General features: G+C 34.7%; 7 protein-coding genes, 1 long non-coding RNA gene, 3 other non-coding genes and 5 pseudogenes across 11 annotated transcripts; 4 read left to right on the top strand and 12 right to left on the bottom strand.

Moving 5' to 3' along the window:
• Nucleotides 1–12597: 12597 nt before the first annotated feature.
• Nucleotides 12598–12793, bottom strand: LOC120164102. Its single transcript, XR_005519710.1, has one exon. It is a non-coding gene; the product is annotated as a U2 spliceosomal RNA (small nuclear RNA).
• A 27-nt stretch (nucleotides 12794–12820) lies between these two features.
• On the bottom strand, nucleotides 12821–24162 carry LOC120164051 (annotated as a pseudogene).
• A 527-nt stretch (nucleotides 24163–24689) lies between these two features.
• Nucleotides 24690–31189, bottom strand: LOC120163992 (annotated as a pseudogene).
• Nucleotides 31190–31875: 686 nt separating this feature from the next.
• On the bottom strand, nucleotides 31876–32740 carry LOC120164095 (GATA transcription factor 15-like). Its single transcript, XM_039173856.1, has 3 exons — nucleotides 32544–32740; nucleotides 32290–32445; nucleotides 31876–32195 (listed from the first exon to the last, which is right to left on the bottom strand). The coding sequence occupies exons 1-3, from the start codon at nucleotides 32562–32564 to the stop codon at nucleotides 31938–31940; spliced, it is 435 nt and encodes a 144-aa protein (XP_039029787.1). The 5' UTR covers nucleotides 32565–32740; the 3' UTR covers nucleotides 31876–31937.
• Nucleotides 32741–37571: 4831 nt separating this feature from the next.
• On the top strand, nucleotides 37572–38213 carry LOC120164073. The gene is made up of 3 exons (XR_005519704.1): nucleotides 37572–37645; nucleotides 37747–37972; nucleotides 38062–38213. It is a non-coding gene; the product is annotated as an uncharacterized LOC120164073 (long non-coding RNA).
• Nucleotides 38214–46410: 8197 nt separating this feature from the next.
• LOC120164075 lies at nucleotides 46411–49577 on the bottom strand (annotated as a pseudogene).
• Nucleotides 49578–50569: 992 nt separating this feature from the next.
• On the top strand, nucleotides 50570–50643 carry TRNAV-AAC. Its single transcript has one exon. It is a non-coding gene; the product is annotated as a tRNA-Val (tRNA).
• A 1266-nt stretch (nucleotides 50644–51909) lies between these two features.
• On the bottom strand, nucleotides 51910–53801 carry LOC120164076 (GTP-binding protein SAR1A-like). The gene is made up of 3 exons (XM_039173839.1): nucleotides 53568–53801; nucleotides 53271–53402; nucleotides 51910–52411 (listed from the first exon to the last, which is right to left on the bottom strand). The coding sequence occupies exons 1-3, from the start codon at nucleotides 53694–53696 to the stop codon at nucleotides 52094–52096; spliced, it is 579 nt and encodes a 192-aa protein (XP_039029770.1). The 5' UTR covers nucleotides 53697–53801; the 3' UTR covers nucleotides 51910–52093.
• A 1468-nt stretch (nucleotides 53802–55269) lies between these two features.
• On the top strand, nucleotides 55270–55790 carry LOC120164077 (60S ribosomal protein L29-1-like). The gene is made up of 2 exons (XM_039173840.1): nucleotides 55270–55426; nucleotides 55522–55790. The coding sequence occupies exons 1-2, from the start codon at nucleotides 55325–55327 to the stop codon at nucleotides 55603–55605; spliced, it is 186 nt and encodes a 61-aa protein (XP_039029771.1). The 5' UTR covers nucleotides 55270–55324; the 3' UTR covers nucleotides 55606–55790.
• Nucleotides 55791–58043: 2253 nt separating this feature from the next.
• Nucleotides 58044–58841, bottom strand: LOC120163991 (E3 ubiquitin-protein ligase BOI-like). The gene has a single exon (XM_039173769.1). The coding sequence runs from the start codon at nucleotides 58839–58841 to the stop codon at nucleotides 58044–58046; it is 798 nt and encodes a 265-aa protein (XP_039029700.1).
• Nucleotides 58842–65804: 6963 nt separating this feature from the next.
• Nucleotides 65805–80878, bottom strand: LOC120163988. The gene is made up of 8 exons (XM_039173767.1): nucleotides 80836–80878; nucleotides 79754–80130; nucleotides 78890–79439; nucleotides 78601–78701; nucleotides 78421–78510; nucleotides 78207–78334; nucleotides 77947–78133; nucleotides 65805–65824 (listed from the first exon to the last, which is right to left on the bottom strand). Exons 1-7 carry the CDS (start codon nucleotides 80876–80878, stop codon nucleotides 77989–77991), a joined length of 1434 nt encoding a protein of 477 aa, XP_039029698.1. The 3' UTR covers nucleotides 65805–65824; nucleotides 77947–77988.
• On the bottom strand, nucleotides 66091–66788 carry LOC120163990 (BOI-related E3 ubiquitin-protein ligase 1-like). The gene has a single exon (XM_039173768.1). It carries the CDS (start codon nucleotides 66769–66771, stop codon nucleotides 66091–66093), a length of 681 nt encoding a protein of 226 aa, XP_039029699.1. The 5' UTR covers nucleotides 66772–66788.
• TRNAH-GUG lies at nucleotides 74334–74405 on the bottom strand. Its single transcript has one exon. It is a non-coding gene; the product is annotated as a tRNA-His (tRNA).
• LOC120164074 lies at nucleotides 75090–77075 on the bottom strand (annotated as a pseudogene).
• Nucleotides 80879–95747: 14869 nt separating the features above from the next.
• LOC120163987 lies at nucleotides 95748–96287 on the bottom strand. The gene has a single exon (XM_039173766.1). The coding sequence runs from the start codon at nucleotides 96285–96287 to the stop codon at nucleotides 95748–95750; it is 540 nt and encodes a 179-aa protein (XP_039029697.1).
• Nucleotides 96288–114587: 18300 nt separating this feature from the next.
• On the top strand, nucleotides 114588–115527 carry LOC120164083 (annotated as a pseudogene).
• Nucleotides 115528–119519: the final 3992 nt, after the last annotated feature.

Genomic DNA, 119519 nt, shown 5'->3' with positions numbered 1-119519 from the left:
CCTATTGATGTTAACGCCGATACTAGTTCAGGAATAGGAAAAGCCCATGCTTGGATTATGATGTCCAAATGAGAATTAAACTCAATCTTGATTTTCCTTAACAGACCGCCACTAAGTTTGTTCTTAGGGAATTGACCTTGCTACAAGCCGATTCTCCTCCCCAACTGTAGATCACAATGTCGATCAAGCCAATGTGCACTTCTTCGATTGAGGATGTTGAAATATTGAAGAAAGGCTTATTGCCTACCTTGGTTTGCCAAAAATTCAAGAAAATAATCTAAGGAAATTATGTACCTTTTTTGATTCTTACAAGATTGGATTGATTCGCAGCTTCAACCTTCGACTTATTGAAAAATTAGCAAAGCATGATAAAAATCGGCAAAATCAACGAGATAATGCGTTGCATTTTTTTTTCACGAGATACTGCTCTCACCAGATTAATTGCTCAGATGGGGTGATATCTACAATTTCCATGTAGGTCGCCAGGTGCTCCGGGCGACGTCCCCGCGATGTGGTGAGATGGGGTAGGTCACCATGCACACCCAGCGACCTACCAGGTCGCCATGCACTCCCCATGGCCAGTTCCCCCATCCGCTAGCTCACTGTAAATATACTAAGCAACAGCCAAAACAAAATACATTAAGGAAATAGCCCAAAGAAAAGAAAGAACTGAACAATAACAAGTAAATGCTACTAATCAAATGTTTATATTATATTCAGGCAAATTACAACAGAACAATGATTATTAGGATTAACAGGATGAGATATGGGATCTATAAAAAACAAAGTCAGATCTATTATGGACTGCATGGTGACCTTTGGGGACTGTATGGCGGCCTGGTAGGTCGCTGGGTGTGCATGGCGACCTACCCGAAGTCGCCCGGAGCACCTGGCGACCTACATGGAGACTGTAGATATCACCCCATCTGAGCAATTAATCTGGCGAAAGCAGTATCTTCGTGAAAAAAAAATTCAGCGCATGATCTCGTTGATTTTGTCGTTAAAAATCATGCTTGACATTAAAATAAAAATAAAGAAATTGAAAAGAAAAAAAATAAAGTTTTATTTAGCTAAAGAAAGCAAAGAACAAAGTAGTTCGAGATATGAGAGATATATTTTCTGGCTTACCCTAGTGAGGTATCCTAAAAATACGTAAAAATGTCAAGATATAATTCTTGAATTATACAAAAAAATAACTCCTAAAAGATAAATCCTAATAAATAAGAAATAATTCTAAATAATAATTTTTAAAAGATAGTTTTAAATAATAATTCCTAAAAAAAAGAAAAATAAATTCAAATTCAAATTTGGAACTAATCGTCCGTCTTGAGGAATAATGACTGAACCTTCTGGAAGACATCGATTGGATCTTCTAGAAGATACTGCGTCAGATACAGTCATACCCATTAATCTAATCTTAACTCCAGAAAATAAAAAATTTACAGAATTACGCCATTTTAGTGTCTTTTCTAAAATATAATGTCCTGCACAGAACATGAATAGAAAAGCCCAAATCAACAACAAAAACTAGACAACGAGGAGTAATTAAGGATAAGATAAAGACTATTTAAACTACGCATCAAATTTTCCCTCACTTATTCAATGTTTGTCCTCAAGCATTTCACAATTAACATGTCAAAATTTCAAGTTGCCATCTTTTATTTCACAAAATTTCCAAGACTTCCAAATAAATCAAAATCAAAGCAAACTCCAAACTCCAAATTCAACTTAGTCCCTAAATATCCATTACGATCCCTAAAAATGAGACCGTTACGATCCCTCAAATAATTTTGGAGTATACATGAACTATAGTAAAAGGGCTTAATATTGATAAGGTGCTTAGTGGATTTGGCATGCAAAACTATGCACCAGAAGATGTCTGTGGAGAAGGGTGATAAACCAACAAGAAATACTCATGGCATAGATCAATTTATATGTAGTTCCCATATTATATATTCATACTTGATTTTTGTAATTATTTTTTTAATATTTTGGCTATTAATGGATTTAGTTACAAATAAATATCACCAAAGTCGTTTTCATCGCATATTAAATTTGAATACACTTAAACCTTATCTCAAGATATCAAATACTCCGTTAATATTTCATATTTAGACAAAATTTTCACCTTAAGTGATATCTGATGCGATAACCAAACATTGATAATAAGAACATATTAAGCAAAAATCTTTCTTTGGGTCGATTTATTAATCACACATCAAATCAAATAATTATCACATGCTTATTACCAAAGTTGTACTTGCAATTATGTCAACTATTAATCTTCTTTTGGATCGATCAATACTAACATATCTTAAGTTACATGTACATAACATGTATAAAATATTCTCCATAATTGAGGCCACTTTAACAACTTATAAAATCAGTTGTCACTTTTTAAAAATAAAACAGATTTTCAGACTCACATATAAAAACAAAATACAGTTACATGCCCCCTAATCACAAGTACCATACTCTACAACCACGCCGGAAGAACTCCCTTACTGAAGTCGATAGATGCACTGGTACAATTCTTTTAACCTGAAAAGGTGAGTAATAGAGTGAGCTTCGAAAAGCTCAGTAATACAGAACTACCAGATGATGCTGATGAACGTGCAGATACAGATAAATATGTATTTCCTTATTGTTTCCAAACATTTACAAATTTTTATACTGAGCAGAGATCCTACTGATATTTCATGTGCTAACGGACAATGAGCTTTTAGTTCAGATAAATATTTCGGATGACTGAGTTCAGGAGTTCAGAATAGGTTTTCTAGTGTGTTCCCGTAAAACCAGTATAGTTTTTTTAAACATATATATATACACCCCCATCCTTTCACAATCTGTTTGTGTAGGTTCCCCGGAACCATACACCCCGCACAACCAGTAAGGCCCTGAGCACACAGCCGAGAAGCCAGCAGATAATCTTCCTCCAACAATAAACCCCCCCAGATAAAACATTTCTCCGTCGGTAAACGGAGATATCAGAAATCAAAACAGAATTCAGATCAGATATCAGAATAAAATCCAGATCAGAAATCAGAATAGAATTCAGGTAATGTATCAGAACAGAATTCAAGTCGGAAATCAGATAAAATATTTATATGATTAGGGAACACACCAGAGTTTACAGATATTATTCAGAGGTATTGGATAATCTTAACAGGTAGAGAAACATGAATCTTCAGTATACCAATAGGATATCAGAATTTAGAATCACTATTGGAAGAGTTCATTAACTGACAGAATCATCAGTTATTCAGAATGTGAATTATCAGGATCATATCTTATTCGGACAGTTTTCAGAAGCCGTACGTAATCAGAAGGGTATTCAGAATCCTTTGCATCCATGTCAATTGATCGGATAATCGAACAACTTGAGAACTAAGATTCAGAACCTTAACAATCTATGTCGACTGGTCAATTCATTTTCCTTCCAAGGTATTTACTCTTTAATACCACAAATTTTTGTTCATATATCATTTTCGAAATTAACGTTGAATAAATCTTCCAATATCTTGATTTCATGTTCACGCTTTCACCATATCATAAAATACTGACGTACTTGATTTTGTAATTCATAATCCATAAGAACATTACATCATATATGTTCATTAACATTTCTAGATTCATCCAACTCACTTATTTAATCCTCAGTCCTTGTGGTTACTTAATTTATTTAGCATTCAAGTCCATTCCAGATACTTCGGGATTTTCCAGAGTAATTCAAGCGTTCTTGATTTTCAGACACATGTTGCACTTCCGTTCCATTCAATTTGGTCTTTGTGGTTGATTTGTCGAACAAACGTCTAATTCTTAGTACTGAATGCGATCCAGAGTTGAAATAAGTTGAATACTTCCAAAATTTATCATCGAGTCAAACTTAAGAAGACGAACACGCATTCCAGTAATATCTATGCCATTCAGGTATTAACATAGCTTTAGGGTTGATCTACTCACTTAAATTATGTTCCATTACTTTTAAAGGTAGGCCAATACCTATGCTTATTTGGATTCCTTAATTAATCCAAGGCATTTGCTTGGTATAGGTCATGAGGGTATTTTGGTAATTTTGGTGTTCAATTTTATTCCATTCATTTCAGAGCTCGAGGATATCCAATCATTCCTGAGCTTGGTGATATTCTTGGGTCATTTTCATTACAGGGGTATTTTGGTCATTTTACAGATCTACAGTATTTCAATCTTTTCCTACCATCCGGTCTTATTATTTAATTCAATATTATCATTTACTTCAGTCCTTTCGAATAATTCTGACAGCATAATACCCCCGATAAATTATTCTTCAAGTATTTACTCATTATTCGAATATTTTCGGGTCAAGTGTCTTCTCAGATTTTACAAACGGAATATCATGAATTTTTCTGTACAAAGACAGGATCTTAACAATTAAATTCGTACTTAATCGAGTTAAGTACAAATCCTCAAAGTACTTTCTCATTCAGGATCAATTCAGACTATTTTATCTCTCAAGGGTATTTTCGTAATTTCTTAACCAGATAATTTCGATATTAGCTCTTAACGAAAATAATATAATATAGAGATTCTATGATTAATTGCTTCCTCGAACATTCTTTGATCTTGAAATGATTCCTTAAAAGACTTCTAGTATCTATCATAAACCTTCTTGGGGTTAAAAAATCCGGTTATCCATAATTTTCAAGTAAAACTAACATTTCTTATGCACATCAATAGTTTTAGCAGATCAATAATTCTTTTCAGATTTATTAATCCACTTCCAGAGATAATTCTTGTCATTTTCCAACATAAGGGTAATTTCGTAATTTTATCTAATCGAAATATTCTCATAATTTATCATCTAAGTACCTTTAATGAGATAAATTATAATCTACAATCCATGGTTGATTCTTTTATCACTTAATTCCAGAACTTGTAATTTAATTCCAACTGTCCTCTAATTTCTTATAATAGTCATCTGAGCCATATTCAGTTATCTACTTTCTACCGTATTCGTATCTAGTGTAGATCTTCATTAATTACACATATGAGACCAAACATTTACATTCATGCATTTACCAATACCAACATGTTCTATAAAGCATAAAGAGGTAGTAAAGTATTACCTCGATTTCCGTGCAATACTAACCGACCATAAAAATTCCATTCGAACGCCTTTGATCTTCAATTCAACTTCCAATAATTCCTCAGATACATATCAACATAAATTTTATCAGAAACGGAGCTTAATTGCGATAAATGGATCGAATCGGGTGATAAATCAGTGAAAGATGGCTTACCAGGTTTGAATTTGGCGAAACAGACTTCGGATTCGGATTCAGGAGGTCGAAAGCATAAAATATGACTTTTCGAAAATTTGGAATTTTCGATCAAAATCAAAGTCAACGGGTTTGACTAGCAATTTCAAGGTCTTCGGGTTCGAATTTCGAAAAACGGACAGCGGAATCGGATTTGGAACGTCAAAAAATGTTAGGATAGGTATAATCGGTCAAAGTCAAAGGTCGTTTAATGCCCGGTCAAAGCCAGTCAAAGTTTTGGTCAACAGTGGTCAACGCCGGTCAACGGGTCGTGTAAACAGGTCGGGTCGGGTTATGACCGGTCAAACCGGTCAACTATGTACCAAAACTGGTCAAACCGCTCATTTTGGACCATCCCCACCCGCAGTGGCGGCGCGTGGGTACTGTTCCGGCAGCGTAAAATTCTCAGAAAAATTTCTAAAAATTATTTTGAGCGATTTCGAGATACTTACAAAGCTCGATTCAAATTTTTGAACGGCGGAGAGCTCGATTTTAACAAATTGGAAACTTTGACTGTTTCACCTCCTCACGCGCCGCCGTCGACGGAGACCAAGGATGACACCGGCAGACTCGGAACGATGCAAGGAACACGATGGTACGGGAGGTGTCATAAACGGATGACCCGATCGTCGTGAATCGATGAAAAACCAACTAAAACTGAGTTATTACCGACGATACTTCCGACTGAAATTAACGACGAACGGCGATGATTCACGACGAAAGGTTTGAGGGGTTTTGTTCCTCGGTTGACAACGAACACGATGGTGGTTTCGGCTCGCCGATCGGAGGTCGGACGGCGAGTAGATCGCAGTTGAAAGTTGGTTGATCGGAGAGGGAAAACTGAGAAAATCCCAGCTGAACTTGCGCACGGGGGTTTATAATTCAATATATAAAAAATGGTTATAATTGAATTTTCTAATTACACTACAATATCCGAAATAACCCAAAATAATGATACATAAAAAGTATTATTATAAATCGAAAACTTAAGTCTTTGATTGTTTTTTTAAGAATTCATTAAATATGCATTTAATTTATAACTTCATAAATTACTAAAGACAAAACGAAAAAAAATGTTTAACCAAAAATCAAAATCAAATTACATATTAATGAATTAAATCTTTAATCCAACATAATCGAATATATCAATGTGATGTATATATTTTATAATTCATAATAGTCAAAAATCAATACTGAAATTTCTAATCAATCATGGTTTCCGAAGTAAATATTGTTGTCTAAATGATGTTATTAGAAATTTTAAATAAAAAACTCAATATTTGACTATTCCTCAAGAGTTTGTTTAATCATGAATTTATCTTACTAAACCAAAACATGATTTACCTTAATTTTGAGTGTTTACTTTTCCTCTTTCGACATCCAATTGTTGATTCCTCCAATGCCCATAATTGACGATTTTAAATCCTCAAATAAATTATGATGAAAATAAAAATATGTAATATATTACATATCATCAAAATATTATTGGTGAAAACTGAATATAGTCATACGTAACAAATATCATAAATTAAATTTATAATAATACACAACAAAATAATCTAATTTATGGTTTTGAAATTCATGCAAATAATCAATATATATACTGACTGTGACTAAAAAATGCAACTATTATAGTATGAATAATTCAAATCCATATACTAAATTACGCTAAAATCATAAAATATACAAAGAATATATTTTACTAAATTTTGGATTTCCTTACTAACCAAAACTGTTGAAAATTTTATAGTTTTTCTTTAAACATAATATTTTCATAATAATTAAAATAAATCATACTAAATTAAAAAAACTGAAATTGAAACATTTTCAAAAGGAAAACATACAAAGAATTCAAAACTAATTGAATTATGTATTAAAATTAATGCACATAAGCACCAAACAATTAAAAAATTTTGCCTCTCATCAATCAAGCATAAACAAAAGTTTTAATATATTGATAATGTCAATCCAAAATATAAAACTTTATAAATATTGTATTTTATTAGAATTATACTAAATCTTCTTTTAATTGTAAAATTTATAAACCTTAAAATACAATATACCTTAAAATATTGAATCCTTCAAACTTTAGAAACAAATCGAATAGAAAAAGAATAAAAGAAAAATTCGATTCTCAATGGTTGAACATGACATGTGATTATATCACTTGTTAGAACTAAGTCATAATAAATATGATAATTAACCATGATCAAATCATGCCAAATCATCAAGAATAAAAGTACTAGATGCGGAAAAGTACCTGAATTAATTGATGGGCTGAAATCCTTGAATCTTTCTTTGGTTGTGATCTTTCAAGAAGATAGAGTTCACTTAAGTATAAACTCTCTGACGGGGATAAGAGTAAATATGAATGATGTGTCTACTTTGGCAGCTAAAAGGGTGATCAAGAAGGGTTCTGAGGCGTTCATCGCTTATATTCTAGATACCAGATATTCTCGATCTGACATAAAGAGAATCTAGACCGTTAAAGAATTTCATAACGTCTTTATAGAGGAGTTGCCTAGATTACCACTGGATAGAGAAATTGAGTTTGAGATTGAAATCTATTCCAATTCGACTCTAGTTTCGATGGCTCCTTACCATATGGACCCTAAGGAGCTTAAAGAACCGAAAGTCCAACTCTATGAATTATTGGATAGGGGATTCATTCGACCCAGTGTTTCACCATAGGGTGCTCTAGTTCTCTTTGTAAAAAATGAGATGTTTAGACTTTGTATTGATTACATGAAGTTGAACAAGCTCACAGTTAAAAAAAATATCCACTGCCCAGGATCGATGATCTATTTGACCAGTTCTGAGGGGCTACCATATATTTAAAGATAGACTTGAGATCTAGTTATTGTCAACTCAAAGTGAAAGATTCTGATGTCCCCAAGACTGATTTTCGTATTCGATATGGGTATTACGAGTTTCTAGTGATGTCATTCGGGTTAACCAATGCCCTTTTTGTCTTTATGGATCTAATGAATTGGGTATTTTGATCTTATTTGGACTAGTTTATGGTCATGTTCATAAATGATATATTGGTATATTTCGGACTGAAGCAAAATACGATGAGCATTTGAGGATCGTTATACAGACTTTTAATGAGCATAAGTTGTTTGCCAAGTTGAGCAAGTGTGAGTTATGGCTCAGTGAGGTGGCTTTTCTAGGATATATCGTATCTTCTAAGGGTATGCTAGAGGATCAAAGTAAAGTGGAGGTTATTCTGAACTGGAAGTAACCTAAGAACATCTTAGAGATTCGTAGCTTCTTGGGCTTAGCTGGTTATTATTGTCGTTTCCTCGAGGGTTTCTTCATCATTTCATCTCCTCTAATGAAGTTGTTGAGGAAGGATGTTCCATTTGTCTGGTCTAAAGCTCAGTAGTATAGTTTTTGAGAAACTAAAGAATGTTCTGATTGAAACTCTAGTATTGATCCAGCCTGAGTCTGGGAAGGATTTTTCAATTTACAGCGACGCTTCTCACTCTAGACTGAGATGTATTCTAATGCAGAATGAGAAGGTTATAGTTGATACGTCTCGTCAATTAAAGTTGCATGAGTGCAACTATCCCACCCATGATCTGGAGTTAGCTGCAGTGGTATTTTCTCTGATAACCTGGAGATAGTATCTCTTTGGTGATAAGTGTTATATTTATACCGACCATAAGAGACTGAAGTATCTGCCTACTCAGAAGGAGTTGAATATAAGACAGTGTCGCTGGTTAGAGCTTCTAAAGGATTATGATTGTGAGATAGATTATCATCTGGGCAAGGCCAATGTGGTGGCAGATGCCTTGAGCTGTAAGGCAGTATCTGATCTTAGAGCCTTGTTTTCCAGGTTGAGTTTGTATGATGATAGGAGTCTATTGTCAGTGTTGCAGATTAAGCTGACTTTAGCCGAAGAGATTAAGGCTAAGCAGCTCCTAGATAGCTATTTGTTTTCCATCATCGAGCAAGTTGAGAAAGGATAGAGCTCGGATTATACTCTTAATTAGGATGGTATTTTGTGCTTCCACGACCGTTATTGTATTCCTAGGGATGGTGAGTTGAGGCAGATTATTCTTTATGAGGCCTATAGTAGTCCTTATGTTATGCACCTTGGTAAGGACAAGATGTACAAGAATCTTAAAGAGCGTTGTTATTGGGTTGGTATGAAAAATGATATTTCTAATTTTGTGGTGAGGTGTCTGACTTGTCAGCTTGTCAATGCAGAGCATCAGCATCCGTCTGTTTTGTTGCAGCCCATTAAGATTCTAGAGTGGAAATGGGAGCGGGTTATGATGGACTTTGTGATTGGGTTTCCTTTGACTCATTCTAAAAGGGATTTTGTTTGGGTGATTGTTGATATACTTACCAAGTCAGCTCATTTTATTCATGTTCGAGTTAATTATTCCATGGATAAGCTGCCTAGGTTATATATCTCTAAGATTTTTCAGACTTCATGGTGTTCTATTATCTATTATTTCTGACCGAGATCTGAGATTCACTTCTAGATTTTGGAAGGCTCTGCATGAGGCTCTAGTTATTCGTCTGAACTTCAGTACAACTTTTCATCCACAGATTGATGGTCAGTCTGAGAGAATGATATATGTTCTAAAGGACATAATATAGGGTTGTGTGATTGACTTTTATGGTAATTGGGAGGACTTTCTATCGATAACCAAGTTTACTTACAACAATAGCTACCAAGCTCGCATCCGTATAACACAGTATGAGCCTCTGTATGGACGTAAATGTCGTACTCATATCTGTTGGACTGAGTTGCATGATAGGAGGGTGTTGGGTCAAGAGTTAGTCCAGGAGATAGCATATTTTCATATTGATCTGTGATCGCCTGAGAGAGACCTTTGATAGACATAAATTTTATGTGGGTCAGATGATTAATGTATCTCCGTGTAAAAAGGTTTTAAGATAATTTGAGTCCAAGATTCATTGGGTCGTATCGCATTCTAAAGATTATCAGACATTTTTCTTATCAGATTGAGTTGCCATTCACTTAGTCGTATTCATGATGTTTTTCATGTTTCTATGTTGAGGCGATATCGTCTGGATCTGGGTTACATCATTCAGGTTGAGGATGTAGATTTGAGACCTGATTTGCCTTATGAGGAGAAACATATTCAGATTTTACACCGGGACGAGAGTGTTCTTCAGAACAGGTGGATTCTAATGGTTAAAGTTCAGTGGAGCAACCGCAGTCCCAAAAAAAGCTACTTGGAGACCTTGGAGTCGATGGAGGTTCAGTCTATGTATCTGTTTAAACTAGGTAAATTTCAAGTACGAAATTTTTTTTAAGAGTGAAAGAGTTGTCATACCCCAAATTAGGGCTAAATTTTTCTTAATTTTATTCTAGGGACTAAATTAAAAGTTTAACTAAATTTAGGATTAAAATGAATTTTTAAGCAAATTCATATCTAAATTCAGAAAACAATAAATGTTTAGGGACCTATAGCATAATTCTATCATTTTCATTTTGGATAGGGTTTAAAAGTTAAAAATTTCCATTTCTGAAAAAATTCAAACCCTTTTTCTCTCTTACTTTCCCTTTTTAAAAAGTTTAAGCCAATAATCTTCAACCGCAGATTTATCGTCGACCGTAGCTCCGTTTGCTACACTGCCCATGCCAATGGAGTCCTTGCGTTGTCCCAAGTCCACCGGTGTCTATTTCTAGTCGTTACCATCAGCGTGTGGAGGGGTGAGGTGAATTAATTTTTTGACATAGCGTAATCGAGCTCTCTTTCGTTCATCGCCGTGAACTGAGCTTGGTAAGTATCTCAAAATACTTTAAAATAATTTTTAGAAATTTTACGTAAATTTTCTGATGCCCCGAGACCCCGCATGCGCCCCCAAGCGCTGCCACTGCGTGTAGGGCTTGTCCACCACTCTAGTGGGCTTCTAGAAGTGGGTCAACTCGACTCGCTAACTCGTATCCTACTCGATCGCCCGATCTGAGCCGTCTGAACCATTCGAGCCAAATCTAAACTGACTCATTTCTGAACCGGATCGAACTGATCCAACTGAACCAAATCGATCCAACCAAACAAAACTAAATCGAACCGTTGACCATTGACCGTCGTTGTTAACCGTTGATCAGTGTTGAATTTGACCGTTGATTGACGTTGACTTTTTTTGAAAGCCTTCATCTAAATGTTTTGACGTCTTAAGTTTGATTTTGTGGTTTGTTTTGCCAAATTCTAATCCAAAAGCCCTGAATCGAGCCCATTAAACAAAAAAATGCTTAGTATTTTTAGCATTTATACATAGTTATTTGGGATTTGATTATAGAATTAATCTGGGATTATATTTTCATGAAGAGACTTGTGATTCCCCTTATCAAGGGTTGACTAGATTTGGTGTTTCCCATCTGGTATATCAGTATAGTTCGCGTTCTTTGATAGCTACTCATAGGTTTTTATAAATTGTTTAATTAAAGTTTACTCTTTATTTTAATAGGATTTTGATGCAGTTATTCTGATTTGTAGGATCTAGCACTACCTCTGACCGTGATAGGCAGACTCAAGAGTAGGTTATCGTCCCAGACTTCTCAGATCGGTACAGGTGTGTTCCTATTGGTGTTATTGTTTTAACTATCTGTCTAAACTATTTTAAATTTCTATTTTTATTAAATATTGTAAATACATGATATTTGATTTATCGTATGCTTCTGACATGATCTTTAGTTACCGTATTTTTGTATTTGATTCTAGAATATGAAATGTTTTAACGTTTTAGTAAATTAAACTACTATTTTCACTCAAATACACGCACATTTATTACCATTGAGGGCTACGATTGGAGGAAGTATTTCACGTTTTGTCTATGACTTATAAGACCTTACCGCATGCTCCTTTGTTCTGTGCACTGGACAAGACCTTACCACAAGTCCTTATGCTATTAGTATAAGGACCATGTTATTAATATAAGGTCCTTACCGTAAATAATAAAAGAGAAGACTCGATCGAAAGAGAATAAAGTTCAATAAAGAGAAGACCCGATCGAAAGAGGTTACTATTAAATTCAATAAAGAGAAGACTCGATCGAAAGAGATTAAAGTTCAGTAAATCAATAAGGAATGATGTTTATATTTATCAAATTTTAGATTTTGTAAGGGAAATCAAAATACAAAAAACCATGCAGATCAATTTAACAGATTTAAAATTATTAAATACAATACTACTCATAGAAGTCCTAGTTATTGCTGAAATTAAGAAGAAAAGAACGTCATATATACTATTTCAGTGAAGCATAAAAAAATAGCGGACAACTCCAACAAACAACATTTTGTACTGAGATTGGGTGGGGGTGTGCCAGGCCCAAGCTTTAGGCAACGCTTGGGCGACTCTCGAGAGACCCAATAGCAAGCTATTGTGTGGGGCCACTCCCCCTCAAAAAATAAATTTAATATCGTGTGAGTATTGGCCACATATCAGATATTAAACTGATAAGAACATCTATTTCATCTTTCCATTATGCACAAAAGCTCTAAATACAATAGGAATACATAGTTTTGTTCAATCTTCCTCTTTATGCTTTTAACTCTGACCTAATATTATATTTGCCAATAGATTATACAAACACCCTCATTAACTTATAAGTTCTCGTCCAGCATAGTCGATATCAACAGTACTCGAACGAATTCACAACTTCGAGCCTTCTCCTCATGCTCCGTGTCTGACAGTTGCAACTGTTGAGGTTTTCTGTGTGATAAACCATTGTTAGAAACTCGTATCCAATTGGCAAGTATGGATCGATGGGAAAGTAAAATGCAGGCAAACCCTAAGCATCCACAGCCATTTAAATTTGAGAAAATCACCTCAGTGACAAAAAATGCCTTATAATATACGGTTTTAACCAATTTTTTTTGGATTTGCCAAAATGACCAACAAAATCGCAACGCGAATATTAAAATCGCAATGCGAAATAAAAATCGCAATGCGATAGTACAAATTCGCATTGTGATTTTCCAGAATCGCAACGCGAATATGAAAATCGCAACGCGAACATATAAATCGCAACGCGATTCTTACTATCGCAACGAGTATCCGTAAAAATCGCAACGCGTATCCGTAAATCGCAATGCGTATCCGTAAATCGCAACGCGTATCCGTAAATCGCAACGAGAATACGTAAATCGCAACGCGATTATGACTATCGCAACGAGTATCCGTAAATCGCAACGCGTATTTTATTTTTCAAATTCCAAACACAAATATTAAGAGAAAATCCCGTAATCGCAACTCATAACCTAAAACCTAAAATCACAACTCAGTCCCATCTCCATCTCTCACTCTCTACGGCGAAATCCGTCCCCATCTCCGAAGATTTCCGTCCCCATCTCCGGCGAAATCCCTCACAACCATTCACGATCAGAAATCCCTCACAATCATTCAGAAATGGAAAATCAACCTCCGAGTGTTAGTTTTTTTAATTATTTTTATTTTGAATTTTTTGCATTATTTTAGGTTTTTCATATTGAAACTGATGATAAGTTTACTGGTAACTTCAATAATAGATTAACCATTTCACTTAGATTTCATTTCGCGTTGCGATTCTCTCGTTGCAATTTTCATTTCGCGTTACTATTCTCTCGTTGCGATTTTCATTTCGCATTTTGATTCTCTCGTTGCGATTTTCATTTCAACCAAAAGACAAAACAGTGTTGCAAATTTTAGTTTCAAGAATAAACTACTATTTATGTTTATTGTTTTTGGTGTATCTTCACAGTGTAGTTTTTGGTATATCTAACTTGGTATGTTTATTGTTTTTGTAGAAATTTTTTTCGGCTTCATTGACATTAAGGAATAAAGTTAGCCTAGCCACTACAATTGCTTCGAAGCTTTCACCTGCACAAAGACAATTGTTTGAGGAAACCTGCTTCGGGCCATGGCTGAGAGTACAGCATCCGGGTGGAGATGCTAATTTGACCCATTTGTGGCTTCAGACCATGACTAGCGATCTACCCGACAGTATACAACGTGGTGAGGAAGAGATATGGTTTCATTTTCCACCGGCGTATACTTGTTTTGGGCGGAAGGAGTTATGCTTAATCACTGGTCTATGATTCGGACACGATGTAGGCCAGTACACTCGTCATATCGCCCGCCCATCATGGTTATCCCGGGTTTTTCCAGATGAGTCATGGAGAAGCCGAACCTATACGTCGACGACCTGAAGAAATTGTTTAATAAGAAAGATGGTTTCACTCGGATGGATGACGTCGATGTTGTCCGAGTATGCCTTCTACAACTTTTGTATGCCGGCTTTTTAGGCAGAGAGGCCAGACAACCTATTCCTCAGGAGCTAATATTATTGGTAGAGGACCTGAATGCATGGAATCTGTTTCCGTGGGGTTCATATATATGGAAAGCTACCTGGACTAAGTTGTCGTCTGCCTTTGATGACCGTAAAAGTTTGCATGGCGATGGGTCGAAATATACTTTGTCAGGCTTTGTTTGGGCCTTTAAGGTAAGAATTTCCATATAATGTTTCCAAAATTATAATTAATTATTTTAACAATTACTAATGTTTGTTATTATATTGTTTGTAGATTTGGATATTCGAGGCTTTCCCTAGCATGCGGACATATGCAATAAAAACGTCAAATGATATTCCCATGGCTATTTCCTGGAAGAGGAAAAGTATGTTGGATTGGGAAGACTTAATATCATATGCGACAATAAATAATGTAAGTTAACACAAATACTTTCATATATAAACAAGTTATTAATAGTAAACGTTTAACTTTGTTTGAGTTTTTATATTGTTAGGAGGCCAACACTCCATTATAAAGACTGACACCCACGGAGGATGAGCTTGCCACTAATTGGTGGCAAGCTAGTCAGCGTTTTTTTGATGGCACGGATGATGAGCAGCATCCACTTCCTCCACTTCGAGAGCCATCACCTCACCCAGAGCCATCACCTATCCCGTCACATCATCGAGCCTCTTCTCCACCATCACCTCATGATAGGCGACCGACAAAGATGTCACGGCTTCTATCTCTCTGTTCTCCACCACCACGGGATGAGTCAAGGGAGTTACGTGATGAGGTCAATGCCTTGCGTGAGGAGATCGGTACTCTACGCGATAACGATGGTGCATGGCGTGTGGAGGTGTCTACTTTACGTGGTGAGGTTGCCGCTCTACGTGAAATGGTAGTATCGTTGCAGAATGAGGTTCATACTCTACGCAACGAGGTAAGTTTAAGATTTTCCATATTTAACTTGATGATAAATTTACTCGTAATTTCACTTAGATTAACCATTTCACTTAGATTGCTTAGTAAATTTATTCAGTTGCTGCCAATACTGCTAAACTGTTTATTCTTTAACACTGTGAAGTTAGTATTTATCTTTTGTTTTGTCTTTTGGTTGAAGTAAATTTATTCGGTTGCTGCCAATTCTGCTAAACTGTGTATTCTTTAACACTGTTAAATACTATTTGTCTTTGTTTTGTCTTTTGGTTAAACTAAACTGTGTATTCTTTAATACTCTGAAGTTAGTATTTGTCTTTGTTTTGTCTTTTGGTTGAAGTAATGCAATCCATTCAAGTTTCAATTTGCAGAAGAAGAAATAGTTTACTTTCGCAACACGAAACTTAAAATCGCAACGTGAAAAATGACTATCGCAACGCGAAATGAAAATCGCAACGAGAGAATCGCAATGAGAAATAAAAATCACAACGATAGAATCGCAACGCAAAATGAAAATCGCAACGACAAAATTGCAACGCGAAACCAAAATCGCAACGCGAAACTATAATCGCGTTGCAATTTTGGTTTCGCGTTGCGATTTTCATTTCGCGTTGCAATTCTATCGTTGCGATTTTCATTTCTCGTTGCGATTCTCTCGTTGCAATAGTCATTTTCCACGTTGCGATTTTAAGTTTCGTGTTGCGAAAGTAAACTATTTATTCTTCTGCAAATTGAAACTTGAATGGATTGCATTACTTCAACCAATAGACAAAGACAAATACTATGATAGAAATATATTTATCTTTGTTATCTGATGCATTTTGTGAACTATGATAGAATAATGACTTGGCTGAATACAATGCAAGTTTGAAACATATTTGTCTTTGTTTTCACTGTTTAAATATCATGTCTGTTTATTTACTGATTTTTGTATTTAATTATTTAGCGGCCCGATAAAGTGGATGCTTTACGTCGGGTTTTGCTTGCACGACAGAGTTCACGCATCAGACAGCGTGCACGTGCTATTAAGTCTCCGTACACCCCAATAGTGCGAAGACACCGCAAGAAGAAGCCCGACTCGCCTGTCATCCCTCAAGAGTCCACTCCTATCGTTGAAGAGGCCCCTATCATTCCTCGAGAGTCCCCTCCCATCGTTCAAGAGGCCACTGTCATCATTGAAAAGGTCCCTCCCACCATTCAAGAGCCCGATTCACATGGCGTCATATGTAGGCTTCTTGAGAAACCCTCTGACGTGCCGGACATGATAAATGAGAATTGGCTCTCGTATAAGTTACCGGCCAGTACCATTCCAATATCTGAAGTGGAGAGGAGACAACTACCGGACACAATTGTGGATAACACCCTTTGGGCTAAGACCGTAGTTGATTTTTATCTACATGAGCGGAGCCAGAGGTGTTTCACTGACATATGCAAACTCACCGATGATATCTATTTGTTGCTTGATCGATCTTGGTAGGGCGTATTATTAGGGGTCGAAGACAATGGCTATTTCGATGGGGGTAAGTCTTATATTTTTCTTATATTTCAATTTGATTAATTTTTTTTAAATTTATGTAAGTCACTAATATATATCTTTTTTTGTAAAACAACATATCGATGCATGGGTGACACGTCTTCTAATAATTAGGAAACTTAAGAAAAAATAAAAGAAATACACGATATACAATTATGCCGACGTCTTTTAACGCCGTTCACTTGAAGAATCAACGAGATGAATCATTTACGTTGGACAATGAACAAGCTAAATTTTATCCTGCATGGTGGGAGGTCGATAAGGTTAGTATTTATTTTGGATTGAGTTTAAAGGTATTCATAAATAAGTGCGCAAATGAATGAATTATTACTTATGATTGCAGGTGTTTATCCCTGTTTTGGAACGTAAACATTGGATTCTCGTCGAGCTTCAGCTCCCATCCCTTAAGACAATAGTATATGACAGCATGATAAATTACATATCATTGGCTGATTTAAGAGATATTATCAAGGGATGGAGCTCTCATTTGGCTAAATTCTTGGATGCGATAAATTATTTGACTCGTTCTGAAAACAAGAAGCCAAAGAAGCTCAATATTACAGTTATCAGAGACGAGACCGCGCCACAACAAACGGAAGGAGCCAGAGGGGATTGTGGTCCTCTCGTATGCTTGACGTTGGAGCGCTTGACGACAGGAAGTGTAAAGTATCTACCTCCCACCGATAGAGATAGAACTGCAGTAGGCTTGTGGTTTCGGCATTATATGGCTAAATCGATATATACGAGACGCTGCCTACCTGCATCCGCGTTATAAAAATGTCCATAAACAATTGGTAAGTTTATAGGCTTTTGGTTTGAAAATGTTTGGTTAAGTACCTAGAATTCAATAATTTACTGTTTGTAGGTTTTAGATGTGTAGAAAGTGTTGTTTGAGCATATGTTTGGTTTCTGCAGGTTAATCTCAGAAGTGACCTGCGTGAAAATGATGTATGACTACAAAAGTTGATTCAATAGTAGATGAGGAAATAGAATTATTGCTTATTTTTTGATTGTTTAATTGATTGTAAAAGATGATTTGTAAAAGTTGATTCAATAGTATATGAGGAAATAAGAATTATTGCTTATTTTTTTATTGTTTAATTGATTTGTAAAAGTTGATTAGTTTAATTGATGTGAACATAATTCTTATTTGTGCTTATTTAATTGATTGAAATGTAATAGTTGATTTTGTTGATTTCAATCTGCATTATGTTGAAGGCAAAAATGACTATCGTAATGCGAAATGAAAATCGCAACGAGTGCGATTCTCTCGTTGCGATTTTCATTTCGCATTGTGATTCTCTCGTTGCGATTTTTCATTTCGCATTGCGATTCTCTCGTTGCGATTTTCATTTCGCATTGCGATTTTCATTTCCGCGTTGCGATAGTCAAATGAATGCCTAATAAGTGGTAACAACTGAATAACAAGTAAGAGTTAGTTAAGTCAAAATGGTTGGCCAGAGTCATTAATTCAACTGAAAATATTAAAAGTTCACACATAAAATCCACATAATACAACGTTTGCATTTAAAAATCACCTAAGTTAACAGTCTCAAAAGGTGAAGCCAGTTGTGATTGGGATTTTTAAGGTGATTTCCTTTTTGCTTGACATCATATGAGCTTTGGATTTTGATGAGGATCCATATTTTAGTAGAGGAAAAGATGATTGTGATGGCACTGGTGATCCACATGTCAACCTTGTATGACCACTTTCCTTGCACCGACTACATGTCGATCTCTTCTTCTCTTCACCCTTAGACGGTATACGATCGTGACTTTTTGGTCGGCCAGGTAGCCTTCTGTCCATGGCTGGTGGTAAAATTGTTTGTAAGTCATCTGGTATGTCCCACTCAGAAGGATGTGGAATAGGGTAGACAATCTCGGCATAAGTCTGTAGATAAACTTCTGTAGTGTAACAATCCATAGCGTATGGGCTTGAATCATCTTGATTTAGATGAAGAGCAACTTTTATAACATAGCCACACAGATAACCAGATGTTTGTCATTTCATACAACTACACGTCTTTGCATTTAGATCAACCAGCTCATTTAAGTTATTATCCAGTACTTGAAACAAAGTGTTTGAACATGGTTCAACTCTCCATGACGTTGACTTCAATACATGTTTCGTTATCTTTTTTTCAGTCCATGGTGTAACACGATGTTCCAATGTTCCTGTAAATTTAAATAAACAATACTTAGTAAAATATATGATAAGTTATGATTTTAAAGAAATAATTACCTGCATGGTTTCTTTTCTTGTAGTACCACTGTTGAATAGAGGCTCAAAAAAACTCCATTAACATAGTAATAGGTAATTTCCGGGAATGACGACTTAGAGCGTTGATTGATTCTGCACTATTAGACGTCATGAAACCATATCATGCTCCAAGTTGATGTACTTTTGACCATCTTTCAAACCCGACATCTTCTAGTGTTTGAGCACACTGAGGCAAAACACGTCTTAAACAGTTTACATGCTTATTTAAATTCACTTCCCGATAAGCTTTTACACCCTTCCAGTATGTCCATTTGTGTTTTTTTATACCAGCAGACCTTGATTTTATATTTCTATACAAATAAACACCACAAAGTCCATGAAAAGTTTCTGGAAAACACCTTCTAACATCGTTGTCAATTGAGTTTGCCCTATCGGATATGATTGTCAGATTGCTAATAGGACCTATGCAATCTCTAAGATGCCCCATAAACCATGTCCATGAATCAGAGGTTTCAGATTTGCCAACCCCGTAAGCTATTGGCAATATCCCATTGTTAGCATCCATGGCTACTGCTAATAAGTTTATTCCAAGGTATCGACCTTTCAAATGTGCTCCGTCAACTATAATAACTGGGCACATGCAAGTAATAAACGAACGAATCTACAAAATAATATACACAAGAAATATAATCATTTAAATGTGAAATGCATGTAACTAACAAAAATGAGTCAACAAAATTACATTGATTTACTAACCGTAGCACCAATGGCGATAAACAGCAACTCAAAGCGTCCATCTCTATCTGTTTTGATATGAGTTACCGACCCAAGATTTTTCAGCTTTAAATTGTGACAATAAGCCGGCAGTTGGGCAAACGATGCTTCTGGCGACCCCCTCAACAATTCCAAGGCATAACATTTGGCTCTCCAAGCTTGAGAATATGATATATTAATCTTGAACCGAGCATTCATGTCAGTCATAATTTCATGTCCTCGATATACCATACCATTCAAAAACATTAACTCAGCCAGAAAACCACCCAACACCTTTTTGTTTGCCTGTCTATGGTTAGGAAAAACTTAGGTTCTTGAACATGTATGTTTATCAATAAAAGTCCTAACTTGAAACACTTCGCAATCTTTTATCCTCTTTGCAATCATACGCCACGTACAGTTTTTGTCAATCATACACCTTTTTTCGAAACGATCTTTGCTTGATTTGTTAACTTTTAGTTGATAGCCATCTTCCACACATTTCGTATACAAAGCTATCTTCAAGTCTTCCTTTGTATCAAAACAATCATCTTTCTTGATACGAATAACTTTTGTGTAACAATCAACTGCTTTCTTTACCAACTCTTCTTCCGGTATCTGAAGTAATTCTAGCATATTCCAGTTATACTCTCGTGGCATTTTCTTTTCTTCGGGGACTTTTTCTTCTTCTTTTTCTTCTTCAGGATTATATGAATTACAGAATGGATGTTCAACATGTTCATTCACAGTCGTAACTTCTCATTATCATCATCTTCCTCGACAACGGCTGTTTCATCATCAAAATTTGGGTATTGACCAATATCAAAATCATTACACGCAAGGTCTGTTTCTTCTTCTGAAACATCATCAAAATCCGAGTATTGACCAATATCAAAGTCCAGGTATTGACCAAGATCAAATTTCGAATACTGACTAGTACTCACAATTTTTTCTGTTGGCTCATCATCGTCTAATTGGTCAATATGAAAACCGAAATTTGATGCTGAAAGTTGATTGGGATTTGGATTAGAGAAAGGTTGTGGGTTTTGAGAAAAACTTAATTGATTACTACCCGCTACTGACCCAACAATACTTCTAGGTTCAACAACATACAATGTAACATCATCACTTGAAACACTAATGTAAGCAATGAATCGTTCAACATCTTCATTGTCGGTTAACAAATAAACTTTACCATTTCTCTGATAAGATTGCCTAAATCTACTTAGGGGCTCTAAATTCAATTTCTTTGAAACACGTAACATTAGAGTTTCATAAGTTAACTTTTGTAAAGACAATTTTAGTTGAAGATTCACAGGTAAAGACATATATTGTACAACACCATGAACATTCTCCCATGACCCTCCAAAACACAAATCTATCCAAACATGATCAACATTAGATGATTTCATGGTTGTAAATTAATTTACTAAACAGATGAGCTGCGAAACTAAAACATGTTGCCAGATGGAGAAGGATGTCGTTGAATATAGGAACGAATGTCACCGGAGAGAGTGATAGATGGAGATGAAATGAGTTGCGATTTAGGGATTTAGTTTATGATTTGCTGCTGTTGCGTAGTTATATACCCAAAATTTAAGTGTTGCGATTTACAGATTCTCGTTGCGATTTACGGATTATCGTTGCGATTTATGGATTATCGTTGCGATTTACAGATTCTCGTTGTGATTAACGTATTCTGGTTGCGATAATCAGAATCGCGTTGCAATTTTACGTATTCTCGTTGCGATTTACGGATACGCATTACGATTTTACATATTCTCGTTGCGATTTACGGATACGCGTTGCGATTTTACATATTGTCGTTGCGATTTACGGATACGCGTTACGATTTTACGGATACTCGTTGCGATAGTCAGAATCGCGTTGCGATTTACGGATACGCATTGCGATTTTACGTATTGTCGTTGCAATTTACGGATACGCGTTGCGATTTTTACGAATACTCGTTGCGATAGTAAGAATCGCGTTGCGATTTATATGTTCGCGTTACGATTTTCATATTCGCGTTGCGATCGCAATGCGAATTTGTACTATCGCATTGCGATTTTTCAGAATCGCGTTGCGATTTTGGAAACTGATTTGGGATTCTGGGGATCGCGTTGCGATTTTTATTTCGCATTGCGATTTTGTTGGTTATTTTGGCAAATCCAAAAAATGTTGGTTAAAATCGTATATTATAAGGTATTTTTGGTCACTGAGGCGATTTTCTCTTTAAATTTCCTCCATCGACAGCACTGATTGCCTTCATAGCCCTTTCCAACAAAGGAAGCATGAGTAAAACGTACTCATATCTACCTACGGGCCAGCCAACTATAACAGCAAAGTACTTTTGCCTAAGCCGCAACATTTCATAGCAATGGCGACTTGCTCAAAGTCGTTCACTATATTGAAGGGCATAGTGGACTATCAAAATGACTCAAATCACAAGAATAAATGACACAGTATTTTACCTTTCTAGAGATTCTTTATCCGAGCTTTCCTTCTCTGCATTTCGTTCAGATTTTGAAAGAGACTGAAAGCTTAAAGGCTCATCGGTTATGGGTGGATTGAACAAAAACGAATGACAATAATGAATCAGTTTCAACATTGGAGGGTGAAACAATCCACGAAGATCCCCCAAGGTCATGCAAGTTTCCTTCTCGCGGTTCTTTTCTCAACATAGAAAATGTCAAATTCGATCCACCCTTGAGTAATCTTCGCCTGCGCTGTACGTAAAATCCAGTCGAGGAATAACCTGAACCTTTCAAGGCACTCCAACTCACAAACAAACAAAAGAAAATTAACCATACAAAGAAAAAGGCAAACTACAAAAAAAGGGTTTCTATGGGGACAACAAAGTATAAGCTTGGCAACTGCGAGCCGAAATGTATTCATGTTTTGCATCACCATGGAAAATGTCGTTAAACATCATAGCAAATGTCGTTAAACACCATGGTAAACATCAAATCAAATTGAAGTATTTAGCTTTTTAGAGTAGAGCGTATTATATAACCAGCCTTGACATCAAAACCAATTAAGCCCAGACAAAAAGCATCATAAAAAGGATATCTTAAGAATATTCCCATGTTGCATAGTAATGTGGTTAACAATATCCATCCCGACTCTCTTCACGCAAACCAGGCACACCTGAAAAAGGTAACATTCAACCAAACGGAAATTAACTTATTAAGCAAAATTCAAATTTAACTCACAAGCAATGTTGTGTCTAGGAGACCAAAAACACATTTCGGTTTGATGTGCAAAAACAAAGTACAAAAGCAGGAAGAATCACATAATTTATCCAAATATATTTAAAGTTTAAAACTAAGCAGATTCGGGCCATACCCCGGAAATGAGAATGATATTGAATCAAACAACATCTGTAACTTTAAAAGCAGTAAAATTCACAATGAAAGACGCATAATTAGCAAAATTATCAAGGATCTTTTTAAATTAAATTCTCCAATTCAACACCAACTCAGCCGTAAAACCCTATTTCAAATTTAAATTTATTTTTTTCCAATTATGAAAAACTAAATATACGTTTATCATACTTATAAAGTTCAAAATTACTACTCCATCAACATGCAAACTACCTAAAAAAGTTGATATTGATTCCTGACAAATTCAGTAAGAGACACAAATTTCATCAATAGAAATGAAGTCTCATGAGAAATTAGGAAAAGGTTACCCCACTTTTTACTTCAAGGGGATGCTCCTCTTCGATGTGACAACAAAGTCCAATCATCAGCGCAGCAGAAGGGACATAAAAACTCAGCCTTGAAATCCTCATCTCCATCAAATTCTTCATATCCTCTTCCCAGAAACAGATCTAAAACACAACAAAAGCAAAATAGATCAAAAAAAATTATTCCGAAAAATCATTTAATTCCTTATTTTTTTTCCCAAACAGAAAAAAAATAATGCAAACCAGATCAAGGTTGATGACGCCTAGAGGAAGACGAAGAAGAACTGGAAAATCGAGATCTCCATGAATTCGACTCCATTTTTTTCCTTTTCCCTCTCGTTTGAGTTTCGATCCAAGAAGTTGAGGATCGTGAATTTATTGAAATCAAGTCCTAAAAAGTCTATAAACTGGTAGTTTAATTGCCATAGAAACCCTAAAAACGAAGAAAGAAAAGGGAGAAAATATAGCAGACTCTCCACCGAACTACGGGTATGAGAGTCCGGCAGGCGTTCAGCTTCTTTTATAAACACGTTATTTTTTTATTTTATTGGTTTTTTTACAAAGTTACCCATTAAGTATCCCTAAATCGCGGAAACGCCCTTCCCCTTCTTCGGCTTTTTTACTCGAATCTATTATTTTTAAATTATTTGTCACAATAACATCTTTTAGTTTAAATTTAAGGGGGAAAACCGTGACTAATTTGGTATGTTTTAACATCCATGGCACAATTCTTGAAAGACATGAATAATTGAATTAATTTATGTTATGTAACCTTAAAAAATACGAATTTATCGAGTAGTTTTAATGATAAAAGTTTAAAAAATATTATTTTTTTTAATTTTAATTTCGAATAATTACGTCTATAGATAGAGGTAGAGTTATGTTGGGGTTCAAAGGGGTCAAACCCCTAGAAAAATTGTATATAGTTGATAGATTTTGATCCAATAGTATTTTGATTCATATAAAAATAAGCATTCAAATTTAAAAATATAAAGACACCAGGTAATGGCAGACTAATTTCTATCTATTGTTGAACGAAGATGAACACAAGGACAGCCACGAAGACTGAGATTACCGTCGTCGAACCCTTCGATGACCGCGTTTGTTGGCAACATCGAAGGGAGTGCACACTCTTCACCGTTGAAGAACACTTTCGAGGGGAATCCATCCCTTGCAGCAATGTTAATGGAATGGGTAGTTTTCTTGGTGAATGAGATAACCGATTGTTGTTTTCCAGGCACCCTAGGATCTCTCTCCGCCCCGGGTTCGCTCCGTCGGTTTCTGCAACTATATAGTTTAATCTGGGAAGTCCTTGCATGAATATGGTATTGTTAACGGCATCCAACTCCAAGGCAATTCCATTGAAGGAATACATCTTTTGAAACCCGGGGGTTGCTTTATCCAATTGTACCGCAGCAAACCAATCCGGGAAGGCGATTTCGTCCCAGTTGAAGATTGTGATCCTAGCACTCCATCCTCGAGAGAAGTCCGTGTAAAGATGCCAGTTTATGCTGACCCCGCAGTTGTCACCGCACGTTATTGGATTCGGCACTGTTAGGTGTTTTAAGATCGGCCCATGCCCTGGTTACGGCAGTTCGGTTCTCAAATGGAACAAGAAGAGCCTCCGGTGGAACAAGAACAGCCGGAGCATTAGTTCTACAAGTGTTGCCAGTGTTGCTAGGGCACCCACATGCGCAAGTCGAGCATGGGATTATGCGGAAAAGGATACGCAGCACTTGGGCTTTGCGTTCTTCGGCTGTGTAATATTGCAAACCACCTGCCAGCTAGCAACTACGGTCGTATTTGATGGCAACCCACTAGGATCGGGGAATTGGCTGGGACTTACGCGGACCGGAGGACCACATTTGTAATCAGGGTTCAATGTATCGTTGATCTTCTAATTCTGAGGAGAGAGCTCAGAGCGGTTGAGATCCGGCGGCATTTTAAAGACCTGCATCTGAAATACTGAACTGGACTTGCTAGGGTCCATTGTTAGTGGCAAGATTGTACCGTTCCGGCAACAATTCGGGATCAGCCCAAGGGTTGTATCATTGGCCTTTGTCGGAGGCAGGTCAATAATCGTTGGCCTCCTCTCACAATTTAACACATTAGCAAAATCTAGATCCCTATAGTGCTGCCCTTGCGGACCAAATAAGAAGTCCGTTGAATCGACAACATATGGATAAGCCCCTTTCATTGTATATATAAATTCATCCCTCATCCAATCAAAACTCAATTTCCAATTATCGAGTCGCCCAAGGGGGTTATGGTTCGAGATAGTAACCTATGCCCAGTAATTTGAATCATATGTTCTCGTCACATCATACATAACAGTAAGATCGCCGCTTTGTCGAGGTAGGAACTCATCGTCTACAGTAACATTTGCTTTGAATTTTGGATCTTTGGTGCAACAAACTTGCATCTCACTTTTACCTGGAAGAACCAGCAACAGCAAAATATATGTCCATCAATACACAAACAACATATCCAAATAAAATTCATAAAAAAATCGGAAACAGATGAACAACAAACTAGACTAATGCTGGAAATTATGATCCGACAACAATAATCAGTCTAAATAGCAGCCACCCATGAATAACTTGAAACAAGAACAAAGAGTTTCCATATCTATTCAACCATGGTCAAGAAAACTAAACTAACTAAACTAATGCTCAAAGTTATGATCCGACATCAACGATCAGTCTAAATAGCAGCCATAAGAACTTGAAACAAGATCAAAGAGTTTCCATATCTATTCAACCATGGTCAAGAAAACTAAACTAACTAAACTAATGCTCAAAGTTATGATCCGACTTCATCGATCAATCCAATTAGGAGCCATAAGAAACTTGAAACAAGATCAAAGAGTTTCCATCTCCATTCAAACCTAGTTAAGAAATCAGTAACTAACATCGAAAAAACCGGGATAAGAGGGCTAACCCTGTGAAAAAATCTTAAACAATATATGATTTTCATTGCAACAAAAGAAAAACCCTTGTAGAAGAGATTCAGACCCTAAAAATTAGGCGTCTACATTCTATTGACAAATATTCAGGTTCTAAACAAATGATTCACTTCAACCAAATCCTAAATCATAAAAACATCAAACATTTCTACTCTTTTACATATGATGATCTGTGGATCCAACCCAAACATTGAAATTTGACCAAATCCACAAAAATCCATGCTGGAAACAACAATCAAACATATACATCTACATATAAAATATATAAAAACAAATTTTACCCATTTTTTAACCTTGCATAGAAGGCTTAGGACAAATGAACCCATCATTACCAAACTGAATAGTTTCAGGCAAAGGCACATTAGGAGGCTTCACCCCAAACTGAGTCCCAATAAGCTTAACTTGAACTTGAATCTTATTCAATCACCGGCAGTCTCAATCGCCGTTTTCAGATCGGTCATCGGGTACCCAGCAAAAAGGGTACCGTTCCCAACATTGGCAGGCAAACTCGTCACATCGGCCAGAACCTCATTCGACGCCGAAACCAGGTACTCGTGGTTTTGAAACCCAACAAAGACCTTCCACGATTTAAGCTTCTCGTCGCCGTTGTTCAGCACCGTTAAAACGGACTCGAATCTGTACGGCTGGTGCTTGGGATCTGTGGGTTTTAGCTTGGTTCCGGAGGTGTAAGCGTAGGATACGTAGATCCCATTGCAAGAATTGGCGGCGGGTGATGGGGCAGTGTCGACGGGTTGGGATGAAGAGAAGGGTAAAAGAACGAGAATGAGTGAGAGGTTGAAGATGAAGAGCAGATTGTAGCTCTTGTTTAACGCCGTGAAAATCTTGAATTTCGAAGGAGAATGATCGAAACAACGAAAGCGAATCAAAAGCGATATTTGTAGTGAAAAAGAAACGCGTTGGATTAGCGTTCGAACAGGACAGCTTAGAAAAAGCTGGAAAATTTTTGAAATTATTTAACTTCACACGACAACGCTTTGATCAGATTTCCATTTTTTTATATAAAGTTAATTTTTTGGGTAAACTACATGAATGGACATTAAACTATATAAAATTTATCTTTTTTAACCAAAAAAGTTTCAGAAATTATAAAATATCCATAAACTTATCCAATTATTATACAATGATCCTCGAATTTATCAAAATGTATCACTATTACTTATAACATCTAATGAAAAGTCACCTTGACCGACGTTAGAAGTTTTAAAATTAGGATAAATTACGTGTTTAGTACGTAAACTATCATTTTTATCTGTTTTAGTATCTAAAATTTTATTTTTTTCAAAATCATACCTAAATTTAATTTTTGTTTCATTTTAGTGTCCCATTCAAAAATAAAATTTAGGTACTAAAACATATCAAAACTGATAGTTTAAGTACTAAATGCGTTAAACTTTCAAGGACTGGGTATAAAACAATTAACTTTTAGGTTCGAATGGATTTGAGAAGATTAGAAGAATTTTCTCGAGTTTAAATTAAAGGAAAGAATGAGGAGAAGAATAAGAAGAGAAGTTCAATGGTATGAGAAGCAATGGTTGTTGAATTTTTTAATGTGTCACATCAATTGTCATTAATGATTTAAGAATTTTAGTGATCGAAATATATACAAAATCTTAACGGTAGTGACTCCAATAAAAATTTGATTTTAATGATCAAAGAGAAAGAATCCTAAAATTAGGTGATCGTTAGTGTAATTTATCTTTCTTTATAGTTGAATTTTATTTCAATAAAAATATCTTAATTTAGTGACTATTGAAATTTGAAAACACTGAAATGCTGGTTTATAGGCCTGGGTTGTCAACTTTATTGCAACAAACCCCAGCCCCAATCTTTCAAATTATGAATTAGTGGTGTATTCTGCCTCGAGTACACAACATAGGATTATCAAATCAATCAAATAAATTGTAGGGTAAAGTACATAAATGGTCCCCCAATTATAGGACATTGCTTTGTTTGAATCTTTTTACTATTAAAAGTTATAAAATGGTTCTCTAACTATAGGGTGTTTCTTTGTTGAACCGCTCGATTATTAAAAGTTACAAAATGGTAGCCCGACTATTCATATGTTTCAAATTTTCATTTTTCGTTAAAAAAATAAAGGCAGTCTAAGTTGGACGTTAACCTATTGACTAATATATGATAAAATTTGATCTTATAATCTCAAATGAATATCATATCTCACTCAGTGGATTTAATATTCAGCTCAGGCAACCATCAACATTTTAATGGAAAAAGGACAACTTGAAACATATGAATAGTTGAGTGACCATTTTATAAATTTTTAATAGTTGAGAGGCTTAATAAAGTAACACCCTATAATCAGAGGATCATTTTGTAACTTTTAATAGTTGAAGGACTCAACAAAATAATATCCTAGAATTGAGGAATCATTTGTATACTTTATCCTAAATTATAATGTCATCAACTTTTGCTATTTAAGTTGAAATCAAGTTGAAGTCATCAAATGATCTTAATGATTAAATGAAGTATTGTTCTCCTTAAAGTATTGGATTTAAATAATTATATTTGTGGGTGTACGTTTGTTGTTATTGGATTTAAATAATTATATTCGGGAAAAGAATGTTTTGATTTATGATCGGCAAAGATAGGACATTCGTAAGATGATTACTTTTTTTTTAAAATGTAATTTTAATTCTATCTAAAGGGGACGAGAAGAAAAGACTAAAAGAGAAGAAAAGGGAATGTTCTTACTAGATATAGAACTTATGATTTAAGAAAATATGAGAAAATAAAGATGAGCAGCTTAGATATAGGAGTGTAAATGAACAGAGCGTTCAATGAACTGTTAGTGAACCATTCGTATAACGTTCGTTTATATTTGTTTGTCAAGTTAAATAAACAAGTATGAATAACTTTTTTATGTTCATTTAATAAGACAACGAACATGAACAATTGTGTGTTTGGTTCGTTTATGTTCATGAACAAACTCATTTATATGCTTGTTTATGAGTTCATACTCATTTATAAGCTCGTTAATGAGCTCATTTATAGACTAGTTTATTTATATTCAAGAATAAGTTTGTTTACCTAGTTTTCCTTTTTCTTTTTTTTACATTTTAAATATTGGTGATGGTAGTGACTAGATTGAACACATGATAAAAATGAAATTTAAATTGTGAATTTAAAAGAGTCTAAGCACTAATGGCATAATTTTACTATTTTTCTTTAGCTTGAAAGGGTAAAACTAAATTAAACATATAAACGAATACTAAAATAACATTACACAAACATTAAACGAACATGTTCATGAAGCTAAATAAACACATTTGTGAACATATAAATGAACACAACGAACATGTTCTCGAATAATAAATAAACGAACACGAACATCTTCAAAAATAAATAAACGATCACAAACACGATACTAAAAAGTTAAACAAACATGAACACCTTCAAAAATAAACAAATGAACATGAACACAACATTGTTCGTTTAATCTAGGTTCATTTACACGATTAGACAACCGACCAAGTGTGCTTATTTCACAAGACAAATACTAAAATAATCAAATTAATTGGGCAAACACATTTGGTTGGTTGACCAAACTGTTCATCTTCGTTCCCTTATATTTTCTTATGTCATAAGTTCTAGACTCACTATGATATCAATGATACAATAGAATGTTAATCTTCTCAACTCGGAGTTCAAACAACATATATTTGGAATAAAATATAAAAATTAATCAATAATATTAGGCTTAATACAAAAATTAGTGTATAAATTATACCTCGAAAAAACGTTTTAGTGCTTAAAGAAATTTTTATTAAAAATAAGTGTCTAGCGTTTTCTCCGTTACACTTTTAGGTGTCTGAGCGTTAATTGTTGTTAAAAATCTTCGTTAAGTTCACATGTCATGTTCTGGTAATTTTAAGAATTTATTTAAAAAATAAAAAAAAAATTTATGAAAAATAAATATATTATTTAAAATAACATTTAAAAAAATTATCCCCTTCTCCTTCTCCATTCCCTATTCCACAACAGCACCACCAGCTGTTGGGGTACACCGCCACCACCATCAGCTTTGCTTGCACCTCGTGATCCCAACCCGATCAACAATCACCCAAATTGATCGTCAATCGCCACAAAACAATAAGAAACCTTGTTGTCCCTAACTGTTAACCCTTCTCCAGGCAGTCGTGACCATCACCGTTTCCACCAATGAGAGCGCTGTCTCACATCGAGAAAAACTCAATCGTACAATCGTCAAGTAATGTTGTCGTTTGCAACCTAAATCGACTGTTCCCTTATCCCTTCCACAACGACACCACTAGCCACCAATAGTTGGTGGCATACACCACCACCACCATCAACTTCGCTTGCACCTCGCGACCCTAACCCCGATCAACAATCACCCAAATCGAACGTTGATCGTCACAAAATAATAAAAAACCTCATTGCATCTCACCATTAAACCCTTCTTCGGCCATTCGTGACTGTTACCATTTCCATCAATGAGAGCAATCTCATGTCAAGAAAACTCAACTGTCCACTCATCGAGTAGCGTTGCCGTTTACCATGCAAGATACTATCAAAAATTAGTGAGATTATAGATTTTAGTGGTTTTTGGATTATTTTTGTAATTTTAAAAAACTGAATTTTTTATAAATAAATTAATTTTTTTAATTTTTTTCTTTTTTCTTTTAAAAATAATATTTTTATTTATAATAATTTAAAAAGTTAAAAATATGATGATAAATACTTAAAAGAAAAATAAAAAAATTATTATAATAAAAAGTTCTCTCAGTATTAAAACATTTTTAAGACATAATTTGGACTTTAATTTTTATATTAAACTATAATATTATATTAAAATTTTAAAATTCAAACTCTCCACTTCAGCGTATATTTGGAAAAAGATTTGGATCCCCACCAAAAAGTAATTTCCACTTTATGCTGTTTGGCGCCTCAGAAAATTTCATTTCCCCTTTTACCTTTGATCCTTATCCTTAGTTCCTCTCTACCCTTTATCCCCTTCCTTTTTTCTGGGATCCAAAGCTGGAACTGAAACTGGGAATTTTCCCTTTTGAACAAATACATATAAACCACACATTCATAACCCAAACATCAAATAACTAATACATTTTGATTAACAAAATCAGAGTAAAAACCTCCACAGATTACTAATACAATGTTAGTCAACACTAAAAAGAACTACAAATTAACCAAAGATTACACTTGAAAATTGTTAGATACCCATCACAGAGCATTTTATTTTTGTTCTAAAATATGTATATTCCACAAATTAAGCGTAAACAGAGCCGTACGACAGCGCCATTAAAAGGACTGCAGCTTGTTCTTCCTCCCCCAGCTTTCTTCTTTGCTTCTCAACCTTTGATCTTTGCATCAGAACTTCTCTCCCTAAATAAATCAACCTTTGCTTCAAATTATCGCCCAAATTTTTATTGTTTCCTTTCTTTGATTTCTTGTCTTCTCCTTTGTTTAATCCCAGAATCGCTCTCCTCTTTTTCCTGCTTCTGATCCCACACGCATTGCATAGTGACTGTAAAACAAACAGAAAAAAGGAGAAGATTAAAAACCAAATCAGATCAAATCAAAGTGAAAATAAACGTTGAAATGGATTTGAACAAAAATACCTTGGGACCAGCTGGGCCTCCTCTCCAAAGAGGAGTCTTGGAGGTGCCACAATCGGCACAATTCTTCTTTGTTTCAATGCTAATGGCTTGATCAGGTGATTCTTCTGGTGAAAAACAATCTGGGTAATTCTTGTTTCGATCTTCAGAACTCGATCCCTGCAAAAACCCAAGAAAAACAGAGAATCAGCTAAGAGAAGCGGAAAGACGAAGCTCAAGAACGAATCGAAAAAGGTAATGAGAGATGAATAACTCACTTTTTCACTTTGATCCAACATTTTTACTTCATATTCCGAAGATCTGAAACCAACCCAAGTTCTGGAACACGAAGAATTAAAATGGGTAGCGAAAATAAAAGCTGATTGGATAAGAAAATAAGGTTAAACTGATAAGAGAAATGGAGGTTTTGGGGAGGAAAATGAAGGAAAATAAAGCAGAGGGGAAAAAATAAACCGACACGAAACACCACACGCAGGGCGGATCTAGATACCGCTTTATAAAACGGGATGCGAAACCCTAACTCGGAGCTTATGAAATGACGAAACTACCACTGATAGGTATAGTTTTTAACGTTCGTTGCCACCCGCCAAATTCCCTAATAATGTCCATGAAATGAACAAAAAGGGCGCCATTGTTCTTTTTGCCTTCATTTGTTTCTGTTCTTGGCTTCAAATATTTAATTTGGTAAATTACTATTTAGTATTTATAATATTAATTTTGATCTGTTTTAGTATTGAAATTTTTATTTTTTAAAACATACATAAATTTCATTTTAGTATCTGTTTAAAACTTGATGTTAAATTTTTAAAAAATTGAAAGTTTAGATACTAAAAATGATCAAAACTAATAGTTTAGGTACTAAACAGAGTTTCAAATAACGGTCCGAAAATGCGATAGCGCCCGCGAAATAGAGGTTTCGCCGCAGTCCGAGTTATTCGCTACACCCGTAATAGCGGCCGAGACGACCACAATCACTGTAAACCCGAAATGACCGAAAACGCGACCGCAACCGTAATTTGAAACTCGGGTACTAAATGCGTTAAGTTTTTAACAACATGTACTAAAATGAAACAAAAACTAAATGTTAGGTATAATTTTCAAAAATCAAAAGTTTAGATACTAAAATTGATCAAAATTAATAGTTTATGTACTAAATATATAGTTTACCCAATTTTTAATTCCGTTGACCCTTGTTTTCCCGGGAAATTTTTGGATTTGAAAGAGGTAATTTTTATTCGGTTAATTTACTTGAAGATTTTTTTATTATTATTTAAGTAAAGGATATTTTAAAATTTTAGTTTAAATAATTTATCGTTAAATTTATAATTAATTTATAATTAATTTATAATTATACGTTCTTTAAACTTTTAAATTTTTATAAATTACGTTAATAACGCTAGCAATGCTCTTATCAATTATTTGAAACAGTATTGACCTTCCTAAGTTTGGGACTGTACTTTTGATAATTAAACTCAAGATTCTTAATGTTGGGTAGGGGTGTTCACTGTTCAATGTTCCGTTAAAATCGAATTAATCGATCAAATTGAAATTTTGGTTGGTTAATCGGTCAGTTAATTTTGGATTCGGTCGATTAACGATTAATGGTTTTATTTAAATTTCTATTTCGGTTAATTTGATTTGAAATCAGTTAATTAACCGAATTAATTAAAATTATTAAATATTATATATATATTATTTAGCTTTAAGGGGGTGTTTGGATCATGGAATTAAGGATTCCTAGTGGGAAATTTTTTTTCCTGATTAAGATACCCATGTTTGGATTTGCAAGATTCTCAATAGGGGAGTAATAAAAAATTACCAACAGTAATCTTTTCCCTCCTTTTATCGGGAATGTTAATCCCATGCCTTGCTTAGGTATTGTTTTATTCCCTGTTCTAAGGGCGAAAATACCCTCTTCTCGTCCGTTTGCCTCTGCTTCTTCTCCCAAGCCTTGGATTTCATCAAAGAAATCTCTTATCATCTTTGTTTCTGCCAAGTTCCACTGCCCGCCCCTCCTTTCGCTATCTGGTACTTTCTTTTAATCCTTGCTTCCTTCTGCTGTTAAATTACTCGTCACATTGTTTGATGCTTTCTTTGATCCTCAATTCCCTTTTTTCCAACACATTTTTTTGTTTAGGTTTTTTTCTTGTTTCGTTTGATTGCTTAAGAAGCTAGGTTTTTAGGCATCCATGGAATTCGGTTAATAGATGTATACATTAATTTTGATTTTAGTTTCTTCCGCATCCAAATCTGCTTTTTTTTTGGAAAGGCTAGTGCGTAAATCTCACAGCAAATCTGCTTTTTTTTATTCCTGTTTCATTTGAAGCTTTTGTTTTTCTCATAAGTTAGCTGAGGCATGCAGGCCAAACAAAATATGATTTGGGGATTATTTATCTGTTAACGCTGAAATACCTCTTTTTCATTATTATTCTTTAAAAGTTTAATTATGAGATTGAAAAGTACTTTAGGAATGTTGAACCCATTTTCTGCAAGAGTTGATGTTGAAAATCGACTAGTGGATCCCGTATTCTTCCCCAAGTTCATGAATGATATTTGTGTCCATTTTTTAGGATTTACAAAAGATCTTAAACACGTTATGTTCATTCCTTGTTAATGTTGCTCCTATTTAATTTGTCTTTCTTTCCTATCGTTTTTCGTTGAAGTTGAGTGTGTGCCAAATAGAGAAGTATTTTCTGCTTCATCTTTATATTTGCATTTTTGATCCTGCATTTTACTTCTCATAGCATGCATTCTGAGATTGTTTTTGTGTGATTTCTAGATAGAAAAGAGTTGGATTTATCATCTTGCTCAAATCTCTTAAATTAGCATTGGGTCTTTAATACCATGATTTTTGCTTGTTTGATCAAATTGTGGTACTAATTTAGTCTTTGAAACTTGCTAAACCTTGCTTATGTTCTTATGGTGCATAAAGAGTTGAAGGAGGTATAATGATGCTCACTGAGTCAAAATTTTTGTAACCTGGTAAACACTCAGAATGATGAGATGAACTAGCTGTTTCACTCACAATCAGACAAAGCATAAACTGGAAAAGGCATAATTTATGATAAAATAAAAGATTTAGACTTTCACCTTCATATGATTACCAAGTCCTGAAGCTCCCTAAAGATATACTTCTCCTTTAGCTAAAGTTAAGCATCAAAGGTCTTAAATAAAACTTGCAATTGCACCTGCTCCAACTCCAGCCTCGTGTCCCTAACCTGAACAAGTAGTTTTAATGATAAAATAATATGGAGTTGCATATTATTTTCTGATAGCGCCAGATGTTGCTTTGCATGTCCCAGATATGTGTACCCAGTATTGTATCATATAGAATAACTTAGTGCAACATCTCTGGTCATCATATTCTGGTTCTGCAGTACCTTTTGTGATCTTTTTGCTAATGTATAGGGCTAAATCACATAAGATACTAATGGCAGCTTGACATCTCTACATGGTACTGAAATGTAAAATAGTTGGTGTCTATTTTTTCAAGAGTAGCTGAAGAACATTTATGAATTTAAGCCGTAATTGATGTGGTTATTAATTTTAACTTTGATTGGGGCCTCCACAGAAAAAAAGAAATTAATTTTAATTTTTGTTCGAAGTCTTTGATGAGAGACCCTGAACAAGTGCTCTTCTTGCTTAAACCCAGATACGGGTCTAGGTTGGTGGTGCATAATCGTCCATGAAAAGAAGGCATGAGAGCACTTTTCATTCACTGCTGCTGATAACCGCATTCAACAATTTTAAATTCATAGAAGAAAGTTAAATAATTATGAACACGACTAAACCACATTCAAGTATTTAGAGGGATAAAATATTTAAATTTAAAATAATAAAATTTATATGTATTTAATTTAAAATTTTTGATAAAAAAGTTTAATTTTACTTAAATTTAAATTAATAATGATTTAAAATGTTATTCAATCAAAAATTTTGGGAAGGGCAAAAACCCCTTCCATTGTCTATGAAGCTAAGTCCCTTATTACAGATTTGCAACGACAAATGTTACTGGTACTTGATCTTTGCAACTTTAGTTACTTACAGGGATCACCCGTAAAATTTGACCTTACAGGAACAACAATATCCCATGGTTATAAGCTTTTAGAATTTCAATAGGGAAGAAGACTCCAGAAATAGAAACGCAATGAAAATGAAACTACCATTTACATCTGTTAATTGAAACTTGATAGTTTTACAAGCCAGATCCTAATTCTGACATCATTCATCAACAATAAACGTAAGTTCTTGCTTATTCATATCAAACAAGACACGAACAAAACGTAAACGACATTGATGTTGTTAAAAAGGGAAAACAACAGTGAATTAATAGGACTAGGGCATGACAAACGATTAGGAAATAAGATGAAACTCTAGGAAAAATAGGGTTATAAGAACCTCTAGTTTCTACTATCGATTCAAAGATAATAATATGTTAGGAATAATTGTTTTGGTTGTAAAGCCTAAACTTATTTATATAGGCCTTCTTTCTTGCAAGCAAAGCTACTAGACCTTCTTGCCTTTAAAAAGACGATCGCCCTCAACAAGTATATACACTCGAACGGTGAATGGTTAATTAGAATGCTAGTTTCTACCAAGCAAACAATGTTAGTATTAAGTAAAAGAATTTTACTAACTATGCCTTGTGATGCAGTTGTATCGTTTTAATAAAAAATTAAGGTATTAATATGAAACCCGTCATCGGTGTTTAAGCATGCTTTGTTTATGGAATTGTTAAATTAGTGTTCAATTATTTTTATTGTCATGACAAACAATTGTTCTTGTTAAATATTATTATTTTCTAATATTAATATGTTTGATCATAATAACAGTTATGGCTCGTTTACCAATGCGAAAGAAGACGCATATCGCCACAATTATTATTTTACAACTGCAAATGATGGAGATTGTGTGTCATATGCTTATGGTTATTTCAGTTATTCTTAGAAAATATAAAAATCATCCTAAAATAACTTATGCACATGAAAGACTTCATAGACATAATATTAGATCACTTAATTTACATAAAATTGTATTTGAAAGTGATCGACAAAGTGTTGATAATTGTCAAATGGATAGGAGAGCATTTCTCAAATTATGTCACCTATTACAAAGTCAAGGTGGGTTAAAAGAGAGTCGATATATGTCTATAGAAGAAATGGTTATTACTTTCCTTCATATTATATCCCACCATATTAAGATTAGAGTTTTAAAACATCAAACAGTAAGATCTGGTGAAACAATTAGTAGAGTTCTCCATACAGTGTTAGCTTCAGTCTTGAAACTGCATCCGATCCTTTTTAGAAAACCAGAACCGATACAAGATAATTCAACAGACGATAGATGGAAATGGTTTAAGGTATTATATCATAATTCTAAACTTTATTTTAAGTTAATTACTAATGTTTAATACAAAAATGGATAGTAATAATGCAATTTAACTTTATTTGATGAATATAGGGATGTTTGGGTGCTCTAGATAGAACGTATATTAAGGTTAATGTAGTTGCAATCGATAAACCTAGATACAGAACAAGAAAAAATGAAATTGCGACAAATGTACTTGGTGTTTGCACACCAAACATGCAATTCATTTATGTTTTACCTGGGTGGGAAGGTTCTGCAGCTGATGGTAGAATACTCAGAGATGCCATTAGTAGAAGAAATGGTTTAAATGTTCCACAAGGTAAATTATTAGGTCATTAATATATAATAGAATGTAAAATTCTTACAAGTTTTGTATATTAATTTACTTTTTAAATTAAAATAATATAGGGTGTTACTACTTATGTGATGCCGGATACACAAATGGAGAGGGATTTCTTGCACCATATAGAGGTCAAAGATACCACTTGAATGATTGGAGAGAAGGACACCAACCTACCACCCCTCAAGAATATTTCAACATAAAACATTCTCAAGCTAGGAATTGCATTGAGAGATGCTTCGGCATATTAAAAGCGAGATGGGTAATTTTAAAGGAAAATCATTTTATCCAGTGAAAACACAATGTAGACTCATTTCCGCTTGTTGTCTTCTCCATAATTTCATAAGATATGAGATGCCAATCGATCCTATTGAATCTGACTATACTGAAGATAATAGGCATGTTGAAGAGATTAATGAAGTAGAAATGATCAGACATTGTGAGCCAAGCAGTGCTTGGACTGAATGGAGAGACAAATTAGCAGAAGATATGTTTACTAGTTGGTTGGCGTCACGTACTTTAGGATAGATGTTATTTTATGTTATGTATGACTGTCACCTTATATTTTATCTAATGTTAGTGGTCATTACTTTCATGTATTTGACATCTTTATATTTTATGGCATAAACTTTATTAAATTTTATGTATTTATCTACTATAAAATTCGAATTTTATTTGTTATGGCCATTCATTACTTATGTCATTCACTACATTTGATTTATATTATGTTACTATTTTATATTTCATTTATGATTAGTATTGACAATGATGACATATTTTATGTTATGTTATGCATTTTTTATATACATCTTCTTATATTGTTTCGAAGAGCAATATGTCAACATCAAATATGGAATCTCAAAGGGGGAAAACCGACATCTAGAAAGGTTAAGTCTTTAGGAACTAAAAGGACATGGACTAAAGAGGAGGATGCTGCACTTGTTGAATGTTTACACATTTTGGCTGAAGACCCACATTGGAAAGCTGATAATGGAACATTTAGATCAGGTTATTTATCTAACCTTGAAAAGATGTTAGAAATCAAGCTTCCAACATCACAAATTAGGGCCCATCCACATATTGAATCTAGAGTGAAGCTACTCAAAAGACAATACAATGCTTTATCTGAAATGCTGAATATTGGAAGTGGATTCGGTTGGAATGAAGAAGAAAAATGTTTAACTACACCAAAGAATGTGTTTGATGATTGGGTTAGAGTAAGTGTTTTAATTGAATTTATCTTCTTTCTATACTCTTTGTTATCTACTTAGCTTTGTAAGATTTATTAAATTTGCGATTTTATTATATTGTAGAGTCATCCAACTGCTGCTGGATTGAGAAACAAGTCATTTCCATTCTTTGATGACTTTGTTCATATATATTTGGAAAAGAAAAAGCTACAGGAACAGCAGCGGAGACAGCAGCTGATGCAGTGGAACATATTGATGTAGAAGACAATGCATTTATAGATGCATTACTTGAAGAAGAGGGAGTAAGAGATTCTGAATCAAGAGAGGATGTTGGTGCTTCAACTTGCCAAATATCTGATGCTACTGGCTCTACCCCTACAATGAAAAAAGTAGCTAGTAAGAAAAGGTCTCGAAGTGAAAATGAGTTAACTGAGCTTGTACAGGGGATAAGTAAGTTCGGTGCTGCATACCGAGAAACTGCCAAAGAAATTAAGCATATTACTGCTTTATTGAAAAAAGAGACAGAAGGAAATGATCGAAGAATGTCGATTTTCACTGAAATCATGAAAATTAAAGGACTGGCCACTGATGAAATGCTTACTGCAGGAGAGTATATTAGCAAATATGCGCACAAGGTAGATTTCTTCTTTTCTTTGCCAAAAGAATTCAAGCAAGATTATGTGATTAAGCAATTGGTTGAATGTCGTCAATTTAGACCATCATTTTGACCGTCGTCCTTCTACAATTATGTCGATCTCTTTTTGATTGTGACTTTAGAATATGGTCCCAACTTTTTTGTGTAGCTTATCCAAGTATATGTCAATCTTTTGACTTGAAGATTTTTGTGTGTATATAATATAGCCAACATATATGATTACGTTTAGAATGTCATGGCTATTCTTTTGTAAGTCTGAACATTGTACAATCTTTTGATGGTTAATGTTATACTTCTTTTTGTTATGTAGTATATGAGTAGCAAGTAATGTGCTAGTTTTCGAATAAGTTTTCTTTTTTATTGAAAGCATTGCAGGTTTGATCTTAATATTGTTCGAGTGATGTTGTTTGGGAGGAATAGTGGGGTCTGACTTTATAGTTCTATAGTAACTCGTAACTTGGGATTGTTCTGCTGGTGCCCAAGTTGAGTTTTCAGTTCTGAAGGTTGTGGATTCATTGTGCATGGTGTTGTACCATTGAAAAATTTTGCCTTGGTTTGGGGTGAGTGACGCTCCTCTGCTGGTTTTGTTCTGTTGGTTACAAATGATTGGATTGTTATGTTGATATTTTTAGCTAAGGTAAGGAGTATGGTGGACTCTTTTTCCTTTACTAGGTTTGGGAAAGTTTTTTTCTAACGAGGTCCATGCATTTGTCCGATTTTATATGATTTTGCTTCTATTATTATACAATACTACTTTTTATTATTATAAAAAATAGTGCCAAAACTAAATTATTTGAATCATTCGATTCGGATTAATTGAGATTAATCATGTGAAATTGAATGTTTGATTGACAAGAATGATGAAGGTTTTCTCTAGACGATGCTGCTGTTGGAGAGAGCATATTTGAAGGGTTATAGATTGGAGGGGAATGTCTGATGTAGATAGTTTTAGGTTTGGGCACTCTAATCCAAACATATTGTACCATCGAGATGAATAAACTATTTAAATTTTGATATTGATTTACGATTGAAACCACAGTATTGATTATTAGTATTCATACGATACAAACAATTATAACTTAAAATGTTACAACACAAATTAAGGGGGAATAAATTTTAATTTTTTAAAAACTTTTTCAGTTATTAAAATTAAATTATTAATAGGAGCTTTTGGTTCGGGTTTCTCATCCGGTTCATAGTTAACATCCAATTCCACTCTTTGACCTGAAATAAAAGAAAGAAAAGATGAGAAGCTATTCACGTTTAATGCACAAAAAACTTGTTACAACATACAAACATACCAAAGAATCCACGAATTTGAGATAAGTATTCCTTACTGAATGAATAAATAATATAAATCATCAACCAATTACTGATAAATTATGTTTTCTTACTTATTAAAATATTAACAAAGATAATGATTTTTAATGTTATATTTTCTTACTTATTTGAATTATGTTTTTGTAATATAAATTAATGAGATAAATAATAATGATAAAGTATGCATAAATAAGTATAAGTATAAAAGATAAATAAATAAATTATTGTATATAGAAGATATAATAAATATTATATCTTAGATAACAAAAATAATTTACATCTTTTTATTATTATTGTTGAGTTAATTGATTGACTGAATCGGCCAAGAGGGGGGTGAATTGGCAATAAAAATTTTGGTGGAAGCTTTTGCAGAAAATTGAAAGAAATTGCACAGCGATTTAGAGTTGTTCAACTTTATCAACCAAACTCTACGTCCACTACCTTAGCTATCCACACTAAGGATTTTCCAATAAATTCACTAATTTGTTCTTTCTTTTGAGGCCAAAGAGATAACCTTACAACTCCCTCAAGAATATACCCCAATTCTTGAGAACACTTTTTTCTCAAAGAGAAATACAAATTTGCAAACTTACAAGAAACACCTCACAAGGTAAATATGTTTGCACAATTCTAGAACAAAGAAAGAACACTCAAGAATAAATACAATTGAGCACAATAAGTGTTCTTGAAAGCAAAATGATGAATATTGAATGAAAAATAGGCTTGAAATGCTTAAACTTGAGGTTTGATGCTTTCTCTTTGATTCTCTCTTGATTCTAATTGCTTGATGTTTCTTGTTGTTGATCAATGGCTTCTAAGCTTGCTTAAATACACCTTGAATCACTTCTGAACGTTGGGGATGATTAGAGAAAATAATATAGCCATTTTAGTGTGAAAACAATTAATAAAACAGTTTGGAGCGTGGGGGGAATCGGTACCCCCTATGGGGAATCGATTCCCTAAGTGTAAAATTCAAATATTTCGACCGTTATACAAGGGGGGAATAGGTACCCCATGGGGGGGGAATCGGTTCCCTCCGAGCATACTGGAATTCTCGGAGCCAAACCATTCAGGGGGAATCGGTACCCCCTTGGGGGGGAATCGGTTCCCTCTGAGCAATCTGAAATTTTTGGCTTTGAAATGATTCGAAATACTTTGTAAAATTATTTTGAAATTGTTTTAAGATTAAAACTTAATTTTACACTTGAGTAAGGATTAAAAATGATCTTTAAAAGATTTGGAGTAATGTTTTGATATTCGAATAGTTATATCGAATATACTTAGAAAATCATTTGGAAAATCTTAAAATTTATTTAAATTAATTTGTTATATCGAAATATCAAAATGCTTTCAACAATTATGAATATCTATGAATAATTTCCACAATGTAAACATTTAGTTAAATGTTTATGTAAAATTTTAATATACTTTTACATAAATTATGTAAAATTTTATATTAATTAAAATAAAAATAATACATGATATATTTAAATACTCAAGTAATATATTATCAACAAATGATTTTTTTATATAAATAATTTTTATTTAAATACTTATGACTTCACTTGTTAAAAAACAAATATAGAACAAGGACAATTTGGTAAAATATACATTCCAGTAATCTTTTATTCCTCCAACCAAACACTGTAATCTTACATTCCTGCCAAACCAACCAAACACAGTAATGTAACATTCCCAGTAATCCTATTCCCTGGTAATCTTTTATTCCCACTGGTAATCTTACATTTCGTGAACCAAACGCACCCTAAGGGTGTTTTAACTATATTTTTACCGAATTAACTGACCATATTAACAGAATAAACCAACAAATATTAAATATTAAAAATTAAATATATAATATATATTATTTATAAATTTCGATTAATTCGGTTAACCGATCAATTAACTGAACTTAGTGTGGTTCGTTAATTTTTTTTAGAAAAAATTCGATCAATGAAATTTAAATAATTCGATTTGGTCGGTTAATCAAATTACCCTTTTTAAAGACACTAATTTTTGGGCATATGAAAGTCAAAATAAATAAAATGAGATAGTGATGTCATTGATTCACCTAATCATATATCATCTCCTTAGAAATGACCATTCAACTCAGTTGGTAGAGCACAAGGTTCTTAATCTTGAGGTCGTGGGATCGAGTCACAAGGAGGGCATTTCATAATTCAGAGGTCTTCTACGGAAGCTGCTCTCAACCTGGTGTTGGGGGCAGCCTACTATCTTACCTCCCCTTTACCCCATTACATATGAGAACAAGGGTCAACCATTTTTTATATCATCTCCTTAGTACATAAGTGAATATTTGTTAAAAGAAAACAACTTATTCAAACCTTCTCAAAACAAGTCAATATTTATAAAAAATACTCCAACCACATCTATTTCAATTTATTTTTTTAATTTATTTTTGGGTAAAGTACATAAGTGGTCTCCCAACTATGAGATACTATTTTTTTGAGTCTCTTAATTATTAAATATTACAAAATGGCCCCTCAACTATAGGGAGTTGATTTGTTGAGTCCATCGACTATTAAAAGTTACAAAATAGACACTTTACTATTCATTATGTTCCAAACTCGTCATTTTTTGCTAAAAATTAACAGTCATATGAGTTGGACATTACATGTTGACTAAGATACGATAGTCATTTGTGATTATGAGATTAGATCTTATTATATCACGGTCAATAGGTTAACGTACAACTCATAATGTCATCAAAATTTTAACGGAAAATGACGAGTTTGGAACATAATGAATAGTTGAGTGATCATTTTGTAACTCTTAATAGTCGAATGACTCAACAAAGTAACTCCTTATAATCGAAGGACCATTTTGTACATTTAATAGTCAATAGACTCTATAAAGCATTATCCTATAATTAGGAGATCATTTGTGTACTTTACCCTTAGTTTTTATATATGGTTTGTTTGCATCGATTAATTCGGTTAAATTAATAAAATACTGTAGTTGAAATTCCTTTAAGAAATATCCATATCAATTTAGTAAAATAAAGTGAACATTATAATGGTTATTAAAACTACAAGTAATTGAAATCGATCTTAACAAAATTATTTATAGTTTCTATGAATAACTTTGAAGATTTTGTTAAATTTAAAAACTTATACAACACAAGGGTTGGTTATAGGGTTTCATGGGTGAATAATCGTATCGTTTAATTTAAACAATCGGTTAATCGTTATAATGTTTAAAAAAATTTAATTGTAACTTAATCGTTAAGAAACGATTAATCACTAACAATTAATTGTTATTAATAGTTCAATTACAGGTTAACTGTAGGTTAACATATTAAAACTATTTTCCAAAAATAACACAACATGAACGTTTTAATGTTTCATAACTCATATTACAAAAAAGTGTAGTACTTAGCACATACTTACAATGGTGTAAATGAATAAAATAAAAAAAAATTAACACTGAACACATACTTATACAGATGTAAGTATTACATCTTTCAATATCTTGATACCAACAATAAATACATAATTATATTGGGTAAGTGTAGGGGTGAGCAAAACTCGAGTTGACTTTTTTATTTGAAAAATAAAATACTTAATGGGTAACTTTGAAAAATCAATTTTTCGACTAGGCTTGATTCGAAAAACTCGATTCAACTCGAAAAAATTTCAAATTCAAATTAAGTTGTAAAATACAAATCAACTCAAATAACTCGAAATTTTTAGTAATTAGTTGATGAATTTTTAAGTTTGAGTCGAGTCCCTCAAATCTGTATGATATATGTATATCACATATGAATATATATATATATATATATGTATGTATTCTTTTTTTATTAAAAATCACATAGGAATGAATTGTTATATATATATATATATATGTATTACATATGATCATAAAAAACCATTTAAACTGAAATAAAATATTATCATAATATTATAAATATTTATAATTAAATTTAAACATAAACTCAAAAATTTGACTCGACTCAAATTTTATAATTTCGATTCGACTCGAAAAAGTTTCAATCAATTTCGAGTTGTAAAATAGGACTCAACAACTCAAATAAATCGAAAATTTTAGACTCGACTAGACTCAATGGAATGCTCAACCTTAGGTAAGTGTGTTTCTGTATTTTCAATATATATATAAAGATATATGATAAACTATGCATTTAGTACCTAAATTATCAGTTTTATCCATTTTAGTACATAAAATTTCAATTTTTCAAAATCATACCTAACATTTATTTTTCATTTCATTTTAGTACTCCGTCGTTAAAAAATTTAACATGTTTAGTAACTAAACTATCAATTTTTTATCCGTTTTAATATCTAAACTTTTATTTTTTTTTCAAAACTTAATGTTAAATTTTGAACGGGATACTAAAATAAAATAAAAACTAAAGTTTTTAATGGTGAGGTACTGAAGTAAAACAAAAACTAAACTTTAAATATGATTTTGAAAAAAATAAAAGTTTAAGTACTAAAACGAACCAAAACTGATAGATTAGATACTGAACTCGTAATTCACCCTAAGTTATCTGTGTACAAAGTTTATTAAAATATATAAATAAAAAAATAAATGTTTTCTATAAACTTTCATGTAATATTTCACTAATTCAATACACTATCAAAGTTTTAAAGATAAGGTTTCAAGAAATATAAAATAAACTTGATAACTTAAAATCTCAACCAGATCACCAAAGTCTTCTCTAATTTTCAATTCTTAGTAATTTCCCTAAAACATAATTATAAATTTAAATTTATTAACGGTATCAAAATCCGTAATTGTAACTTTAACCAAAGTCTTCTCTAATTTTTAATTCTTAGTAATTTCCCTAAAACATAATTATAAATTTAAATTTATTAACGTTATCAAAATCCGTAATTATAACTTTAATGGTTAATCATCATCTTTAACGATTCAATTAACCAAAATTGTTCGTTATTAATGATTCAATTAATTATAATCATTAATATTAATTAGTCTATTAACCTATTAAAGTCTTCAATTATCTTATTCAGGATTTAATGAAAATTTGTATACAAAATAAAATAAAAAATTTATTTGATTTTTAAACCCTAAACAATTTTCACCTCTTTTAACCCCCAAATTTTTTTTCATATTTTCCCCATTTTTTATAGTTTTTTATAATTATTACAATTTATTAAATAATTTATATAAATTATTCTTTTACTTTTTTCCATCAGCTACTTAATATTCTGTAGATGGAAAATACACACAAAGACAGTTAATTCTTCTGGCAAATAGAATGAGGTTTATCAATCAATACTTGGTACTCAACTCTATTTTTTGTGACAGTACACAATCAAATAAGGACCGAAACAAATTCAGACACAAATACAAGGCAACTACCCCAACCGACATAGCCATTTGGAGTGGAAGGTCCCTACTTGTACAATGATAAAAACTCATGGAACCTCCCATGGCATTAGGTTGAACCAGTCCACATGTAATTTATTGCTCTCACAACAGTAATCACTCCCTCCGTATTCGGATATCATATTTTCATAGACCTACTCGTACCCGTTCACCACAGTGAAAACCAGACCGGCTAGATAACCGGACACATTGAGGTGTCCTGACCAAACTCGACCGAACTTTGACCCCAAGTATCAATCATTACCCCATTACGAACTGCTTGCTTTATCAGACCGGCTGAGACCTGCGATGAGATTAGCAGTTAACTTCAGCAAGCAATTAAATAAACAGCCCTTCGGGTTGGGGTTAAATCCGATGAAAGGATACAAACCTTCAACTGAAGTTGAATCCACCAGATGGAACCTTGAGGTCGTTTCCTCCAAACTGGAAATTTTGTTGGGTACCATCACCGGGAGGAAGTGTCTCTTCATCCTCCTCCAACCAGTAAGTCTCGAGAATCTTGACTGCCTTCTCATAGATCTCGTTATTGTCATGACTCTGTAGATTTTCAATCTTCTCTAATCCTTCAGCATCTTCTATCAACTGGGCACAATAGTTAAGCTCTGTGCCGCCAGCAGCCTTCTCAGCTTCACCGACCTTCAGAATATTCTCCAACCCTTCTAGACAGACTGTTATAATTCTTGGATCGGGCATGCTAAGAGATCACACAAAGGTCTTATGCATCCTTGACCGACCAGGTACCTGCATGTTCACATCAGGAGAATGATTTAGCAGTCGGTTCAATAAGAATGGAACCAAGGAATCAAAACCGGACAACAGATAAGTTGAACAAATAACATACTTGATTTGATCGTGAGTACCACCAGAGGTAGCATTTGAAATCGCCCATGCTGCTTCTTTCTTTATATCAAATTCAGCACTTTGAAGTAGGTTCACCAAGGGACCAATTATCCCGGCATTTATCACGGCCTAGAAAAATTTTAAATATAACAGTAAACATAGCATGAGGGATCCAGTATTAAATTCAGACAATTAAAAACATCCTTGAAGCAAATATTGCCATGATTACTCACCTGAATCTGTTCCTTGTTTCCAGCTGTAATGTTTGAGATAGTCCAGCAAGCTTCTTTTTTTATGCTCTTTTTATGGTTATGGGTCAACAGGCTCAAAAGGCATGTTAATGCACCATGGTCAATAATACACTGAAATGAATCATAAAATAAAAACCAATAGAAGCAGAAAATAAAACATTAAGAAAGAAACAGAATCTTAAACTGTACCTGAGTCTGTAAGTCATCTCCCGTCACAATATTTCCGACTGTACGGAGAGTGGGAATGAGCACTGAAGGAGACTGATTACTGCAAAAAAAAAAATGTATAAACCATTTGGTTCACAGAAAATAAAGAGAGCCCAATGATGTTTTTAGGCGTTCTACTCACAGTAGGAGCTCAACAAGTCGTGGGCAAACTCCTGCCTCGATCACAGCTTGAATTTTGTCATTTGTGCCATCATAGATACGATAGAGCCCAACAGGCATCAGTGAGAACTTCTTCATCATTTGAATGAATGAGACGCTCGAGTGCAGGAAGAGCGGGACTCACCTAGCCAACAGATATCCAATATTGAAAGCTCAATTAAAGACAGAACATAAAAATGGGTGCAAAATGACAATGCACGAAAAAGATGAAAACCTGATCAAATGGAGGCTGTGGCTTGCCCCTACAGAAATTTGATAATGTCCAGGTCACATTTCTCAGCATCGACAACTTCGAGTGTTCATTCAACTGCGCTAACAGCGGCCTCAAGGCCCCATGACTGAGAACAAGATCACGACATCTAGGGGAATCTCCAGCAACATTCCCCAATGCCCACACTGCCTAAATATTTACAAACACTCACTCAATAATAAGCTCTTAATCATCAGTACTAGTTAAAACAACACACTGCCTAAATATTTACAAACACTAACTCAATACAAAGCTCTTATTCATCAGTACTAGTTAAATATCAATATTCCCAAAATTGCAAGTCTCAAACCTACTTTAAAGGATATAACTTCGAAGTTACCTGCTCGCGAACATCATCACTTGGGAACCAAGAAGCTTTACGGATATAGGAACAGCCCCATGATCGATAACTACCTTAGTATTCTCAGATGTTCCAGAAGCAATATTTGTAAGTGCCCAAGCAGCCTCAAACTACATGTTTTCCAAATAGACCAATGGTTATTAGCAATCAAGAAGCATCATTTGTAAATGCCCAAGCAGCCACAAAATACAAGTTTCCCATTGTATCACCTATAATAGCATACCATTAAACCCCAAAAATGGTTATTAGCTATCAAGAATTTGTACCTGAAGCTGCGGGAAATCTTCCCTCATAAGAAACTCGACAAAGCGAGGAACAACGCCGGACTGTATCACTTCTTCAATTGGAGGACTCCGCTCTGTTAATTAAAAAAAAATCCAAGTTTCCTTCAATAAACATGGTTAACAATTAACAAAATAATATACAAATGTTTGAAAAATTACCAATTGAAAGCAATTTCCGGAACTGAGTTGTCGCTTCTAGCTGCGCTGGGCCGTCGGCAGACCAAACGCCGGCAACCATCGAAGGAAGACTCTCTAACTGGAATAACAAAACCCTCAATCAATAAAATTTCAAGGGGAAATAAAGGATAAATTGGAAGTTTTGCTTAAACGATTTTTAGATTACTTTTTTCTCGACGTTGGAAGACTGAAGAGAAGCGGACAATTGTTGAGCTTGGAGTCCCTCACGACGCTTCTTCTGAAGACTCTCTTCGCGCTTGCTTTTGCGGATCTCAACCATGTTGTCTTCCCTTCTACGGCGACCTTCCTCCGCGTCAACCGCCACCTTGTAGCGGTTACGGCGGACCTCCGTTCTAGTGCTCGGTCTCAACGACATATTCGGCGGCAGCTTTCTTCAAAAACGAAACCAGGGAAAGTACAATGACCAAGAAATTTGAGATTTTATTGAGATGGATCGAAAGAAGAAAACCCCCAAGGAAATTGGGGATTTTGAATTTTTATATTGGGTTATATATATATTTTTCATTTTAATATTTTTATTAATTTTTAGGTTTTATTTGGATGTGATGACATAATTATGTGTAAATATAATTAAGATAAATTATACAAATAATCCACCGACTACAAGATATTACTTAATAAAGTCATTCGATTAATAAAAGTTATAAAATAGTAATATGATTATAGAATGTTGATTTGTTAAATCATTCGACTATTGAAAGTTACAAAATGGTCACCTGACTGTTCATTATGTTCCAAACTCATCATTTTCCATTAAAATATTGACAGTTGTCTAAGTTGGACGGTAACATAATTAGTAGGATATGATAATTATTTGAGATTCTAGGATTAGATTTTATCATATCACAATCAACATGTTAATGTTCATCCAAGAATACTGTCAATTTTTAACAGAAAATGATGAGTTTGGGGACTAGTAGTTGAGTGATCATTTTGTAACTTTAATAGTTGAAGGACTCAACAAAGCAACACTCTATAGTCAGAGGATTATTTTGTAACTTTTAATAGATAAGAGACTAATAAAGTAGCATCCTATAGTCAGGGGACCATTTGTGTACTTTACCCATATAGTTATTATAAATTTTAATTATTTAATTATGTTAGTAAGTATAAGATATTTGTATTTTAATTTCTCATTTCATATTTTATTATATAAATTTAAATATTAATATTAATATAAAAATAATTGTAAAAATATACATTTTCTAATATCAACCTTAAGATTTTTGTTTATACAATAAATTTTATTAAAATTTTAAACATTGGTATGTACTTTTTATTATAAATTTTAATAATTAAAAACTAAAGCACTATAATAAATACCCAAAGTATTTCTTCCTTTTTACTATTAATTAAAAGTATGAACTGTCTTGTCACAGATGCTTTTTTGTTAGTAGCTGTCAATATTTTTATTATTAATAAAATATTTTATTGTTATCACTCAAAGGTGTCGTGGTGTAGTTGGTTATCACGTCAGTCTAACACACTGAAGGTCTCCGGTTCGAGTCCGGGCGACGCCATATTATATTTTTCTTTTTCGAATCGGGTGTTTGCATGCCAGGGTTGAAAACACACGGGCCTCTCATTTTTGGGTAAATTGTATGTTTAATGCATAAACTATTATTTTTATTCCGTTTTGGTACCTAAATTTTATTTTCTTTAAAATGTTTATATTACAAATAAGTACCTAAAGTATACTTTATTTTTCATTTAAGTACCTGAATTATTTTTTGGTCAAAATAAATATCTAAAGTTATATTTTTAGTAAAAATAGGTATCTGAAATATTTTATGTCAAATGTTCAATCTTTTTCATATAAGTTTTAAATTGACATGTCACATTAATTAAAAAATACATTAGGAACTTGGATGAAATTTTTTGAATATTTTAGGTACGTATTTTGACCAAAAAATACTTTAGGTACCTATTTTGACCAAAAAGATAATTTTGGGTACTTATTTGACCAAAAAATACTTTAGGTTCTCAAAATAAAAAAAGATGGTATACTTTAAATATTTATTTGTCACATAAACCTTTTTAAAAATTCATATCTAACATCTAATTTAGGTTTCAGTTTGTTATCCCGTCTTTAAAAATATATGTTTAAGTGCTTAAAGATTTTTTTTGGGATAAAATATACGTTTAACAATTCATTTAGTAAACCATTAAATGATATTCTAATGGTTAAAACAAGTGTTGATTTCTTTGAAGATCTCATATTTAAGTAGAAACAATCAAACTATGGGATGTATATCCATTGTCGATAATTATAAAAATTCTAAATATATACAATTTTATAATTGTATTCAAAAGAATATATTAAATGAACGCATAAAATGTGATGTTTAAAAATAATTAATATTTATTTTAAAAGTAAAATAAATTATTTTAATTAAAATATCTCTTCGACCCGGAAATCTTCAAGTCATTTGTAATATCTGAACCCAACCGGTTGAGATAAATTTCGAGAAGAATAAAATTAGGGTTAGAACATGTTTGAATTTAAGAATAAAATATTTTAATTAAATTGAATTTTAATATATTTATAAAATATTACCATATTATTAATTCAGAATTTTCTTACCTTTTGTTTCTCTCCTCTAATATATTTAAAGTTGAATTGAATTTTATATTTTGAGATATATTTTAAATAAAATCATAATTTTGTTTTTCTTCTTCTTTGTTATATTGTCTAAATCATATTTTTTGCAGTGTTTCTTACGTTTCTAATCCAAGTGTTAACAATAACAAATCTGATAAAATTACAGGGACCTCTGGCAGAATTAGACCCTCCTTTTTACAAAATGGAACTGTCTTGACTCCCAAGTAATCTTGTTTCTCTACAAAGAACATAACAAGATAAACAGAGTTTTCAAACCCTAAATACTGCATTAAAATGAACCTCTAAACAAGGACCACACATGTTTCCTTATAGACATGGCAATTGTTGTTATTGGTTTTGCTTTTTACTTAAATGTACTGAGAGAGCCAACGGAAGCCGTCGCCGTACCCCATCTTACGCACGATGCTGCACATGAAAACTTCGAGCGGACGCACGTTAGTGCCTTCCAGATTAACCTTCCCTTTCCCAGTTGTGAAGTTTGTCAACCCCATATGGAAACGTAATTCGTCCTCCGAAGCTGCGTATGGTAGGTCGATCTTGTTCCCTAGAATGAGGAACGGTACATCTGCCAGAGATTCATCCGAGAGGAGGGCGTCGAGCTCCCTTTTCGACTCCGCGAATCGCTCCTTGTCGTATGCGTCGACCAGGTAGACCACGACATCAACCTAGGTTACAATTGAGATTGCATATAGTTCTGATTAGCAACATACAAAACAACCAAATTGAAGAATCAATAATAGGCGTCTTTCAGGCTATTACATGTATATCTTTAGCTAATATGGAACTCGAATCGAATCATATCTCATATACATACGATCACACTTTTAGGAGGAGACTTCTAACAAGTATGGAGTTCCAATCCCCGGAATATCGAACCCCTGCCCCTATATCCAAACCAAGAATTCCTTTGTATTGTATAATCTTCGACCAGTTCCCATAAAGTAATCATCATAAATATGAACAAGTGCATCAACATTATCGGTAAAAAAGACCTATGTTACTAGGACAATCCATTTTCCCCTTAAGAACTCGCATTAAGGAACCTTAACATACGACACTAAATCATGAATCTGGGATGGTATAACAAACGACAGACCAGAGTAAGGAAGCATAAATAGTACCCTCCAGATGAAAGTCTGAAATCACACATGACACCGAACATCCTGAACGAATCGGTCCAAACCATCCCAAAATGATATCAATTACATAGGGAAAGTTACCAATTTTATCCATACATATGCAGATCAAAACATTCAAAACCAAATCCCTTTAAAGGATGACAAAATTGTCTATCCACAAAATTACAGCAAAAATATGGGCACGCAACCAAGCAAACACTCATCATTTGGATCCATGGCACCAAATATTAGGCAAAACTTTGCTGACTTTTGATTCTTTTCACCATCATCAACCATCCAGATGAATGCAAACACCTTGGCGTAATAGTTCTTCCAGACTCTTACGTGCATACATACACACACGTACATATAAGTACACAATACACATACAGATGAATGCAAATACCTTGGCGTAATAGTCCTTCCAGACTCTACGAGCAATTTGATGGCCGCCCAAATCAAAGGCCTTGAATTTGATCTTCCCTATGCTTAGTTCTTCCGATGTTGGGTACTGCGTTGGCTGATGCTGAACAAGTCTCTGCAATTTTCAAACTCCCAGAATTTCATTCACGACTCAATCAAATTCAATACACTAAGCTATCATTTACTCATTTTGCAGCTAATAAAGCACCAAACCAGAAAAAAAGGGTATTCATATCTGATAATTACGTTGAAAAAAGGAAGGAAAGAAAAGAGAATTTACCTCATCTTTGAGCATTTGAAGCAGAGTTGTCTTTCCGGCATTATCGAGCCCCAGAAACAAAATCTTTGCTTCCTTCTGATGCAAACCCAAAGATGCTAAAATCCCATAAAACCAATCTACAAGAAACATTTTCCCTTTTGTTTGTTGAAATTGAAGAATTGGAACAAAAATATAAGAAGGAAAGTTCTCTTCTTTTCTTCTGTAGGCTTCGGTTTGGTGGTTTTTGAAAATATTTTTCCGGAATTTTGATTTATATATAGCAATGAGCTGGCTAAGTGGGACTGGTTTGGCCGGTGACGGTGCTGACGTGTGCGGTGGAATGGAGATAGAAGTTACTGGAATCGCCGGTTACCTTAAAAAGTGCTGCCGCCGTGGAGGACGGTAATTGGTTGGTGCGCGTCATAAGTGGGCGGCGTGGCCGTTTGATTTTAGAATACAACGTCCATTTCCATTGGCGGTGTGATGATATTCTTTACGTGGCATGACTCATGAGTGAGGAAGGATCTGATACAACCGTGTGTATCAGATACAGAACATGTCTGTAAGAAGACGGTGGTGATATTCTTTACGTGGTATGACTTATGAGTGAGGAAGGATCTGATTCGGCTTTAGATTTTCATATTAAAAATAAAAGAAAAATAAGTATCTAAAACATATTATTTTTAATTTATTATAAAATAAATTCAAATAAATAAAATATTAAAACTAATATTATTTTTATAAATTTAAATTTATATACTTACACTCGGTTTAAGCTTTAAATTTATTTTTTAGGTTGAGTGAAAATTAATGAACAATAAAAATCCTTTGAACTTAAAATATTGGTTTTTATACCATTCGGTTTTAATTGTCATTTTCGAAAACCGACAAAGGATAATTCAATTTATATTTTAGTGAAAAATCGAACGAAACCGAATACACTCATACGCGTATATATAGACTATAATAATTGCTTTTCGAATATATGAAGAAACTAAAAGTTTAATGAATAAAACTTCGATATGAGAAAATAACATATATTAAAAGTTTGATATATTTATTCAATGAACTATATTTCATAAATTTCCCTTAAATGATCCATAAAATACTCCGAAAAGGTGTGCGAGGAAAGAAATAAAAAATATTTTAATGCAAAAAAGAGGATTTTTTCCAAATAGAACAAAAAATTTTATTAATTAATCTAATAGGACATATAGAAGTTTATTTTAAGATCTACGGTATTTATTATAATGTTCAAGGAACTCGTCACCTAAAGGTAATAAATTCTGTCAAATAATATATTTTTTATTCAAACTCATTATTTTGATGTGACGAATTTTAATAAAATATATATATTTTTTATTAATTTTTATCCTATCAAAGTAAAATTTTTGAATAAAATAACATTTTATTAAAATTCAACACGTCGAGATGATGAATTTTAAATCTTCTCTAAATAAATTATTTATGTGGTATTGAACTAAATAATTAATCTACATACAATATTGGACTAAAGTTGTTAAAAAAGGGTATTCGTAGAAATTTATGAAGCCCAAAACACGGCCCACTAAAATGATTTTAGCCCCATTTTCCAATAAAGCCCAAACCCCACCCATATATAAATATTCAGTTCCAGGGTATTATCGTCTTTCAAAGTCTCAAGCCAAGTAATTAGGGTTTCAAAATTTCCTCACATATAAATTCCAAAAAGAACCCTAGTAAGTGCCTCAGCAGCAGCATCTCAGCTTTCTCTTCCGTCAGATTTTGGTTTAGTGGATATGGCTAAGTCGAAGAACCACACAGCTCACAATCAGTCTTACAAGGCTCACAAGAATGGCATCAAGAAGCCCAAGAGGCACCGCCACACTTCTACCAAAGGGGTATCCATTATTGTGTCCTTTTCCTGATTGATTATTGAGAAGACTTGTGTTCTTGTTAATCTTATAAAATTTGTCTTTCTTTTGAATACTTATAGATGGATCCAAAGTTCTTGAGGAACCAGAGGTATGCGAGGAAGCACAACAAGAAGAATGGAGAGTCTGCCACCGAGGAAGAGTAAATTTTAATGGATTTAGTGTTTTCTAGTTACGGCTGTTTCACTTTCTTATATGGGATTTAGTGTTTACTGAGCTTTAGTAGCTGTATTACATTTTTATTTTGGTGGATTGTTGATTACATATTTGCTAGAAAAGATTTGAAGTTGTGAGCTTATTAAAATCAAGAACATGCTTTGAGCTTATTTACTATATCCTCTTTTCCCTAATCATGTTTAAGTAGTTAATATTTTTAGCATTAAAATTTTGGGAGTTTTAGCTATTGGTGATGCTTTTGACATGGATGATATTTGCTTGATTTCATGATTTTCATTTCTGAACCAGAAGGATTTGTGGTTTGCTGCTTTGATGTTGGGTATGGATGTTGCATTATAGTCCAAGTATATTTTTCTTTTGCTATGGATGATGCATTACACGTTCCAAATGGAAAATCTAGAAACTGTGTTACTCAGGCACTGTTGTTAGCGTGTTCTACACTCATATATTCGATTTTTCTAGGATATTTGGAGGGTTATATCTTGTATCAATGTTCCTCCTAAAAATACTTGATTATTGGCATTGGTACTAGTTTTTTTTTTTGTTTAATTGTTTGTCAAAGGCTGTGAATCATTACAGTTCTTTCTGATGATGGTTGTCGGTCCCGACTAGTTCCTTCCAAGGATTCTTATGGTTATATAGTTCATATTCAAAGTGGCCATAGTTCATTTTTTGTCACTATTAGTCAGAATGGTGAACCTTATTTTGCAAGTCCAGTATTAGAGTAGATTTTTGTTTTAGGGATCTGTTGTGGATTTCAATTGAGATGAGATTGGATTTGAGTCCCAGATGCATTTAGTACCATCCCTTGGTTGTATGATCCTATTGAGTTAAGTTTTCTGTCCCTTTTGTTGCGGCTAAATGTGGTGCATGAAGCTCTTAAAATTTTGGAAAAAAATCATTTAAGCTCCTAATTTTCAAGGGTATTGAACTTTAGACATTGTTTATTCCATTGAATCGTTAAATTGTTAATGACGTGATGATGTGACTAACAATTGTTGACGGATGTTGACATAGACACCTCACCAAAACGACATTGTTTTAACCTGGTTGTTAATGATTTAACGTTACGGTGGTATAATTGAAATGGAAATTAAAGTTTAGTGTTATAATTGACAAGATTGAAAGTTTAGTGGTATAAATGTTATAACGCTTAAAGTTTGGTGGTATCTAGGATAGTTTATCCCTTTCTAAGTAAAGTAAAGAAGTTTATGGACGATTCTTATAAGGAGATTGTCTACGTAAACTGCACTTTAATTCAAACAGGTACACATTTTTTCTGTAATGAATATATTTTTTGTCCATGCTTGTTTATTTATCTTGATAAGTAAAAAGTATTTATATTTATCTTGATAAAAAAAATTAGCTGACCCTATTCCCATATTGTCGTAACCGTCTTACGATTCGGCCCCGGAATGAGTCTTCGACTTAGATTAATAATTGGAGTCGCCACCGATCATTTTAAAACGATATTTAGGTAGATCGGACACCATCTTACTTGATCTGCGTTTCACCAGAAATGTGTCGGGTTCGGGAGTCGGTTACAGTTAAGGAAGGATTAGCACCCTTGAACTGTCCTTTCGGTACCAATTAAATTGTCGGTTGTCTTAATCGCGAAAATTACAATTTAAATCAAAATTTCAAAACCCGATTTGAATTGCTTATCTTTGATCGATTAGAATTACTACTGAAAAAAAGTCAAAAAAATATTTAATTCAAACATACCCAATTTCAACAACATGCATCAAAATTATTATTCAAATTCTTAATTAAGACCAAAAGAGAAATAATTATTGAATCATCAAATAATTTCCTTAAAATCTAATTTTGAATAAGGATAATTAATTAGAGTGTCTAGGTGTCAAAACTAAGGCCAATTAAAATTAATTAATAAATAATGCGAGTTTAGTAACAGTTATTATCTAAATTTACAAAGCAATTAATCAATTAACAAAACGTTCCAAAAATTCTGATCTAATTACTAATAATTTATTAATTAAACATGGAAATTTATCACGCTAATTACTATCCCATTAAAACAGTCAACACCCTAATTAACCAAATTATAACCAACCAACACAATACAATTTTAGGGCAATTAATAGTCACATTTTGCAGGCAATCAATCTAAGAAATATAACATCACCTAATCATGGAGTCAAGACAAAATTAATTTAATTAACATTAGTATATGTTTTAATTAAATCAATTAATGCCAAAGCCAAAACATGGAAATTAAGGCATGTTAAATGTGCAAAGGGAAAGTTGCCACCTGTGACACTGCTTGTGATAAAGATCGAAGATTGAATTGCCCCTTTTGCAAATTCAAATCCAATCACATCTCGAGTTAACACAATTCGAATTTCACCAGCAAAGATATTCTTTCGATGCGACTCCAAATCCGACATCACTTTGACGGCTTTGATCTTGCTTTGCTGATATTTGGCGTACTTTGTTGCAGTAGCACCACCACGTTGCGCCACCCTTCATCGCAACTTCCGTAGCTTGGCTCCGCATCATCAACCAAATCCGCCACGCCTCCGTCGTTGGCGTTTCGTTCCTCGCCGACATGAGCCAGGACTTGTTCTAAATTGGTGCGTAGAGAATTGGCTGTGGCTTCGTTCGTCTGCGCCAAGTCCCGCCATAGTTGGTTCTTTAAACACAGGCTTTTAACCCTTTCTTGAAGAACCCAGTTCAGTTTCCCCATTCTTTGAATCTCCTCTTCTTTCTCCTTCAGTTTCTTCACAATGCCGTCTTGGATCACCGTGAGCAACATTCTCGACTGTTTCTTCCTCTTTTCTTCGAGTTCTACCCTCACTTTTTCTATATGTTGGGCAATCAAATGGATGATTTCCTGATGCTGCTGTTGTTGGATCTGACAGAAAACACCATCATCGACAACAGAAGAAATACCCAAAGATTTATTCTTTCGAGGAACAGCGCACGAATCGAAGCAATTGACAAACGATGCATCTCTTGGCCTTTTCCTTGGAGCCGAGACCGGGATATTCACGTTATACGTAAGGCCACTGTCGACTTTATTGTTTGAAGTTTTGCAAAAGGTTTGATAAACATCAACCTCTTGCATTGTATCGACCAAAGGAACACAAGAAAAGTCTCCGTTGGGGATGAACTGGGGAAAAAAATTCATATTCGGAGCCTCGACTGCCATTTGAGCCTTTGCTTCTACCTTTCTCCTCCCCATTGCTCCCCCCACCAACCTTATTTAAAGCTAATTTCAAACACTCCAAATCCACGCCATTTGCTCCCTGATGCATGTGGTAGTGGAGTAGGTGAGTAGGTGTGTAGTTGAGATAATGGTGGGGTAGTGGAGCCTGAAAAAAAAATTAATAAAATTAATAATAATTAATAATAATAATAAATAATAATTATTATAATAACACATATATATATATATATATTTAAGCCTAGTCAAAAACGGGTGTCTACAGATGCCCCTCTTTGCACATTTTTGTGTTAACAAGAATAGGGCAAAGATGAAAAAGACAACAAGTTTTTGTCCGGTCCTCTCAAATGTGATTGGGCTTCCTGGAATTGGGCCTTTGTCTTCTTCTCGGTTGAAAGATTTTGGCTTGAAAATCCTTCCAGAAAGTAGTTCCTCGCTGTTATCGAGCTAAATGAAATTGAACTCTTCAGTTTTTTTGGTGGCAGATAGCCCTTCTTGATTTAAGCTATGCTGCAAATGATGTGCATTTGAGCTGAGTGTAATCAAACTCGATGGTCTTTTTTGTGTTTCAAGAAAAATTGTTTCAAAGGTTTTTTTTTTTGTGTTCAAGAGAAATTGTCTCAAGAGAAACAAAACTTAGTTCTAAAAGAAACTGTCTCAAGGGAGATGAAATTTGTTTAATTTAAAACATATTCAAAGGTTTTGTTTCAAGGGAAACTGTCTTAAGAGAGACAAAATTTGTTTCAAGAGTAATTGTCTCAAGAGAGACAAAATGTGTTACATGAGAAACTATCTCAAGAGAGACAGAACTTTGTTTTGAGCAAATTAGTCTCAAACGAGACGACCCCTTGTTTCGAGAGAAACAATCTCAAAGGCGATCGATAATTTGCTTGTTCCTGAAGATGAATGTTGTTGGTGGGTACGATTTTCTTCGTCGTAAAGTTGAAACCGTAGATGGCCCATTCGTCGTGAAGTTGAGCCTTGAATTGGATATCCTTCGTCGTGAAGTTGAAATCCAATCTAAAGATGAATGTTGCTAGTGAGCACGATTCCCTTCATCGTGAAGTTGAAACTGTGGATGGCCACTTCGTCGTGAAGTTGAACTTGTGTTGTCTCGAGTCCAATATCCTTCGCTGTGAAGTTGAAATTGGCTCCGAAATTGGGAAATTGTTTATTGACAACCAGCGGTCCATTCGTCGTGAAGTTGAACTTGCGTTGTCTTGAGTCCAATATCCTTCGTTGTGCAGTTAAAATTGGCTCTGAAATTGAGAAGTTGTTTGTTGACAACCAGCGGTCCCTTCGTCGTGAAGTTGAACTTGCGTTGTCTGGAGTCCAATATCCTTCGCTGTGAAGTTGAAATTGGCTCTGAAATTGGGAAGTTGTTTATTGACAACCAGCGGTCCCTTCGTCGTGAAGTTGAACTTGCGTTGTCATGAGTCCAATATCATTCGCTGTGAAGTTGAAATTGGCTCTGAAATTGGGAAATTATTTGTTGACAACCAGCGGTCCCTTCGTCATGAAGTTGAACTTGCATTGTCTGGAGTCCAATATCCTTCGCTGTGAAGTTAAAATTGGCTCTAAAATCGGGAAATTGTTTGTTGACAACCAGCGGTCCCTTCGTCGTGAAGTTGAACTTGCGTTGTCTGGAGTCCAATATCCTTCGCTGTGAAGTTGAAATTGGCTTTAAAATTGAGAAGTTGTTTGTTGACAACCAGCGGTCCCTTCGTCGTGAAGTTGAACTTGCGTTGTCTGGAGTCCAATATCCTTCGCTGTGAAGTTGAAATTGGCTCTGAAATTGGGAAGTTGTTTATTGACAACCAGCGGTCCCTTCGTCGTGAAGTTGAACTTGCGTTGTCATGAGTCCAATATCATTCGCTGTGAAGTTAAAATTGGCTCTGAAATTGGGAAATTGTTTGTTGACAACCAGCGGTCCCTTCGTCGTGAAGTTGAACTTGCATTGTCTGGAGTCCAATATCCTTCGCTGTGAAGTTGAAATTGGCTCTGAAATTGGGAAATTGTTTGTTGACAACCAGCGGTCCCTTCGTCGTGAAGTTGAACTTGCGTTGTCTGGAGTCCAATATCCTTCGTTGTGAAGTTGAAGTTGGCTTTGAAATTGAGAAGTTGTTTGTTGACAACCAGCGGTCCCTTCGTCGTGAAGTTGAACTCTACTCTCGAGCAAATTGTGAGTCCGAGAGAAACTTTCAATCTGTCGAGTTGGTCGAAGTGTAGCTTCTTGCTGCTGAGTTAAACAACCAACATGAATCTTTAAAGGTGCTTTTGAATCGAGTATCCTTTGTCTCGAAGTCAAAACTTGACCCTAAAAGCTACAAAAAATTATGTATGTGGAAAATGATGCTCTAAAATGTATGCATAAGATGCATGTAACATGAATTGGCTATATTTTATCTCTTGAAAAAGGTCTGATAATTTGCATTAGGATGTTGAATCCCCAAATGATGCCTCAATATCCAAAAATGCCCCAATATTTGATGTTGAATCTTCGAAGATGCCCCAAATGGTCCTCATTTCTTGCTTAAGCCTGAGTTTTGTGTCTAAGAGTCACATGTCATTTATCAAGATCCACTCTAGAGAGACTGTCTTGTTTGAAAAAAATGTTTTTCTTTCTCTTTTATTTTCAAAGTTATCAATTAAAAGAGTTTTGAAAGATGTTTGATCCAAAGTTTTTGAAAATGTTGTCACTTTCACGGTTTTACAATTGAGACGAATCATAAAACTAGAGTTCATCGGATATCAAAGAATTAATTACAATGTTAATCCTTCAATAAATTATAGTTATTTGACAAGTGCCAAGATCAAAGCTATCTTTGGGAAATGGTTAAGTAAGGAAAGGATAAAAAAGTTTCAGGTTATTGTGTTTGGTCAAAGGTTTGGCATTTGATGCTCAAAGGTTTGATGGGGTAGCATGCATGCTCCTCTACTAGAAGTGTTCTCCGACTCCCAACATTCATGGTCACACTCGGATTGTGCGATGCTTTATCAATGAATTTGTGTGATCGCCTCAGTTGCACAATTTTTATATTCAAGCCATATTTTCAGGTTTTCAACTCGAACCCTCCTTTGGTTTCAAGACGTTATTCAGAATTTACGTCTTGAACCCCCCTTTGCTATTTTTCTCTACCATACATTAATTACATTGTTTTTTGCAAATAAAGATTAATCCTGATGGGCGGGATGAAATCTGAAGATAGTCTCTTCTGTTTAGAAATCCATGTATGATTAGAAGAGACTTTTAAGGCACGTAATGTAGGCCAGGGCTTATGGTTATGAAAGAAAATGATAAATAGGCCCAAACAAGTGTTTTAGGGTATTGAACCAAGGATCAATTCATTCTGATGCCCTCGATCTTGTCTTGCTCAAAATGTCTATTTCTCTTGATGCTCTATGATCTTCGAGTGAAATGATTCAGTGATTCGGGAATAATTGTGCTTGATCAATCTCATAGTTTGAAGCTTGATGTGCCATTTGTCTTTAGGGAATCTTTGCATGTACTTTTTGTCCCTTTTTCTTTTTCTTTTTGTTTTTTTTGCTCTTTTCTTTTGTTTTTTTTGCTTCTTTTCTTTTTTCTTTTGTTTTTGTTATGATTGAAACTTCGCACTTGCTATTTGGTCCACCTTTTGATGTCTTCACTCATGTGAGCATATTTCTTCCACCTTGCCCCCCAGTGTGGAGGGTGATCCTTGGTTAGGGTTGAATCAGAAGAAAAATACTATAGGCTCAAAAGGGGACACAAGGGATATATTTTTTTCCTGTTGTGAAGGGATGAAGAAAGAAAGCCGTTCATCATTTCATACATGTAAGTCCTCACAGAAGAGGTATCCCCAGGGGGATAGATTTTCAGGATTAATTTTATTCACATGAAAACAGTGTAATTAATGTACGATAGAATTATTTCGAGTGAATTCTTCTTTCTGCTTCTTGCCCCCAACATGTCTCAATGCTTAAGCTCCCTGCGAGATGCCCAAGTTGTGTCTTAAAAGAATGCTCATGTTCAAATGAACAACTCAATGCCTTGGGTTTTGATGGCATAAAAATGTCAATTTTTAGTCTAAAAAGACAATGGTGTGACTTTATCGACTCAAAGAAAGGTATGGTATGAAAAAGTTTCAAAGGGTGGTAACGTCAAAATTTGGTCTTTTTGGTAATGACCATGAGTTATTTTGGGTAAAGAATCAATGTATTTTATTTTGGGGTTTAAGATGAGATAAGAAAGGTCTAATCTTGCCATATGTCAAAAATCTATAATTCTTGAAGAATTAAAAGAATCCTTAATTCATTTAATATTCGAAGAACTAAAGATTAAAATTTGTTCAATTGCTCCACCTTAGAAAGTAGTATGAATTCAATCGTTTAAAAGAATAAGCAAAAGATCAAAGACGTGTTCAAACAAAACAATCCTCTAGGTGCAAATGGTATATGCAATGCCCCATTCTTCGGCTGTCCATGCCCCTGAATCCATCAGTTTTTGGATCTCACGCTTCAGTGCCTTATAGTTCTCAGAGGAATGTTTGGAGCATCCTATGTGGCAACTGCAAACAGCTTCAACATCGTAGCCCTTAGGATAAGTGGACTCTTTTCTCATATCATCTTGGCAGGCTTAGTCGTACAACTAGCTGATCGGGCTCATTCATTGTGATTTTAGTTTTTTTTTATGTTACAATCTTGCTTCCATGTGGTGTCATGTGGTTAAAACCACTTCATCCAATTCTCCATGAAGAAATTCCATGTTTATGAAAATGCTTAAAAATGAAATGTATATGCAAAATGCAAAAATGCATGAAATGTTCGAGGCATTGATCCAAAAACATGTCTGTTATTATAAATAATCTTTATTGGGACAAAAGTGTTTTATCTTTTAAGAGACAATAAGCATATTTAAAGGGACATCCAGACTAAATCCTCTAGACCCGGAACAGGTTGACTAGTCATTTGCCTTCGTCTTTCATCGGTTGAATAACCTGTTGAACCGCTCCGGCCTCCCTGGATGAACCGTGAAAATGTTGAGTTGTTTTTTTATACTGGTTCCCAAAAGTGTTGAATGGTTGCATCTCTGGCGTTCATCCTTTATTGAATCGGAAACTCTATTGAAATCCTCCATCAAAGGGATTATCCGAAGTTCATTTGCTTGTTTCTTGAATTTGTCGACAGTGACTTGTCATCTTGTTCTTGTTGTCTTTGAATGGACTCTCGAGGTTAGTAACATTTTTCTCGTCTTGCCCCTACCACCTTTGTCAACCCAAAGTTAACTTTTGATGTACTTGGTTGTGGGCACTACGTCTTCTTGATCGAATGTGACACAAAGTTGCCTTGCAGATTGTCCTCCTTTTCTTTCTGAGTCTTTTCTGACCATAGTTGGACCCCTGCGTTCTTCATCTCTTGTATTACAACCCCTTTGTCCATTAATGCAAGTTATTTATGGTTAACGAACACGATTTTTTTGTGGATCAACACCTCTTTTAAATGATGCGAGTGATGAAAATAAAAGAAAATAGGACAAAAATAAAAAGTTAGTGAGGTAAATCAAAACAATAATAAAATGAAAAATCATACCCCACATAATATCTACCCCACATGCTTTAATTCCTACCCTGACATGATATTTATCTCAAATACTAATTTCAAACAAATCCTAACCGCATATTTGTCTAGTTCGCATGCTTTGAACAAAAAAAATAAAGCAGGAAATAATCAAAACAACCTAGGGTTTGAATTGAGGTTTCAGGGTGGTCTCTAATTCTTTGTACTCTATCGGTTTAGGTTCTAAAAAGGTACTCGAGTTCTCCTTGCTGGTGCCCCCTTGGGCTTGCCAGACCCTTAGTCCTAAGCCCATCACAAGCTTATGTGGACTAAGTTAAACTCGAGAGGATACATTCCCTTATGCCCATACGGAGAATAAATTCACACGAAGACATAAGGTATATGAATCCCGAAGGTTACTTGCTAGGCCCATACGGAGAATAAATTCCCACGAAGACGTCGCTTTCGCCCCCACTTAAAAGGGTTCAGAGCTCGGGTATAGAGCTAGAGATGACAATTTTGAAAAATATCTGAAATCATTAAAAAAAACGTTAGTACAACTATTTATTTGAAAAAAAACAATCAAAGATAAATAATAAGAATTGAATAAATAAATTAAAATTTAAACTTGTAATTTTCGCTAAAAAAGACAACCAGAAATTAATTTCGGCCTGACTCACTTACCGGTCCCCAGCGGAGTCGTCAAGCTGTCGTAACCGTCTTACGGTTCGGCCCCGGAATGAGGCTTTGACTTAGATTAATGATTGGAGTCGCCACCGATCATTTTAAAACGATATTTAGGTAGATCGGACACCATCTTACCTGATCTGCATTTCACCAGAAATGTGTCGGGTTCGGGAGTCGGTTACAGTTAAGGAAGGATTAGCACACTTGAACTGCCCTTTTCGGTACCAATTAAATTGCCGGTTGTCTTAATCGCGAAAATTACAATTTAAATCGAAATTTCAAAACCCGATTTGAATTGCTTATCTTTGATCGATTAGAATTACTACTGAAAAAAGTCAAAAAAATATTTAATTCAAACATACCCAATTTCAACAACATGCATCAAAATTATTATTCAAATTCTTAATTAAGACCAAAAGAGAAATAATTATTGAATCATCAAATAATTTCCTTAAAATCTAATTTTGAATAAGGATAATTAATTAGAGTGTCTAGGTGTCAAAACTAAGGCCAATTAAAATTAATTAATAAATAATGCGAGTTTAGTAACAATTATTATCTAAATTTACAAAGCAATTAATCAATTAACAAAACGTTCCAAAAATTCTGATCTAATTACTAATAATTTATTAATTAAACATGGAAATTTATCACGCTAATTACTATCCCATTAAAACAGTCAACACCATAATTAACCAAAATTATAACCAACCAACACAATACAATTTTAGGGCAATTAATAGTCACATTTTGCAGGCAATCAATCTAAGAAATATAACATCACCTAATCATGGAGTCAAGACAAAATTAATTTAATTAACATTAGTATATGTTTTAATTAAATCAATTAATGCCAAAGCCAAAACATGGAAATTAAGGCATGTTAAATGTGCAAAGGGAAAGTTGCCACCTGTGACACTGCTTGTGATAAAGATCGAAGATTGAATTGCCCCTTTTGCAAATTCAAATCCAATCACATCTCGAGTTAACACAATCCGAATTTCACCAGCAAAGATATTCTTTCGATGCGACTCCAAATCCGACATCACTTTGACGGCTTTGATCTTGCTTTGCTGATATTTGGCGTACTTTGTTGCAGTTGCACCACCAAGTTAAGCCACCCTTCATCGCAACTTCCGTAGCTTGGCTCCGCATCATCAACCAAATCCGCCACGCCTCCGTCGTTGGCGTTTCGTTCCTCGTCGACATGAGCCAGGACTTGTTCTAAATTGGTGCGTAGAGAATTGGCTGTGGCTTCGTTCGTCTGTGCCAAGTCCCGCCATAGTTGGTTCTCTAAACACAGGCTTTTAACCCTTTCTTGAAGAACCCAGTTCAGTTTCCCCATTCTTTGAATCTCCTCTTCTTTCTCCTTCAATTTCTTCACGATGCCGTCTTGGATCACCGTGAGCAACATTCTCGACTGTTTCTTCCTCTTTTCTTCGAGTTCTACCCTCACTTTTTCTATATGTTGGGCAATCAAATGGTCGATTTCCTGATGCTGCTGTTGTTGGATCTGACAGAAAACACCATCATCGACAACAGAAGAAATACCCAAAGATTTATTCTTTCGAGGAACAGCGCACGAATCGAAGCAATTGACAAACGATGCATCTCTTGGCCTTTTCCTCGGAGCCGAGACCGGGATATTCACGTTATACGTAAGGCCACTGTCAACTTTATTGTTTGAAGTTTTGCAAAAGGTTTGATAAACATCAACCTCTTGCATTGTATCGACCAAAGGAACACAAGAAAAGTCTCCGTTGGGGATGAACTGGGGAAAAAATTCATATTCGGAGCCTCGACTGCCATTTGAGCCTTTGCTTCTACCTTTCTCCTCCCCACTGCTCCCCCACCAACCTTATTTAAAGCTAATTTCAAACACTCCAAATCCACGCCATTTGCTCCCTGATGCATGTGGTAGTGGAGTAGGTGGGTAGGTGTGTAGTTGAGATAATGGTGGGGTAGTGGAGCCTGAAAAAAAAATTTAATAGAATTAATAATAATAATAATAAATAATTATTATAATAACATATATATATATATATATTTAAGCCTAGTCAAAAATGGGTGTCTACACATATGTAATGAGATAAGGGGAGGTAGGGTAGTAGGTTACCCCCAACGCTAGGTTGAGAGTAATTTTCGTGGAAGACCTCCAACATTTATGAATTTCCCACCGTGGGACTCGATCTCACGACCACAAGGTTAAAAACCTTACTCTCTACCTACTGAGCTGGCCGGGCAATTCATTTATCTTGATAAATAAAAATATATAAATAACTTATTGAATGCTCTATTTGATTATAATCTTAATTAAAAGTAAATTTATTTGGAGAATTGTTTTACTATTGGATGAGTGTATTTGAGTGCAATTATATTATTATGATTTTTTTGGATAATTATGATAATCTACATGTTTCATTATATTGATCGACATATTATTCAAGGAAAAATGATATTTGATGTAAAATTAATATAATTAGTATTATTTTAAAATTCAAATTATATAATTGTGTAGTTATAGTTTGTATTGTATGTCATGAATTAATAAGTACATTCGTTAGTCAAATATTTATAAAAGATCATAATTTTTTTATCGAGTTAAACAGATCATAATTTTTATAAAGTAAATATGATCATGTTGACTGATTCGTTTATATTATTAGGTTTTTAATTTTATCAATTATAAGATTAGATTTTAATTTTATATTTAATTATATCATTCTGTTAAGTTATTAACAAGATGATCATACGATTAATTGTGATTGATATGACCTACATTAAAATATCATTTTGGTATGATTGTATCGATTTTGTGATTGAGTTTCTATATAATTTATTTTTTAGCACTATAGTTCTCAGTCATCATCAATAGCGGTGAGTAAGAGTTGATGAGTCCAATTTTACAACTCGAAGTTGACTTGAAATTTTTTTGAGTCGAGTCAAGTTGAGTTTTCAAGTTTTTATTTAAATTTAATTATAAATATTTATAATATTAAGATATTATTTGATTTCAATTTAAATGATTTTTTATGATCATATATAATACATACATATAACAATTAATTCATGTGTATTTTTGATAAAAACAATACAATACGTATATATTTCTTTCATATGTGATATATATATATATATCATACATAATTGTGGGATTCAAATTCAAATTTGAAAATTCATCTACTAATTACTAAAATTTTTGAGTTATTCGAGTTGTATTTTATAACTCGATTTGAACTTAATTTTTTTTAGTCTAGTCGAGTTTATGAAATTACAACTCGAAGTCATTTCTACTCGGAAAAATCAATTTTTCGAGTTAAGCTTTGCTCATCCCTAATCATTAACAACCAATCACATATTGTCTTTCACGACAAAATTAATATCAAATAATTTTTGTTTCAGTTTTCTATAGTCTTATAAGATTATTTTTTTCGTGAAATTCACTCAATCGAAATTGTGCACATCTTTTGATGCACACAATAAAATTAATGATTGTTTCGTTATTTTTGAAACATCAATAGCAAACGAAGAAACTTATTAATACTTTAGTGAATATTTTCTTGGAGAGTAAGAGCGGGAAAACAAAAGAAAGTTTCTTCGGCTTTTATTAATGGCGGTTAGGGTTTTCTATTGATCCCCTTTCATAGAGGAAATTCTTATTTCTCTCCCGCCTAGTATTCCAATACCCCGCTCTTCTAGTTTCCCAAAAACCATAATTCTTGATTCTCCCCTAAGTCTCTCAATTTTAACTTCCGAGTCCTCAATCTTTAAGATTCCCAGTGGCTATTTTGGGATTCCAGAAATTTTGTAATAGGAGAGCGAGAAGCTACGCTGGGCGCTCAAAAGAAATCTCAAGGCAACTCCAATTCGCTTCAGGTTAGTTCATATCTTGCTGCTCTTATTTGGGCAATATAATCTTTACGTCAGGACTACAGTTGGCGACACCGAGGCTTTCCCGGTGGAAATCGGACTTCACCAGAGGTTGACTCTTAGCCCTTACATCTTCGCCTTGATTATGGACTACATCTTTTTAGCGACACCAGACGGTGTCCCATGATGTATGCTTTTTGCTGACGATATTGTCCTAGTTGCTGAAACAAAAACTGAGCTGAGTAGTAGATTGGCTACATGGAAGACTACTTTGGAAGAAAAAGGTCTAAGGATCAATATTGAAAAGACCGAATATTTATGTTCAAACTTCAGTGGGAACCAAAACGATGAAGATGTAGAAATATGCATAGAAGGACACGTTCTCCCCTCAAAGGATTGTTTCAAGTACCTAGGGTCTATGTTATATAAAGATGGGGTGTAGATGATGACGTTACACACCGTATAAAGGCGGGATGGATAAAGTGGAGGGCTACTACTGGAGTTTTGTGTGACAAGAAGGTGCCTAAAAAACTTAAGGGAAAATTTTATAGAATGATAATAAGACCAACGCTGCTGTATGAATCAGAATGTTGGGCAATCAAGAAGGATCACGAAAAGAGGATGGAGGTCGCAGAAATGAGAATGCTTCGATGGGCATGTGGTAGGACTCTGTGGGACATGACACCAAACTCTGCTATTAGGATGTCCTTGGGGGTGGTGTCGATATCCGAAAAATTGAGGGAGGGAAGATTACGGTGGTTTGGACATGTCCTTAGGCGACTACCGTCAGATGCGGTCAGGAGGGTAGAGTCAATTACAGTCGACAGTGCCAGAAGGAGAGGACGACCATGGCGGAAGTGGGAAGACTTCTTGAGATCTGATTTGAAGGATTTAGCCCTTACCGAGGACATGACCTCTGATAGGAAAGTATGGAGACTTAAGATCAGGGTAGCCGAGTAGTGCGGGTCGCAACCATAGGGTGTAACATCTCTGTCATCTTTTTAATGCCTTTGTAGTAATTTTTCATGACTTCTACTTTATATACGTCTCTGTCTTTAAATTTTAGGAAGTCCTAGAACTAGGGTAGCGGAGTAGTGTTGCCTTAGTTTAGGTGTTAACCCATTTGACTTTATTCCTTCTTGTAACTTGCTATCGTTGACTATTGTGTATCATCTTCTCCAGGTTTATTCTTTTTAATTTTTAGTTGTGTCTTACGTTTTCTGTATATATGCAGAGATTTTTACACAAAGATTACTCCCCATTACAGACACGCATATGAAGACTGCATATGAAGACTGTTTCAACTTTGTATTTATTTATACATGCATTGCATTTTATCTTTATTATTGTCGGAGGTCTTTCACGGAAGCTGCTCTCAACCTGGCGTTGGGGGCAGCCTACTACCCTATCTCTCATTACCCCATTGTATACGGGAATAGGGTTTTGTTGTTATTGTTGACTCTACTTTAGTTGATGACAGAGGATGTGTACTAGACTATACCGACATTTTGAAATGAGTATTTATTCATTCCACATGTGTAATGCTTATATTGGTTAGGTTACTAGTTAACTGTGAATTTAGCTTGTTTTGCTAAGTAACTTAAATGTAGTTGTTATTTTCTGGGGAAAAAATCCTATGTGAATATACTAATTTTAGTTTCATATTTTAACTTTATGTTATCTTGGAGTGCCATAGTTCATAATTATTCATTATCATTTTTTTTGGGGTGGGGGTTTTGAGATCTGAATAGTTTTTTTGGTTGACATTGATATAACATCCAGGTCCAACTTGTGTTAATGAGAGGATGTAGTGATATCATTGTCTACTGAACTATATATTTGTACCATTATCGGCCGGTGTTGTATATTCTGTGAATTCATCACGACTGTGAGAATTCTATTTAACTATTCTCTTCATTTTTTGGTCAAATGATATCTTGTTATGGGAGAATGGCTCAGACAGCAGCTAAAGGTTTAACTTCATGTTGTGGGACTATGCAGTGTTTAACTGATATAATCCTTTAGCACACCAGACCCTTTTTCAGTCTGATGTTTCTTTCTTGAATTTTGCACAAGTCTTCTGTTGCGGAAGACGGCTATCGGATTCGTATGATCAACTCATCATCAACTTGAAGTTAAACCTTTAGCTCAACTCATCTTCTTGCTTCTCGACTTCAATCTACCATGTTTGTGACTGCTGCTTTGGCCACGTTCTGTTGATCTCCCTCTCATCGTTGTCATCGTTGTCAATGCCTCTGCTTGTTGCAGATTTACTTGTCTGTCTTCCTTGTTCTTGCGCCGATTTTCTTCTTGTAGAACAACAGCTGCAACGTCATCGAAGACTAGACTGGTGACATTACTGTTTGTCAAGTTGATGATGAGTTGATCATATGAATCCGGTAGAATTTGAAGTAGAAGTTCAGCACATTCTTGTTCTCCTATTTTACAGCTTAAGGATGTAAGCTGAGAAAATAAAGTGTTCAGTGTATTTAAGTGCTCCGTCACTGAAGTAGATTCTGGCATACGGAGAGTGTACAATTTTCTCTTAAGGAAAATTTTATTGTGCAACGATGTGGCCTCGTACAGTTTGGTGAGATGATCCCATATCTCCTTAGCTGTCTTCTTCTCCTCGATACTTGACAATACTTCATCTGCTAATGCTAGATGAAAGTTTGTCATAGCATTTCCGTCCATTTCGATCCATTTGTTGTCGTCTGTGAAATCTACTGGCCTTTCGCTGATAGCTGCTAGACAACCGTCTTTCCTCAGGATGGCCTTCATCTTCAATTTCCACAATGAGAAATTTCTCCCATTGAACTTTTCAATATCAAATTTCGTTGCCATTGCTTCGTTTACGGATAGCTCTCACTATTTCACTATCGTGAATAGTTCTCTGGAACCTTCAAAGAATGGGTAATAACTTCTTACTTTCTTATGTTGGAGGATCCACCTTTTGGTGGCAACCACAAAGACAATAAGCAGATATTACACACTCTAATCTAGCTCTGATACCAATTGTTGCGGAAGACGGCTATCGGATAGAGCAAAATCGCAACTGATAATTTGAGAAAATAAAAATGAAGATAAAAGAGACACAAAATTTACGTGGAAAACCCCTAAAAATTTAGGGTAAAAACCACGGGCAACGGTAGAAGAATTTCACTATGAGAAAATAGGAATTACAACCTCTCTCGATCTACCAAGGAGAAAACAATGATAATTCTCTCTAGATAAAAAGGAGAAAACAACTCTCAAGAAACTCTCTAAAATCTCTCTAGTATTGGAAGAAAGCTAGAATGCTTTGGGATGATTTTGAAGCTATATGAGCTAGGATATTTATAGTTGAAACTTAAGGACTAATCTTATAAATACCCTAAATTACAATGACTAAAATTAATTATCCCATTACCCAATTTCAACAAAAATTAGGTGCCTAATTTTTTACTTTGACAAAGCACCATTTGGTGCCTAAATTATTTGACTTTTAACATCTTCAAACTCTATTCAGCTCATCTCCTTCTTTAAATTCAACAAGTAAAAGTCTATCGTTTGAGTGAGGACTGTAAATGGGATGATCATGGAACTGGGCATGTCACTATTGATTACTTGGAGGTCTGTTCAAATCTTCGATTTGATTCAGGTTTTTCTGCTTTGAATCTGGATATACTATATTTTTTTACAATAAGTTATTTTGATGAAAATGTCTTCCTCATTATAAATGCATGAACATATTATAATTCAGAGATCAGGAGAGTTGGCTTTGATTGTTTTTTGACGAAGAAGATAATGAGACGTTGCTTTTACACCGCCTCGTCTCATCCTTTTTATTAAGGGCAGACTTTCAATTGAATACAAAATTTTATTAAGGATTTTTTGACCCTTTAACCTAGATAGATACAAAAATCTAGAGTTCCCAAATCATTACTCATTTCAAATTGGTCCATAAACTTTTGAACATTTCAATTTCATCCTTAAACTATGACTATCATTCTAAATTAGTCCTCAAACTCTAAACATTCTGTTTTCATCCCTAAACTATGATTCTCATTCTAAATTGGTCCTTAAGCTTTTAGATTTTCCAATTTCATCCAAATATGTAATCCATTTCAACCATATTTTAACCAATTTTTTTTTAAAACATATACTAAAATAACTCGGCCTAATGATTTTATTAACAAGAGATGTGATTAGTGTATACGTATAATTTAGGATAAAATTGAAATATTCAAGAAGTTTGGGGATCAATTTAGAATGAAGATTATAGTTTGGGGATGAAAATAAAATGTTCAAAAGTTTGAAGACTAAATTAAAATGATAGTCATAATTTAAGGATGAAATTTAAAATTTTAGAAGTTAAGGGACCATTTCAAAATGAGGGTCATTGTGGACGTATGATGCAATTAACTCAAAAATTAATGAAAACATGAAACAAGCATTTTTTTCCTCCCTAAATTAGTTCAATATAAAAAAGGGTAAATTATACCATGGTTACTTATGTTTTCGGTTCATTCGATTTTAGTCACCGATCTAAAAAAAGAGTATTTTTTCCTTACGTTCCCTATTTATTTGATTCTAATTTTTGTGTCGTTAAGTCTAGTTAACCTATTAACGGAAATCTAATAAAAGTGACAGTTTTTATTTTTATATTTTAATTGTCGAGTAAAATTTCTTTTAATGGATTAACGAGAACTAATGATCAAGGAATTAGAAGCAAATAAACTGATAATGTAAGAGATTGAAATTATATATATTTTTTAAATTGATGATCAAGGTCGGATGTACCTAAAACATAAGGAACCACCCGTACAATTTACCTCGTAACAAAGTTTACAAACATGATGTGAACAAATAAACCTTTTAGAGAATTGTAAGTTATGACAAATGCAACACACAATATGGTAACACAATAAAAACAATTAAAATAACAAAAATTAAAATAGAAAACCCAAAAATGAGTCAAAACATACATAAAACGAATCATTAGCATGCAAAATCTATAAATTTGTAATACTTCAAACATGAAAAATAACATCAATATAAACATATAAAATAATTTTTCTTCTTATTTTCCTTTTTTTTTGTTAAATTTAAAAATTGAAATATTTAAAAATACAACATAAATGGTTGTCCCTTGTTCCCATATGTAATGAGGTAAGAGAAAGGTAAGAAAGTAGATTGCCCCCAACACTAGGTTGAGAGCAACTTCTGTAGGAGACCTCCAAATTATTAAATGTCCTCCATGAGACTCGATCCCACAACTTAAAAATTAAAAACCTTGTGCTCTACCAACTGAGCTGGATGATCATTTAATTTAAAAATACGACATACATATATTATATAGGTTAAATAAACAAAGCTCCTATGATTTTTAGTAAACGTAACTGCAAACCAGGAGACCAACTTTGAACTTGAAAAAACTGTGGCTGCTGGGATTCGAGCCCAGGTCTCCACGGCCACAACGTGGAATTCTTACCACTAAACTACAGCCACTTCATTGGTTCTTTGCACATAATAATTATAATTATTTATTTCTCTTGTTTTGACATAGTCTAACTTTGCCATGGTCATGAGTGTCTTGTAGTGTGTATAGTGGCTTTATAAAAATAACACACATTATATGTTTCCCGTCTCATTTTGCACATACTTGACATGGTTCTTGCTCTCATAAACCAGTAGTGAGGGCAGCAAGGAACCGGAATGCGGGGTTGTAGTGGTACCGAAACCGTGGTGGAGCCACCAATGCTGGCAGAGGAGGGAGTATAACTGGAAAACTCTCAGGGTGATGGTCCGGCTTGCTGTCCACATGCAGAAACATGTGGTTTGCTGCTCCCGCACTTGCACTTACCATGTTGGCCGCAGCCATTGGCTAAATCTAAATGGTGTTCTTGAGTGGCGGCATTGTGGACACCTTGAGCGGCACCCCAGCTAGCTCCTTCAACGGCGGCCAAAGGGTAAACCCGGAACCGATCGGCTACACGGTGCAGCCTATTTATTCCGTATTCTACTGGACAACGGGTTCCGGGTATATGTTTGAACAAGTATATTTAAATTTTTCTAAGTTTTGAAATCGTATTTTCGTACTCATTTTTTATATATACAAAAGAAATGGATATCAAATACTTAAAAAAATAAATTAAGAAGTCTAAGGTAACACATTCAAAACAGTAAAAGCATAGAGCTTGTTGTTTCCACAAAATTTCAGAAAGGACATTCATAAGCAAAGATCATGAGATAAAACTATACCACTACACTCACTGCTGCTGCCGATGATTGATGAAGATCATGACTTTCTTACTTCAAACAGTTGAACGGAAGCATCAAAGATTAGAGACGTTAATCTGTCGGTTTATAGAAATTTCCAAACCGAAATCGAATGCATCGGCGTTCCCTTCCAACCGATGCGTAGGCTTTTCCTGTTCATATAGAGTGTAAAGCAAGTCCCACAGGAAAGACTTTTGAGAATAAGGTCTACCTGGTACCTGGATAGCATGCTTAATTCCGCCTCCTCCATCCCGTACCGAACGAAGAACGCTCTCCAAACATCGAACTTCACGTGCCGGACCTGCCTTTCGTCGCCTTCACTCGCTATCATGTTCCGAATCCCCTCACCAAAGAACACTGATTCTATGATCTCTCTGCTTTTAATATCATGTTTCAAGCAAGTCGCGAGGCAATCGAAGTATGCACTGAAGAAAAACAGTACTTCGATGAAACTGTTCTCGAAGATTGGCGAGTTATGGTTGGCTTCGATTTCGGTTACCACCATTAAACAAGGATTCATAACTCTGAGTACCCTCATTATATTTTCGATCCGGTTCGGCATCACGAGCATTCTCCGGAAAGCGAATGCCGCATATGCCACAATGGACTCTTCAGCATCGATTTCAAAGAGATCTTCTTTAAGATCTAACATATCCGAGACAATAACAACCTTTAAGGCAAAGGGTATTCCTAAGCTTTGAGCAAAACCCGACAGCCTCTTGCCGGTGCCCTCAACGTACGCCTTTGCTTCAGTTGAAACGGCAGTTATTTTCAGGAGTTCCAGACGGCATTCGTGTCGTCGAGATGCAAGAGCTTGCATCAAGATAGTCCAATGAACACCATGCCTTATTTCAAGATCAATTATGTGAAACTTTTTTGCCTCAGCAACATTTTCCACAATGGCCTGGATCCCTGCAAATTGTGCAACCTTAACAAAAGGAAGTTCTTGATGGCATGCCAGTACAGTCGGGTTCATGGACTTCATCGCCTCATCGGTATTAAAATACAGTCTCAACTTTGAACCCTCCTTCGATCTTCTCTCGAAGCACCTCGGTGAAATAATAGACTACTAGCTGAACCGGATTTCCGGTTTTCGACGACATGTAATCGCATTGTTTCATCAATCTGCTAGCACTTTCATTTTGTTGGTACCCTATTTTCTCCCCGATGGCTAGAAGAAGCACAGCAAGCTCGACATCTCTTGTCTTCAGGTCTGACAATCCCGAAAAACAAACATTAGAAGGATGATCAAACATGGAGATTCCATCAACAGTTTGGCCACATGACTTTATAAAAATCTCTCCAGCAATCCTCGTGATTTCTTCAGTCAAAAAATTCCGGTTTTCATCATCCCGAGCATCGGATACTGTTTCATAATCATCGGTTCTTTCCCCATGCAAACGTTTGAGTTCATTGCCATAGCTGTTCAGCAATCCAAAGGAAGATAAACAACGAGGCTGCTGTCTTCCCTTCTTTGTCCCATCAATATCCTCACCAACTCCATTGTTGATCCGACTGAGCTCCGCGGTTTCATTGAAACATGCCGGAATCAACGGAGATCGAGCATTGAAACTCACTCCATCAAGAACTCCATAACCCCTAAAATTCTGTTGCTGCTGCTGCAGTCCTTGTTTCGAGAAACTGAAACCTGTGGCAGCCATTGATTCATCTCCATAGAATTCATAATCAGAAGCCACTGATTCATCGCCATTAAAGCTCTCAAATCCTTTATCGGAAGAACTTAGCTTATCTGGAGCTGCATAAACATTAAATTCATCCCAAGAATACACATCATTCCCCATGGCAGACAGCAATGGAATCTAAGAGATCCCTCAATGAAACTATATAGAAAGCATTCAACAATTTCAACTATTTCTGTATGATGCATACGAGAAGATATTTTTATGAACAACAAGCAATATTTTAGTATATTGTTCAACGAAAGAGTCTTATTGATGTTTCCAAGGTGGCCTGCACCATTGATGGAAATCAACCACATTTACTTGAATGCCACTAAGGTATCCGAGTTCAAACTATGTTACTCCAACTCGAGTATGAGTAAATTTCTTTTTTTTTTCTTTTCTGAAAATACGACCGATACGGACGTTTCGGACATAAGTGATTTAAAAAATTGAGGTGTTGTAGTATTTATATGTCACAATCTACCTGATATCGTCTTGTCGGGAAAGTAATGAATCAGACAATTGCATGGTTACAAGCACAAAGAAAAACATAAATGGCAAGCAAACAAGAAACAAAAAATATCAAATAGCTTTGAAAAATCATAAAGTAAACTTCGAAAAGGACATGAAAATGAGATCTTACAATGCAGCCTGCAACAAAGACTGGAGCTTTGAGATTGACAACCAAGCAATTGACTTACGTTTTGTCCTATGTAAATATTTCCATTGCCATCTCTCTTTTTTTAATGTATTAATGGAGGAAAATCAACTATTAGCTTAGTCATCAACTTGGGTCTTTCCCCCAATGATGATGGTGTCACAACTAGGTTTTTAAAATCATTAAAATTTTACCATCACAAAGCTCCATAAAGATCTTGTTCTTGACATAATTGGGATTTTAAATGGTGGGGTTTCTGTTACTGTGGTTAGGTAAATGAATACATCGTCCTCGAACAGACGAGTTCGAAATGAATACAATAGCAACAATGAGGGCGAGAGAGCTTGGTCACTCGATACGAGCTCGAACATTAGAAGTGACAAATGACATTTCAATGGTCACCTTCAATTCTCATCTCAAATAATACAATGGAACCATTTCCGCATCATCAGTGAAATCAAAGGGAGACATCTCAACATGCAGTCGAAGGTTGAGCCCTTGCCTGTATTGCTTTGTAGCAAGCAAGACTGCATAATGGAAGCTTCGACTTGGAATCTCGATACTTGTATGTGTTTGTACAATTTGGACCGGCACATTTTTCTCGGGGCGGTGGATAACTAGAGGGTAAAGAAATGCATAAATAACATGAAATTACTATAAAAGCATAGGCAGATGGATTCATAAGAGTACCTTGATGGTGCTGAATTGAATAGCTGAGGTAGACCGATATCTTCAGAAAATGTAACTGTTGTTCCACCAGGACCCATAACCCATCTCACTGTGTTTGATGCAAGAGTTTCGGATTTGGTAGCTTTTCCCTGCATCAATGACAGCATCAAAATGAATGAAAATAATGCTACAAAGAACACAGAATGATGCATGGTACCTAAAAAGGGTCACAAACCTGTGCCAATTCATCCCGCTGCTGCTTCATCTTATCCTCCTTTTTCTTTCTTGCGGAATCCTGACCGAGTATTTTTCTAATTGCCTCAGCCTAAGACAAATTCAAATACCTACTGAATACCATTTCTCGAATGATCATGGAGCAACAGTAAAATGAGTCAAAAGAAATAGTGGGGAAAACCTCAGCATCACGAGCTGCTTTCTCGGACTGCATTCTACGTCTCTGTGCAGCCTCGGTCTTCTTCAACTGTAGCTCCACTTCAGAAAGTTTCTCCTTTTGTTCTATAATCAACAGTCATTATTAAAACAATCAATTTCGTGATCTGCAGCATTTAAAGCTCAAATATACTTTAAACACATTGAGGCTGAATTACCGATCCAAGTTATTAAAAAGGAGTTAAGTGAAAGGATTAAAGTAGGAGAAAGAACAAAGGGATGTAAACATAGGAGTGAGTGAGGGAATTGCTAACTTTTAGGTGGTGCAGGAGGTAAACCATCGGGGAACTCAACAAGACCAGCACCTGGACCAGATATTAGATCTTTCCCAGACTGAAGCGCACCAGTACGAGTAACGAGAGTTGATTCGGTTCTTCCATCCACGAACAAATCAACTGATCCCCTTCCCAGGCCCAGCTTCTTCCTTTTAGATCCAGGCTCATCGTCAGATTCCCACTCGTCCTCTTCCACATAGTCTCTATCCTCAAGAGCAGCACCGTCTCTCCTATTTATCTCATCCTCTTCATCTCTATGATTCGAGAGACCATTTGAAGCATTCAGTCTCCCTAGATAACGGATTTCCTCGTCATCGTCATCATCATCACTATTTTTGCCCACATCCAAGACACGCCTCTTAGGAACCCGCTTGCTCTTACGAGTTGGCTCAGTTCTGTCAGTTTCATTCTCAAGTGCCTTTCCCCTAGATGAATGCCCCTTTCCATAACCAGAGCCACTTCTGGATAAATCCTTCCATTGAGCTCCATAGCCTTCTCCCTTATCAGAAAGATGGGAGCCTTTCTTGCCCTGCAGTGATTGTTTATGCAACAAATCATCAGCTCACAAAAAGCTAGATTGCATTATAAAGAACACCCGAAGAACAAATGAGACACAATAAATTTACACACACACGTGCGTATATACGACAAAAATAAGGTAAAATGACAATGAGACAAGATCAAAGACTTATTTTCCAAAACCTGTCCAAGAAACCTCTTCCCATTGCAATGACGAATGGAATAGAGAAGGATCAATTTCACACCAGATTGCTGATCATGACAAATAAATTCTATACAAACAATATAATCAGGCAGTGCTGTGCTCGAATTAGATGGAAATACCAGGAAAAGGGACCTTTCTCCGGCTTGAGCAACTTCGGAGAAATTGGAATACTTAGTTAAGCTAGGGTTGCCGTCAAAGGCATGATCAGCGGTGGAGTTAGTGTGAATCGTACGCGTAACCCCACCAAGCTTGAACTTAAGTTTCAGCTTACTCTCACTTCCAAAACCATTAGAACCGTTCTTAAAATTTTGCTCTTCATTGCCACTACAACCTATGGTTGGTGTTGGCGATGACATTAAAACATGATTATACGTAAATGTCGGTAGAGTAACACGTGGACGACGTAATATGCCACTCCTCTTCTTCTTCAAGGCACAGTCCACGACAGCTAATGACGACCCGCCAAAGCTTTCCATAACAGCCAGGGAATCCAAGTCTTAAGCAGCAAATGAAACAAGTAAGCTCAAAAAAGACATTGAAAAACAATTAAGAAAGCAAATCCAAACAACAAAAGAAATTCAATAATCATGTTCACAATAAATTAAAAAAAAAAAGAACAAAATTTTTAGCAGATATTAAATCCCATACTTCTTTAGTCAACTTGGTCCTTTACAAGTCTAAATCAATATTAATATAGTAGAAAATTTCTCATTACTAGGAAAATCAACCAAACCCAAGTTTAAAAAAAAACAATCCTAGATGTTTCCATTTCATATTTACCTACTAAGGAAAAGATAAATAAAAAAAAACTAAAAAATAATAGTCACTTTGAAGCTCAAAATCTTCAATGATAAGGCAAAGACTGATTAAAAAAGGCTGCATTTTCACCCTAAAATCTACAACTTGGAGCTTAACAAAAGATATAATTTCCCAGAAACTAGCTTCAAAGTATACACATTTGAAATATCAAAAGCAATAAAAATCGAAGCTTGCTACCAGATTTTCCAAGTAAACAAACAAAGGGTAAGAAAACCGACAAAGAAGAAAATGAATAAAGAAAATGCAAACACTTACCCAATTACAAGAACTGAAAAGGAGAGGTGGACCCTTTACAGAGGGAGGGGATTTGTCAAATTTTCCTTTGCCTTTGTGTTTTGAAGAAAATTTGGGTTTGAGAAAGAGCAGAGGGTTTAGCTCTTACAGGAATGGCTTTGGTAAAGGATACTGTAAGCAGGAATTTCCATTTTTCCGCTCCGTTTTTATTTTCAATTTATTTCTTTCGCTCCTAAACCGTGGGCTTGGACCCACTTTTCTTTTGTTTGTTCATTTATTATTATTTGTTTATTTACTGGTCGACGGTGACGGGCATCGACAATCAAGGATAGATCAAGAGAAAACGAGTGAGTTTATCGTCCCTAAAATTTTAATACTATTAAATACTTTAAAATTTTTTATGTATTTTTATTGAAAATTTATTTTTTTCTATAATTTTATAAATTCAAGTTTAATCTTTAGAATTTTAATTCAAGTTCGTCCCCTAACATAAAATTTTGTATTTGTTCCTGACGACAATTAATGATAACCAACGACAATGAAGAGATATGGTTAACTACGTATATTTTATTTGGATTTAATGTCAAATTAATAATTTATATAAAGTTTAAGAGTTAAATTAATATTTTATGTAAATTTTAAAGTAAAATTGATATTATATTTAAAAATCACTAGTAAAGTTAAATTTTAAGGTAAATTACTCAAATGACCACTTAACTGTGGGGTTGATGTCGATATGACCATCATATTTTTTATTTTGATAATATAATCACATAATTATTTAAGTGGTTTTAATGTAGGCACATGCTGTTACAAAACGAATGACATAATTGATGTGGACAGAGATTGACTTAGACAAAGGCGATAGCCCCCTAAAAATTTTAAATTATCATATATTTTAGATTTTTATGTATTTTCTTTTTAAAAAAATATTTTCTCCTCCTGAAATTTTATAAGTTCAAGTTCACTCTTAACATAAAATCTACCTCCGTTCCTTTATGTGGGCCTCTAACTCATCGTCAGTCAATAAAAACCATATTAACTACATCTTTTGTTTTGTAATGATATGTGGCTACATTGAAACTACTTAAATAATTATGTGGTCATGTTGTTAAAATTGAAAGTGTAAGACCCTTAAACCGATACGAGTAACTTGATTCGATTTGAGGTGTCACATTAGGGCCACCGGAGCGACCCACAATAAAAATCTAGGAGAAATTCATTTTTTAAAACATGTAAAATCATAAAATAATTTATAAATAAAATACAAGTTCAGAAAACCATTTATATATTACAAACAGAATTAAAATCATACAAGTTCTAAACTCCGTATAAAAATCAAATATGACCTACATGCCCCTAATTACGCTTGTACCGTACTCTACAAGCCAAGCTAAATGAACTCTCATTACTGAAGTCGATAGTTGTACTTGATCGATTCTTTTAACCTGAAATGATAAGTAAAAGAGTGAGCTTTGGGGAGCTCAGTAATACATACCTACCAGGTGATGCTGAAGGACATGCAAATAAATGACAAACATAAAAATTTTCTCATTGATTCAAGCATCTACATGTTTTCGTGATGAGCTGAGGTTCCACTGATATTTCTTCACGTATCAGACAAGTAACTTATAGCTCATAGGAAATATTTAGAAGATCAGGTTCAGAGATTGAAACATACGTCTAGTAAGTTCTTTCAAAACTAGAATAAAATGTAATTATAATTTTAAAACAATAGTAGTTATTTCAGTAAAACATGTTTGTAAAATCACTGTAGTACCCTCCATCCAAATACTCAATGTGAAATTCCCCAGGACATCATCTATAAGGCCTCACCCTAGACTTCTAGGATCTAGGAGTCAAATATGAATGACCAGAATATAAAGGATTTACTAGCTAGCTGAACCTCAGAGACTCTAGAATCCTACCCAATCAATACCCCAATAAAATAGTTTCAGATAGAACCAATAATATCAGAAAACAGAAATCAGAATTTGGGTTTTTATTTAAAATACAGAGTTTCCATCCAACCGTACACCAAATGCAGTACTCGATAACAGGCTTCCATAAGGACTTACCCTAGACCTCTAGGATCTAGGAGTCTAATATAAATGATCAGAACAGAAAAGATTTACCAGCTAGTTGAACCTCAGAGTCTCCAAACACCTACCCAGATAATACCCTAATAAAACAAATCATATATCAAATAATAATACCAGAAATCAGGTGCTAATTGTACCTTGTGTCATAAATAAAAAACTAGATATTAGAAATCATACTTTATATAAATCAGATAAAACATTTTTTTCAATAGGAACATATTAGAGAATCCATATATTTTTCGAAAGCGCTTGGAAATTATCAGGAATAGAAAGTATGAACTTACACAAAATTGATCAGATTTCAGGATCGATGTCCCTATTAAAAGGGTTTAATTACTATCAGATCTAAACAAATATTCATAGATTGATGCTTTAGGACTATTTAGGATTTCAGGTGTATCAGAAAGATATTTAGGAACTTTTACATCAGAATAAATTAAGATTTCAGATATAACCAGAGCGATTCCATTATTTAGGCCATCAATGATATTTCAGACACTTTGATTTCTAGTAGATTCTTAGCAACTTAATCCAATAAAAGTGAAATAATTATTTATGGTATTCAAGATTCATGTTGATTTATCAGGATATCAGGTCAACTTGAGTTGAACAAATCCCAACACTGCTATACCTGACAACCACTCGAATCAATACACTTCAAGAATATTCACACTTTAATACTGACATCACTAGTCGATCTGATCAACTTCGGAACCATCATTGAACGAATATTGAGGAACTGTACGTATTTCAATTGTATTTGTTTTATTTATATATTGCAACAGTCTCCAAGATGACCTACGTACTTGTGTATTTTCCATAACCTTTAGGGGTTGTTAAAATATTTAATACTTCATAGTAATTTCAAAACTTATTTACAAACATTTCCTTAAACCATGTCATTAGGGTATTTGGGTCATTTCAATACTCAGGGTTATTATAGTCATTATATTTCGATTTAGTCTTATCATATAATTCAACCATTTCGAACTATTCAGACACAACTAATATGTTTGTTGGTTTAGTCTTCAGGCGTTTGCTTAGGAACATAACTCTAAGTATGCTTTCTAGGGTTATTTTCCACTTTGGGAATAATTCTCGTCTTTTTACATTATAAGGGTATTTTCGTAATTTTACCTAGCAGGAGTATTTACATAATTTCTTTTCCAAGTATTTCTGACATTTTACCTTTTTATAGAAGTAATCAGAATTTATGGATTCTTAGGTTACTTGAATTACCAATTAACCAATGAACTTGAAATTATTTCTCGTTAATCTTCTAGTTCCTTATACGAGTCTATCAAGTCTTATTCAATTTACCGCCTTTATACCATATTCAGTATTAGTTTCAAAAACTCTTAATAAGCACGAGACCGATCATTTTCATTCATGAAATTATCAATTATCGACGAGTAAGATAAAGAATTCAAAAGGTAGTAAAGTATTACCTCGATTTTTGAGCCACACTAATCGACCAATTAAATCCATTTGGTCTCCCTTGAACTTAAATTCAACTCCCTAAAAAGTCTCGGATACATAGCAAAACAAATTACGTCAGAAATGGAACTTAATTAGGAAAACTATTCGAATCAAAAATTAAAATGCTGAAAAAACAACTTACCGGGTTTGAATTTGGCGAAACAAACTTCGAATTCGGACTAAAGACGTCGAAAAATATAAAATAGGCCTTTTTTCAGAAAAATTAACTTTTTGGTCAAAGTCAAAGTTAATGGGTCTGGTCAACAGTTAACGGGTCAATGGTCGAATCAACGGGTCAACAGGTTGACTTGATCAACTCGGTCTGAATTGACTCAACTTCTAGAGGAATCAATTAACTCAACTGGACTTGAAGCCCACACGTACTGGTGGTTTGTGGCGGTGCGTGCAATTAGCAATAAAGACGACTCGACCTTGGAGTTTCGGCTTAGAGAAGTACGATTATCATATAGGAGAATGTACTAACCAGACGCCCTATGACAGTCGACTAACCGATCTATCCAGAAGGACTCGACTCAACCTATGATCTGATACTACTAAATGTAACAACTTAAGACTGATATGGGTGACCCGATTCGATCTGATATATCACATTAGGGCCACCAGAGCGACCTTAACATTTAACTAAACATTCACTTTGATCCTTATTATTTTTTGGAGTACCCTCAATATGTTATTTTAGAGTAAACGACCTCTATTTTGAAACATTAACCATTTCTTTAGTAATCCATCTATGAAGAGTTTTTTTTGGTCCAAAAAATAAAATGTTAAAGAGCTAAAATACTCCAAAAAATAAAATAAAAATAAAAATAATAATTTTAATAAAATGTTAATTTTAACATTATACCTTTAAATTTAATGTCGATCAAATTGAATAGATCAAATTATAAAAAACATTAAGATTCATCTTTTATAATTATGGGTCAAATTATAAATTATGTTAGCATAAATAATTAAATTTATTATTATATAAGTATTAAGAGTTAAAATTATTATTTTTATTATTATTATTTTAAATAGTTTGATTATAAGATAATATATGTTAAGAGTTTTCTTAATATATTGACAATATATATTTAGGGAGAAGCAAGTTTTTTAATCAAAATAATAGATAAACTACATCAAATACCATCAAGCTTTAAACATTATATCATTTATACCACTAAACTTTTAATAGTACCAATTATAGTACTGAACTTTGATTTACGTTTCAATTATACTATTAAGCCTTTATATCGTTAATAATCAAATCAAAACAACGCCGTTTTAGTGAGAAGTCTACGTCGTTAGTCTTCAACCACGTCATCATGTCGTTAACGTTTATCGATTTAGTAATATAATTGAAACGAAAATCAAAGTTTAATGCTATTATTGGTAAAATCAAAATTTAAGTGGTATAAATGATATAATCTCTAAAGTTTTAGTGCTATATATGATGTAGTTTACCCAAAGTATAATTTTCGAGAACGTTCAGAATTTATATTATATCCATTGTTTTGAAAACCGGGCCGGCCGGTTCAACCGGGAACCGTTGCTTAGTCTGGTTCAATCTAGACCGGTTGAACCGCTACTAGTGAACCGGCCAGAACCGCTGAACCGTTCAAACCAGACCGGCTGAAAACCAGGAAAAACCGCCAGTTTTGTTTTTTGTTTTTAAAAATTAAACCAAACGACGTTGTTTGTTAAACAAGCCAAGTTGAACTCGAGTATTGCTGAGCTCGACCCGAACTTGAAAAATTTAAAAGTAAGCTCAACTCGATTCAAACTCACGAGCTAAAAATTATGAAGTTTAACTCGAACTCGAAATATAATATTGAAACTTGAACTCGAAAAGGCTTGAACTCAAAAAAAATTTAGAATCTCGATTGAAGCCTAAAATTCGAGCTTGATTGAAGTGAAAGAATAGTTCACTCAATGCTTACCAAAAGGCTCCATAATTTTGAATGTCAAATTACCTCTATTATTTATATAAGTTAGTTAGGATGATCTTCTATATTTTTTAGCCATGTGGGATTGTTTTTAAAAAAAATTAAACAAAACAATATCATTTTGTTATGATTTTTAGCCCCAAATTTATTTTTTAATTATAGTTATATAATTATATTTATTATTTAATATGTTTTACCTTAAATATTATGTTATAGTTAATTTGAATCATTTTGTTTCACTTGATTTTATGGTTTTTAACTTATATATGTTATGACTTGCTTTGAATATGAATTATGATATAAAAAATTATTTTTTATTAAATTTTTTTTGTATTTTTATTTATTTTTTTTAAATAATTATGATGTCGTTAGGTTATTCCGACTGATCGGACCGATTCGACCGGTTGAACCAGTGAACCGGTAGCATGATCGGTTCGCTAACCGGTACGGTTCTGGAAACCATGATTATATCCTTGTCGTGAGGTCAGTGATAATGTCAACAAGATTTGTAAGTTTGTCATTAATCTTCGTCAATGGATAGAGATCGTCAGTAACCGTAAAACCATGCTCACAGATATTGTAATCGTTCACGGCGTGAAAAACCTTCGTGTCCACAGTGTCGATTTCATGAACCAGAACCGCACCCATGGTTTCTTTCAGATCCACCAATGCATCAACGTACTGTTCACGGCAGCCTTTGAGTGCCGACACCGTCATCGGATCATTGGAGTATTTAGGGTGTGCAGCCATTTTCGTTGCAGCTTTAATCGCCCTTTTGGTCCGTTCAGTCATGGCTTTTATCAGCATCACGACCACGGATCGTGGGTCTGTTTTGCCGTTGAAGAATGGTGCAACGGACCTTATGCAAAGAAGGGAGTATGAAGTTTCTGAACATAGGGTTCTGATCCGAGGATTCGAAGCCGCCGTCGACGGCTGTGGTATAGGCGTCGGAACCGGGGCTGAGGCAGTTGTTGGAGCAGAAGCCGGCGGTTGTGGACTTACGCAAATGACAGGGTTGAAGAAAATGATGCAGCAGAAGAGTAAGACAAGCACCATCTTTTGTTGCAGCGACTGTAGTTTAAGAAACTAAAGAGAAATGGTGTAGTAAATGTTAATTTTGTACAAATTTTGGCCATGTTTGTTTCTTTACTCCAGTACATGTTTTATTATTACTTGCTAATCAATGCCGACATACTTGTTTTACAATAATACTATATTCTAATAAGAATCATAATAGATTCTTCTAACTATAGTAGTAATATTATAGTAATATTAGAATAATTTTAATATTACAAACTATGAGTTTTATCTAGCAATGTATCATTATTATCTAAGTTACGAAAAATTTGTGATTCGACATAATTTTTTTATGATTAACATTTTATTTATTATATCCTTTTATTCTTATTATTTAGATTGAATACGAGTCATAAATAACCACACTTGTATAATTTATCTTACGTTTTTTAGTATACTATAATAAACAAACAATAATGATAGTTCAAATCAACTTATTTAAGTATGATCATACATTTCTAATTTCATTCAATTGACCAAAAATATTGATCCTATTATGTAGGCGGATAAATCCTTTATTAATCAACTACCATCACATAAATTATCGTGTATCCGCCATCAATCTTTAAACTACCACCATTTACGGTAGACATTTGATTGTATCAAAATGTACAACTCATAATATTGTGGTAATGATGATCACAAATTAGAGGATCGTATACATAGTGTTCACTATGATTATATAACTAAAATTTGTAAGGAAATGCAAACTAAGACATGATGAGAGGATATCGATATGACTATATGAACATCAATTCGATGAAGATTATCAATTCATCTTTAAATGAGATGCGTCACTTGCCTATACATGCCCTTGTGAAAGTAATATATTATCGATTGGGTAAATTATTTAGGGATTTAGGGAGACAAACACTTTAACGGTAATAGACTCGTTTTTCATCTGAAATTAAAAAAAAACTTAAAAATTCTAAATAATTCTTGTGAAAATCAAAGCTTGATATTGTGACTGTTTTCGTTATTGGTAGCCTGCCTCATGTCTCGTATTTTCGTAATTACTGTTTGTATTGTTTTATCTTGATTGTATGTGTTTTTTTTCTTTATTTAGGATTAGAAAGATTTTTAATAAGACATACAAGTATGATCTATTTAAATATCTTAATAAAATTTTGTCGAGAAATAAAATAATTAAGTGATTATAAGTGTAGTTTACTCATTATATTTGATGTTACCAATAGTAATTCATGGGTAGATTTTTTCTATTCCGGAATTATAATCCAACAAGAATCAGTAAATCATATCAGCAACGTCAAGGACAATGCTACTAATATCTCCAAGTTCTTCATGAATCCCCGCCATCGGAGACACTCCGTCCGGCTGCGTCGTAAAACCGGAGTCACATTTATCGTAATCATCCGTGGCGTTAATAACAAAGTCTTCGGCCGTGTCGATTTCGTAAATCGGAATATTATCCATGGCTTGTTTCAAGCTTTCAAAGCGTCGCCATGCAGTTCACGGAAGGCTTTTAGACCCGATACTATCTTCGGATCATGGGAGTATTTAGGGTCGCGGCCTTCTCTGTTTCGGTGGTAATCGCCCCTTTGGTCGTTCGACCATGGCTTTTATCAATATCACAGTGAGGGATTGTAGGTCGGTTTCCCCATTAAAGAATTGTGCAATGGAGGCTAGGCAAAGATCGGGTTCAAAAGTTTCGTCACATAGGCTTCTGATCTGAGGATTCGAAGCCACCGTCGATGGCTGCGGTGATGGCTGCGATGAGACCATTTTTTGTTGGTTTGTTATTGCTGTGATTGAGAGATGGTGGATTTGAAGATTAAATAGAAAATGTATAAACTTTGAGAGCTTTTGGAAGGTTACTTTTATTTACTATAAACGAGATCAGTTATCCAAAGTGAATATTGGTAAAAACATATTAAACGTAAAGGTTAATGCAAGGGCTTGCATTAACCCTTAAGAAAAATAACTTTAGAGGAAGGCCATCTTGCCATACGTAATTATAGTTTAACACTTAATTAGTCAATGTGAGATTGTATGAACACGAGTACAAGTGAATATATGTTTAAACACCTAAAAACATTATATCTCAACAAATGTGAGATTTGAGAATCGCGTTATCAAAATTTATTGATTTTGAATTGTCAAAGATGTCTTAAACTTGATCAAACTCACATCGATACGATAGTTAGTGTTAGCATGCATAATATAATTGGTGACTAAGCAGGTTGTCGAGGTTGTCATAAGTCTATTGTAGATTTGTTGCATTTGTTGATGAGTCAGCTAGCCCTTCACGTGTTTGAGGTGAATAGCTACGCAATATATTCCCATGCAAGTTGCAAGAAAAAAGCAAGTTGGTTTTCTACGATATTGATGAAGTTTTCTCTAAACCTATTCCTTTTAGAAATCTAACATGGTATCATTTGCTGCGTATTCTAGGTTGTATTCTTGCTTCCATTGATGATAATGATGTCTCGTGCTCTCGCTGTTGGTGACAGTACGGCGAAGTCTGACACCATCCGACTACTCATTCCAAGATATTCACGAATAAAAAAGTCAGTGTGGTTCTTGATGATTGTGGCATTGTGCTGCTGCCTCAAACGGTGATTTATGAAGATTGTGAGTCGATGGAGAAAGAAGATTATGAGATTTTCGTTGCTCAGGATAGTACTAATTGTGTTGTGGCTGTTGTCGATGATGAGCCTCCTCTTCTTCCTCAGCAGGTTGGTGTAGACAAGACGATGGAAGTTAGGGGTGCTATTACTTAGTTCTTCTCAAGTAAATCGATCACCACCATCATTAGGTTGAAGGCGGTTAAGAAGGGTGAACTGTCCATGCATGTGTACATTTCTCAAGTGAAAGAGATCTGAGATGTTTTAGCTACTTGTGGAAGTCCGATTTTCGATCACGAGAAGATAACCACTATTTTGGAAGGTTTATCTATTGGATCTAAAACGTTTGTGATTGTTTTAACCATGAGTCATGACCCGATTACTCTGGATGGGGTTGTTTCTTTGCTTCTTGATGTTGAGTTAGAACAAAAGGGGTTTGACCAGTTTGAAGGGTTGAGTCTGAGTGCTAGCGTTGCTGAAGGTCTTCGTCGTCCGTCTCAATCTTTTGGTTCACAAGGTGGTCGGTCCCAAGGGCATCAAGAAGATCGTGGGGTCGTGTATGATTTCAGTGCCAACTGTGTGGCAAAAATGGTCACCTTGTTGACCGGTGTTGGTACAGGTTTTATAAGTCTCTATGGATGATGATTATTCTTTGACTACAAGTTGGTTTGGTGCTAATCTAACCATCCATGAATACGACTGCTAATCACAAACTTGCTCAGTTCAAGGCAAATGGTTCATCGACTCCGAGGTAACTCATCATGTTACTACCAAACCCGGGGATGCACTGGACGAAGCAGACTACTCCGGTGCCGATAAGTGATAAGTTGATAGTTGGTGATGGCACATGTTTGCCTATTTTTGAAATTGGACTGCAACACCCTAATCCAGTCCGACCCGAAGATTACTGGATCATGATGTCACATGGGACCACCTAAGTGGCTAACCCAAAAATTTTCTTTTAAAATAACTAACTGTGAAGCGTCTGATAAAAATCCATCCATAGTAATTAAAGTAAATCATGGTAATATTGTTTACAATACAGGGCAACTCCCAAAATAATAAAATATTGAGTTTACATCAAAAGAGCTACAACTGAATACATAAGGGTCCATAAATAGTACATGCGCTCTAAGAATGACTCAAGACATACTCTGAATACTCTGATTGATCTAGAACTGTTGCATTGGATTATCTGATAATTGTAACTCCCCACGATCAGCCTCCTAAGAACCTGTGCAGGGAAACACATTTCGAACGCTGAGCTTACGAGCTTATGCCTCACTGATAACTGTATTGTACTACATGCATTCACTATATGTGCTAGCTAAAGGCACATGTATAAAGACATAAGAAGTACTAATCTACTATGATGTGGCTGACATCATAGTGCGACTGAGGGTTTTGCATCTCGGGTGTCCTGACTATGTCCTGAGTAACAAATAAGGCTAGTTTTATGTCATCCTAGTTGTTATTATTTCTAACTGTTCTGAGTTTAATCATTGTTCTCACTTGTAGTTTTATTTCATGGTATTCTAGTATTACGAGATCCCTCAAATCTATCCTTTAAACTTTTGGGATTCTTTCCCAAACTCTGTCCGTGGGTACCGATACTAAACTCCTTATTATTGGTACTGACCTCTTGGTATCGATACTGATTTCTAGGTATCGATACCACTGACAAATTTTAGCCTAATAATAAGAGTGATATCGATACCTTGATTAGGGTATCGATACTTTCTTGAGTATCGATACCAATTTTGGCTTTGATGTTTTGAAAAATATTTGAATATCGATACCCCTATTGAGGATATCAATATTGGTATCAATAATGCCTGGGTATTGGTACCAAATTTGGCTTCGATGTTCTGAAAAATACCTAGGTATCGATATTTCTATGGGGAGTATTGATACCCTACCCATGGTATCGATACCCTATGAAGGAGTGCCAATACTACATTCACAAAATTTCCTTGTTTTACTCTAGCTGAAGAACAATATCGATACTGTTTTTCCAGTACTGATACTCTTGCCCAAAAATGCCCTGTTTTGAGCATGAAAAATACTAACTTTCCACCCCAAACGTCCTACTGAGAGCCCTAATTGTTATCAAAGTCTTATGTATGATATGAGTCATAAAAAGTCTATAAACATGCTGTAAAACACTAATTTCTATATTCTCTAGAAATAAATGAGTTTAATAACATTTGGGACCCTCAGTAATTTACTAACGTTCTATAAACATGCTGGAAAACACTAATTTCTACATTCATAACTCATGCAACTCAATAAACACATTTTAATGACCTACATGTGGTAGAGTTGAGTTAGAAGTGAGTTACCTTTGGTTTCTAAGCTTTCGGAAATGTCACCAAGTCACCCTAGCATAAGGTTTTTCTTTCCCTTGGCTTGAGAGGTTCCCCAACTTCTCTCACTAGACAAGAATCAAGCATAAACATTACTAACATTGCTGGAAGGTTTAGAAAGTAATTTAGAGCATCTCTTAAAGCTTAAATTCTTCAAAAACGACATGGTTTTATAAACCCCCACTAAACCCATATTTTGGGGTCCAAGGTGGAAATATGAGATTGAGGGCTTGAATTAAAGCTCTAAGGATAGAGATTATGATTCTTACCTTGCCTTGGTAAGATTAGTTGAGGAAGTCACTAAAGCTTCTACCTTTGCTTTAGCTTAAAAGGAATAAGTTGAAGAATATGAAGAAAATGATGAAGTGAAGTGGGAGAAAAATGAGGCATCAACAGGTGCCATAGGCTCAATTAAGGAAATTCAACTTTTTTTTAAAAAAATTGGTATAATTACTCATTTGGTGACTCTAGATTTGATCCCATATTAAAAACACCATTTTTATCACATGTTAGGCCAAACCCAAGCCCAAATCAATGCTCATTTGACCCAAGTTTCTCTATTAAGCTAATGGATTTTATCTAAACCCACTCGGGTTAACCCGAAACTACTGACCCGAGATTTAGGACGTTACATGGACAAACTTCATTAGTTACTACATTTAAAGCTTTGAATTTAAGTAATATATTGATAGTTCCTCACATTTCTAAAAAATCATTTCATTTTCAAAGCTTGTTAAAGACAACCAAGTTTTCTTTGAGTTCCATGTTGGCCGATGTGTGGTTCATGATGAAGAAATCAATGTTTTTTTGTTACTAGGGAAAGTGGTGAATGTATTATACACTTTTGATCAAGAAAACTGAGTTCGTGGTGGTAGAAGACTTGAAGTTTTTGGTTTGACAACAAACTTTACATTTTGACATGATCGTTTTGGTCATCCTGCTTTTGATACCTTATTTCAGGCTTGTAGAAGTTGTAATGTTGTCTTGGCAAAATCATTAAATAAAACAATGTTGTATGTTTGTCTTCCTTGTCAAATGAGAAAAAGTCCCTTATTACCATTTTCTTCTTCAAAGAATCGTTATACTAAGCCATTTGAATTAGTTTTTTCTGATCTTTTGGGGCTGTTGCATATCGTATCAAATGACTATAATTTTTATATATCTTTTGTTGAGCTTTTGTTGATGCTCATACGAGATACATTTGGTTGTATTTGTTGAAGAAAAAGGGTAAAGTTGTGCAAGTGTTTTGTTTGTTTCAAAGGATGGTTCAACAATAATTTGGGGTTGGTATTAAAGCAGTTCAATCCGATTGGGGTGGTGAGTATCAGAGTTTGTCACCACTTCTGCTTTAAGATGAAATTTACCATGGTGTCACATATCCTCACACCTCTCAGTAAAATGGTGTTGTGGAACGTAAACATCGACACATTTTTGAAATGACTATTGTCTTGCTCGCTCGAGGTTCTTTGCCCTTGAAGTTTTGGGCATTTGCTACAAATATTGTCGTTCACCTCATTAATTAAGGGTCAAATTTCTCTAGAAAGAAAGAATAAGGGTTAGATTGAATATTTAGTCAATCATTAGGGGCTTTTTTACCCTAAAATGAAACATAATGGGCTAAAATGACTATTTTAATAAATGTTGAGAGCTAATTTTGACATTATACCTAATAATAAATTACCTTTTACTTCTATAAGATATTAAAATACAAGTTATAAACGTTGAAGCTAAATATATTAGTATCTTAATTATTAAACCTACACACCATTCTTCATTTAAATTTAGGGTAAATTACATGCTTACTCACTGAACTTTACTCTCTCTCCTATTTCACTCACTGCATTATCAATTTTTTTAATTATCTCACTAAACTTTAGACATTGGACTTTTTTGGTCACTCTGCCGTTAATTTTGCAACGGCGTTATGACGTGGAATACATAAATAATTTTTAAATCATCTGAAAATATTATAAATGACACGTCAGAAAAAAGGGGTAAACACGCCAGAAAAAAAGTTTTTGCTTTTTTATTTTTACTCTTTCCTTCTTACTTTTTCTTCCCCCTTTCTCTCCATTTCTCTGATTTTATTATATTTCAAAATTGTTGTCTTTATAAAATCCCAAGTCCTCTCCTGCCTTCCCCCTCCTTATTCTTTGTTCTGATGTTTCTTCTCTCATTACCCCATATTTTCTATCTTGAAAGTTAAAACAAATTGATAGAAAAATATAGGAAAAAAATTTCAAGAATAGAGAAAGAGAAACAATTTTCTCTCTTTCTTTGGAAATGACGGATACCCCATAAAAGACCTATATCACCACTACACTCTTTAAGTTTGAGGTACAAAATTTCTTCAACTATTTAATCTTCTTTTAAGAAACTCTTTTTCTAGTTTTGATTTTAGTAGCTTTCTTATTCACTGCATGTTCTTATTTTTTTTTGAGAGAATTGATGTTCTTATTTTTTTTTTGAGAGAATTGATGTTCATCTTTTCTGGGTTTTATCTTCATTCCATTATTTTTTTGTTTGTTCCTTCCGATAATGGGTAAAGATTGTGAAGAAGTTGTGAGAGTGAAGAAGATTGAAGAATTGGTCATTTAGATTTTGGTTTCAACTTGCTTAGAATCCATTATTTTTTGTGGCATTGGCTTGATCTAAAATGATTTTCCCTTGGGATTTATTTCTTCAAGCACTGTATGATGCAATCAGACTTCATATTGTCCCTCTAATGTATTCTTACGACTCTTGAAAAATTATAAATGGTAGCACAGTTCATTTTGCAAATTTCGAAGTCAGTATTTGGTTATTAATCTCCGGTAAAGATGGTCAGAATTGGTCAGAATAGCTGTCGGTGTTGTGGTTAGAACCTCGGTTCAAATGAGAATAGGGGAGAAATGGAGAGATTAGGGGAGGAAGAAGAGCGATGAAGGAAAGAGCCAAAATGAAAAAAAAAGAATAATATTTTATTTATTTAGATTAAAATTACGTCGTTTTGATCTAAATTTAATTTTTTATAGAGTCCAAAATTACGTCGTTTCGGTGTTGATTGTCACATCATCACACCGTTAGAGAGAAAACGGCCGAGTGACAAAAAAGTTAAATGTCTAAAGTTTAGTGAGCAAATTAAAAAAATTGAAAGTACGGAAAGTGAAATAGGAGAGAGAATAAAGTTCAATGAGTAAGTGTAACTTACCCTTAAAGTTAATGACACCGTTTTGTAAAAAAAATGTTAATGACACTTTAATTGAAATAATCAGATGTAAAAAAAAAAATATTTTTTAGTTCAATGTCCAAAACATAATTTAATTAATAGTTAAGTGACTATGAGTGTAGCTTACTCATTTGATTATGATCTTGTTTAATATTTTATTTTAATATTACCGATACTAATTCATGGGTAGATTTTTGCTATTCCCGAATTATAATCCAAGTAGGACGATCAATAACAATACTTGGTAGAGATGCATGTAAGCGTGTATACACGCTATTTATATTTGTAAAACAAGAATCAATAAATCATATAAGCGAAGTCAAGGACAATGTCACCAAGATCTCCAAGTTCTTCATTAATCTCCGCCATCGGAGACACTCCGTCCGGCTGCGTCGTAAAACCAGAGTCACATTTATCGTAATCATCCTCGGCATTAATAACAAATTCTTCGGCGGTGTCGATTTCGTAAATCGGAATATTATCCATGGCTTGTTTCAAAGCTTTCAAAGCGTCGCCGTACAGTTCACGGCAGGCTTCGAGTCCCGACACTATCATCGGATCATGGGAGTATTTAGGGTCGGCGGCCTTCTCTGTTGCGGCGGTAATCGCCCCTTTGGTTCGCTCGGCCATGGTTTTTATCAGCAGCACGGTCAGGGATTGTAGGTCGGTTTGACCATTGAAGAATTGTGCAATGGAGGCTAAGCAAAGATCGGGTTCAAAAGTTTGTTCACATAGGCTTCTGATCTGAGGATTCGAAGCCACCGTCGGCGGCTGTGGCGATGGCGCCGGAACTGGGGCTGAGGCAGTTGTTGGAGCATAAGCCGGTGGGTGTTGCATTACGCAAATGACAGGGTTGAAGAGAATGATGCAGCAGAAGAGTAAGACATGCACCATTTTTTTGTAGGTTTGTTGTTACAGTGATTGTGGTTTAAAAACTAGAGAGAGAGAGATGGTGAATTAAATATAAACTTAGAGAGCCTTTAGAATGTTACTTTTATTTATTATAATGGGGAGTCATCAGTTACCTAAATAAAATAGGGTGCGTATTGGTAAAAGCATAGTAAACGTAAAATTTAATATGTGGCGACGTTGTATTGATAAACTTGTTTAGTTCTTACTCCAGTGTATTATATTTTTTTTCTCTTTCATTTAGGATTAAAGAAAATTTGCACGAGTTAAAGGATCTCTGTAGCAAATGAATTATTATTATTATTTAAAGATTCGGATTCTGACACCATAAATGTAAGGAACGTGAATATTCAATGTCGAAAGGTGAAAATTTATTTTTAAACAGATACTACTTTGTATTTACTCCATATTAAAAAAAAAGGTTAAAAAAGAATTTTAATAAGATTTACAATTTAAGATTTAGTGTTCTTATAATTAAATGAATAAAATTAATTTATCGGGGAAAAATATAACTTTAAACACCAACACACTAGAGGTGGCAAACTGGTCATTCGAATCGGGTTTGGGTCGGGTTATTTCGGATATATATTAGATTTGGTTTAATTTTGTTCTGATCTAGATCGGGTGTACGGTGAATCAGATCAGGTTGGGTCAATTTTTTGGTAGGGTGATTATTGGATCGGTTGTTGAATCAATATCGGATCAGTTGATTTTTGGTTTGGATTAATACCGAATCAATTGATTTTCGGTTTAGGTCAACCTTTAGATCAGGTCAATTCGGGTTGAATTGGTTATGAGTCTAATAAAAATCAAGTATATATAGAATAATTGATATATACTAGTAAAAATATGTCTTCTTATTTGTTAATTTTATCATTTAAGTTTAATTTCAATTCTCAATTGTTCAATATTTTGAATTAAACAATCATTTAGAGTTGATAAATCGATAATTTGACACAAATACAATCCTATAATACGTGTTAGAATTTGTTATCAAAATTTTATATTGATCTCGTATGAAAAGTTTATAATGAGAATTATTTGATAAAGAAATAAAATTTTTTATTAAAATTTTTATTATAAATCTAATATTATTTCCCTTGTTTTAGTTGTTTTCTATTATTTTTATTATAAATATAATATTTTTATAACAAGTAAGATAAGTAAACTTTATTTATTATTGTTTTCAGATAAGTAAACTTTATTTATTATTGTTTTCAATCTTACAATTAGATTCTTACTTTTATATTTCTCTTAAACTTTCTATTATTTTATTATAAATCTAATATTTTTAATAAATTATCAATTTTATTTAAATTAATTTATTATTGAAAATAACTTTTATTGTTTAATATCTTTTATTAATTTCAATCTGTTTGGGTTGCTTTCGGGTTGGGTTAAATTCAGTTCGGGTTGCTTTAGGATCGAGTTAAAATTCGGTTCGGATTAATTTCGGTTCGGGTTAATTTCGGTTTCACTAAATTTTAGATCGTGTATGATTCGGATCAAGTATGAGTCCGGTATCATATCAAATTTGATTATCATGTTCGAGTTAATATCGGGTATTGGGCATAGAAGGCAGGAATAGTTCAGATATAGCACTGAAATTAAGAAGATTAAAAAGGGCTTTAAGAAATTGGAACTTAAAAGATTGTGATAACTTTGACAGAAAAGTAAAAGAATTGGAGGAGAGAGTACATAAATTGGAAGAAGTTGGTGAAGAGGGCAACCATAGCAATGGTGAAGAAGAGGAATTAAAGCAGTGCAGGTTGGAATTGTGGGAGAATCTTAGGCTGCAGGAGGAAGTTTGGAAGCAAAAATCGAGATTGAAATGGGTGTCCAAGGGAGGCTTAAACACTGCTTTCTATCATAGAGCTGTGAAATTCAGAGAAAAGAAGAGAGCAACTCAAGGATTAAGAAGTGGTGATAATTGGAATAATGACCCCAAGAGACTTGGAAGATTATTCTTCGATTACTTCAATAATCACTTCGATTGCAGCAGTAGAAGTTGGAGGGCAGTTTTAAATGTAAAGTTCAAGGAATTATCGAAGGATGAGGCTAGTACTCGGATTTGTCACACCCCAAATTTTCAATATAAATTAATTGAATTTTAAAGACTAAACTATAAGTTTCTAGAATTTTTTGGGTTAGCTTCAAAAATCCAAGAAATTTAAGGATTAGTCCTGTAAATATCATATTTTTCTGATCAGTTGGAAAAAATGAAATATGGTGACTGAGGGGGCTTGAAGGGTGCCCATGCCTAACCACTAGGCCAGGCTCCTGTTTGTGTGTTTATTTAATAAATATATATTTTATTATAATTCAGTTGAGTTATATACCTAAAAACCAAAAACACCCCAGCGTGAGAAAATCCCCAAATTTCCCTCTAATCCCTAGCCCGTCGCCCTCCCTTCATCGATCTAATTTCCTCCGGCCGACGATGCAAGTCACCGCAACCTCCAATCGAAGCGCGAAGCCGCCGCGACGCAACCCCAACAATTTAACGACGTTAAACGTCTGTCGTTCGTCGTGGGTGAGTGTTTGAAGTTTCGAAGAAACCCTGTCGCCGCTCATATTTTCCTCGTTTCCGGTCGAACCCGACGTCGTATTGCCTCACCGCCCCCATTCCCCGACCATTTCCGACCAAAACTCAACCAGTATGTGAGGTTGTCACCTCCGTTTTCGTCTGTCCGTCGTCGGGGTAAGAGTTCGACCATTTTTGCTTTTGATTTTGTTGATTTTAGATTGATTTGTGCGTTGATGTGGTTGTGTTTTGGCGTTTGGATGCTCCCGGTGTACTTGATCGCCACCCCGATCGTTTTCGCCATTTCACGCACCGCCACGATCCATCGCGTGCGCGTAGGGCTCGTCATCGTCCAGAAAAAACCTTCTAGAAACGGTCCAGGTAGTCCGAATCGGCCCAACCCGGTCTGAACCGGGTCTGTTTGACCCAATCGAGTCAACTCGGACTGAACCGGTCTGAGTCAACTCGGATCGAATTGAGTCAACCTGAACCGGTCTGAACCATTGACTTTGACCTGACCGTTGACTTGCCCGATGACTTTTGACTTTGATCAGTTTGACCGTTGACTTTGACAAAAAAGTCAAAATTTCTGAAAAATCATATTTTATGTTTTTCGAAGTCCTGAGTCCGAATCCGAAGTCCGTTTCACCAAATTCAAACTCGATAAGCTATTTTCAGAGTTTTATCTTGCGATTCGATCTGTTTTTCCGATTAAGATCCTTTTTTGATGTAATTTATTTTGTCATGCATTCGATACATTATGGGACGTGGAATTAAAGCTCGAGAGTGATCGAATGGAATTAAAATGATCGACTGATGTGGTTCTAAGATCGAGGTAATACTTTACTACCCTATGCATGCTTTATGGTACATGTTGGTGATTTGTTAATGAATGATTGGAGTTATTGGTCAATTACATAGAGTTAATTATTGATGGACTCGAATTGAATATGGTGTAAAGACAGTAGACCCAATAAGACTCAATTGACTCGTGTAAGGAACTAGAAGATCGATAAGAGATAAATCTAAGTTCAGTGATTTAATCAGTAAATCAATTAATCCCATGACTCGTAAATTTCGATTAATCTCGCTAAAGGTTAAATGTCAGAAATACTTGGATAAGAAACTAAGAAAATACCCGAGTTATGTAAAAGACAAGGATTGTCCTTGAAAGTGAAAATAACCCTATTAATCGATCATAACCTCTAAGATAAGAAAACGACCTAGAATTCCTAATTCCTGAGCGAACACCTGGAGGCTAAATTACCGAAAATACTTTACACGTCTGAATTACTCGAAATGACTATTATATGACAAAGTTGAACTAAATGGAAGTATGTACATATCCAAATTTTTGAAAAAAATCGAATTACTCTGGAAACTCCGAAATGACCGGGATAAACTTGAATACTAAATGACCTAAGTACCCTCAATGACTTAGAATTAAGTGGATGATTGAGATAAGTCTGGAAACGCTGATGAACTTATATGTTGTACTGCCCATAAGGATTATGAACCATGAATCAAGCACATCAATATTTCTTGATACTGTTGCAAGACAAAAATAAAATAAATACCATTGGAATACATGTTCGTCTCCCTAAGATCCATTCAACGATGATTGTGAAGGTGATCAGTTCAACTAGAGCAATCAATATTAAGAAGTAAATAATGGTGAAGTACCTCAGTCAGAATGGTTGGCAAGTATCACAGTGTTGGGATTGGTTAGTTTAATTTGACTTAAAATCCTGATAATTTGATATAAATCCTAAATTCTATAAATTATTGTTTTACTCTCATTGGGTTAAATTACTAAGAATTCTTCGAGAAACCAAAATGTCTAAAATGCTTATGATTGCCTGAATAATGGAATCGCTCCTGTCATATCTGAAATATCAAGTAACTCTGACGTAAAAGATTATGAATACTTTTCTGATTACTTAGTGCCTCCAAAAAAATATATGAATACTAAATTATCTTGATAAATCACTTCTTGAATGACTAATGAATCCGTTAACTATCAAACCCTTTTTTTTTATAGGGATATCGTTTTAGAAATTCAATCAGTTTACAAAAGTTTCATGTTTCCCCACTTGATAATTGCCAAGTACCTCCAAAAAATTACTGGATCCTCTAGTGTGTTCCTTATGTGGCATATAATTGTTTCACATGTTTTAAAATGAGATTTTCCGAAATTATAGCTTTACATATGTATTGATTTATTGTTTATGAACTATGACTACATGATATGTGTCCTCTGGTTACTTGTTTTTACTAGAAAATATAATCGTTCTTGATTTATGGATCATGAAATCTAATGTTTATTGTATGAACCGATTATTGAGATACTGTCTGGGTAGGATTTTGGAGTATGTAGGTTCAGCTCCGATCAAGCTGATAATTCCTCATGCAGGTTCAACACCGATCAAGCTGATAATTCCTTATAAACCTAAGGCGACCCTTGGGTGGGCTCCTTGGCCCAATGGGCCTAGTGGTAAGACCTTATGGACCCTTAGGTACTCCCTTAGGGTAGCTCCTCTGCTATGTGCATTGGGTAAGTTCTTATGGGCCTCAGAGCACACCCCCTCAGGTGGGCACCTATTCTTCGGCTAGGGTAAGACCTTATGGACCCAAGATGCTCCCTTAGGTTGGCACCTGCGCCCAATGGGCTTAGGGTAAGTCCTTATAGATACAATTATGGGGAGCTGCATATCGATGTTCGATTTGAGAGTATTATTATGGTTTTAAAATATGCTTTAAACTACTAATGTTTTTAAAGGATTTGTACACATTTCTCTGTTTTGTTGGAACACACTATACTCCCCAATTTAATCTTCTGAATATGTCTATCTCGGAATACTTCATTCATACAATAAATTCTTGTTTGAAATTGAAGACTTAGCTAATGGAATCTGAATTCGCCGCTAGAATCTAATGATGACTGTCCCGCTAAGGAATTTATGCTTTACCTTATACCCGATGGCCTATTGAATTCATATGGTAGTTATGTATTATTGAGCTTTCCAAAGCTCACTCTGTTACTTACCATTTTAGGTTAAAGAGTTTGATCCTGTACTTTTACCGACATCAGTAAAGGAGTTTCACTTGCGTTGCTTGCGGAGTAGGGTGCATGTAATTAAGGAGAAACATGTAGATTGTATTCTGCTTTTATATTCAAGTTTGAAACTTGTTTTACTACTAGATATTGGAGGATTTTATTTTAATATTTAAATGATTCTCTGAACTTGTATTTTATCTATAAATTATTTTACGGTTTTAAATAGACTAATAAAAATTTTAAATTTTCCCTGAATTTTTATTGTAGGTCACTATAGTGGCTCTAATGTAATACCTCGAATCGGATCGGGTCACCCACATCAGTCTGAGGGTGTTATAGGATTCATTTCAATTGAGTGAAATCAAGGAAACAGTTTAGAGTTATGATGATTCGAAAGCGCCAGGCCTGATGGTTTCACTATGCGATTCTATAAAAATTGTTGAGAGGATGTGAAGGGTGATTTGATGAGATTTATGATGGACTTTTATAGTTTCGAGAAGATGCCTCCAAAGGTAAATGATTCTTTCATCGCGCTTATTCCGAAAGTAGCAAGCCAGAGATGATATTAGAATTTAGGCCAATAAGTTTGGTAGGCTCATTATTTAAGATTATCTCGAAGGTGTTGTCGAGGCGTTTGCGTATAGTGATGGATAAGCTGATCAGTGACGCACAATGCACATTCTTGAGTGGAAGACAAATTTTTATGGGATACTTATAGAAAACGAAGTAATCCACACAATGGAAAAGGGGGGAAGGGAGACGTGAGGTGTAGTTATAAAATTAGATTTCTCTAAAGAATAAGATTTTGTGAGGTGGAAATTTTTGGAGATGGTAATGCGAAAAATGGGATTTGGGATTTAGTGGAAAAGTTGGATTATGGAGTGTATATCCTTAGCGAAAGTTTCAGTACTTGTTAATGGATCTCCCACAAGACAATTTAGGATGAGGAGTGGGTTGAGACAAGGCGATCCTCTCTTACCTTTTATATTTATTATGATGACTGAAGCACTGCACTCTATGTTCGAAGAAGTTGAGCCCTTGGAGCGATTGGAGGAGCAAGAGAGGTTATCCCGAATCAATCATTCATGCATCTTCAATTCACAGATGACACTATACTGTTTATCAAGCCGGAAGAAAGCTTTACAATCAATCTAAAAAGAAGCTTAAGATGTTTTGAAATCAACTCGGGATTAAGTATCAATTTCGGGAAATCCTGTCTGGTGGGTGTTGGGGTGGATTTAGTGTTAGTACATTTATTGGCAGAGAGGAGTGGCTGCAAGGCTGAAGAGCTCCCCTTCTTCTATCTTGGCATCCCCTTGGGGGCTGATCCGAGGAAGGTAAGTACATGGGTGTCGGTGATTGAGGGTTTCCAAGCAAAACTTCATGGGTGGAAAAACAGAATCAGTATATCAAACATCGTTTCAAAAATGTGATAGCGGCCGTGATATTGCGGTTGTACCACCGTCCGAAATCGAATTTCATGGTTTTTGCAGTGGGTCACGGATTCACACCAATATCGGTCGATTGCGCCCGCAATTTAACGGTAAACGGATGATTGTGCCGATAACGGGACACAACAACCATTATTCAACAGTGATTCCAAAACAAAACATTAGTGGCACAATTTTTTTTTATTTCAGACAATGATGGGAGAGAAGAAGGGGAAGAAGAAGGGGGAGGCAGAAGGCGGGGGAGGAGGAAGGGGGAGGCAGTTTTGTTTCATACAATTATGGGGGAAAGGAGCGAGAACAAAAGTTGGGAAGGGGAGGCAGAAAGTCAGGGAAGGGGAGGGGTGATTTATTTTTTTTAATATTTTTTAAAATATAATTTTAAAGGATATATTAATTTGAGATCCTTCCACTTTTAGAATTTATAATTTAATTCCTAGTTTAAAATGTAAACTTTAATTTTTATTTAATTTTGTCTTAATTTCAGTAATATAAATTTATGCAATTTAAATTTTATAATTTATTTTAATTATATTTAATAGAGTCATTTTAGAGTAAGTTGTGTGACATTTAAAAAAATTCACGACCTTGATATCCGTAATGACATTCGTTATGTCCGTGACAGAAAACGTGACACGACCGAAAATATAACTACGAACGTTTTTTAAAACCATGAGCATAACATTATCTTTTGTGCTTATAAACTCTCTACTTTCATCTCTTCCACTATACTATTTGTCGTTATTTGAAGTTCCAAAAACAGTTTAACAAAAAAATGGAGAAGATCAGGAGGGGATTTCTTTGGGGTTGTTTTGTAGAGAAAAAGAAAATAGCTCGGGTTAATTGATCACGAATATGTTTACCCCGAAACAAGGGTGGTGGGAGTAGTAAGCATTCAAGTTAAAAATGTTGCGCTATTGGCAAAATAGGGTTGGAGATTTACAACTGAAGGGTCGGCACTATGGAGGAGGGTGATTAATATTGAAAATCAAAGCATATGGGGCGGCTGGAAAAATGGTTTTGGGCGGCTAATATAGTCAAATTTAGGCAACCAAATTGTTGAAAAATAAAGGGATAATTACTAAATTTAATCCCTAAAATTTAGGGTATTTACAAATTAATCCTTAAGTTTCAACTACAAATACCCTAGCTCATTTAGCTTCAAAACCATCCCAAAGCATTCTAGCTTTCTTCCAATACTAGAGAGAATTTAGAGAGTTTCTTGAGAGTTGTTTTCTCTTTTTTATCAAGAGAGAATTATCATTGTTTTCTCCTTGGTAGATCGAGAGAAGTTGTAATTCCTATTTTCTCATAGTAAAATTCTTCTACCGTTGTCCGTGGTTTACCCTATATTATTTAGGGGTTTTCCATGTAAATTTTGTGTCTATTTTATCTTCATTTTTATTTTCTCAAATTATCAGTTGCGATTTTGCTCTATCCGATAGCCGTCTTCCGCAACAATTGGTATCATAGCCAGATTAGAGTGTGTAATATCTACTTATTGTCTTTGTGGTTGCCACCAAAAAGGTGGATCCTCCAACATAAGAAAGTAAGAAGTTATTACCCATTCTTTGAAGGTTACAAAGAACTATTCACGATAGTGAAATAGTGGAAGCTATCTAGAAGCTTTGGCAACAAAATTTGATATTGAAAAATTCAATGGGAGAAATTTCTCATTGTGGAAATTGAAGATGAAGGCCATCCTGAGGAAAGACGGTTGTCTAGCAGCTATCAGTGAATGATCGATGGATTTCACAGATGAAAACAAATGGATCGAAATGGGCGGGAATGCTATGGCAAACTTTCATCTAGCATTAGCAGATGAAGTATTGTTAAGCATCGAGGAGAAGAAGACAAACTAATGAGATATGGGATCATCTCACCAAATTATGAGGCCACATCGCTGCATAATAAAATTTTCCTTAAGAGGAAATTGTACACTCTCCGTATGTAAGAATCTACTTCATTGACGGAGCACTTAAACACATTGAACACGTTATTTTCTCAGCTTACATCCTTAAGATGTACAATAGGAGAACAAGAACGTGCGGAACTTCTACTTTAAAGTCTACCTGATTCGTATGATCAACTCATCATCAACTTGACAAACAGTAATGTCACCAGTCTAGTCTTCGATGACGTTGCAGCTGCTGTTCTCCAAGAAGAAAATCGGCGCAAGAACAAGGAAGATAGACAAGTAAATCTGCAACAAGCTGAAGCGTTGACAACGATGAGAGGGAGATCAATAGAACGTGGCCAAAGCAGCAATCACAAACATGGTAGATCGAAGTCGAGGAGCAAGAAGAATTTAAAGTGCTACAACTGTGGAAATAATGGTCACTTGAAGAAAGATTGTTGGAGTCTAAATAAAAACTCTAATCCACAAGGTAATACCGCAAACACTTCAGATGATGGAGATGCTCTATGTTGTGAAGCGTCAACTATCGTGGAAGGCAGAAAAAGATTTGCAGATATATGGCTCATTGATTCAGAAGCAACATATCACATGACCTCAAGAAGAGAATGGTTCCATCAGTATGAACCTGTCTCAGAATGATCTGTGTATAGTTGCAATGATCATGCCTTAGAGATCATTAGCGTGGGAACCATCAAATTAAAGATGTATGATGGAACAATTAAAGTTGTTCGAGATGTGCGGCACGTGAAAGGCCTGAAGAAAAATTTATTATCCTACGGATTATTGGATAATAATGCAAGCAAGATTGAAACACGAAAATGAATCATGAAGGTGTTTCGTGGAGCGCTTGTGGTGCTGAAAGGCAAAAAGATAGCTGCAAACTTGTACATGCTGAAGGGAGAGACTTTGCTAGAAGCAGAAGCCTCTGTTGCCTCATGTAGTTCAAATTATGCAATGCTATGACATCAGAAACTTGGACACATGTTAGAACAAGGAATGAAAGTCCTTGTGGAGCAAAACCTACTTACAGGCTTAACAAAGGTAACACTTCCTTTGTGTGACCATTGCATAACAAGTAAGCAGCACCAGTTGAAATTCAACAAATCAAATTCTAGAGGCAAAAGTGTTCTAGAATTGGTTCACTCTGACGTATGGCAAACACCAGTTACATCCTTAGGTGGAGCAAAATACTTTGTCTCATTTATTGATGACTACTCCAGAAGATGTTGGGTGTACCCTATCAAGAAGAAGTCAGATGTGTTTTCAACTTTCAAAAACTTCAAGGCACGGGTGGAACTTGATTTTGGAAATAAGATCAAGTGTTTAAGAACAGATAATGGAGGATAATACACAAGCGAATAATTTGATGACTTTTGCAGGAAAGAAGGCATCAAAAGACAGTTCACAGTTGCGAACACTCCTCAACAAAATGGAGTGGCAGAGCGGATGAACAGAACCTTGTTAGAAAGAACAAGAGCAATGTTAAGGGATGCAGGCCTAGAAAAATCATTCTGGGTAGAAGCAGTCAATACTGCCTGTTATTTGGTGAATCGAGATCCATCAACTGCAATAGAGCTGAAGACACCAATGGAGATGTGGACTGGTAAACCAGCTGATTATTCAAACCTCCATATATTTGGAAGTATTGTGTACGTGATGTACAACTCCCAAGAAATCTCAAAGTTGGATCCAAAATCCAGGAAATGCAAATTCTTGGGGTATGCTGATGGAGTAAAGGGGTATCGCTTGTGGGATCCCACTGCCCGCAAAGTGATCATCAGCAGGGATGTCATCTTTGTAGAAGATAAGCTACAAAGAAAAGAAGATGATGATAGCACTGAAAAGTCAGAGACCACATAGATACATGTGGAAAAAGAGGTTGAACAAGGAGATTCTTCTGAAGCAGAACCAACACATGATGAACAAGAACCAGAGAGTTCTGAAGCTCCAACAACTCATCAATCAGATCGTGTGAGAAGACGTCCCAATTGGCACTTAGATTATGTTATAGAAGGAAATGTTGCATACTGCCTTTTAACAGAGGACGGTGAGCCATCAACATACTAGGAGGCAATAAACAACTCAGATGTTTCACTGTGGATGATGGCGATGCAAGAAGAAATCGAAGTCCTTCATAAAAATAATACATGAGACCTTGTGCCACTACCACAAGGAAGGAAGCCAATTGGTAACAAATGGGTCTTCAAAATCAAGCGAAATAGTGACGATCAAGTTGAGAGGTATCGTGCAAGACTGGTGGTCAAAGGATATGCTCAAAAAGAAGGTATTGATTTCAATGAAATTTTTTCTCCTGTGGTTCGACTAACAACAGTTCGAGTAGTCTTGAAAATGTGTGCTACATTAAATTTACATCTAGAGCAGCTAGATGTTAAAACAACTTTTCTTCATGGAAATCTTGTAGAAGAGATTTACATGCTTCAACCTAAAGGTTTTGAAGAAGAAGAAGAAAAGAAGAACTTGGTTTCCAGGTTGAACAAATCTCTATACGGTCTAAGTCAGGCATCGAGGTGTTGGTATAAGAGATTTGATTCCTTCATTATGTGCCTTGGATACAACAGACTTAATGCAGACCCTTGTGCTTATTTCAAGAGGTCTGGTGATAACGATTTTGTTATATTGTTGTTGTATGTTGATGACATGTTGGTTGCAGGACCCAACAAAGATCATATTGAAGAATTGAAGACACAACTGGCTAGGGAATTTGAAATGAAGGACTTGGGATCAACAAACAAGATTCTAGGGATGCAAATTCACCGAGACAGAAGTAATAGGAAGATTTGGCTTTCACAAAAGAATTACTTGAAGAAGATCTTGTCACGATTCAACATGCAAGATTGTAAGCCAATTTCTACCCCTCTTCCTATTAACTTCAAATTATCTTCCAGTATGAGTCCTAGCAGTGAAGAAGAGAGGATGAAGATGTCTCGAGTACCGTATGCATCAACAGTGGGAAGTTTAATGTTCGCTATGATATGCACAAGACCAGACATTGCAGAAGCAGTGGGAGTGGTTAGTCGGTACATGGCGAATCCAGGCAAATAGCATTGGAATACAGTAAAGAGGATCCTTAGATACATCAAAGGGACTTCAAATGTTGCATTATGTTACGGTGGATCAAACTTACTAATCAATGGTTATGTAGATTCTAACTATGCAGGAGATTTGGATAAAAGTAAATCTACTACAGGATATGTGTTCAAAATTACTGGTGGAGCTGTAAGCTGGGTTTCAAAATTGTAGTCAGTTGTGGCTACGTCCACAACAGAGGCAGAATATGTAGCAGCTACACAAGCCAGTAAAGAAGCAATTTGGTTGAAGATGCTATTGGAGGAGCTTGGGCATAATCAAGAGCATGTTTCTTTGTTTTGTGATAGTCAAAGCACCTTGCATCTAGCAAGGAATCCAACATTTCATTCAAGGACAAAGCACATACGAGTTCAGTACCATTTCATTCGTGAAAAGGTGAAAGAAGGGATGGTAGATATGCAGAAGATCCATACCAAAGACAACATAGCAGATTTCATGACGAAGGCAATCAACACTGATAAATTTACTTGGTGTCGATCCTCTTGTGGCCTGTCAGAGACGTAAGCAACATGAAGGTACAAGGTAGAAAGAATGGTGTGAAGATATGATTGTTCCAATCAAATCTTCAAGTGGCAGATTATTGAAAATCAAAGCATATGGGGCGGCTGGAAAAATGATTTTGGGCGGCTAATATAGTCAAATTTAGGCAACCAAATTGTTGAAAAAATAAAGGGATAATTACTAAATTTAATCCCTAAAATTTAGGGTATTTACAAATTAGTCCTTAAGTTTCAACTATAAATACCCTAGCTCATTTAGCTTCAAAACCATCCCAAAGCATTTTAGCTTTCTTCCAATACTAGAGAGAATTTAGAGAGTTTCTTGAGAGTTGTTTTCTCCTTTTTATCAAGAGAGAATTATCATTGTTTTCTCCTTTGTAGATCGAGAGAAGTTGTAATTCCTATTTTCTCATAGTGAAATTCTTCTACCGTTGTCCGTGGTTTTTATCCTATATTATTTAGGGGTTTTCCATGTAAATTTTGTGTCTCTTTTATATTTATTTTTATTTTCTCAAATTATCAGTTGCGATTTTGCTCTATCCGATAGCCCAACAATTAAATCGAAGTATGGTTCTACATCTAGTTCGTGGCAATTAAATACTACGAACTTGAAGGGGATGTCGATTGTCTGGAGAGGAATTATAAAGAATCGGTTGAAGGTGGATGTCTCTAAATGGATGAGTTTAGACGCTTTTAGGTGGCAGATTGGAGACGGTAAAACTACTCTATTTTGGGAGGACTGATGGTGTGGAGAAAAACCTTTCAAGGATAGTCTATATGCGGTTGTATAGGTTATCCTCTTGTAAATGAGCAAATATAGCTACTGTTTTTGAAAAAGACAATTGAAGTATTGCGAAGTGGGAGTTGATGTTCACAAGGAATCTATTAGAGAGGGAACGGACAATGGTCGAGGATTTAATTAGCACAATTGAGGGGGTGAAATTGGTGGCAAGCTTGGCAGATAAACTGGTCTGGGTTCATGATAGAACATGTTTATTTTCTGTGAAAAAGCTCTCGCAGCTGATGTTCAATGTGGGCTTAAACTTTCGAATTAACTGTAGAGGTAGAGTCAAGAATAGTTCTTTATTGGTTGAACAATGTTCAATGTCACCCTTGGATCTGGTGTGGTGATTGATAAAGTGGTTTCTAGGGTCGAAAAGATTTGATTTAAACATGTTTCTCATCCGAGAAATGATATGACGTTATCCGAGAAGCTATTTTCAAAGCGTGGTGGTGACTCGAAAGTTGTGTTATCTGCATTGTGAGAGTTGTGTTTTCGTATTTAACTGTCATTGTTTAGTTTTTGGGTAGATTGTCTTTGGAAGCAGACTAGTGCAGTAATAGTCTATAGGTTGGGACTTTCGCTTATTTGTACTGGTGTTTCTTCCCTGGTTGAGTAGTACTCTTTCCCTCTACATAGATCTAGAGAGATTTTTAACGAGGCTCTCAATCAAGTTTAGGCCCGTATGATTTCCTTTTAATCATATTCGCCGAACAAAAAAAAACTATCAAGATTCGATTATAATTTTGAGTCGCGTGTAGACAGTTACAATCCAATACATAATCCAACAACCAAACCACTGTCATAGCCTATCAAAGCAAAAAAAATTAAGATTTTTTAATTTAGGAGTTAATATTTGATCTAATTATTATTAAAAATAAGATCATAAAAATAATGTAATTAATATTTTATAATAATACGTGAAACACATACATTAATAAGAGTAAAATTATAATTTATTTCAAAACGTGAAATTAAAAATAAAAAAATATAAATTATAAATTTTAACTTTTGTGATTGATTTGAATTTATTATTCCCAAATGTTAATTTCTTAAAAAAAATGTGCAAACACACAAATACTGTATGAGGAAAATCTTGATAAGATAACTACTACCAAATGGGAGCCGATGAAATCAATTATTTTGAGTGTCTCATCAATGCATGTGCTTAAACAGATAACAAGAGAACGATAAGTAACAAGACAACAAAAACGTTGTTGGGTGGGGTAATGTGATATTAAAATTTTTATCAAGACATGTATGAGTTGGATATTAAAAATTTTCTTCACATTTTATCATTTTTAGATAGTAAGTTTGAGATTTATTATCAAATTGATAGAATATTAAAATACGCGGATTAAATCTTAGACCTGAAATAAAATTAAAATAATTGTAAAATTTAAGGGACGATAGATAGTTTATTGTATCATTTTTAATAGTTTGGTATGATTATAAGGTAGTATTCATTTAGAATTTTCTTAATCAATGAACAACACATATCTTATTAACCCATTTATTCGAACTCATGATCTCTATCAAATACAACCTTTTATTTTATTATTGAGACCAATTTATATTGACCGTAAAATAGTTCCATTAGAAATTAAATCAATTTGTTAATTTTATTAATTATTACTTTGTAATTTCTATGGTCAAGGACAATTTTCATCCTAATTTATTATTGAGACCATTTTTATCACCTCATCAATGGTCTCTAACCAATTAAACGAATGAACATTATATTTTTTATAAATTAAAATTTCCAAATCATCATTTTTTTATCTCATCCTCTCATTCTTCAATCCCAAACCCAGTTTAAGTTTCCTCATCTTCCTCCTTTCTATACAACCTCGTCTTCTCCCTATCAACCGATGCGTCACCTCCGCCTATAGTTTGCATGGTCGGCAGCGACATCGGCGGTTCCTCCGTCACCCGCTTCCTTCGGAGGATGACGATTTGAGGTCACTTGGGTTCTAGGATGGGAAGGGGTTTGTTTTCAAAGCCCTCGAAGTGGATTCAAAGATTCCATGGGTGCAAAAGATTGTTTCCTATTTCAATTCTTTAGGTGGTGATGGCATTTTAGTTTATTATTAGGAGGAGGAGAAGGGGTTAACGGAAATTAATTATCATGTCAATAAGGTAAATTGACGTTTATGAATGGAGTAAATTGGGTTGAGACTGTCGTCTTTATATCTGCATTACCTGATCTGAATTAGTCGGTCAATAGATCGGATACTAGTGATTAATTCAAAAAAAAATTGATGACTATATTGCAGGTTTCAAAATTGAGTAACCAAACTACAAACTTCCTAAAAGTTTAAGAATTATCTATATAATTTACCCTAAAATTATGCAAACACGGACTGTGGATAATCTTCAAAGGAAAATCTACTTCCAAATGGAACATTATGGAATCAATTATTTTGAACGTCTCATTCAAGTATTTATGGATTTTGCTGATTTTTTTACATTTTATCTTTTTCAGGATAGAAGAAGATTGAGTTTTATATTTAAGATTTAATTAGTAGAATATTAAAATTATATGAGTTAATTTTTAGAAATGGGATTAAATTAAGATAAGTCTAAAATTTAAGAGTTAAATATTTTATTATACCAATTTATATTAACGTTCACATTAAAAAAAAGTTAATGACAAGGGATTATTTCTTAGGCTATGTTTGGTGTGACTTTCTAAAAACACTTTTAGGTAAAAAAAAATTGTTTTAACCATAAAATCAATGTCAAACAGGTAAAAAAAATAAAGAAAAAAATTTTACGGTGGAAACAGTAGTTTCAAACCAACCGCTAAAACTAGGATTTCTAGGATTTTCAGTTTCAACTTTGCATTTGGAAACAAATTATAATTTTATCCGTAGTAATGCATATGCTCTACTCAATTATTTATTTTCATTTTATTTTAATAATTTACTAACGTCCTTAAAAATAATTTATTATTTAATAATTTATTTTAATTACTAGTTTTGTTTGTAATATTCTTTTTGTCATAATAATTTTATGTCCACGTATTAAAAAGTATTGATAATATTTTTTTTCTTAATAAAATCTTTCATGTATAAAAAAATTATTAATGAGTAACCTTAAAATATTTTTTATATTTTTATTATAGTTAAAATTGAGATATTTTATATATCATAGTATTAATAAATGTAAATATAATTTCAATGTTATATTTTTAATTTATAACATAATGTTTATAATGGATATTTTATCTTTTTAAACTCACGTTTTAAAAATAATCTCAAATAACTTAATTTTATACAATACTTTTAAAAGTTGATTTTAGAGTAATTTTTAAAAGCTGCGTCAAACTGGACTTTAATGATTTTAGTTAAGTTTATAAGACTAAGGAAACATGGATGCTTGAAGTTGTAAAAATTCTTACAAATTACAAAATATTTTCTTCAAAATTATGCAAACACGTGAATACCGTACTAGGAAAATCGGCAAAAATGTCAGAATAAGGCAGCATGGGAAATTTTCCCCCACAATAAGTTTCAACATTTTTTCTCCGACTCCAAGATATCTCGTCGTCTTCAAATTAAAATTTTGTTTCATGGGATTACTCGACATCTTTAGTTAAATTCTTCCTCTGATTATTGTGCATTGTTTGGTGATTTTTCCGAAAAATCACATTTTTTCTTAAATATTTATGTGTCAGGCACCATTTGAGATAATATTATCGAACTAACACCCTTTGCAGAAAGGCACGGTGCATGATGTTGATGTGGCGCCACGTGGGGTAAGGCGCAGCCCACGTTGGGAAGAATAAATACCGAAGGCGCGACCTATGCACCTTCCACCCCATCGACCCAACTGACCGTTCACACCCTCCATCCCACCCTATAAATACACCCCTCTCAATTATTTTCACCACACCAAATCCTCTCAAATCATCTCAAAAACCAAACCTCGTTCAAATTTTATTTATAAGGTATATTTTATTATATTTAATATTTTGTTAGTATTTTATTTAATTATTGTATTATTTAATTTTTAGTATTTTATTTAATTATTTTATTTTTTGCAGTTATAAAATGAAAGGCGGTCTGCTTCGTTTGGATGGAAATCTGTATAAGTTAACGAAAACAATGATGTTGGAAATCTATACTGAAGCGACGACATTCTTCTAGTAATTCCAACATGAACCTTACTTGAAATCTTTATTATCACATCCTCAAGAGTTATGTTTCTCTGGAAGGATATTTTAACATAATGATTTGATACGAAAACAACACCGGTTTCATCTTCCCGAATTTCTCCATCATAATAAACAATAGCTGAAATTCGCGTCATTCTTAGAGTTTGAAAGGGAGACAATATTATATCTGCAAAAAAAAAACCGAAACAATTAAATAAAAAATATATGAATTAAAGGGTGTTAGATCGAGAATATTATCTCAAAGGGTGTCTGACACGTAAATATTTAAGAAAAATATTATTTTTTTGGAACAATCTCAAAAAATGCACAGTAATTGAAAGTTCATTTTTAAAGTATTTTTTAAAAGTTGCGTCAAACTGGATTTTAATGATTTTAGTTAAGTTTATAAGAATAAGGAAACAAGAATGCTTGAAGATGTAAAAATTCATACAAAGTAGTTCAAAATATTTTCTTCAAAATTATGCAAACAACACATCTCAAACACAATCTGGTAATCATGAAAACCACAAGTGCTTCTGTATCTCTTCTTTGTAGAGATATCTATTACCAAATGGGACCTTGTGGAATCAATTATTTTGAATGTCTCGTTCATGCACGTGCTTAAATAAATAAGAAGACGAAACAGTGAATGACTAGACAACAAAAATGCTACATGTACGAGGTGGTCCTAATAATTTACCTCATATTTCAAATGTGTTGTACCTTACCTCAATGAATTATGGAAGTTCATGGAGCTTACACCTTCATAAATTGGCAAACACATCTCAAACACAATCTGCTAATCATGAAAACCACAAGTGCTTCTGTTTTCTTCTTTTCGCCCTGTTTGGCCTGGCCAACGCTGCAAACAATGCTGTGCTGGATGCTGCCGGTGAAGAGGTCGTCACAGGTGTCCCATACTATGTAGTGTCAGGGATATGGGGCGCTGGAGGCGGAGGGCTTGCCATAGGCAGGGAGAAGGGTAGACCATGCCCGGAAATCGTCGTTCAGAGACAATCCGATATGGACTATGGTAATCCCGTGATATTTCTAATGCGGACCCTAACGATGACGTTGTCCGTGTGTCCTCCGACGTAAACTTGAAGTTCACTGGACCAAGAGACAGACTCTGCCTAACATCAACCGTGTGGAAGGTTCAAGATCTCGACGAACAAACCGGAAAAAGGTGGCTGGAACTTGGTGGGGAAGAAGGAAGCCCTGGTTGCGACACAAAGGAGAATTGGTTTAAAATAGAGAAGGCCAGCATTCCTGGTATGTATAACTTTAAGTACTGCCCTTCGGTATGTGGCTCATCCGCAACTTATTGCAACGAAATTGAGAGAGCTCGAGATGGCAGACAAATGCGTTTGGCTCTATCCGAAGGCCAAGGGTTTGCATGGCCATGGGTGTTTATCAAAGCAATCCAACCACGTACGAGGATTCAACAAGTTGTTCGTGCTTAATTGAAAGCCATCGTTAAGCATGAACTAATTACTACTTTAGTATTAGCTTTTAAGTGAATAAAGGTTAGGCCACTGCTTAAATCTGAGAGAGCTTATCATTAAAGTTGCCTTGTTAGAGGCAGCAGCATGTTCATGCTTACAGGGTTTGACTCTCAGGGCCCTGCTTTGTACTCTTTTCAGCTTATTGAATAAAACTATCTAGTTAATTACTTCTTGCTTCCATTGATTTTAGTATTACACTCACTAATTGCGTAACTTGTTTGGTTTTTTTTTTGCATCCAGTTCGATCACATGTGTGTGGTGCATAAAATAATTGAGAGTGTTGGGAAATAAACCGAGTACGAGTAATTTCCCTATAACCAGATTAGTGAGAATGCGAAATAAAAGCGGAAAAATAATACCCGAAATTGATAACGGAGTTCAGCCAATTATGCCTACGTCTCCGGACTGTTGCAGATCTTTTACTAAGAGAGAAAATTTACAAGTGTTTACAAAACTCTCACTACTCACAAGAAAGCTCTCTAGTATTGGGAGAAAGAAATGATTTGGGATGATTTTGAAGCTAAATGAGCTAAGGTATTTATAGTTGAAGCTTGGAGACTAATCTTTGAAAATACCCTAAAGTCTAGTGACTAAAAATAATTTTCCCATGCCATTTAGCATCCCATGTTTTAGCAGCCCTTTTTTTTAATTCTAAGCCGCTGGCTGCTGCCCTTTTCTTTGACCAATAATCTCTCACTTGAAAACTGATTTCAATCTTTCTTCACACCTCGATCAATGCAGCAGTATTTCTGGTCTTTTATTCTAGCATGCCAACTGAAGCTAAACACAACTTCAGTTTGTCCGTGGTCACCGTCTTTGTCAACATGTCTGCCGGAGTTTGAGCTCCACTAATTTTTTCAAGTTTCAAAATCCCTTCTTCCAGAAGAGACCGGATAAAATGATATCGCAATTGTATGTGTTTCGTCCTGGAATGAAAAAACGGATTCTTCGCTAGATGGATAGCACTTTGACTGTCGTAATACAAGACATTGTTTTCTTGTTTCTTGCCTAACTCTTCCAAGAAACCTTGTAGCAAACCATCTCCTTGTTGGCTTTCGTAACAGCGACATATTCTGCTTCGGTTGTGGAGAGAGCAACTATCTTCTGTAGTTGAGAAACCCAACTCATTGCGGTTCCTCCTAGAGTATATACATACCCTGTAGCGCTCCTTCTGATGTCAACATTTCCGGCTAAGTCAGCATCTACATAGCTTGTCAGTATCGTATCTTCACATTTGAAACAAAATGCTTTGTTTGTGGTACCCCGCAGATATATGAGGATTCATTTGACTGCTTCCCAGTGTAGTGTACCTTGCCCGAATTATTCATGTATCTGTTAACAGCTCCCACTGCTTGAGCAATATCTGGTCTGGTACAAACCATGACATACATTAGACTTCCAATTGATGAGGCATACGACACCTTCACCATTCGTGCACTTTCTTCCTCCGTCTTTGGTGACTGTTCTTTGGAGAGTCTAAAATGAACACCTAAAGGTGTACTTATTGGTTTATCATCTTGCATGTTGAACATGGAGAGTACTTTGTTGATGTACTCAGCCTGTGATAACATCAAAGTCTCCGACTTTGTGTCTCTCTTAATCCTCATCCCAAGGATCTGCTTTGCATGGCCCATATCTTTCATTGCAAAATGCTTAGACAATTTTTACTTTAAGTTTATAATCTCTTGCATGTCTAAACCTGCAACGAGCATGTCATCAACGTACAACAATAAAATAATGAAGTTGTTGTTGAACCTCTTGATGTAGCAACAATGATCTGCTTGACATCTGGTAAAACCACTGCTACTCATGAAACTATCAAACTTCTTGTACCACCGTCTAGGAGCTTGTTTTAAACCATACAATCTCTTCTTCAACATGCATACCAGGTTTTTCTTGCCTACCTCTATGAAGCCTTCTGGCTGCCTCATATAGTTTTCTTCCTCCAAATCACCATGAAGGAAAGTTGTCTTTACATCTAACTGCTCAAGATGTAAATTCTCTGCAGCTACAATTTTCAACACTAGTCTGATTGTAGACAATTTCACGACTGGAGAGAAAATTTCATTGTAGTCAATACCTTCTTTTTGCCGAAAGCCTTTGACAATCAATCTTGCTTTGTAACGTTTGCTCCCATTGTGCTTTTCTTTGATCCTGTAAATCCACTTGTTATGGATCGCTTTTTTGCCTGTTGGTAATTCAGCCAATTCCCACTTCTGATTTGACATAAGCGAGTTCATATCATCTTTCATGGAAGACTCTCACTTGACTGAATCCTCCACCTGCATTGCTTCATCATAACACTCTGGTTCACCATTGTCAGTCAGCAACAAGTAGTGCAAAGAAGGCGAATAACGCTGGATTGGTTTAGGAATTCTAGAGGAGCGTCTCAGTTCTGGTGTGCCTGGTTCTTCTTGAACTGCTTCAGAACTGATCTGAACATCATTTCCAGAAATCTCCTCAAACTCAACAAATTTCTTTGTTTCTGCTTCAGTGTTGGAGCTACTTGATTATATGGTTGACCTGTCTTTGTGCATCACATTCTCATTGAAAATGACATCTCTGCTTCTGATGATCTTCCTATTTTCATAGTCCCAAAACCGATAACCGAACTCATCACCAGCATAACCAACAAAGACACATTTGTTGGACTTGGCGTCAAGTTTACTTCTTTCAGCAGAATTTATGTGTACATAAGAAATACAACCAAACACTCTTAAGTGTGAAAGATTTATTTCTTTCTTGCTCCAAAATTCCTCTGGTATTCCACCATCCAAAGGAACTGAGGGCCCACGGTTTATCAGGTAAGCTGCAGTGTTGATAGCTTCAACCTATAGAAATTTGGGCAATCTGGCATGTATCCTCATGCTTTTGGCACGTTTATTCAGAGTTTTGTTCATGCGCTCTGCTATGCCATTCTGTTGCGGTGTCATGGGAACTGTTGTCTCCATCTTGATCCAATTGTTTGCGCAAAAATCTCTGAATATACTGTTTCTGTACTCTCCTCCATTGTTAGACCTCAACCGATTGACTTTCAAACCGATCTCATTTTCCACCATGACCTTCCATTTTCTGAAGGTATTAAATACTTCTGATTTCTTCTTCAGAAAATAAACCCACACCTTCCTTTTTGAATCATCGCTGAACGTGACATAATATAGTGAGCCTGCAAGGGATGGAACTGGAGATGGTCCCCATACATCAGTATGAACCAACTCTAACTTTTCTGCCTTGGGTGTCTTGCCAATCTTTGCAAAACTGACTTTCTTTTGTTTGCCAAAGATGCAATCCTCGCATAGTCCGACATACTACTTTAGATCCGGCAACTTCCCTTTTGACAAAAGTGTCTTCATCCATTTCTCGCTCATATGACCAAGCCTTTGGTGCCATATGTTTGATTTTCCATAAGCATATACTACTGTAATGATATTCTCTAAATTTGAGGTTACATAGAGAGTACCAGTCTTCTTACCACGAGCAATGACGAGTGCTCCTTTGGTAATCTTTCATTCACAACCTGAAAAGGTTGTGTTATATCATTCTCCATCAAGTTGTCCTACAGAAATCAAATTTCTTTTGAGGCTAGGAATATGTCTCACTCCTTTCAGTGTCCAGGTGGTCTGGTTTGGAAACTTTAATCATATGTCTTCTTTTCCGACGATCTTCAAGGTTTCATCATCAGCTAGATTAACCCTCCCAAAATCACCACTGATATAATTCTCTATGATTTCTTGGTAAGGGGTGGAGTGGAAAGATACCCCTTAATCCAAGATCCATGATTCAATCGGGCTGTTGACGCTTAGAATCATGGCATCACCTGTCTCCTCTGTCATGTTGGTAGATTCCTGTGCGCTGATATCTTTCTTCAGTGCTCGACAATCTCATTTAAAGTGACCCTTCTTGCCACAATTATAACAGGTAAAATCTTTCTTTCATGTTCTCTATTTGCCCCTTTTGGATTTTGATCTGCCACGATTTGATTTTTTTTTGAAGTTCTCCCTCTAGACTCCGTGTACAAGGCTGAGGAGGTTGATGCTTCACCCGCTTCTCTACGTCGAATTTCTTCACTCAATACTAGATCTCGAACATCGTCGAATTTTAATTTGCTATTTCCCGATGAGCTGCTGACTGCTGTAACAGTAGCATTCCAACTGTCTGG

This window comes from Hibiscus syriacus, unplaced genomic scaffold (genome assembly GCF_006381635.1).
Source record: "Hibiscus syriacus cultivar Baekdansim isolate YM2019G1 unplaced genomic scaffold, ASM638163v2 tig00111504_pilon, whole genome shotgun sequence".
In the NCBI taxonomy this organism is placed as follows: Eukaryota; Viridiplantae; Streptophyta; class Magnoliopsida; order Malvales; family Malvaceae; genus Hibiscus; species Hibiscus syriacus.
Note: the sequence above shows the minus strand (reverse complement) of the source record. Positions and strands in the feature narration are given on the sequence as shown.

What these genes read in the sequence shown, in the direction of transcription:
- LOC120163988 (XM_039173767.1), bottom strand. Translation starts at nt 80,878, where the DNA reads ATGGAAATTCCTGCTTACAGTATCCTTTACCAAAGCCATTCCT. An exon ending in AAGCAGCTCGTGATGCTGAG is followed by an intron (nt 78,511 to 78,600) that starts GTTTTCCCCACT and finishes AATTTGTCTTAG; the next exon opens with GCTGAGGCAATTAGAAAAAT. An exon ending in TTCAATTCAGCACCATCAAG is followed by an intron (nt 78,134 to 78,206) that starts GTACTCTTATGA and finishes TTTACCCTCTAG; the next exon opens with TTATCCACCGCCCCGAGAAA.
- LOC120163987 (XM_039173766.1), bottom strand. Translation starts at nt 96,287, where the DNA reads ATGCAACACCCACCGGCTTATGCTCCAACAACTGCCTCAGCCCCAGTT.
- LOC120164095 (XM_039173856.1), bottom strand. Translation starts at nt 32,564, where the DNA reads ATGTTGGATCAAAGTGAAAAA. An exon ending in TGTTGGATCAAAGTGAAAAA is followed by an intron (nt 32,446 to 32,543) that starts GTGAGTTATTCA and finishes GGGTTTTTGCAG; the next exon opens with GGATCGAGTTCTGAAGATCG. An exon ending in GAGGCCCAGCTGGTCCCAAG is followed by an intron (nt 32,196 to 32,289) that starts GTATTTTTGTTC and finishes TTTGTTTTACAG; the next exon opens with TCACTATGCAATGCGTGTGG.
- LOC120164077 (XM_039173840.1), top strand. Translation starts at nt 55,325, where the DNA reads ATGGCTAAGTCGAAGAACCACACAGCTCACAATCAGTCTTACAAGGCT. An exon ending in GCCACACTTCTACCAAAGGG is followed by an intron (nt 55,427 to 55,521) that starts GTATCCATTATT and finishes GAATACTTATAG; the next exon opens with ATGGATCCAAAGTTCTTGAG.
- LOC120163990 (XM_039173768.1), bottom strand. Translation starts at nt 66,771, where the DNA reads ATGCAAGAGGTTGATGTTTATCAAACCTTTTGCAAAACTTCAAACAAT.
- LOC120163991 (XM_039173769.1), bottom strand. Translation starts at nt 58,841, where the DNA reads ATGGGGAGGAGAAAGGTAGAAGCAAAGGCTCAAATGGCAGTCGAGGCT.
- LOC120164076 (XM_039173839.1), bottom strand. Translation starts at nt 53,696, where the DNA reads ATGTTTCTTGTAGATTGGTTTTATGGGATTTTAGCATCTTTGGGTTTG. An exon ending in TTCAAATGCTCAAAGATGAG is followed by an intron (nt 53,403 to 53,567) that starts GTAAATTCTCTT and finishes TGAAAATTGCAG; the next exon opens with AGACTTGTTCAGCATCAGCC. An exon ending in GGAAGGACTATTACGCCAAG is followed by an intron (nt 52,412 to 53,270) that starts GTATTTGCATTC and finishes ATTGTAACCTAG; the next exon opens with GTTGATGTCGTGGTCTACCT.